General features: G+C 37.3%; 1 protein-coding gene and 2 pseudogenes across 1 annotated transcript; 2 read left to right on the top strand and 1 right to left on the bottom strand.

Annotated features, from left to right (window-relative positions):
* Positions 1–15913: 15913 nt before the first annotated feature.
* Positions 15914–94421, bottom strand: TEX15 (testis expressed 15, meiosis and synapsis associated). The gene is made up of 10 exons (XM_039463387.2): positions 94360–94421; positions 82527–82674; positions 66858–67023; positions 51603–51840; positions 44982–45128; positions 43350–43512; positions 25692–33007; positions 23604–23662; positions 19907–21156; positions 15914–16269 (listed from the first exon to the last, which is right to left on the bottom strand). The coding sequence occupies exons 1-10, from the start codon at positions 94360–94362 to the stop codon at positions 16232–16234; spliced, it is 9528 nt and encodes a 3175-aa protein (XP_039319321.2). The 5' UTR covers positions 94363–94421; the 3' UTR covers positions 15914–16231.
* Positions 47629–48587, top strand: LOC101047516 (ATP synthase F(1) complex subunit gamma, mitochondrial-like; annotated as a pseudogene).
* On the top strand, positions 89347–89730 carry LOC120361540 (small ribosomal subunit protein uS10-like; annotated as a pseudogene).
* Positions 94422–106857: the final 12436 nt, after the last annotated feature.

Genomic DNA, 106857 nt, shown 5'->3' with positions numbered 1-106857 from the left:
ACAGGGAATTGGAAAACTTGGGCTCCCCTTAACATTGTCCCCCCGCAGAGTCTGGCACTCAGTAGCAGGCATTCAATATTGATGGAGTAAACAATTGATTATTTCCAGCCTGGTCTGTAGTCCTAACATCTCGAATCCTCCCTTTTAACATTAGAAAAGTGAAATGATTATTCTGTAAGATCATCTGTGGCCCTTCCAGCTCCAGCGTTCTTGACTGTGTTTTCTGCAATGCGTACTGAGGTTAATGATTTGTTCATTCAACAAATATTTATTGAGACAGAGGAGGGACCCCTTCTTAGGGGCCAGCTAAGCACCTCCACCCCTCCCCCGCCCACACACAAGTATGGAAAGGAAAATCTTGAGTTCTCTCAAGGGACATTCCAGGCACCTAACTTCCTCAAGAAGTCAATGAGCAACCTGATAAGCAAGAAGGTAATAAAAGCTTAAGACAGTAACCAAGAACGTTAGATTCACAAAATGTTTGGTTCCCTGTAGAAACTAAAGAGGACGATGTCCCTGAGTTGTTTTTTAGAAACCTAGACCCTCACCAAATGGAAAGTGCTGTCCACTGGCATGGAGACTTCAAACTATCCTTGTTCTAAATTTCTTACTGAGGAGCCTGGAAAAATTCACAAAGCTTTGCCTCCTTAACCAGGCCTTATACCAGGCTTTAAACCTCCTTGTCAGGCTTTATACCAGCTGCCTCTTTTGCCCTCTTGAGTAGAGTTGCACATGGCACATGAGCAACTGAGGCAGGGTTAGGGGGGTTCCATCTCTCTCTTCTCTGCTGGATGAGACCCTTTCCCCCTTACCCTCTGCCTTTTTAGGTCATAGACTAGGTAGGAAGGCCCTATATTGGTCCCCAGTATCTAGTGAGGCAGACCTGCAGCAGAAGTGGCATTCAGTCCTCAGCAGACATGGGTGAGCTCACCGCAGCACTGCTATTTGGAAGCTAACTGCAGGAAACCAGTTCTTACAAGATCCAGGCCCAGCCTCTTCAACCTGCTTCAGAAAGAGGAAGGGGTGTTTAGCATTTGATAGTTTGCGTGTCTTCCACTCCTGCCAAGAAATGTTTATTTGCCTCTAATTGCCCCTTAGAGACCATAGGGAGGTTGGGGCTCACTGAGGGCTCACTGAGGGATTGGCTGAGGATGTATAAAGCAAAGGCTGTAAGAAGCAAAAAAAAAAAAAAAAAAAAAAAAAAAAAAACCCTCCTTAACCAGTTGCAAATCAGAAAATCTTTGAATCCACCTATGACCTGTGGGTCCCTGCTTCAGATATCTTGGCTTTTTAGATGAAACTCATGTATAGTCTCCATGTATTGATTTATGACTTTGCCTGTAACCTCTGCCTCCCTGCCTTTAAAAACGCTTACCTGGGCTGGACGCAATGGCTCACGCCTGTAATCCCAACACTTTGGGAGGCTGAGGTGGGTGGATCACCTGAGATCAGGAGTTCGAGACCAGCCTGGCCAACATGGTGAAACCCGTTTCTACTAAAAATACGAAAATTACCCGCGCATGGTGTTGGGCACCTGTAATAATCCCAGCTACTCGGGAAGCTGAGGCAGAAGAATCACTTGAAACTGGAAGGCAGAGGTTGCCCCATAAGCCGAGATCTCGCTATTGCACTCCAGTCTGGCGACAAGAGTGAAACTCAGTTTCAAAAAAAAAAGGAAACACACACAAAAAAACCCCTTACCTGTAAACCATCAGGGAATTGGGGTCTTAAGCATGAGCTGCCTGATTCTTCTTGCTTGGTGCAATGCAATAAATGCCTCACTTTCTCTCACTGTAAGTCCCAATGCCAGTGTTTGGCTTTGCTGTGCTGGTGGGAGGACCTAAATTCAGGTAACATGAGCAGCTGCTAGCTGCCAGATACCTGGAATAGCAGGTGCTAAATGATAATACTGTGTCTATTAGAGGTACATACTACTGCAACTGAGCCTTCCAGCATGGAAGGTAACATCCTGTATCAGAAGGCAAGGGTTCTTATGTTTGCTAACTTCCTAGCTATGTCTTTGAGCAATTATCAAACCTCCTCAAGCCTCAAATTCTTAATCTGTTAAAATCAGTAAAAGGCCTGCCTTTGTGAAGATTAAGTTTAAGAACTTCCCACTAGCACGTTGTGTGAGTGTTGTGTTAGTTGCCTTATCCCTCCTGGGAAACAATTACAGAACGCTTTAGAAAGGTGGTATTTGAACTGAATTTTCAACCTTCTCCCTAGGCAAAACCTTGAAGTTGCCTGGAGAAGAAGAAGGCCTAAGGAAGTGTGTGTGTGTGTGTGTGTGTGTGTGTGCGTGTGTGTGTGTGCCAGAAGACAAATGAGTGAAAGATCATTCATTGCCTGTTTGGAAAGCTATAAATTCTCCTAGCAACAGAAATAGATCACACTGTTGGAAATAAGGCTGGAAGAGCTGCTGCTCTCAAACAACTTGTAAATAGCAAACCAGTTAAACAAAGTACAAAAAGTGCTGAAATAATACAGGTGAGATATCATTGCAATAGATATTACATTCTCTGAGGAAGTTAGTCTATAAAGCTTTAAAGGAGGTTGGGCCAGGTACACTTAGGAGGCTGAGGTGGGAGGATCACTTGAGCCCATGAGTTCGAGACCAGCCTGGGAAACATGGCAAAACCATGTCTCTAGAAAAAATTAGCTGGGCGTGGTGGTGCATGCCTGTAGTCCCAGCTACTCAGGAGGCTAAGGTGGGAGGACCATTTGAGTCCAGGAGGCAGAAGTTGCAGTGAGCCGAGACTGCACCACTGCACTCCAGCCTGGGCAACAAGTGAGACCCTGTCTCAATAAATAAATAAACACATAAATAAATTAAAAAGGAGGTGGATTTTCAGCTAAGCTTGGAAAGCTCAGAACAAAAGTGAGAATGAGAATATTTTCAGGGTTCCTAAAGAGGATGGACTGCAAACAAAATATACCCTGAGGGCAAGTGGGAACTGTGGATGGTAGTTAGGGAGGGAGGTCCTGGAAATAGAAGCAAATGTGTTTGAAATTAATGTGAGAGAATGTTCTTAAGAGTTAGAGGTGAGTAGATGTTTGTGAAAATAGTACTTCCAAGTAGTTTAGTCAAGTAGTGATGTAGAACAAAGAAAAATACTTTCTTTGAGTGCTTCCTATATACTAATGTTTTTACATGTAGCTTCTCATTTAATGCTCCAGTAACCTCATGAGGCTGGTGTTATTACTTTCCATTTCACAGATGAAAAAAAGACAGGTAGAGGTTAAATACATGTTCAAGTCACACAGATAGTAATGGCGGAGTACAGATTAACACATACATATGAGTTCCACTCCATGATTTATGCTTAATGTTCTATGGCCCCTACAGTGTGCATGGGAGCATGGAAAGCCTGAGAATGGCAAATTGACCAAGGGGCTTGGTGACTGCAATATCAGTTTTTGCTATTTTGGTTGTGATGGCCTCTTAATTATAAATAAGAACAATAATTCTTTTTTGTTTGTTTGCTTTTTTGAGATATAGTCTCACTCTGTTGCCCAGACTGGAGTGCAGTGGCATGATCTCGGCACACTGCAACCTCTGCCTCTTAGGCTCAAGCGATTATCCTGCCTCAGTTGCCTAAGTAGCGGGGATTACAGGTGCACACCACTACCGCATGGCTAATTTTTTATTTTTAGTAGAGACGGGGTTTCACCATATGAGCCAGGCTGGAAGAACAGCAATTCTTAAACATTTTTTTGCTTTTTGTTACTGTCAAGTGTGTGTGTGTGCAAGTGTGTGTGTGTGTGTGTGTGTGTGTGTGTGTTCTCCTGCAGAACATAACGATGAACCTCCAATCCTTGGTAAATTACTTGTCATGCCAAACTGCACTTAATCTTAGGTTTATAGGCCAGATCTAATTTTCTTTGTTGACCCAGAAGTTTTCTTATTTTTATTCTGTTTACCTCTCTCTTTTTGGTCAAATAATTACAAAAAAAAAAAAAAAAAAAAAACTTCCATAGATCATTTGCCTTAAACGTACATGTCAGATTTTCTTCTTACACAATTGACTAGGCTCTTTTAAAATATATAAACAGGCTGGACTCAGTGGCTCACATCTGCAATCCCAGCACTTTGGGGGGCTGAGGCAGGTGGATCACAAGGTTAGGAGTTTGAGACAAGCCTGACAAACATGGTGAAAACCTATTTCTACTAAAAATACAAAAATTAACTGGGCATGGTGCCGTGCACCTGTAATCCCAGCTACTTGGGAGGCTGAGGCAGGAGAATCACTTGAACCCAAAAGGCAGAGGTTGTGGTGAGCCAAGAGTGTGCCATTGCACTCTGACTGGGCAACAGAGCAAGACTCTGTTAAAAAAAAAATATATATATATATATACACATTGATATTTTTTCTTAATATGTTGTATACCATTTAAAATATGAAATATGAATCATTTGTCTTGTAATGTATCCAGAGAATTATATGCTACAATTATACATTAGATGGATCTAAAAATGATTCTTCTATATCACTGTAATCCCCAAATGATTAAAGAAATATTTTTACTTCCAGTTCAAATACCTTCTGATACTTAGAATGTGAATATGATATTATCAAAATTGTTACAGGGAATTCTGCATATCTATTGATAATGATTATAAAAATTAAAATTAAAACAGAAAAAATCAAATTGGGAATTCTTTGTATTTAAAAACAAATCACAACCAATAAAAAGATCATAGTTCTCATCCTTTCTTCTCACTCTTCTGTCAAAAAATGTAGTTCTAAAAAATTTTTTTTCAGATTTATCAACCAAGAGATGGAATTATTCAAAGACAAAGGAATCAGAGCATATACTATGTTGAACGTTTTGTTCTTCTTTGTTGACCTCAGTAAAAGGGCTGGTTCAAATTTCCTACTACAACATACAAAAGTGGAGTCCTTTATGGCTTTAAACATTTTTATACCCAGCTATTCTATGTTATGTACCTGACGACTTTTAAGTGACTCAAGATGTTTTTCTTGTTTCCACTGACTCTTACTCATAGGGGTTTGCCTTCTAGTGTGTATGAGTTCACAGCTTGAACAGATTTTGTGGGATTCCTGTGGACCTATCTTGGGAAGGCTTATCTTCTAGAAAGTTTGCATCTCTCTCTCTCTCTGGCAGTCAAGACATATCCTTGATCCAGTACCACTTCAGCCACAGTTTGGCTTACAATGAGAGTGTCAGATCCCCTACCTCACTGCAGTTTCAAGGTTCAGTGTCCTTACAGCAAAGTTGCTTTAGGAATTCAATCTCAGAGGAATCTCATGCCTTCTGGCAGACACCAAGTAGCTGGGATTACAGGCACCCAACACCATGCCCAGCTAAGTTTTGCATTTTTAATAGAGGCATGGTTACACTGTGTTGGTCACATTTTCTTTATTCATTCGTCCATTGATGGACATGAAAGCTGATTCCATATCTTGGCTATTGTGAATAGTGCTGTAACAAACATGGGAGTGCAGACATTTCTCTGACATACTGATTTAATTTACTTCGAATAAATACCCAGGAGGGGAACTGCTGGATCATATGGTACCTCTAGACTTAATGTAAGAGAAAAAGAAAACTTATATTTAAGCTACATTTGGGAGTTTTGTTATTTACATTGGAACACAAGCTTGACTGATGCAACTGGGTACTATTCATTTTAAGCTTTGTCCAAATGGTAGCTGAAAATATACTTTTTTTGTGGTTAATGGGGTTTAGCAACTGTTGATATTTTTTTGACACTTAGGTATTTGTGTGTGCAAATTGAGTGTTTATTTTATTAGGTTTTCACTTTCTAATTATTAATTTATAGGCTGCTTAATATGTATGTTTCAAGTATTTCATCCAGTTATTTGGATTTTGTATTTGAGTCTTGGCATACAAAAGTTTTAAATCTTTGTATCATAATAAGAGTACATATGAATCAGGTGGTGGTCTAAGTGCTTAGATTATTAGTTCATTTATTCCCTTCATAACAACTCTATGAAGTAGGCTATTATCATCATTCTGATTAAGCAGATGAGGATACTGAGGTAGAGGCCACAAGTGACTGGGGCTGAGTTCTCTCCCCTTGAGCTGGGAAAGGAAGCCATGTGGTCTAAGAGCCTGTGTTCCCCCTATTCTCTCCTTCACCAATCCTGTCAGTAATTTTGCATAAGCCTATTTAGAAAGGTTTCCCTGTCCCAAGATTGCATGAATATTATATCATATACTTAAGTGAAATAGATAATTTATTGTGGATTTTCTACTAAAATCTCTTTACAACTCAATTTATTTGATGATTCTGGTTACTGGAGTAAAATATAACATTTACCATGAAACCATTTTTAAGCAGACAATTCAGTGGCATTAAGTACATTCCCAATGTTGTGCACCCATCACTACTATCATCTCTGGAACTTTTTCATCATCCCAAACAGAAACTCTGTACCCATTAAGCAGTAACACCCCATTTAGCCTAATATACATATATCTTCTGATAATATACATATTACTTGCTGATATTAATAGAAAAGTCCTACCCTAACACCTCAAAGAAGCTTTCTGGTGTTTATTCTAATACTCTTGAGTTACCTGAAGTCTTGGTTTAATTTCCATTTGCATTTTCCCATATATCATATATTGCTGATTCTAAGTTACCATTTTTTCAGTTTGTCTCTAAAATTAATTTCATAATCAATAGAATATTAGATTAAAAATATAGCATATTTAAAAAATCAACTCTATTGAGATATGATTTGTGTACAATATTTACCAATTTAAAATGGGCATTTAGTTGAACTGTAACAAATGTATATAGTCATCTACCCATCACCCACCACACAATACTGATGTAGAACACTTCCCTCAACGTGAAACTTCCATCATGTTCCTTGTGAGTCCTTTCCCCAACTACAACCCCTAGCAACCACTGATTTGCCTTCTAACATTATAGTTTAACTTCTTCTGGAATTTCATACAAATGGGATAAGTCTTGTGTGTCTGGTTTCTTTAGTTTGTATAACTGTTGAGACTTGCAAATGATGTATTAGTTTGTTTCTTTTTATTGTCTAGTATTCCATGATATACTATAATTTATTCAATTTGCTTATCCATTCATAGGTTGATGCATCCTTGGGTTGTTTCCAACTTTTGGCTATGAATAAAATTGCTATGAACATTCAAATACAAGTGGTGGGTGGACATATGTTTCCATTTCTCTTTGGTAAATGTCTAGGAGTGGGTTTTCTGGGTCATACATGGTGATTGCTTAAAGTTTCTGTCAAGCAGTTTTCCAAAGTGGTTGTACAACTCAGCATTCCCACTAGCAATGCGTGAGAGTGCGAGTTACACTAGGTCTTCACTAGAACTTAGTATGGCTAGTCTTAAAAGTTTAGACATTTGGCTGGGCATGGTGGCTCACGCCTATAATCCCAGCACTTTGGGAGGCCAAGGCGGGAGGATCACCTCAGGTCAGGAGTTTGAGACCAGCCTGGCCAACATAGTGAAGCCCTATCTCACTAAAAACACAAAAAATTAGCTGGGCATGGTGGTGGGTGCCTGTAATCTCAGCTACTTGGGAGGCTTAGGCAGGAGAATCACTTGAACCCAGGAGGCTGAGGTTGTAGTAGAGCCAAGATCATTTCATTGTACTCCAGCCTGGGCAACAAGAACGAAACTCTATCTCAAAAAAAAAAGGTTAGACATTTAGATGAGTGTGTTATTGAGGCTTTATTTCTCTTGGGGTTCATTGACTTTCTTGGAACTGTGGGTTTATAGTTTTCATCATTTGGAAACTTTCATCTATGATTTCTTCAAAACCCTTTTTTTCCTGTTCCTGTCTCACTCTCCTCTTATCATTAGACTGCTTGGTATTGTTTCACAGGACACTGATGCTCTTTTATTTTTCTTTTCCCATTCTTTTTTGTCTCTGTGCTTCATTTTGAGTAGTTTCTATGGTTATGTTCTTAAGTCTACTGATTTGTCTTCTTCACTGTCTAATCTTCTCTTTATACCAGTGTATTTTTCATTTCAGATAAAAGTTCCATTTGCATGCTTTTTATATCTTCCATTTGTCTCCTATGTTATTTGCCTTTATATTCTTGACCATATGAAGTATATTTGTAATTGCTGATTTTATATCCTTTTTCAGTAATTTCATCATTTCTGTCATTTCACTGTTTGTTTTCCTAGCAATGGGTCGTATTTTTGTGTTGTTTCGCCTGCCTAGTAATATTTGATTAGATGACAGATGAATTTTACAGTTGATTGGATTTTGCTGTGGTTATTTAACTAGTGTTGAGCTTTGTTCTAGTGTGTGATTACTTGGAATTAGTTGGTTTTTTTCAAGGCAAGGCTTGCTTTTGAGCTTTGAAAGGAGGGAGGGTTCAGAGCAGCTTTTAGTCAAGGGCTAATGTGGCCCTATACTAACATGATATCCTTCTGAAGACCCTACTGTATGTTTTCTATATTACAAGGCCTTTTCACCCTAGCTGGTGGGAACACATATATTCCCAGTCCTATATGAGCCCTGGGGATTGTTTCACCACAGCTTCCTGATGGTTCCTTCCCCTCGCAGACTGGGTAGTTATTCCAATGCATAGATTAGTAATTAGTCAAATACTCAAGAGGGCTTAATTTATACTGATATCTATTTTCTTTTTTTTGAGACGGAGTCTCACTCTGTCTCCCAGGCTGGAGTACAGTGGCACCATCTTGGCTCACTGCAACCTCCACCTCCTGGGTTCAAGCAATTCTCACGCCTTGGTTCCCAAGCAGCTGGGATTACAGTGATGCACCACCATGCCTGGCTAATTTTTGTATCTTTAGTAGAGATGGGGTTTCAACATGTTGGCCAGGCTGGTCTCAAACTCCTGATCTCAAGTGATCTGCCTGCCTCAGACTCCCAAAGTACTGAGATTATAGACATGAGTCACTGTCCCCATCCCTTTGAGGACTCTTATTTTCCCTTCTTCCACAATGAGACCTCTGACTCCCCAAAACATCAAATGACATTTACTCATTTGTTCAATTCTATGATATACATAAAATGGTTTCAGAACTGCTATGCCTATTTATTGCTGTGAAAAATAAACCTACTAAAATGCTTCCAAGATTTGTCTGTAGTTCTTTTTTATTCTTCTTCTAACAGAATGAAAGTTTATATCCCCCACTCCCAGCATTAATAAATTTTTTGACAGTTGAATTTGTAAGTTTTACAGTCCTGGTTAGCACTATAGTTGGCTTGTTATATAACACTTTTAAAAACAGTTGAATTTTGGTTGGGCATGGTGTCTCGTGCCTGTATTCCAAACATGTTGGGAGGCCAAGGCAGGAGGATAATTTGAGGCCAGGATATCAAGACCAGCCTGGGCAACATGGCAAGACCCTGTATCTAGAAAAAAAATTGAAAATTAGCTGGACGTGGCAGCGTGAGCCTGAAGTCCTAGCTACTTGTGAGGCTGAGATGGGAGGATTGCCTGAGCCCTGGAGTTCAAGACTGCAGGGAGCCGTGACCACACCACTGCACTCCAGCCTGGGCAACAGATCCAGACCCTGTCTCAGGGTGGGTAAATAAACAAATAAATACAGTTGAATTTTAAGTTGTCATAGTTACATGATAATTTTTTAATGCATGCATATAATGTATATGCTTTCATAGTTTGCTATGGAAATTAACTCCTTACTTTCCTTTTTTAAAAATTTTTTACTACAATTTTTATTATCCTTCTCATATACAGAACAAAGTATATAAATTCAGACCATCAAGTTCTGGCAAAGAATGAGTCATTAACTCATGTTTTTTATTATTCTTTTTCATACACTAAAAACATAAATTATGGTGCCCTAGGAGTCATTTGGGCGTCTCTCTTCTCTTTTATCACTTATATCCAGTCACAAAATCCTGCCAACTCTTTGCTTCTCAAATGCCTCTAGAATCCAATCCTTCACTCCCACAGCCACCCTTCTGGCAGGGCCCTTATCACACCAGGCTTGGTTTGGCACAACAGACTTACACATAAGAGTATCTGCTATTGCTTGCCAGGTGTTTCAAAATCTACTAATCAATCTCATGTAAGAATTATCTCTCCATCTTTGTATCACTGCAAATCTAAATTTTTTTTTGTGGCCATTATTTATTTAAACTTTAATTTTAGGTTCGGGGATATGTGTGGAGGCTTGTTACATTGGTGAACTTGTATCATGGGAGTTTGCTGTACAGATTATTTCATCACCCAGGTATTAAGCCCAGTACTCAATAGTTATCTTTTCTGCTCCTCTCTCTTCTTCCACCCTCAACCTCTAACTAGAATCCAGTGTCTGTTGTTCCCTCCTTTGTGTTCATGAGTTCTCATCATGTAGCTCCCACTTATGAGAACATGTGGTATTTGGTTTTCTGCTCCTGCCTTAGTTTGCTAAGGATAATAGCCTCCAGCGCCATCCAGGTTCCCATATAAGACATGATCTTGTTCTTTTTTTATGCTGCATAGTATCCCATGGCATATATGTACCATATTTTCTGTATTTGGTCTGTCATTAATAGGCGTTTAGGTTGATTCCATGTCTTTAATATTGGGAATTGTGCTACAATGAACATTCACATGTGTCTTTATGGTACAATGATTTATATTCCTCTGGGTACACACCTAGTAATGGGATTGCTGGGCCAAATGGTAGTTCTGCTTTTAGCTCTTTAAGGAATCACCATACTAATTTCTACAATGGTTGAACCAATTTGTCGTCCCACTGACACTGTCTAAGTGTTCCCTTTTCTCCACAACCTTACCGGTATCTGTTATATTTTGACTTTTTAATTTAAAAACAGCTGCTGGATGTGGTGGCTTATGCCTGTAATCCCAGCACTTTGGGATGCTGAGGCAGGCAGATCACAAGGACAACAGATCGAGACCATCCTGGCCGACATGGTGAAACCCCATCTCTACTAAAAATAATTAGTTAGGCATGTTGGTGCATGCCTGAAGTCCCAGTTACTTGGGAGGCTGAGACAGGAGAATTGCTTAATCCCGGGAGGCAGAGGTTGTAGTTGCAGTGAGCCAAGATTATGCCACTACACTCTAGCCTGGCAACAGAGCGAGACTCCATTTCTCACCAAAAAAAAAAAAGCCATTCTGACTGGTGTGAGATGGTATCTAATTGCAGTTTTGATTTGCATTTCTCATCAGTGACATTGAGCTTGAGCTTTTCTTCATATGCCTGTTGGCTGCATGTATGTCTTTTTTTTTTTTTTTTTTTGAAATGGCATTTTGCTCTTGTTGCCCAGACTGTAGTGCAATGGCATCATCTCAGCTCACTGCAACCTCTGCCTTCTGGGTTCAAGCGATTCTCCTGCCTCAGCCTCCCGAGTAGCTGGGATTACAGGCATGCACCAGCACGCCCAGCTAATTTTTGTATTTTTAGTAGAGACAGGGTTTTGCCATGTTGACCAGGCTGGCCTTGATCTCCTGACCTCAGGTGATCCATCTGCCTTGGCCTCCCAAAGTGCTGGGAATACTGCCGTGAGCCACTGTGCCTGGCTGTAATCTTTAAACAAATATACTCAATTGACTAGATCATCTTCTCAATTTGGACTCTCATTCACATTTGAAAAATGAAACCTGTCAAAGCCCTATATTCTTACTTAATAAAGGTAAATAGACTTCTAAAAAATAATCACTCGCTAGGCACAGTGGCTCATGCCTGTTCTCAGCACTTTGGGAGGCCGAGGTGGGTGGATCACAAAGTCAGGAGTTCAGGATCACCCTGCCCAACATGGTGAAACCCTGTCTCTACTAAAAATACAAAAATTAGCTAAGCATGGTGGCAGGTGCCTGGAACCCCAGCTACTTGGGAGGCTGAGGCAGGAGAATGCTTGAACCTGGAAGGTGGAGGTTGCAGTGAGCCAAGATTGCACCACTGCATTCCAGCCTGGGTGACAGAGCGAGACTCCGTCTCAAAAAAAATTTTTTTTAAAGTTCTGCAGTACATGTGCAGGATGTGCAGGTTTGTTAACATAGGTAAATGTGCTATAGTGGTTTGCTGCACCTATCAACCCATCACCCAGGTATTAAACCCAGCATACATTAACTCAATAAAGGTAAATAGACTTTAAAAATAAAAAAGTGGCCAGGTGGCATATTTCACATCTGTAATCCCAGCACTTTTGGAGTCTGGGGTGGGAGGATCACTTGAACCCAGGAGTTCGAGATCAGCCTGGGTAACATGGCAAAACTCTGTGTCTATGAAAAATACAAAAATTAGCTAGGCATGGTGGTGTGTGTCTGTAGTCCCAGCTACTTAGGAGGCTGAGGTGGGAGGATCACTCAAACCTGAGAGGCTGAGGCTGCAGTGTGCGAAGATTATGCCACTGCACTCCAGCCTGGGTGACAGAGACCCTGTCTCAAAACAAGTTATGGACCAGGTGTGGTGGCTCATGCCTGTAATCCCAGAACTTTGGGAGGCCAAGGTGACTAGATCAAGAGGTCAGGAGTTCAAGACTAGCTGTCCAAGATGGTGAAACCCCGTCTCCACTAAATATAAAAATTAGCCAGGCATGGTGGTGGGTGTCCGTATTTCCAGCTACTCAGGAGGTTGAGGCAGAAGAATCTCTTGAACCCTGGAGGCAGAGGTTGCAGTGAGCTGAGATTGCACCACTGCACTCCAGCCTGGGAGACAGAGCAAGACTCCTTCTCAAACAGACAAATAAAAAAAGTTATGAATCTGAAGATAAATGCTGTTCGCCATTTTAAAATACAGTTCTTCTTTTTTTTTGTAGAGACGGGGTCTTGCCATGTTTCCCAGGTTGGTCTTGAACTTCTGGGCTCAAGTGATCCCCCTGCCTTGGCTTCTAAAGCATTGGGATTACAGGTATGAGCCACTGTGTCCGGCCAGAATGCAGTATTTTGAGATTAATGGCTCTACAGGGTATCTTTTTTTTTTTTTTTTTTTTTTTTTTTTGAGACGGAGTTTCACTCTTGTTACCCAGGCTGGAGTGCAATGGTGCGATCTCGGCTCACCGCAACCTCCGCCTCCTGGGCTCAAGCAATTCTCCTGCCTCAGCCTCCTAAGCAGCTGGGATTACAGGCACGCACCACCACGCCCAGCTAATTTTTTGTATTTTTAGTAGAGATGGGGTTTCACCATGTTGACCAGGATGGTCTCGATCTCTCGACCTTGTGATCCACCCGCCTCGGCCTCCCAAAGTGCTGGGATTACAGGCTTGAGCCACCGTGCCCGGCTGCAAAGAAGTCTTCTGGCTGGGTTTGGCGGCTCACACCTGTAATCCCAATGCTTTGGGTGGCTGAGGATCCTTACCTTGTCAAAAGAGGCCATTAGTGATGATCTCAGTTTATGTATCATACATTCTCTGGTCCATTACTTAGTTTTTCTTTTTTTTTTTAAACATACCACTGCTTATGATGCAAAATAATTATACATTTATTACTTGTCTTCCTTGACTGGAATGAGAATTGTAAATGAGGGCAAGGACTTTGGCTTGTCATATGAAACTGCACGCTGTAATCTAGTTTTTAACATTGAGAGGAAAGGACGGGGGTGAAGGCAAATGCAGCTGGAGTGGAAAAGGTGTTCCAGCAGTTTATTTAGTTATCTAATTGCTATGGTTTGAATGTATCCCCCAAGGTTCCTATGTTGGAATGTTAATCCCCAATGCCAACATTGTTGACAGGTGGGATCTTTAAGAGGTGATTAGGTCATGAAGGCTGTGCCCTCATGAATAGATTAATGCCATTATTGTGGGAATGGGTTAGTCTGTGGCAGTGCATCCCTACAAAGGATGAGCTCAATCTCTTGCTCTCACATGCCATTTTATGCTCTCACAAGATGCAGCTCCTTAGATCTTGGACATCCCAGGTTCAAGGACTGTGAGCCAAATACATTTCTTGTCTTTATAAATTACCTAGCCTGTGATATTCTGTTACAGCAACAGAAAATGAAGTAAGATACAAGGTCAGTTCCTCGTGGATTGTTTTTACTGTAATGGGTATGTGTAAACCTAGGACCACCCACATGTTTTCTGTTGTTGTTGTCACTGAGACAGAGTCTCGTTCTGTTGTCCAGGTTGGAGTGCAGTTGCACTATCTCAGCTCTGCCTCCTGGGTTTAAGCTATTCTCCTGTCTCAGCCTTCTGAGTAGCTAGGATTATAGGCACCCACCACCATGCCTGGCTAATTCTTGTATTTTTAGTAGAGACAGAGTTTTGTCATGCTGCCCATGCTGGTGTTGAACTCCTGACCTCAGGTGATCTGCCTGCCTCAGCCTCCCAAAGTGTTGGGATTACAGGTCTGAGCCACTGCACCTGGACCATACTTACACTTATTATTCAAGAAATACAAAAGAAAAACCCCTGAAACTAGAAGGAATCCAGTTTATTCAAATAATTCTTCTTTAACAAAAGTATTTACAAACACATTTTTCTTGTTTATAAAATTTGCTCAATTTTAATTTGTTCTATTTTAATATTTAGAATCAAAACATATAATTGAGAGAAAAATATTCCATTTTTAAATTTTCTGTCAAGTACAGATTTTTGAAAAGTGTAACTGAATATTCTTTAAGAGAAATTAAAACCCACGAAACAAAAATATCACAAAGACAATGTCAACAGAATTTGAAAGCTGTTTAAGGAAAGAATTCTTAACAAGAATGTTTAATTTTTGGTTTACCTGTTAGAATTAGTATTAACAATAAATGCTGTAACATCTTTCCATAACCAAACATAAATCAAATGACTGAGGGAAGCATAAATCAAATGGCTGTTATTAATTTTTGAATACCAGTTAATATTATTGCTTTCAAAGTTGTTCAGGAATTCTGATTCTGACAGACTATTTTCAAATAAAACTACATGAACAAAATACAAATGTTATTTTAATATTGCTTTTAACTCTATCATCTTTTCAAATCCCTTATTTCTTTCAGTTACTGTTCTTTGCTTGACCTTCAGCTTTTTAAACATCTGTATGTTAAAGAAGCAGCTTAGGTATTCTGAATTCCATCCTAGTTGGTTAAAGTGACTATAAAGAGGCTTATCCTGGGGATTCTCATTGTCTTTCTAAATTGAAAAATTATTTTTTGTTTACATTAAGTAGAATTATAGTCTGTTCAAAGGCCTGTGCCAGGTAACACAAAAAAATCTGCTTATATAAAAAGTTTGCAAAAACATTGAAGTTTTGCTAATTATTTGTTTAGATTCAGCCAAACCAATTCTCTGTCACATTTTAGGGCTAATTATTTGTTTAGATTCAGCCAAACCAATTCTCCGTCACATTTTAGGGCTAACCCTTGGGAAAGGTCTATCCAGTTGTGAGGGCTTTGTCTGACTAGGGTCTTACAGAAAACAGGAATAGCTGTTGAGCAAGAAAGGTAATGTATGAACAGAGACCGCTCAAGACTGCAGTTACATACTACATACTATGCCCTATGATGATTATTACTAAGAGAGTTTTCACTTTTGCAGAATGCAAAAGAAAAATTTATGACTGGAGCATGAAAAAACTGTATTTGTACTACATTAAAAAAATTATTATAATAAACTAACTGCATAAGCATAAACGTTGTGTTAGATCATCTGCTACAAAATCATTAAAATAACCATTTAAATTGTGAAATCCAAAAACAAAATAATCTTCTGGAAATGGCTCTTGTAAAAAAGGTACTGAAAGTGCTTCAATGCCAATATAATCAACTGCAATTTCTTCCAATATAAAAGTTGAAAAAATCTGTACTCAGGGAAACACTGAAAGTATGCAAACCAAATTTTCTTATTAAAAATATTTTATGAGTAAAAACTATAAAATATTGAAATTGAAGGAATCTGCCATATATGGCATAGAATTGTAAATTATATAATAAAGTGTCAAGAACTATCAAATTGTTGGTTTGATAACTAATGAAAAAAAATCCTACTTTCAGCTCAAATGGCTCAATGCCATCAACAATGTATTAAAACATATCAGAAGCAAGAATCTAGTTGTAAAGATTTTACCACTACGGCTTAATCTTGATCATATCTTCCCCTTATAACTGCATGGAAATAATTCTGGTATATCAGATGTTAGAAACTGATGTCCTATGTGATATGTGCTGGACTGTTTTATTTGTATATTTTACAAAGAACCATATGATTTATACTTCCCACCACATTTATACACATTTAAAATCGTTAAATATTTAAAAAAAGTAAAAAATACTTGGAAAAACTTGTTGTGTCTCCTTTATTTCAGCAGACAGAAGACTATTTTCAGTGTCCTGGATGAAAGGATTGTTGGTGCCATGGAGCTGGAAGGAAAAACACCGCAAATATTTAAAGAAGCAAATAATTTAGACTAATGGTACATGATAGTATAGTGGAAAGAATCTGAGTTTAAATTATAGCTAAAGAGACCAAAGTGCTTATCTGCCCTTAAGTAGCCACAGGATCATTGGATCCTATGAAAGTTATTTAAGGCTCTCTGAGGAGTGGTTTCCTCATCTGTAGAAAAGCAGTATTTCTGCATCTCTCTAAGGGATCCTGTGAAAGTAAATGTAATAAAAGACATAATGTGACTGGGACACAGGGCTCACTCAAGAACAGTCCTTTAGTTCCATTTTCTGGTGTTAAATACAAGAATCATGAACAATACAGTGACAAGTGAGTCCAAGAAATTTTCACATATTTAAGAATGCCGTTCCCATTAAGTGTGAGAGGTGATTTCTGTGGATTATTTGCACTCATGGTAACTCAAAGATAGGCTTATACATTGCAACTGCCTCCTTAACTTTTTCAGAGCGACTTTTGGATATTATAATAAATAAATAAATATTTCTTTTTCTTTTATTTTCATTGGACTAGTATAACCAAGGAGGTAATTTCAGAGCTTTTTTTTTTTTTAACTTCACAAAGAGCTTAACTATTAAGAACAAAGAAAGCCCAAACTATGAGAACCTGTCTGTCTGAAACAATTACAATAAAGATTTCCTATCTCAGAAATTAAAGTGTCTAATTTAATTCATAGGTTTGCCCCATCTACTATGCTTTGTGTTCATCCTTACAGCATCAGCAATGGTATCAAATTAATCAAAAAGGAAAAACCAGAGTCATTATAGACTTTCTTCCTCTTTTTGCTTCTTCTTTTTTTTCTTTGAAACAGAGTTTCACTCTGTCACCCAGTCTGGAGTGCAGAGGCGCGATCTCGGCTCACTGCAACCTCTGCCTCCTGGGTTCAAGCCATTCTCCTGCTTCAGCCTCCCAAGTAGCTGAGATTACAGGCACGTACCATCACACTGACAATTCTGTATTTTTAGGAGAGATGGGGTTTCACTATGTTGACCAGGCTGGTCTCGAACTCCTGACCTCAAGTGATCCGCCCACCTCGGTCTCCCAGAGTGCTGGGATTACAGGTGTGAGCTACTGCACCCAGCCTTTTCTCCCCTCTTTTATGGTTTTTCTTATGTTCTGTCTTAGGTGAAAAATTTCTAGCCCTGTGTAAAGTCATTTATAGGGGCAGAAATTACCTCCTTGGTTATATTAGTCCCATGAAAATAAAAGAAAAAGAAAGGGAAAGATACAGAGATTATTACAATGCCATCTAATACTCACATGTCTTACATGAAAAAAGCACACAAAAAGTACTACAGAAGTACGAATGAGATTGTCCTATGGGAGAACATTAAGCTGTCCAATGTGGCTTGAATGCAGAGGTGGAAGTGGTAGGAGATGAGGTTGAATATACAGGACTGTGAAGGGCTCTGCATTACAGGCTAAAGTATTTGAATTTTACCCTATAGATTTTAGTGATCAGTGATATAACTCCAATGCAGAGGTACTGATGTAATCAGATTTCTCAATTAGAAATCGAACTATGTCAACAGGTTGCTTCTTGCTCAATTCAGACTTATGGCCTCTCAATTTTTTTCTACATATTAATTTGTAACAATATCCAGGATTTAGAAACTTTTAAAATGAAATTCTCTGGGCCTGATGCCTCACACCTGTAATCCCACACTTTGGAAGGCAGGGGCAGGAGGATCACTTAAGGCCAGGAGTCCGAGATCACTCTAGGCAACACAGTAAGACCTAGTCTCTTCTAATATCTATCTATCTATCTATCTATCTATCTATCTATCTATCTATCTATCTATCTATCCCTCTGTCGCACAGGCTGGAGTACAGTGGCACGATCTTGGCTCACTGCAACATCTGCCTCCTGAGTTGAAGTGATTCTCATGCCTCAGCTTCCTGAGTAGCTGGGATTACAGGTGTGTGCTATCATGCCCAGCTAATTTTTGTATTTTCAGTAGAGATGGGGTTCTTGGCAGAACGCCTGGCCTCAAGTGATCTGCCCACCTCCACCTTCCAAAATGTTGGGCTTATAGGTGCTCAGCCTCTACTAAAAATTAATTAAAAATAATTCGCTGGACATGGTGGTGTATGCCTGTAGTTCCAGCTACTCAGGATGCTGAGATGGGAGGATAGCTTGAGCTCAGGAGTTTGAGGTTTCAATAGCTATGAACATGCCACTGGACTCTAGCCTAGACAATGGAATGAAACACTGCCTAAAATATATATATATATATTTATATATATATTTATATGTATGTATTTATATATAAAAATATATATTTATATATAAATATATATATCTTGCATTTCTCTGTATATTAAAAGATGGTTATTTTATTTATATATCTTGCATTTCTCTGTACATTAAAAGATGGTTATTTTATATTTATATAAATATATATATATATCTTGCATTTCTCTGCATATCAAAAGATGGTTATTTTTGAAGTACATTTTATCTCCGATGGAAGAATATTTGGTTAGTGTAACTTTTTCTGCAGGATTAATAATTGTTTTTATATTTACTCTGGCAAATGCACATTTCAATGTAATTAAAACACCTATATTCTTATCATGGTATTTTACAAGTAGAATTAAGCATTTTGGAGGGAAAAATTTTCATGTTACAGAGCAAACTACCAAGTTCTTTACCAATACATTTCAGTTAACTCTATTCACTTACACTAAGATACTATATTAGATAACTGAGAGAAAGAGAAGAATTAATTTAAATTTATTTTCCCACCTTAGTTCTTTACTGTGTTTTTCCTCTAATTATCAAAATAATGTATGTTTCACAGTAGATAATCTAGAAAATACAGGAAAACATTCTCTACATACCCCAAATTTTATTACCTGAAGACAGATGAATTAAAATATAGGCATATTTTATTTCAGTATGTCTATGTATTTCCGTATTTATATAGGTAAGTTTGTATGATATACTTTAAAAAATGTCACATTATTAATGACCAGGCGTGGTGGCTCATGCCTGTAATCTGAGCACTTTGGGAGACCAAGGCGGGCAGATCACCTGAGGTTGAGAGTTCAAGACCAACCTGACCAACATGAAGAAACCCCTTCTCTACTAAAAATACAAAATTAGCTGGGCGTAGTGGTGGTACTTGACTGTAATCCCAGCTACTTGGGAGGCTGAGGCAGGAGAATTGCTTGAACCTGGGAGGCAGATGTTGTGGTAGCCAAGACAGAGCCATTGCACTCCAGCCTGGCCAACAAGAGCAAAACTCCAACTCGAAAAAAAAAAAAAGTTATGTTATTAAAACCCTTCAATGGTTGCATCATATTTCACTGTATGGATTAACTGTAAGTTACTTAACTATTCCCTACAGTTGGGTTTTACTGAAGAACACATGAAGAATATATTAGTGATACTGCCAGTTTTTTTTTGCTTGAATTTTTGACAACTAATTTTCACCCTCTCTGCCCAGTCCATGAGCAATTCTACAAATCTGTACAGAAAAATGACTGCTTTCTCTCCTTCTAACTCATCACTTACTGTAAATTCTACTTACATAAATGGACATAATTAAAAGTAACAACTCAATAAAGCAGGCATTAAAATGTGAAACTCACTGTAAGTCCAAGGATCTTCTGGAGGCACATCTAGATTAGGAAGGTAAGGGTATGTAGCTTGTGGTAATGGCTGATGAGAATATTGTGGAAAAATGGGTTGCTGAAAATTATAAGCAGCAGGTATTTGAGACTGACAATACCCATTCACTGGCACAAAATTATTTGCTTGTGGCTCCCTAGCAAAGTAAGTAAAATATTGCGAGTACAGAAGATTAGAATGTGTGCTCTGGGTAGTATTTGCCACTGTGGTCAACAGCCCAGAAGAAGATGGCTGTACTTCATATGATGTTATTCCTTGGTATGTCTGGGTAATGGCATTGCCATTGCTGCTGCTGTAATGATAAACATACCAAGAATAGTAGGGATATGAAGTTCCAAATAAATTCTCAGAAGAATTATATACTGGGGTACATGCAGACTGTGGAAGTTCATTCCAATATGTGGTGGCATTCTGAGTTAGGACTTTTGAATTTTCGCCATTCTGTTGTTCAGAAAAAGAGTACTCTGCCGTTTGATTCACATTAACAGTTATATGCCCAGATCCTCCAAAAGTATGTACTGTATTGGGATTCAATGTATCCTTCATGTATTTGTCCTCTGACTCAGTTTCCGCAGGCTGTAGTTCATTTATCTGCAGAGTAGGAATTTTGTTCTGGATAAAAATGGGTTCTGGAGAAGTCATGCATGTGGAATTTTTAATAGATGAATTTACTATATCATTATCTTGAAGTTTAAAGACTCTGTCATTCATTTCTGAATCAATATGGCTATCTTTCTCAAAACAGATAATTGGCTTTGAGAGCACTGATGTATCAGGCACAAGAGAAACATCAGTTCCTGGGTTTATGTCAGAAAGACAGGATTTTTGGGTGGGATCTGGGGAATTTTTAAGAAATTTCTGCATAACTGTCTCATGGTCTGGAGAAAATGTGCCATATACACTTTTTTGGTCACAAATTACAAAAGCAGCACAATCTTTGTTATCACTTTTTGTTTCCGCAGCACTGAAGTTCACATTTGTTTTCTTCATGCTAGTTAAATTTTCCTGTTGTCCAGTGAAGCGTTCTGACACAGTTAAGTCTATTTTGCTTTCTGACTTTGACGTGCAAGTGTCTTTTGGATTCTCTAAAAGTGAGCCAGGTAGTGATCTTTGCATTTCAACCTTTTTTGGAGTTAAATGGTTTCTTTTCAGATTGTTAGATGAACTTGATACTATTTTCTTTTCACTTTGGGGATGAGATCCTGTAGTCCTATTAGGTGCAACACATACATAAAAATGACTTTATATAGTGTTACAACATTTTAATGGAAATATATATTTGAAATTTTTATCTAGAAGAGTTTTTAAGATTTACATTTTCTCATTCTATTGGCACTATACAAGTAACATATTTTCCCGGTTTTGACTGCCATGGTTTAGATTTAGATAATTTTCCTACCAAAGATGATACGCTCTACGTTTTAAATATATTTCCAATATTGTAATAAACTATTTTGTGCCTTAGACATTTTCTAATGGAGGCTTTTAAAAGTAGGAAACTGATCACTAGTCAATTGTTCAGTATAGTTTTTAAAATTCATATGCCTCCTGCCTGCTGATGATCCTCATTACTTGTAAATAGCTATAAATAACAGCAAACTACTAGCTGTGGCCCTTGCCTTCCCACCAAAGACTTCTTCCCTCTCTGTTATAACAGACTAAGATGTTTTTGTCTGTTCATCTTTGAGAATAGGAAAAGTACATCTCCAAAATTTCTTGCCAACTTAATAGCCTTGAAATTATTAGCTAAATTCAGACAGTTTCAAGCAGCTGAGAGAAGCATCCGTTGGATGGGCATGGTGGCTCATGCCAGTAATCCCAGCACTTTGAGAGGCCGAGGCAGGTGGATCATGAGGTCAGGAATTCAAGACCAGTCTGAACAACATGGTGAAACCCCGCCCGTACCAAAAATACAAAAATTAGCCAGGCGCAGTGGCGCATGCCTGTAATCTCAGCTACTCGGGAGGCTGAGGCAGAAGAATCACTGGAACCTGGCAAGTGGAGGTTGCAGATAGTTGAGATCGCGCCACTGCATTCCAGCCTGGGCAACAGAGCAAGAGACTCTGCCTAAAAAAAAAAAAAAAAAAAAAAAAGAAGGATCCATATGGGAATGTCTAGAGCCAGAAAGTTAATGTAGGTCCCCAAGATAATTTCATATATATAATATATATAAGAAATATTTATGTATTTTCATATATATGTGTATATATATATATATATATATATATATATATATATATATATATATTTTAATTTATTCTTTTGAAACGGAGTCTCATCTGCTGCCCAGGCTGGAGTGCAGTGGCGCCATGTTGGCTCACTGCAACCTCCGCCTCCCGTGTTCAAGCGATTCTCCTGCTTCAGCCTCCCGAGTAGCTGGGATTACAGGCGCCTGCCACCGCGCCTGGATAATTTTTGTATTTTCAGTAGATATGGGGTTTCACCATGTTGGTCAGGTTGGTCTCAATCTCCTGACCTCAGGTGATCCACCTGCCTTGGCCTCCCAAACTGCAGGGATTACAGGCGTGGGCCACCGCACCTGGCCTGTAATTATATTTTTTGGTGCTTTACGAAATTCTTAAATTATATGAGGAAATATGTTGAGATGAGAAAAGAAGTACTATTTCTCTATAGTCAAGAGGAATTCATCTTTGGCCTGGAATTCCTATATTTCATTATATAAACTAAAAGCCCCATATTTTACTGAATTCATCCCCACTGAAACATCACTAGAAACATAATTAAAATCAAAATTATACTTTCTGAGAACTCAAAGTATTATATGGGAATTGATGATGATGTAGGCTCTCATTAAAATGGCAATTTTGAAATTTGCTGTTCTTCAAAATGCACAAGTTAAAAAAAAAAAAAAAAGTAGGCCAGGCATGGCTCACACCTGTAATCCCAGCACTTTGGGAGGCCGAGGTGGGCGGATCAGAAGGTGAAGAGATTAAGACCATCCTGACTAACATGGTGAAACTCTGTCTCTACTAAAAAAATACAAAAATTAGTTGTGTGTTGTGGTGCACCCCTGTGGTCCCAGCTACTCGGGAGGCTGAGGCAGGAGAGGCTTGAACCTGGGAGGCGGAGGTTGCAGTGAGCTGAGATTGCACCACTGCAAGCCAGCCTGGTGTCAGAGCAAGACATTTTCCAAAAAAAAAAAAAATAAATAATAATCTTATCACTGGTCCTATTTTTAAAAGTCCCTTTTTTTTTGTTTTAAAAGCTTTTTTTTTTTAGTAAACCAGTTACTAAGCCCTATCAATTCTTTAAGTATTGTCTATCAGATATGAATTTTTCTTTCTTATTCTGTGAAACAATGACCCTTTTCTAAGCGTTGGCTGACTTACTTCTAACAATACTCAGAATGTATTAAGTCACTGAAAAAACTTATTTAACTTTTAAGTCACTGAAAAAACACATTTCACATGACTTTAGCCTTTAATACTTACAGAATGAAGTTCAAACTCCTTAGGCTGAATTTCAGAAACTGTGTAATTTGAAACAAATTTCTTTTTTCTCAGCTTACTCTTATCCCTTAAGTTTTATTTATGATCCAATGGCATTATATATAAACAATTAGTTTATTCTTGTTGTTTAGTATTTGCCCAATTTTGTTCATTTTTTTTTTCACATAGGGCTGATGGCAACTCCTACCTTGGATGCTTGAAAGTTGCCTTTTCTCTGCTGATTTTTGTGACATCTTTCATGTCCAGCTGTGTTTAAAAGAAACAAAGAAAATCTACATTAGTGATGACAAACTATAATACAAATAATTATTATTTCAATATTAGATATTTGTAATTTCTTGTTCTGACATCATCTGAAGTTAACCTCATTAATTATCACCTTCCTGCAGGAAGCAGTGGCTCTCCTAGACTTCCCGTATTTCACATACGTTTGGAGTAACTTTTAAAAAAAGAAATTTGTGACATAATTCTTATCTTCACATCTTTTTTTTTTTTTTTTTGAGATGGAGTCTTGCTCTGTCACCCAGGCTGGAGTGCAGTGGTGCAATCTCGGCTCACTGTAACCTCCACCTCCTTGGTTAAAGTGATTCTCCTGCCTCAGCCTCCCGAGTAGTGGGGACTAAAGGTGCCCACTACCACACCCAGCTGATTTTTATATTTTTAGTAGAAATGGGGTTTCACTATGTTGGCCAGGCTGGTCTCAAACTACTGACCTCAGGTGAACCACCTGCCTCAGCCTCCCAAAGTGGATTACAGGCATAAGCCATGGTACCTGGCTCTTAAAACTAATCCTGAAGTCCATTTATGACTGCTTCCTCCCTCTTTTATGCCCCTTCTTGTAAACCAGTTGCTAAGCACCATCAATTCTTTACGTCATGTCTGTCAAATATGAATTTTCCTTTCCAACACCTTTTTCTAAGCTATGACTAACTTATCACTGTAAGTATATAGTACTACTATATACAGTACTACTACTTACTACTACAAATACTTCTATAGAAGATGTATATGACATATAGTCAGAATCTATCCATTACACCATTGGAAAAAACATTTCATATGACAGTGTACTTCAATGTGTACAGAATGAAGTTCAAACTCCTTAGTTCTAAATTAAGACATTCCATAATCTAAAATAACCTTCGCTAGCCATAGATTATTCTTACCCATTAAGTTAAATTGTTCCAGACTACAAACATATTATTTTTTTCTTGAAACAGAGTCTTACTCCATCACCTAGTTTGAAGTGCAGTGGTGTAATCTGAGCTCACAGCAACCTCTGCCTCTGTGCTCAAGCAATCCTCCTACTCCAACCTCCCAAGTAGCTGGGACTACAGGTGTATGCCATCCCATGTGCAGCTTTTTGCGTATTTTTAGTAGAAACGAGGTCTTACCATGTTGCCCAAGTGTCTTAAACTCCTGGACTCAAGCAATCTGCCCTCCTTGGCCTCCTAACGTGCTGGGATCACAGGGAGGAGCTATTGCGCCCAGCTGCATATAGGTTTCTTTTCTATAATTCTGAACTAAGAAGTCTTGAACAGTTTTAAGAGAAACCTCTTTGAGCAGAGCTGGGACAATTGTCAGTAAGGGATTTGGAGGCCAGACTACCTTCTTTAGAGCTGGGTGCTCTCATTTACTAAACTCTGTGACCTTGGGATACTCATTTCCTCTATGTCCCAATTTCCTTATCTTTAAGATAATAGGAGATATATCATAAGGGATTTTGTACAAAATAAATCAGTGCAGGTACATATTAAATGCTATAGACAATCTGTTAAAATGTATTTAACATAGAACATTTAACTCCTTGATAATTATTTCTTGAAAAATATTTGTCCTATTTCTCCATTCAGATGATAATGGTCAAGAAGACAGACTTTGTTAGCCAGTTTCTAATATTCACTACACTGGGTATAGACTTGTTATGTTGAAGCTACCCAGTAAATACTGGTGATTCACTTAGCAGTATTCATAATATTGAACTCTCCCTTAAGAAGCTATTAAAATTTACGTGCTTCCAAAAGATGATTTCTAAGTTCAAACATTTAATTTTATGTTTAAAAAGTAGATATTTTCAAGGTATCACCTATACATATATCATCTTATAGATAATGAGTAGTTTAATTCAATATTATCGTTAGTAAATTATTTTGCTAGACAATATACCAACCTCAACTTTTAGAATTCTGCACAAACTACTTGTTTGCTTAATGAGTAAACTTGTTTTCAAAAAGAATACTTAGAACTAAGTTTTGTTTAATTAAAACATTCATACCTTTAGCTTTTTACAACTGGAAACAGTATTTTCCTGTTGTTCTTGAGAGTCTTCACATTTGTCTGCACTGCCAGGTCGTTGTTTAGAGGACTTTGAAATGTTTTTGATTAGGCACTCTGATACTGGGGGAATCATCACAGAAATACTAGACTTACTGATATTTTCCTCAGGTTTTACAACATGAATAACCAATTTTTCTTTTCTTTTCAGCTGTAAAATCTTCCTTCTGTTATATAGCATTTGGCATAGAATAAAGGAAATGGTTAATTCAGCATTTTTAGCACATATAATCTTCATATGTTCAATTGTTTTCATGACTTTCATAATATGGGCCATTTTTCCTAAATCTTTCCTAGGGGCAGACATTATATTCTTCAGCAGTGTAGAAAATTGATTGTAGTTGTATTCTAACTCCGTAATAGTGCTTCCATAATTTATGGATGCTATATATGGCACAAATTCAATGTATGTGGAAGTGGGATACTCGGACTTCTTCAGAAGCTTTTTTATTTCTGAAAGTTCTTGAAGTTCTCTTGAGATCAAATGAAGAGCATATGAGCAATTAACAGCTTCATTATATTTGTAGATAATATCCAGGTCTTTCTTAAGTTCAGAAATAGCAGTCTCTATCACTTTCCTAAGGCAAACATCTGTTGAGTTTTCTTTAAGAAATGAAAAAGAAGCCATTTTTTCTTGGCATTGAACTAGCTCAGGAAGAAGTGACAAATCAAACCAAAGCATACCTCGAAACCTCTGTTTGTCTAGTTTCTTTGCTATTGAGTTTTTAAGAAAGTGAATTGTTTCCGAGACCATGACGATTTCAATATACATTTCAATAGCTTCAGGCTTTAAAATTATAGCTGCATGGCTGTGGTTTTTTACCGTACCTAAAACATTTTCTTCTGTGATAAAAATATTATCGATGTTATCATCTTGCAGCATCTGAAAGTATTTTTTTAAAATTTCTAAGTGATCTGTACATCTCAAGGTGAGATCCTGTAATTTTTTAAGGTCTGCAAATTCAGCTTGATCCAATATTTCACTAATACAACAAATATCTGGGTGTGCAAGCAAAGTACTGTTAAACTTACAATCTTCTATGGTACTTGTTGCTTTGTTTATTGGATGATTCCTGGAAGCAATTACAGTATCCTCAAGTCCCATACTGGAAATTGGCTCATTGTTTAAATCTTTAGACAAAGTATCATATATCTTCTGCAACTTAGAAAAAGCATGTTTATTCACTGTGAGTAGTCCTTCTTCATCCTTTTTTGGTGAGTTTTTGCTGAAAGACTGTCCTCTCTCTTTCCAAACAAGATTTTTTGCAGCATCAAAAAAGATATGTTCCAGACCATAAAGAGATATTTTAATACCTACTACCTCATTGTTCTTGATAAAATTAATCTTTGAGGAGATAATTTCTATGATAATCCACAGATGGTCCTGTTTTCCTGGATATGAATGAACTTTAGGAGAGTCCCCATGTACACTGATCAACTTTAAAGTACTTTTTCTTAAGATTTCCAGGTCTTCTAAGCTATCTCCAAAGTTAACTCCACAAGCAAATGGAACAGAAAGAGAAAAGTCAAAGCAATCGGAACAATGCTTCATTATGGCTTCACATTCATTAACCTGTCGCTTGTACTTTAAGAATGCGTAGTATGAATTATTTTCCCTTTTTGTTTCTTCGAGCAATTCAACTAATTGATCATGATAAGTCTGTAACTCACAGAATGCATCGTATTTTAACCTTCCTTGAAAACCAGGATAGAAATTAGACTGCTGTTGAAATCCACGTGGTTTTCCAAGAAGCTCAGCGTACAGTGTCTCATCATACCAAAGCAAGCTTCGGAATGTTGGTTTACCTTCTAAGCGCCTTTTTTTGTTTTCAATGAATTGAATTGTTTCCATCATCATTTGAAGTTCTACCAACGTGTCAATAGCACATGGTTTTAATATGTGTTTCCAATTATTCCACAGGTTTTGGCCTACTAACAGTTCTCTTGAAATCAGGATTTGTTCAACTGAACATTCTTGCTTTCTTTCAAAAGCTTCCACAAATAAAGGGAGAATATTTAGACAAACCTTAGTTTCTTCCTGTAGAATCTGCAAAGATGATGCTTCATCTGCCCTCTGCAAAATTTGAGACAGTTGAGGTATAAGGGCCGTATGATTAGCCGAGGAATGTTTGTCTTTAAATCCACTCACATATGATGTAGGTTTCTTCAGAAAAGTAGTGACTTTACAGGTTTTAGAGTGGGCAGGTAAAACAGGCATATGATTAACTCCTAGAATCTCTGGTTTGGAAATACAGGCTATTTCTGAATGTAATGTCAAGTCAGACTGAGAGACATTACTAACTTTAATTTCCCCTTTCTTCTCTCTTTTGTTACGTGGATTAGAAACTGTGTTCTTCAAAGAGAATGACTCAGTAGTAGTATTTTCAGTGCTTAGATGGGAATCAATCAAGTTAGTTTTAATCATTTTCTCATTTAAGCAGGATTCTTCTGAGATCTGATTCTTTCGATTTTTGTACTCAGTCTTAACAGTTGATCCTTCAGTCATGCTTTTGTAAACAGAATCTTTTGCTTTTTCTACTTGTTTAACTTTCTGCATTATTCTGTTCTCAGTGTCTTTCTTTACAGTACATGTTTCTGAAGAAGAGCCCTTTACATTATCTTTTAAAAGCAGAGAACTATCACTGGAAGATAATTTCACTACATTTTCCCCATAACTTTTACTTTCTTCAGTTACTGATGTTACATCCAACTCATAATTCTCAGTGACATTTGTTTCATTCCCATTTGTATGGAGGCAATTACCTGAAGAGCACTGTTCTGTCTTTAGAAGCACCTTTCCTCTACAGCTCTGCTCACAGTTTGATATAGTAGTGGATGCTGCAAAAGAATCTATAGTAAGAATTCTCTGCTTATCCAAGTAAGATACTGAAGATTCTGCCTCACTATCTGTCACTGCAGCGGCTGATAACAATTGAGGAATAATGTACTTTTTATTTGCTATCAAGGTTAGGTTTAATGGGTCCATAAGGAAGTTTCCTGTAATAATGTTTTGTTTGGATCTCTCAATAGGAACTGTACACTTTTCTACAGGAAAATTTACTTCCAGGTTTCTTTTACAATCAGATAAAGTAAGGTTATTTTGTTGGTAGAGATCAGCATTTAAAAAGTGCTCCATGTTTGAATCTAAGACTGAAATAAGTACGTCAGTTTTCACCTTTGTGTGATCTATGCAAGTTGCATCATAATCGTTGCCTGTACTATAATCTATGTTGTTTTCTCTTATGCAACTTGAAGACACGGAATTACTTTCATTTATTACTTCATTAATCTGACAACTGTTTTCTTTAGTTGCATCTTTATGATTTGCTGAATGGTTCTCAAGCTTTTCATATTTACTAATGCTAGATAAAAATTCTGTATCAATTTGATTTTCTTTTTCAATTAGTTTCTCATCTGAGTGGTGTGGGGAAAACAGAGATCTAGTTTTTCCAGAAAAGAGCTGATGCTCTTCTGATAAACTTGGATTGCTAACACTGCTATTATAATAAACTGACTGACTTGTAATTTGAGATGTGGAGGATACAGGCAACTGCAATTCAGGGTGTTCTTGATTACTAAATTCTCCCATGTGAATAATGGGGTGAGTTTTTGAGACACTGCTAGCCATACTTTTCCTGGAAAGGTACTTTTTCACTCTACTTGTTTTGTAAGACTTGTACTTTGACACATGGGTTAATGATTTAGAAATATCAGTTTTTAGAGCTCTTTTCTTTCTCTGTTTGTCATATTTTCTTTTTGACAAAAAATGCTTGGTAGAATAATATCTTCTTTGGGACACAGAACTATAACCTTGAAGGTCACAACTTTCCCAAAAATTATTGCATATTATTGCATATGATCTTGGTAATGGGCCCCTTCCTTTTTCTCCTACTTTAGCTATAAGCTGCAAAGATGTATGAACTCTTCTATGGGCTTTTTTTAAGTGAATAACTGCTTTGTCTAGTTTTCTGGAAAGACGTTTGCTTTTACATAAAGATGCTTCACCTCTTAGGATATCTAGGACACTCTTAATGTGCTTTTCCAACTGTGAAAATGTTTTAATTCGTCCTTGGGATAATGAAGAAAAACACTCAGATGAGTCTTGACTGGTTTGCCTCCTCTTCTTCCCACAAATTTCATGCCATCTTAAATCTTTATGTGCTATGTTCTGATCCTCGGAAGATGTATATAGCTTCCTTTTGTTACTTCTTGATTCTACCTCCTTTTTATTTTTGGTATCATTATAGACAGTTTTTGATTTTGTAGAGAAAGATCCGCTTCCATCATCTATTGCTGTGACATTAGAAGGTTCAGTAAACAAAGATTCACTGTTTTGATTTTCAGATGTATGATTCACATCTGTATTATTACTCCAGTCAAAAGAAAGGGAGATTTCAGCTTTACTCACTAGTGCTGATTCTTGCCTTATATTACCAACTTTATCTTCACAAGGATAATCTGTATTTTCACCAGAAGGCTTGGAATAAATGCCAAATCCTAGAGTTTCTTCATCTTCCTTATTTATTTCCAGTTTTGTAGCAGCAACTGTATGTGTGCAAAAATTATCTTTCAATGCAAGGGAGTCAGCTGTGGGGCTGAATCCTGGCCTAAATATATTAGTAATTCTAATTTGTAGATCTGGAAGTAAAATTGGGCTAGGAAGATCTGTTTCATTGTTTTGTGCAGAGGAATAAAAATGGTTACTTTCCTTAGAATAATGCTGATCACTGTTCTCCCTTCCTGTGGTGCATTCCAAAACTTCTATCTCCCCATTATCAAGTGCTAACAGACCTTCCCAAGTGATACGAGACTTCAGAGCCTTATATGAGGTCACAAATTCTTCACAAGGCATATTTTCATGGCTATGTGTGTCTAGTTGAAATACAAAAGCATCATCACAATCTTCTAATCCTATTTCAATTTCACTTTCCAATTCAATACTTTGAAGAACTAAGTTCTCATTTATTGATTGATGAAATGATTCTTGTAATTTATTTTTATCCATATCAATTTCACCACCAGAAACCCTATGTTTTACTAACAAACCAAAATCTGAACTTTCAGAGTAAGTTTCTTTAAACTGGTATATTTGGTCATCTTCATTATTTGTGCTTAATGCAGGTATAGTAGCACTAGCTATCTGTACTGCAGCATTTGAGGCTACACACACTGAAGAACTTGCAATTTCAGGAAATGTTGTGGAAGCCAAGTGCTCTATACGTCTTCCGGTATTTTCAGTATCTTTTTGTTTCATGGCACTAATGGTATCTTCTTCACTCTCTAAAAATGCAGTTTCTGGTGATACATATTTTTCTCTGCAAATCAAGTTAAATGTAGTAGAAAATTCTTCAGAACTCAAAATTTCTATATTGTAATTTTTTTTCTCCTCTTTTTCATCTACAATGCTGAAATTTTCATTTGTGTGAGAACCCGGCTTTTCGTCTCCATATATATTCTCTAGGTTGTTTTCTTCAGATAAAGCATTATTCTCTTTAGCCTCATTTTGGTTTTCTTTATAATTATCTCTTTGTTCTTTGAAATTAACATTCAGGCATATATTATTGTTTAACTGTGAGTTACAGAACAGACTATGATCCTGACCTGTATCTTCAACATAAGCAGTTTCTTTATAGTCTCTCTGACTGTTCTCTAATGACACTGGTTCATTTTCATTTTTCCTACAGATACATACATGTTCTCTAGTTAAGTTGCAATTTGAATCATCATGAGCTGTTTCTATGTTATAAGATGAAATAACTTTATCAATGAGTGTTTCTTTGGCCTGGGGTACGTCTTTTGGTTTCTGGAAATCTTCAGTTATAATGCTAGCACAATTTTGATTTATTTTTCCCAATTTCAATTCCATTAGCTTTTGAGCGATGGCTAAATTTGTATGAATGTTATTCTCATTCTCCACAAAGTGTTGAGGATACTTTTGTGACAGGCTCTCTAAATTTGGAGTAACTTGCCACTTCAATGCTGGATGATATAGTTCATCCTTATCCTTTATGGTAGATGTAGATGATTTTGGTATTTCTAACTCTTGAGTAATTAATGTTTTATCACAGCTTTTCCCAAAATAATTATGACTCTCACTCTCTTTATATTCTTGGTGCAAAACAATGTAATTATCTATTGGATTGATTTTTGTTTCATTAGTGAAATCATTCTCAATTTTTTTCCTCGATGTTTGCTTTTCTTCATGTTTGGAATTGTCTTCCAGGTCAGTGAAGTTTTTCATCTTTCCAGTATTTTGAAGGTATTCATCAATGCTTACTTTCTTTTGGAGTGGAAGAATTGTAGGCATTTGGTAACCAGTCTGATAAATGGTTTTTAAATTAGAAGACTGCGATTCCTGAGAAATGTGACTATTGTACTCTTTTGTATAAGCATTAACCGACTCCTGTTGGGTGCTCTGAACCTTCTCCTCACTGTAGTTTTGGTTCTTAACCTCTGACACTACATTTGACACAGAAATCGGAAAGGAAAAATTGCCTCGGTCCTTACATTGCCCTGCCATGGTAACTTTATCGGGAGGTATACAGTCATAGTCCTCAGAGCCTATGTTGCGAGCCCAAGATTGTGAATCATCAACAGAAATGTTAAAGCAAGGAGCATCCAAACAATTAGTAAAAACAGCACGATCACCAGTGACAACTTCTGAGGAAGAGGCAGAATTAGACTGTGTAGATGACAGGTTTATTTCTGAATTAACATAATCTAAACTCTTCTCAAATTGCAAAATCTCATTTAAGCCTGCACTATTACTCTGTCCTCCCGTACTTTCTTCTCTCCTCATCAGTCTTGGGTCTTTGATGAATTTTGAAGTAGTAACTGTGCTTGAGCCAGTATTGTTGTGAAGAGGAAAAGCAGCATTAAGACTACTTAAAATATTTTTAAGACTTGTCCAATTTAACACAAAGTCACCATTAACACTTGCGTTGGCATCACTGGGCGTAACTGAAATATCTGAATCATGTGCGAGTACTTGAGAAGTGTCTCTAATTTCTACTAAATTCTGCTCTGTCTGTCCACTGTACGTTTCAGATATAGAAATGTTTCCATGTTGTACATTTCCACAGGAGTTAGAAATACTTGAGTTGGAATGGTTTATCTCTGAATTTGGTGCACTGTATAAACAGTTTTCTTGAACAAATGGATCTACAGGTTTCTTGAAATGCTCAAAGATGACAGTAGCATCTTTTCCTTTTCCAATTCTTTTGGCCACTGTACAGTTATTCAGAGAGCATGTCCTTTCTGGGGAAATAATAAGACAAATTTGAAAAAAAAAAGTGTTTCTATAGGCAACTATTAATACAGGTACACTTGTTGAGTGATTTTAATTGAAAGTTCAGCTAATAACCTAATGATTAAAATGTGTTTTCAACAGAAAAAGCAAAGAGAGAAGAGGATAATTAACAAACGAATAAAATATAAATGATGTAGCATGAAATTCTCCTAGTCTAGAAACCTTAATAAAGCCATAAAAATTAAATTCTGACAAATAATAGAAAAAAACTAAATAGGGGCCAGGCATGGTGGCTCACGCTTGTAATCCCAGCACTGTGAGAGGCCCAGGCAGGTGGATCACAAGGTCAGGAGTTCGAGACCAGCCTGGCCAACATGGTGAAATCCTGTCTCTACTAAAACTAGGAACATATATATATATATATATATATATATATATATATATATGTATATAGCTAGATGTGGTGGTGGGTGCCTGTAATCTCAGCTACTCAGGAGGCTGAGGCAGAAGAATCGCTTGAACCTGGGAGACAGAGGTTGTAGTGAGCTGAGATAGTACCACTACATTCTAGTCTGGCCAACAGAGCAAGACTCCGTTTGGTGTAAGAGGAAAAGAAAAAAACTAAATAGGAATAAAAACATTTTCCCAATAGACAACAGCTTTCTTATATTAATTTTCTTTATGCAGATATTTAATAACAGCATCTACATATAAGAAGGCAAAATAATCTCCCTCTATCTACTGTTACCTTGCTTCTTTCCCCTCTACATGAGAGGAAAAAAAAGGAAAGGTGAATGAGGTGGAAAAATAGGGAAAGAAAAATCCAAAAAGTTCCATAAAATATTTCCCAGGAGCCAAAGCAAACTGCTTCCTCTTCTGCAGTGAAATAAATAGTCTCCTGCAAATAATATATATATATATATATAAAATATACACACACACACACACACACATAAATAAAAACCTGGAAAATAAAAGCAAAATTTAAAAATCATTTATAAAAAATTATTCCTAAAATCTCCTAAGAAACCTCATGTAATAATGAAGGAACTTATAAAAATGCCTATTAAACAAATAATAATTTCTCACAAACATTCATAAAACATTCACAGCTAAGTAACACCCTAAAAATACCTTTATTAAAATAGTAATTAATGAGAAATTGCTTGCGAGATATATAAAATATATGAAGTTATCATGTCACTGAGGAGTACCGTAAGGTTCTTTTTCACAGTATAAATTCTACAACCATTTGTGATTTTACTACTTACGGTAAGCTATCATGGAAATATGACCACATATGAAGAGATGTAATTCTTAACAGTGAGAAGTATAATGGAGAAGAAAACGGAAATGTAGATTCCTACGCTACCTTATGCCAATCAAAATAAAATTCACTATTTAAAAAAACCCAGAAAAGTACTAGAAAAAAACATGAATGGATATTTTTATAATCTTGGCATACGATTAAAGTATGACTGAAAATCAGAAAATATAGTAAAACATGTCAATTACATAAAAAATTAATAATAGGTCAAAATGCATGATAAACAACAACACTCAAAGATCAAAATGGGTAAAACTGTCAACAAACACAAAAAGATGCCTCAACCCCACTAAATAAGCAGTAAGATCCATTAAAAAATTTTTTTAAACTGGCAAAAATTTGAAAACATGATTAATACTATACAAATGTAAGCACTTTTTATTATGGTTCATGGGAGTAAAAATTGGTACAAATTTCTTAGAAAACAAGCTGACAGTATTCATCAGTATGTTGGTATGTATATGTAATCATCTATATTCATAGCAAATCTCTTACGCATTTACAATTCTGATAAACTTGTATATACCCAAAGTTCTATGGACAAGAATTTTCAGTAAAATAAGCCAAGACAGCTGAAAGCTAAAAACCTAATTATACATCCACATGAGACTGGTTAAATGAATGACATATCAAAAATGATAAAAATTACTATAAGCATACATTATAACGTATGTCCTAGAAGACAGAATGTTATGCAGCTATTACGAAGATTAAGATGGATTAATATGGCCAGGCGAGGTGGCTCAGGCCTGTAATCCCAGCACTTTGGCACCAACTTGGTGAAACCCTGTCTCTACTAAAAATTCAAAAAAGCCGGGTGTGGTGGTGTGCACCTGTAGTCCCAGCTACTTGGGAGGTTGAGGCAGGAGAATCACTTGAACCTGGGATGCAGAGGTTGCAGTGAGCTGAGATTGTGCCACTGCACTCCAACCTGGGTGAGAGTGAGACTCCTTCTCAGGAAAAAAAAAAAAAAAAAGATGGATTAATATATACCAATATGGGGGGAAAAACCTAATTACTTAAGTTTAGGTCAGGCACAGTGGCTCACACCTGTAATCCCAGCACTTTGGGAGGCTGAGGTGGGCAGATCTCCTGAGGTCAGGAGTTTGAGAGCAGCCTGGCCAACGTGGTGAAGTCCCATCTCTACTAAAAATACAAAAATTAGTCGGGCATGGTGGGGCACTGCCTATAGTCCTACCTACTTGAGAGGCTGAGGTGGGAGGATTGCTTGAACCCAGGAGGCAGAGGTTGCAGTGAGCTGAGATGGTGCCACTGTAACCCAGCCCGGGCAACAGAGCAAGACCCTGTCTCAAAACAAACCAACCAAAAAAACCTGATAACTTAGTTTTTTTTTATTTTTGAGACGGAGTTTCGCTCTTGTTAGCCAGGCTGGAGTGCAATGGCGCGATCTCGGCTCACCACAACGTCCGCCTCCTAGGTTCAGGCAATTCTCCTGCCTCAGCCTCTTGAGTAGCTGGGACTACAGGCGTACGCCACCATGCCCAGCTAATTTTTTATATTTTTAATAGAGACGGGGTTTCACCATGTTGACCAGAATGGTCTCAATCTCTTGTCCTCATGATCCACCCGTCTCAGCCTCCCAAAGTGCTGGGATTATAGGCGTAAGCCACCGCGCCCGGCCCATAACTTAGTTTTAATAATTTCACTTTTACAAATGTGTGAAAAATGCATATTAACATACATATATTAACATATATATGTTAATAATAACTTATAAGATGCTTAATATGGATGCTAGGTTCTGTTTTAAGTGCCTGATGTACATTAATTTAATCTTTTTTTCAGACAAAGTCTTACTCTGTCACCCAGGGTGGAGTACAGTGTTGTGATCTTAGCTTACTGTAACCTCCGCCTCCCGGGTTCAAGTGATTCTCCTGCCTCAGCCTCCTGAGTAGCTGGGATTACAGCTGTGTGCCACCATACCTGGCTAATTATTGTATTTTTATTAGAGATGGGGTTTCACCATGTTGGTCAGGCTGGTCTTGAACTTCTGACCTCATAAACCACCTGCCTTGTCCTCCCAAAGTGCTGGTATCATAGGTGTGAGCCACCGAGCCAGCCTAATTTAATCTCAATAACATTTCTATTTTATTGATGAGGAAGTGAAATTACGAGTAATTTTTTGGCCACTGAGATGGTAAATATGTATAAAAAAAGAGTAATGTGCCCAGAATCACACAGTTTATAAACAGTAGAACCTTAATCACTATATTGTGCTATCTCTTTAAACTTGATAATGGCATTTTTACTTTATTCCCTTTTTTTTGCATTATCAAATGACAAAAATTGCAGAACATATCCAACATCTTGGGTGCACCAAAATCTCACAAATCACCGCTAAAGAAATTACTCATGCAACCAAATACCATGTTTCCCCAAAAACCTATGGAAATGGCTGGGCACGGTGGCTCAAGCCTGTAATCCCAGCACTTTGGGAGGCCGAAGCGGGTGGATCATGAGGTCAAGAGATCGAGACCATCCTGGTCAACATGGTGAAACCCCGTCTCTACTGAAAATACAAAAAATCAGCTGTGCATGGTGGCGCATGCCTGTAATCCCAGCTACTCAGGAGGCTGAGGCAGGAGAATTGCCTGAACCCAGGAGGCGGAGGTTGCAGTGAGCTAAGATCGCGCCACTGCACTCCAGCCTGGGTAACAAGAGCGAAACTCGGTCTCGAAAAAAAAAAAAAAAAAAAAAAAAAAAACCTATGGAAATAAAAAAATTAAAATAAAAAAGTAGCAAGAAAAAATCCTCAACAAATCCAACAGCTTCAATAAAGTAAGGAAACTAGCCAAACCGTATTACAATCAATAAAATACACTACCAAATAGTTATTAGTACCATATATTCAGTGATGACAGAAATGTCACACGTGTGGTTAATGAGCATTGAAATATGCCTGGTGTGACAGATAAACTGAATTTATAATTTTATTTAATTTAAATTAATTTATATTTGAAGAGCCACATGTAACTAGTGGCTACTGTATTAGGTAGCGTAAGTCTGTTGTACTCTAGAGGGAGAGGGGTATGCTGACAGCCAACACATGTGGCTTTGATTTTGGGCATAATATAGGTATTCTCTAAAGTTCGTCACCCTGAAAGGTATCATCATTTGATTAAAGTGATAAGCTACTATATGGTGGGGATGGGCTGCAGCAGAAGTGGGGAAAGGTCCCTATCTATTGTCTCTAATATAAGTACTTCTGGCTGAGGGGAAATGTGGACAGAACAACTAGGTAGAAAATCATCAAGGAAACAGAACACTTGAACAGACTATGAACCAAGGAACACCTTGCCTGGAAACAGCAGAATATAGTATAGTTGGCCCTATGTACTGGTGGGTTCCAAATCCATGGATTCAATCAACCATGGGTGAAAAATTAAAATAAAAACACAACAAAACAATATAACAAAAAATAATACAAATAACACAGTATAATAACTATGCAGCACAAATATAGTATTGGTATTATAAGTAACATAGAGATAATTTATATGAGAGGATATGTGTAGGTTATATGCAAATATTGAGCCAGTCTGTATAAGGAATTTGAGCATCCACAAGTTTTGTTGTCCATGGAAGGTCCTGGAACCAATCCTCCCCATAAGATATTGAAGGACTACTGTACATTCTTTTAAGTTGCACATGGATCATTCTCCAGGAAAGCCTATCTGCTAGATTATACAACAAACCTCAACAAACTTAAAAGAAAACGATAATACAAACTGTTTTCCAACTACAGTGGAATAAAATAGGTATCAATAACAAAAAATTTTTGGAGATTTACAAATACAGAAAAAACAGTCTGAGAAAAACCAATGAATTAAATAATAAGTCAAAAGGGAAATTAGAAGGTAAATTTAAGATAAATGAAAATTACAACATAACATATGTCATGGGACATAGCTAAAGTAGTTGCTTCTAGAAATTTATAGCTATAAAGACCTATATCAACAAAGAAGAAATATCTGAAATCATAACCTAACCTTTTACCTTAAGACATAACACACACATGAAATAGCAAACTAAACCTAAACAAAAAAATTGAGAAAAAACTAATGAAATAGAGAATAGAATAATAGCAAAAAGAATAAAACCAAAATTGGTTCTTTGAAAAAAAGAAAAAAAAAAAAGCAACAAAACTGACAAACCTTTAGCCAGACTGAACAACAACAACAAAGACTCAAACCAATAAACTCATAAATGAAAGAGGGGACATTATTACTGACAGAAATAAAAAGACTATGAAAGGAATACTGTAAACAAATGTATGCCAATAAATTAGGTAACTGAAATGAAATGGACAATTTTCAAGAAAAACAAACTACTGAAAGTGATGCAAGAAACAGAAAATAACAACAGACCTACAGTAAGTGAAGAAACTGAATTAGTAATTGAATACTACCCACAAAGAAAAACCTAATCCCAGATGGCTTTTTTAGTGAAGTCTACCAAATGTTTAAAGAAGAAATAATACCAATTCTTCATACATTATTCCAAAAAATAAAAGAGGAGAGAATAGACTAGTTCCCAACTCATTATACGGAACAATATTGCCCTACTACCAAAACCAGACAAAGACATCACAAAAAAGACAGACCAGTATTTCTTATAAATATGGACACAAAAATCCCCAATAAATTGCAGCAAACTGATTCCAGGAACATATAAAATGAATTATACACAATGACCAAAGGGGATGCAAGGAATGTAATGTTAACATCTGAAAATCAATTAATATAATATTTTACATCAATAAAAACAAACAAAAAACCCACACAATCATCTAAACACTTGAGAAAATCCAACAGTCTAAAAATTCTTTATAAACCAAGAAAAGAATCAAATTTCCTCAATGTGATAAAGAGCTTCCATAAAACCCCTACGACTGACATCATACTTCCTGGTAAAAGACTGGATGCTTTCTCCCTAAATTCAGGAACACAGACAAAGATGTCTGCTCTCACCATTTCTCTTACTGGAGGTACTTAGCCAGGGCAATCAGGCAAAAAAAAAAAAAAAAAAAAAAAAAAAAAAAAAAAAAAAAATCGAAAGTAAAACCCTCTATTTACAGATTACATGATCATATATATAGAAAATCCCAAAGACTCCACTAAAAAAATCTATTAGAATAGTGAGTTCAGGAAGGCTGCAGGATACATTATCATTACACAAAAGTCAATTATATTTCTGTACATTTGGAATGAACAATACACTAACGAATTCCATTTAAGAATAAAATACTTAGAAATAAGCTTAAAAAAAGAAGTGCAAAACTCATATTCTGAAAACTATACTTCACATCCACTAGTATGGCTATAATCAAAAAGTCAGATAATAAGTTATGACAAGGATATAAAGAAACTCTAACTCTCAGATACTGCTGGTGTGAATGTAAATGGCCACTTTGGAAAATAGTCTGGCAGTTTCTCAGTCAGTTAGCACAGAGTCATCAGCAATTCCATTCCTAGATTTTATTGTACTCAAGAGCAATGAAAACACATATCCATGTGAAAACTTGTATGCAAATATTCATAGCAGAATTATTTATAATTGTCAAAAGTTGGAAACAACCCAAATGTCGATCAACTGATAAATACAATATGGTGTATTTATACAATGAAATAGTATTCCAAAAAAGAAATCAAGTACTGATATATGCTATAACATGGATTTACCGTGAAAACATTGTTAAGTGAAATAAAACAGGCACAAAAAAGTCTAAAAATTATATGACTCTACCTAAATGAAATACCCAGATTAGGCAAGTAAGTACATTAGTAGTTGCTTAGAGCTGAGGGTCATAAGGGAACGTGAGGGAAAAGGGATATAATAGTTTCTAAAGGGCACAGAGTTCCTTCCTTCCTTAGCTTCTAAAGGGCACAGAGTTCTCTCTCCCTTCCTCCCTCCCTCCCTCCCTCCCTTCCTTCTTCCTTCCTTCCTTCCTCCCTCCGTCTCTCCCCCCTTTCTCTCTCTCTCTCTCTCTCTCTCTCTCTCTCTCTCTCTCTCTCTCTCTCTCTCTCTGTTTTGCCCAGGCTAGAGTGAAGGGGTGCCATCTCAGCTCACTGCATCCTAAAACCCCTGGGTTCAAGCGATTCTCCTGCCTTGGCCTCCCAAGTAGCTGGGATTATAAGGTGCCTGCCACCACGCCCAGTAAATTTTTTATTTTTAGTAGAGACGGGCTTTTATCATGTTGGCCAGGCTGGTCTCAAACTCCTGACCTCAGGTGATCCACCTGCCTTGGCCTCCCAAAGTGCTGGGATTACAGGCTTGAGCCACGGTGCCTGGCACAGAGTTTCTTTAAAACGTGAGCTTTGGCTGGGTGATGTGGCTCATACTTGTAATCCCAGCACTTTTGGAGGGTGAGGCAGGTGGGTCACTTGAGCTTAGGAGTTCAAGATCAGCCTGGGCAACATGGTGAAACCTCGTCTCTACAAAAAAATACAAAATCAGCCGGGTGTGGTGGCACACGTGTAGTCTTAGCAACTGGAGGTGGAGTCAGGAGGAGTGCTTAAGCTTGGGAGGTGGAGGTTGCAGCAAGCTATGTCATACCACTGCACTCCGGCCGGGGTGACAGAGTGAGACCTTGTCTCAAAAACAAAACAAAACAAAATACCTTGAGTTTCAAAACTGTGGTGATGATTGCACATATTTGTGAATATAGTAAAAACAACTGAATCTTACACTTTCAAATCAAATGAATTGACATACATCAACAATAGAAAATAAAACAGCTACCATTTAAAATAGCATAAAATGTAAAATGTTTAAAAATAAAACAAGGCTGGGTATGGTGGCTCACGTTTATAATCCCAGCACTTTGGGAGGCCAAGGTGGGTCGATTACCTGAGGTCAGGAGTTTGAGACCAGCCTGGCCAACGTAGTGAAACCCTGTCTCTACTAAAAATACAAAAAATTATCTCAGTGTGGTGGTGCATGCCTGTAATCCCAGTTACTGGGGAGGCTGAGGTAGGAGAATTGCTTGAACCTGGGAGGCAGAAGTTGCAGTGAGCTGAGAATCACACCATTGTACTCCATCCTGTGCAACAAGAGTGAAGTGCCATCTCAAATAAATAAATAAAACAAAAGACATATAAGATGTTACAGAGAAAATTATTAAACTGAAATACATTAGAGATAACTGAAATGGGAAGAAATTGTTAACAGATTAGAAAACTCAATAAAGAAGACAATTTTCCACAAATTAGTATATAATCAATGTCAATCATACTTCTAATAGATTTGTTGGCAGACCTTGATAAGCTGATTCTAAAATTTCTATGAACAGTAAAGGAACGAAAACAAAAAAGAATTTTTTTTAAGATGAAGATCAGTTATATAGGTATTAGCATTTTTTTTCTCTCTCATACAAAGTCAGGTATTAGTATTTTTAATGAAGTTACAATAATCAAGGCAAGACGCTCATGGCAAAAGGATAGGCAAAGAGATGAAGTGAGAACTCACCAGGAGATCTCTGCAGCACCTGCAGCCAACTGATATATTACAGACGTGGTATTGCAGTATAGATCAGTGGGGAAAATGGATTCCCCAATAAATTGACCTAACACAACTGGGTAAGCATATGTAAACTAAAATAAATTGGTACTTTAAAGGAATCCTCTCACACACCAAAGTCATTTCCAGGTAGATAAACCAAAAATGGGAAAACATATCCATAAAGTTTAAAAAAAAACAGAAAAATATCTTCATGTCCTAGGAAAAGCATTCTTATGAAAGACACACATAGTAGCACTTTTCATAAAAAGACCTATTTGATATTAAGAACCCCTGTATTCATCAAAAAACACTGACAAAAATGAGAATACAAAGACACTAACTCAGAGAAAACACTCACAACACATACAACTGACCCAATATCCAATATGTAAAAGAATTCCTATACATCAACAATGAAATAAAAACAGCTCAATTAGAAAAAGCAGATAAAAGATTTGACCAGGAATATCAGAAAAGTGGAAAACTGATGGCCAATATACCTATCAAAAAAGAGCCTAACTTATTTAGCATTTGAGGAAAAGCAAAATATAAAAGCAACGAAATGCTGCACCTAAAAAACATTGCAAAAACATTGAAAAAGTCTGACAGCACTAAGTTTGGTGAGAACACAAAAATTCTCAACTTCATTAATTAGGGAAAAGCAAATTAAAATCACAATGAAATAACATCAAACTCATTAGGCTGGCAGAAACAAAAATAAAAAGCATAACATGTGCTGGCAAGAATATAGAGTGATTATGTCCTCTGATGCAAACCACTTTGGAAAACCATTTGATGTTGTCTTTAAGTTGAACATTCCTGTCGTAAATATATATTCTATGGAAAAATTTTTGCACATACGCAATGAGACACTTTTAAGAATGTTTAAAATAGCAATGTTTGGAAGAAGAAGATTGGAAAGTGCCCAAATATCCTCAGTAGGATAGTGTAGAGTGTATTTGCACAATGGAATACTCCATTCATTCATGAAAATGAATAAACTACAATCCCACATATCAATAGGGAAGAATCACACAAACCTAATACTGAGGCAAAGTACCTGCAGTATGATTCTAGATCTATGAAATGTAAAACAGGTAAAACGCAATTATTTTACTTAGAGATTCACTACTTTTTTTTTTTTTTTTTTTTTTTTGAGACAAGGTCTCCCTCTGTCACCTAGGCTGGAGTGCAGTGGTATGTACAATCTTGGCTCACTGCAACCTCCACCTCCTGGGTTCAAGTGATTCTCCTGCCTCAGCTACCTGCATGGCTCAGATTACAGGCACATGCCACCACACCTGGCTTATTTTTGTACTTTACTAGAGATGAGGTTTCACCATGTTGACTGGGCTGGCCTCAAGCATTTGGGGCTGCCCTCTTCCATTTCTCAAAGTGCTGGGATTACAGGCGTGAATCATTGTGCCCAGCCAGAAAATAATATTGAGAAATTTCATGACCAGCACAAATGATAATGAAGTATAATCATAAATTTATCTTACCAGCTCTCTTAGGAAATCCTGTTGAAAGGAATCTCGAAGATGTCGTAAGGTATCCGTTATCTACTTTTGAACCAATAAATTTTACTGTTACTACTGCATATGGAAGACATTGCCTGGGTTTATCTACAGGCTTTGAAAGGAAACTGTATTCATAGAAGTACACCTGAAAGATAATTAGAAAAAGAACAGGTTCATGCTGATTAATTTTGGCAATCGGACTTGAATAAGCTCATATTTTTAAAAAGTCAATATAATTGCATATTATTTATCTACTTCCATATAAACTTCTCCAGCTGCTTGTTTAACCCTAATATTTCTGAAGATGTACAGAATTCCTTTTCCCCCCATATTTTTTTTCCTTGATAGGCTACCAATATCTGCAGAAAAAGACACAATTAGTTTTTAAACAAAAAATATTTTTTCATTAAAAGTTAAATGTTTTGCATACAGTCTCAACTATTGTATTTTATTTGGTAGGAAAAATTAGGAAAATAACAATAGGTAATATGTTTTACACGTGGGAGCATGGATACAATTTCATAGAGAAGATTTATCTTCATTTAATCATAGTATGATTATACATAATCCATATATAATTTAATATTTGTATAAATTTTTCTTTTTTTGTCATGTCCACTTCTTAATTTCTTCAGCATATTCTGTATAAAATTAAAGGTCCACAAAATATCTATGTGAAATATGACAGATTACTGTTTCATCTAATGACTAATATGTAAGCCTTTTCTTTTTTCCTACTTTTGCGAAGTACAAAAGATCAAAATATTGGCCGGGCGCGGTGGCTCAAGCCTGTAATCCCAGCACTTTGGGAGGCCGAGGCGGGTGGATCACGAGGTCAAGAGATCGAGACCATCCTGGTCAACATGGTGAAACCCCGTCTCTACTAAAAACACAAAACATTAGCTGGGCATGGTGGCACGTGCCTGTAATCCCAGCTACTCAGGAGGCTGAGGCAGGAGAATTGCCTGAACCCAGGAGGCGGAGGTTGCGGTGAGCCGAGATCGCGCCATTGCACTCCAGCCTGGGTAACAAGAGTGAAACTCCATCTCCAAAAAAAAAAAAAAAAAAAAAAAAAAAAGATCAAAATATTGTTTCAAAATAGCCTTGTTTTCTAAAATTAACATTATTTATTATTGATAAATCCTAACTACATATATTTATTGGGCCAATGTGGTATTTTGACGCATGTATACAATGAGGAGTAATTAAATCAAGGTAATTAACATGTCCATCACCTCACCCATCACTTTTTATGGTGAGACACTGGAAATTTACTCTCAGCGATTCTGAAATATGCATTATTATTAACTATGGTCACCCTGCTATGGAGCCTTGTTTAAAAGAGAAGTAGGTATATTTTTGAAAGTTAGTAATTAATCTATGTAATATCTAAATAAATGTAGCCACTGTACTTTGAACAGTTAAATGTAAATTTTCAATCTTCCTCACTAGTATATTCATACAACAAATATTACAATAGCTTTCACTGTTTGCTTAACATATTATATTGAACGAATTAAGAAATTTTCATTTAATATTTTGGGAATTTAAGTCTTACAAAATGTGAAACATCTACTTTTCAAGAAATCAAATGAACCATTAACATTAACATACTGCTGAACTGTAGGCCTGTACTTCAATGGTATCTTTCAAAGAAGGTGCATTTCTTGACATATGGCAATCAAAGTTAGGAGAAGGATCCAAAGAAACTTTATTTTTATCCATAGAAGGTTGGATTTTCTTCACTTTTCCAAAGAGAACCTAAAAAAAAAGAAGCCCCCCCCCCACAAAAAAAAAGTAAGAAAGAATATACCAAAACACTTCTAAACTGTCACACTTCAAACATAAAAGGCTAACATTGTTTTGTTTTTCTGAGACAGGGTCTTACTCTATCACCCAGGCTGGAGTTGCAGCCTCAACCTCTCAGACACAAGTGATCCTCCCACCTCATCCCCATTGAGTAGCTGGGACTACAGGTGGGCACCAACATGCCCAGCAATTTTTGTAGGGACTGGATTCCACCATGTTGCCCAAGCTGGTCTTGAACTCCTGGGTCAAGCGATTCTCCCACCTTGGCCTCCAAAAGCAATGAGATTACAGGCATAAACCACTGTGCTAGGCCCTGATTTTTTAAGTAGAAGAAACCTGAATGGAAAGATAATCCATTTTCTAGATGAATAGGATGATTTAACATGGTAATTATGTCAATTCTTCCCCAAATTAAACTATAAGATTAATTCCAATAAACATTTCACAAAATCTACTTTTTTTTTTTTTTTTTTTTTTTTTTGAGACAGAGTCTCATTCTGTTGACCAGGCTGGAGTGCAGTGGCATGATCTTTGCTAATTGTAGCCTTCACCTCCCAGGTTTCAGCAATTCTCCTGCCTCAGCCCCCTGGGTGGCTGGAATTACAGGTATGTGCCACCACGCCCAGCTAATTTTTGTATTTTTAGTAAAGATGGGGTTTTGCCATGTTGGCTAGGCTGGCCTCGAACTCCTGACCTCAGGTAATCCACCTACCTCGGCCTCCAAAAATGATGGGTTTACAAGCATAAGCCACTGTGCCCACTGAGAATCTACTTTTAAAAATGGGTTTTAATTTAACAAATGTACTTGGAAGACAAAACAAACAAGAATAGCTCAGAAATTTTTTGAAAAGTCTGGGTTAGCAATTGAGAATGATAGAACAGAACAAGTGACTTGCAACTCCAGATATAAAAACTTTTTTTTTTTTTTTTTTGAGACAGAGTTTTGCTCTTGTTACCCAGGCTGGAGTGCAATGGCACGATCTCGGCTCACTGCAACCTCCGCCTCCTGGGTTCAGGCAATTCTCCTGCCTCAGCCTCCTGAGTAGCTGGGATTACAGGCACGCGCCACCATGCCCAGCTAATTTTTTGTAATTTTAGTAGAGACGAGGTTTCACCATGTTGACCAGGATGGTCTCGATCTCTTGACCTCGTGATCCACCCGCCTCGGCCTCCCAAAGTGCATTACAGGCGTGAGCCACCGCGCCCGGCTAAAAACATTTTTTAAAAGGATGGTACCACAAGAAAAAGCAGAGAAAAGATCAAAATGAACAAAAAACAGAATGAAAGAAAAAGCCTGAAGTAAGCTCACACATGTATTAAAAATACTAAAAATACAGTATATTAACAATACCATTTAAATAATTGATGATTCAATTCACGATGTGGGACAACAGAAAAAATTAAATTCTTTTCTTAACATGTTACAGATTTAAGTATTAAAAACATAATGAAAATACTGTAAAAAGAAACATAGGCCAATATTTACTCAACCTCAAAGTGACAAGTGTTTTCTAAGAATATGTGCCAAAAAATATGAACCAAAAACATATAAACTTCATAACATCATAATATTCTAAAACTTTTGCCTATGAACAACAAATGATTTAAAAACTAAAACCATGAACCTAAGTGACAGTATTTTATTACTGTTATTTTAAATAGATTAGTACATTCATTCAACAGTCAAAAAATACTGAATATAAAGTTGCATTCTGAATTGGATCTTGGAAAAGAAACAAACATGAATAGAAAAATATCACCAGGCATGTAAAGAAACAGAAAATTATAGCCAATTCAAAGGAAAATAATAAACAGAACTTGTCCCTGAAAAAGACCTGATGGCTGATCTACTAGACAAAAACTTTAAAACGACTGTCTTAAAGATGCTCAAAGAACTAAGTATGTAGAGATAGTAAAAAAACAATGCATGAACAAAATGTAAATATCAATAAAGAGAAAACTTTTAAAAAACCAAAAAGAAATCCTGTAGCTGAAAAGTACAGAGGCTGAAATGAAAAGCTCACTAGAGGGGTTAAAAGGCAGATTTCAAAAGGCAAAAGAAAGAATAAGTGACTTCAAAGATTGGAAAATCAAAATTATTGAGTCTCAGGAACAGAGAGAGAAAAACTAAAAAAAAAAATGTGAACAGAGCCTAAGGGACACGTCGGACAATATCAAGCAGATGAATGTACACGCTGTGGGAGTCTGAGGAGAGAGAGGGAAAGGGCAGAGAGAATATTTGAAGAAATGAAGGCTGAAAACTTCCCAAATCTGATGAAAGATGTATATATTAACATCCAAAAAATAGGAGGATCACTGGAGCTGGGAAGTTTGAGGCTATGTCCCCGGGGGGGGGGAAAAAAAAAAGAAAGTTTTTACTGTAGCCAGCAAACTATCCTTCAGAAATGAAGGAGAAGCTGAATAACTGACCTTCAGCAGGGCTGCAGCTACCATGTTCTCTCACACGGGTGTCGCTGGGCTATTGGCGTGGACCTTGCAGCTGTGATGGATTCAAGTTCGAAATTTGGCAACTTTGAAAGATATTACCAGGCAACTAAAGTCCATCAAAAACATCCAGAAAATTACCAAGTCTATGAAAAAGGTAGCAGCAGCAAAATATGCCCGAGTTGAGACAGAGCTGAAACCAGCTCGAATATATGGATTGGGATCTTTGGCTCTGTATGAAAAAGCTGATATCAAGGTGCCTGAAGACAAGAAGAAACACCTTCTTATTGATGTGTCCTCAGATCAAAGACTGTGTGGTACTATTCCTTCCTTCACTGCTAAACAGATGTAAAGTGAGGTTGCTACACTAACAGCAGCTGGGAAGGAAGTTATGCTTGTTGGAATTGGTGACAAAATCAGAGCCATACTTTAAAGGACTCATTCTGACCAGTTTCTAGAGGCATTCAAAGAAGTGGGAAGGAAGCCCCCTACTTTTGGAGATGGCATAAGCCATTGCCCTTGAATTACTAAATTCTGGATATGAATTTGATAAAGGCTCCATCATCTTTAATCAATTCAGGTCTGTCATCTCCTATAAGACAGAAGAAAAGCCCATCTTTTTGCTTAATACCAGGCAAGTACTGAGAGCATGAGTATCTACAATAATATTGGTGCTGATGTGCTACAAAATTACCAAGAATACAATCTGGCCAACATCATCTACTACTCTCTGAAGGAGTCCACCACTAGTGAGCAGAGTGCCAGGATGACAGCCAGGGACAACACCAGCAAGAATGCTTCTGAGATGATTGACAAATTGACAATGACATTCAACAGTACCTGCGCCAAGCTGTCATCACACAAGACTTGATTGAAATTATTTCTGGTGCTGCAGCTCTGGATTAATGAAAATCAAGTTCCATCCTCAGACAAGAGGTAAAGAAGGAAAATTCGGCAAGCTGATTTTGTTTTAGCTTACTGCTGTCTTTGTCAGAAGAAACTGTTCCTCCATTGTTTGAATTACTGAAGACAGCAATATATTTGTAAATTATCTTACAATAAATAACTTAAGGAAAAAAAAAGAAATGAAGGAGAAAACTTTCCCAGACCAAAAAAAAAAAAAAAAAAAAAAAAAGCTGAAGGAATTTATTCCTACCAAATCTGTCCTACTAGAGATACTAAGGAAGTTCTAGCCAAAAGAAAATGATACTTATATGATTGTTAAACTAATATTGTAACCATGGTGTATAAATCACTTGTGTCTTTTTTAAGAAGACTAAATGAAAAAGCTTAAAAATAATGACCACAATTTTTAAGAGACAAGTGATATACATAATGTAATTTTGATTATTAAAAATTCAAAATGTGAGAAGTAAAGGAAATTAGTGTTACAGGTTTTTTTCCTTTGCAATTAAAGTTGTATCAGTTTTAAATAACTTGTTATGGATGCAAAATGTGTTTTGTAAGCCCTACCATAAGCAAAAAGCAAAAAATACTAAAAATAAAAAGCAATAAATTAAAACGTATTATCACAGAAAATCAACCACAAAGGAAGACAGGAAGAAACAGTTACAAAACAACTAGAAAACAAGTAACAAAATGGCAGTAGTAAGGCCTTACCTATCAATATCAATAACAACATTGTAAAGAACAAAATTCCATTAGCACCAAAAGGAACTAGAAAAGCGAGAGCAAACCAAACCCAGAATTAGTAAAATATCCGAGAAGAAATAAAATTAAAACTAAAAAAGTACAAAAAGATTACTGAAACAAAAAATTATTTTTTAAAAAAGGTAAACAAAATATACAAACAGTTAGACTAAGAAAATAAGAACAGATGACCCAAATAAATAAAATCAGAAAGTAAAAGGAAACACAATTGAAACCACACAAATACAAATGATCATTAGAGACTAGTGTGATAACTAAATATCAATAAATTGGAAAACCTAAAATACATTCCTGGACTTCCAACCTATTTGAGACTGAACCATGAAGAAACAGAAAACTTGAATAGGTAAATAATAAGTGACAAGATCAGAACAGTAATAAAGTCTTCCGACAAAGAAAAGCCAGGTCCTGATGGCTTCACCAGTAAATTCTAACCAACATTTACAGAATAACGCCAATTCTAATCAAACTATTCCAAAAAATCGAAGGGGAGTAGATACTTCCGGACTCATTCCACAAGGCCAGTTATTACCTTGATGCCAAAACCAAAGGTAACAAAAGAAGCTATGAGCCAATATCCCTGATGAGCAAAAATGTAAAAATCCTCAACAAAATATTAGCAAATTGAATTCAACAACATACTAAGAATATCATTCATCATGACCAAGTCGAATTCATAGCAGTGACGGAAGGATGGTTCAACTTATGCAAATCAATAAATGTAGTAAGCTGCATCAACAGAATCAAGGACAAAAACCGTATTATCATTTCATTAGATGCGGAAAAAGCAATAAAATTGAACATCCCTTCACAAAAAGTCTCAACAAATTTGGTATAGAAGGAACATACCTCAAAACAGTAAATCTCATGTATGACAAACCCAGTTAATATCATACTAAATGGGGAAAAATTGAAAGTCTTTTCACTAGGATCTCGAAGAAGACAAGGATGCTCACTTTTACCATTTCTATTCAATACAGTTCTAGAAGCACTAGCCAGAGCAGTTAGGCGAGTGAAAGAAATAAAGTACATCAAAATTGTAAAGGAAGAAGTCAAATTATCATTGTTTGTAGAGGACATGATCTTCTATTTAGGGAAACCCAGTGTCATAAAAAAAAAACTTGTAACTGATAAATTCAGTAAAGTTTCAGGATACAAAATTAACAAACACACATAAGTAGTATTTCCATATGATAATATTGATCAATCTGAAAAGGAAATCAGGAAAGCAATCTCATTTACAACAGCTACAAATGCTGCACTCTGAGTTTGTACCACTGGACTCAGCCTGGGTTACAGAGTTAAGGCTCTATCTCAAAAAAAGGAAAGGAAATGGGAGAAGGGAGAAAGAGAAAAAGGGAGAAGGAAGAAAAAGGGAGAGAGGGTGTAAGGGGAACGGGAAAGAAGGGAAAGGGAAAGGAAGGGAAGGAAAGAAATGCTTATTACAGGATATTTGGAAAATGCTAATTTGGAAAACTAGAAAGTACAGAAAATTATATTGTCATGATCCAAAGATCATCACTAATAACAAGTGCATTTTATATCATCTCGATAATATCTCATTTTTTTAAATTTAAAAAGTTAAACATGATTGCGTAAACATTTTCCTGAATCTTAAAAAATTCTCCATAAGCCGAACTGCAACGGATACTTCTTATTCCAGAGACAGAATATATAATACATTCATAATACATTATTGCTGGACATTTACATGGTGGCTATTTTTCTCTACTACAAACAAGGCTTTGACACACACACACACACACACACACACACACATACACACACACACACACACACACAATAGTTGAGAGGTCCTATATACCCTGTGCTCAGCTTTTCTTAACGTTAACATCTTATGTAACCACAGGAAAATTATAAAAGAATTTAACACTGATACAATATCATTAACTAAAATAAACTGCAGGAGTTTAAAAATAACTAGCTTAAACCAAAAATTTTATAATATAATGCTTTAGAGGAGGGTACATAAAACACTACAGTACTTATTTATGATAGAAACAAAAGAGTAAAAGAGAGGCAGGTGAATTAGAACAGAAAACTATATATTGAGAAGACAAAGATGAAGGCTGCCTTTGCTTTTTTTTTTTTTGGCTTCTGCTTTGTGCTGTACACCCAGGTAAAGGGGAAAGAGGAAAATTTTGAATAATGATAACAAAAATAATAAATATAATTATTACTTATTTAATATACTGTAATTTTAAAACACTATCAATTTATATTGAAAAGATAATATGTTCAGGTCAATTTAAAGCAAACTGTCCATATACTTTATTTTATGCTACCTACCTTAAAAATTAAAATACTTTCTACAGTAATGTTTCGACTGTGAGAATAATTCAAGGCAATATCAACATGTCTAAACATGTAAATTCCAAGAAGAGGACTTCCTAGTATCTTCAATGTAGATGCTCTGGTACTTATTCCATTCTGATATATCTCTGCCACATCACTCTGAGGAAGTGCTAAAAAGCAGAAATGTTCTTCGAGTTCTCTGCAATGTCTTCCACTTTCACGCATCTCTGACCTAAAGTAAAACAAATAATGTACACAGTTAAAGATAAACATCAATAATATTTTCAAGAAGATACATATACATATTTCCACTGACCATAGTTAGAAAGCAAGAGAAGTACTGATGATATTCAGAGGTACTACACTGTGATGATAAATTAGGCTGAAAATCATCTTAGGAACAAATTCAGGATTACTTATCCAAGATTTATGAACATTATCATCCCTGGTATAAAATAACAGGGACTAACATTTCTTAAATACTGCTAATATAACCAGTACAAAGTCTTAAGCAATACATGCATCTTCTTTCATTCTCAAGCTCCCAAGAAGTTTTTATAGTTTATTTTGTTGCTGTTAACATTTTTAAAATGAGGAAAGTGAGGTTCAGAAAGTTAAATCTTGCTGAAGTAGGAAAATAACAGAGTTGGAATTATACACACCAATTCTTATCTGTCCGGTTCCAGAGCTCAAGTTCTTGTTAATTGTGTTATGGAGGGAAGAATGTGCATTTTTGAAACAAAATATCTTGTCTACATTATATATCTCTACATATCTGTAGACACAAAAATATACACACATGCACACAAATAGTCAATTATTAGGGACATTTCCCACTCCTCAGGATTTAGGTGAAACAGGGTAGTATTTGATTACGGAATCCTATCTTAAGCAAAGAAAATTAGTAATCATCCTCAGAAAAGATTATAATCTGAAGTATAGATAACCCTCAATTCTACCACTTCTATTACAAGACCCATTTAAACATAATATAATATGTTAACAAAATATATATCCCTTCCCTAAAATTGACAGATTAAATATCCTATACAGCTTGCTCAGGAGTAGCAGCAGAAACTGCCACACCAGGTGGTACAATAAAAGTGGTTCAGACACTAGGGTCCAAATGACCATCTGTAATGGAGAATCTACAGAACCTAGCAAAGGAATGTATATACCACAAAAGGAAAATTGTTCTAGAGAATGACATGCTTCCAAGATTTATTTCCTGAAACACCACTTACAGAATTTGTTTAAAGTATACCATGGACTTAATATATTAATACTTATTTTATTTTCAAGAATGATTCATCATTAATGGTAGACTGGGCCACAAAACATATGGTAACAGTTATAAGCAAGACTGACTGATTAAATAATGATCAATTCTATTTCCTGGCAATGTCAGCCTTAACTTTTGGGTCCACAAATCAGCATTTCCTGCTCTTGGTATCAACTTGACATCAGTAGGTTCTGTGAACCACTAAGATCTCTGTTGACTGCAAAAGTTTAATTCTCATAGAATAATAATAATGCTTTCTCTCATTTTTCTGACTTTTCTGTAGGTTTTTCTTGGGATTTAGAAAAACATTAACTTTCTGAGCAAGTCTTAGAAGGAATTTCCACATGGAAAGGTTGTAACAATAGAAGAAGGAATGAGAGGGAGGGAGGAAATTGAAGAATACTGTTCTAAGATTCTTACATCACACAGAAAAGTAACATTTAAAAGTACACCAGAATAAATTAAAGACATATAATGTAAACCCTATAGCAGACTGTTTCCACAGTGGCACCGGGGATATTTTGGGCCAAATTCTTAAAAAAAAAAAAAAAAAAAAATTTTTTTTTACCTATTCACCTTCCTGACTACCATTACATCATCATAAGGGTTTCAGTGGAATGAAAAAAATGTAACAATAAAAATCTGATCCAGGGCCACAAAGTCCTATGTAAATTGAAATAGAAAATATTCTCTGGAGTTTTGCATTGGTAATTACACTACTAACACATTTTATTTTTTAGTATATCTTAAGAATTATATTTGAAAAAATTTGGGCCTAAATGCGTAAATAAAAAAGACCTATAAAAAAGTTAGTTTTCGATCTGTTTTGGCTTTAAAATTGCATAAAAGGCTGGCTTTTCAAATTTATTCAGACGATAGGCTCTAAGTCACCATTTTAAATGACAGAAACTCTTGAGTCTTAAGACTTCCATTTCAGAAACAATAGGTAATATGAGCCTGAATAGTCTTTTCTTATTTACTTACAAATTTTATACATATATATTTTATTGCACTTTAGGTTCTAGGGTACATGTGCAAAACATGCAGGATTATTGCATAGGTACATACATGGCAATGTGGTTTGCTGCCTCCATCTCCCCCGTCACCTATATCTGGCATTTCTCCCTGTTATCCCTCCCCAACCTCCCTATACCTCACTGTCCCTCCCCTATTCCCTCCCAACAGACCCCACTGTGTGATGCTCCCCTCCCTGTGTCCATGTGTTCTCATTGTTCAACACCCGCCTGTGAGTGAGAACATGTGGTGTTTGTTTTTCTGTTCCTGTGTCAGTTTGCTGAGAAGGATGGTTTCCAGATTCATCCATGTCCCTACAAAGGACACAAACTCATCGTTTTTTTATGGCCGCATAGTATTCCAAGGTATATATGTGCCACATTTTCCTTGCCCAGTCTGTTATCAATGGGTATTTATTTGGGTTGGTTCCAAGTCTTTATTATTGTAAACAGTGCCACAATGACATACGTGTGCATATCTTTATAATAGAATGATTTATAATCCTTTGGATATATATCCAGTGATGGGATTGTTGGGTCAAATGGAACTTCTATTTCTAGGTCCTTGAGGAATTGCCACACTGTCTTCCACAATGGTTGAACTAATTTACAGTCCCACCAACAGTGTAAAAGCGTCCCTATTTCTCCACATCCTCTCCAGCATCTGTTGTCTCCAGATTTTTAAACGATCACCATTCTAACTGGTATGAGATGGTATCTCAATGTGGTTTTGATTTGCATTTCTCTAATGACCAGTGATGATGAGCATTTTTTCTGTTTGTTGGCCTCATAAATGTCTTCTTTTGAAAAGTGTCTGTTCATGTCCTTTGCCCAATTTTGAATGGTTTGTTTTTTTCTTGTAAATCTGTTTTAGTTCTTTGTAGATTCTGGATATCAGCCTTTTGTCAGATAGGTAGACTGCAAAAATTTTTTCCCATTCTGTTGGTTGCCAGTTCATTCTAATGATTGTTTCTTTTGCTGTGCAGAAGCTCTGGAGTTTAATTAGATCCCATTTGTCTATTTTGGCTTTTGTTGCCAATGCTTTTGGTGTTTTAGTCATGAAGTCCTTGCCTACGCCTATGTCCTGAATGGTTTTGCCTGGGTTTTCTTTTAGGGTTTTTATGGTGTTAGGCCTTATGTTTAAGTCTTTTTTTTTTTTTTTTTTTTTTTTGAGACGGAGTTTCGCTCTTGTTACCCAGGCTGGAGTGCAATGGCGCGATCTCGGCTCACCGCAACCTCCCCTTCCTGGGTTCAGGCAATTCTCCTGCCTCAGCCTCCTGAGTAGCTGGGATTACAGGCACGTGCCACCATGCCCAGTTAATTTTTTGTATTTTTAGTAGAGACACGGTTTCACCATGTTGACCAGGATGGTCTCGATCTCTTGACCTCGTGATCCACCCACCTCAGTCTCCCAAAGTGCTGGGATTACAGGCTTGAGCCACCGCTCCTGGCCATGTTTAAGTCTTCAATCCATCAGGAGTTAATTTTAGTGTAAGGTGTCAGAAAGGGGTCCAGTTTCTGCTTTCTGCACATGGCTAGCCAGTTTTCCCAACACCATTTATTAAACAGGGAATCCTCTCCTCATTACTGATTTTTGTCAGGTTTGTCAAAGATCAGATGGTTGCAGATGTGTGGCATCACCTCTGAGGCCTCTCTTCTGTTCCATTGGTCTATATCTCTGTTTTGGTGCCAGTACCATGCTGTTTTGATTACTGTAGCCTTGTAGTATAGTTTGAAGTCAGGTAGCGCGATGCCTTCAGCTATGTTCTTTTTGCTTAGAATTGTCTTGGCTATGCTGGCTCTCTTTTGGTTCCATATGAAGTTTAAGGTGTTTTTTTCCAGTTCTGTGAAAGAGGGTCACAGGTAGCTTGATGGGGATAGCCTTGAATCTATAAATTACTTTGGGCAGTATGGCCATTTCCCCAATATTGATTGATCCTAACTATGAGCATGGAATGTTCTTCCATCTGTTTGTGTCCTCTCTTACTTTGTTGAGCAGTGGTTTGCAGTTCTCCTTGAAGAGGTACTTTATATTCTTTGTTAGTTGTATTCCTAGATATTTTATTCTCTTTGTAGCAATTGTGAATGGCAGTTCGTTCCTGATTTGGCTCTCTTTAAGTATGTTATTGGTGTATAGGAATGTTTATGATTTTTGCACATTGATTTTGTATCCTGAGACTGTGCTGAAGTTGCTTATCAGTTTCAGGAGATTTTGGGCTAAGATGATGGGGTCTTCTAAATATACAATCATGTCGTCTGCAAATAGAGACAATATGACTTCCTCCTTTCCTAACTGGATACCTTTTATTTCTTTTTCTTGCCTGATTGCTCCGGCTAGAACTTCTAATACTATATTGAATAGGAGTGGTGAGAGAGGGCATCCTTGTTTAGTGCCAGATTTCAAAGGGAATGCTTCCAGTTTTTGCCCATTCAGTATGATATTGGCTGTGAGTTTGTCATAAACAGCTTTTATTATTTTGAGGTATGTTCCATTGATACCTTGTTTATTGAGGGTTTTTAGCATAAAGGGCTGTTGAATTTTGTTGAAGGCCTTCTCTGCATCTATTGAGATAATCATGTGGTTTTTGTCTTTGGTTCTGTTTAGGTGGTGGATTACGTTTATAGACTTGCATATGTTGAACCAGTCTTGCATCCCTGGGATGAAGCCAACCTGATTGTGATGGATAAGCTTTTTGATGTGCTGTTGCAATTGGTTTGCCAGTATTTTATTGAAGATTTTTACATCTATGTTAATCATGGATATTGGCCTGAAGTTATCTTTTTTGTTGAGTCTCTGCTGGGTTTTGGTATCAGGTATGATGTTGGTTTCATAGAATGATTTGGGAAGAATTCCCTCTTTTTGGATTGTTTGGAATAGTTTCAGAAGGTGTGGTACCAACTCCTCTTTGTATGTCTGGTAGAATTTGGCTGTCAACCCATCTGGACCGGGCTTTCATTTTGGTTGGTAGGCTATTACTAATTGCTGCCTCAACTTCAGCCCTTGTTATTGATCTATTCAGGGTTTCAACTTCTTCCTGGTTTAGGCTTGGGAGGGTGCAATTATCCAGGAATTTATCCATTTCTTCCAGGTTTACTGGTTTGTGTGCATAGAGTTGTTTGTAGAAATCTCTGATGGTAGTTTGTATTTCTGTGGAATTGGTGGTGATATCCCCTTTATTGTTTCTTATTGCACCTATTTGATTCTTCTCTCTTTTCCTATTAATCTGGCTAGTAGTCTACTTTGTTGATCTTTTCAAAATAACCAGCTCCTGGATTTACTGATTTTTTGAAGGTTTTTTTTTTTTTTTAATCTCTATCTCCCTCAGTTCTGCTCTGATCTTGGTTATTTCTTGTCTTCTGCTAGCTTTTGATTTTTTTTTAATCTTGCTCCTCTCTTTCAATTTTGATGATAGGGTATCAATTTCACATCTTTCCTTGTTTCTCATGTGGGCATTTATTGCTATAAATTTTCCTTTAGACACTGTTTTAAATGTGTCCCAGAGATTCTGGTACGTTGTGTCTTCATTCTTGTTGGCTTTGAAGAAGATCTTTATTTCTGCCTTCATTTCATTGTTTATCAGTCAATATTCAAGAGCTAGTTGTTCAGTTTCCATGAAGTTGTGTGGTTCTGAGTTAGTTTCTTAATCCTGAGTTCTAATTTGACTGCACTGTGGTCTGAGACACTGTTTTTATAATTTCCATTCTTTTGCATTTGCTGAGGAATGATTTACTTCCAATTTTGTGGTCACTTTTAGAGCAGGTGTCATGTGGTGCTGAGAAGAATGTATATTCTGTGGATTTGGGGTGGAGAGTTCCATATATGTCTATTATATTTGCTTGGTCCAGATCTTAGTTCAAGTCCCGGATATCCTTGTTAATTTTCTGTCTCGTTGATCTAATACTGACAGTGGAATGTTAAAGTCTCCCACTATTATTGTGTGGGAGTCTAAGTCTCTTTGTAGGTTGTTAACCTGTTTTATGTATCTGGGTGCTCCCATAGTGGGTGTGTATATATTTAGGATCATTAGCTCTTCTTGTTGCATTGCTCCTTTTACCTTTATGTAATGCCCTTCTTTGTCTCTTTTGATCTTTGTTGGTTTAAAATCTATTTTATCAGAGACTAGGATTGCAACTCCTGCTTTTTTTTTTGCTCTCCATTTGTGTGGTAAATCTTCCTCCATTCCTTTATTTTGAGCCTATGTGTGTCCTTGCATGTGAGATGGGTTTCCCGGATACAACACACTGACGGTTTTTAACTTTTTATCCAATTTGCCAGTCTGTGACTTTTGATTTGGGCATTTAGCCCATTTACATTGAAGGTTAATATTGTTATGTGTGAATTTGATCCTGCCATTTTGATACTGGCTGGTTGTTTTGCCCATTAGTTGACACAGTTTCTTCATTGTGTCGATGCTTTTTACCATCTGGTACATTTTTGGAGTGGCTGGTACTGGTTGTTCCTTTCTATGTTTAGTGCTGCTTTCAGGAGTTCTTGTAAGGCAGGCCTGGTGGTAACAAAATCTCTCAGCAATTGCTTGTTCATAAAGGATTTTATTTCTCCTTTGCTTATGAAGCTTAGTTTGGCTGGATATGAAATTCTAGGTTGAAAGTTCTTTTCTTTCAGGATGTTGAATATTAGCCTCCACTATCTTCTGGCTTGCAGGGTTTCTGCCAAGAGATCTGCTGTGAGTCACATGGACTTCCCTTTGTGGGTAACCCGAACTTTCTCTCTGGCTGCCCTTAACATTTTCTCCTTCATTTCAACCCTGGTGATTCTGACGATTATGTGCCTTGGGGTTGCCCTTCTTGAGGAATATCTTTGTGGTGTTCTCTGTATTTCCTGGACTTGAATATTAGCCTGCCTTGCTAGGTTGGGGAAGTTCTCCTGGATAATATCCTGAAGAGTGTTTTCCAGCTTGTATTCATTCTCTCCATCACATTCAGTTACACCTATCAAACTTAGATTAGGTCTTCTCACGTAATCCCATATTTCTTGGAGGCTTTGTTCATTTATTTTCACTCTTTTTTTCTCTAATCTTGCCTTCTCATTTTATTTCATTGAGTTCATCTTCAATCTCTGATATCCTTTCTTCTGCTTGGCTGATTCAGCTACTGAAACCTGTATATGCTTCATCAAGTTCTCATGTTGTGTTTTTCAGCTCCATTAAGTCATTTATATTCTTCTCTAACCTGTTTATTATTGTTAGCATTTCATCAAACCTTTTCTCAAGGTTCTTAGTTTCTTTGCATTGGGTTAGAATACGTTCTTTTAGCTCAGGGGAGTCTGTTATTACCCACTTTCTGAAGCCTGTTTCTGTCAATTCATCAGACTCATTCTCCATCCAGCTTTGTTCCTTTGCTGGTGAGGAGTTGTGATCCCTTGGAGAAGGAGAGACGTTTCGGTTTTGGGTGTTTTCATACTTTTTGTGCTGGTTTCTTTCCATCTTTGTGGATTTATCTATCTGCGGTCTTTGTAGTTGGTGACTTTTAGATGGGGTCTCTGAGTGGATGTCCTTTTTGTTGATGATGAAATTATTTCTGTTTTTTAGTTTTCCTTTTAACAGTCAGGCCCCTCTGCTGTAGGACTGCTGGAGATCCACTCCAGACCCTGCTTGCCTGGGGATCACCTGAGGTGGCTGCAGAACAGTAAGTGTTGCGGCCAGTTTCTTCTTCTGTTATCTTTGTCTCAGAAGGATACCCACTAGATTTCAGCCTAAGCTTTATGAGGTGACTCTTTGGATATACAAGAGTTAGGGAGCTGCCTGAGAAGACAGTCTATCCCTTATAGGAGCTCATGTGCCGAGCTGTGAGCTCTGTTGTTCTGTTCAGAGCTGCTGGCCAGGTATGTTTAAGTCTGCTGCAGTGGAACTCATAACCACCTTTTTTCCCAGGTGCTCTGTTCTGGGAAGGTCAGGCTTTATTTTGTAAGTTCCTGACATGCTGTTGTCTTTTTTCAGAGCTGCCCTGCCCAGCAAGGAGGTAGCCTAGTCACAGTCGGCCAGCAGAGGCATTGCCGAGCTGCTGGGGGCTCTGCCTAGCTGCTGTGTGAACTTCCCTGTGGTCTTGTTTATAGAGGTATAGTTAGAACTGCCTCAGTAATGGCGGACTGCCTCAGTAGTGGCAGAAAGCTTCAGTAATGATAGAATACCTCTGTAATGGTGGACGCCCTTCCCTCAACAAAGCGGGACCATCCTGGGTCCAGCTGCACTTGCTGTGAAACTCTCAGTCCAGAGCATTTCAGATTGCTGTCCTTTGTGGGGCTGGGATCCACCAAGCCAGATCATCGGCTCCCTGTTTCAGCCCCCTTTTTTTCAGTTGAATGGGTGGCTGTCTCCTAGGCATTCCAGGCACCAGTTGAAATGGCCACCCAGATTTGTGTGAGTTTTTGTGTGGAGATCCACTGCACTGGCTGAAATAGCCATGCTGGAAACTTGTGGTGGTTTTCAGCCCGGGAATCTCCTGGTCTATGGGCAGTAACAACTCATTTGGAAATACGGTGTTCACTCACCCTCTGTGCTGTTCTCGCTGGGAACTGCACTCCAGAGCTCTTCCTATTCGGCCATGTTGGATCCTAAATGGAGTCTTTTCTATACACAGTAACATGTAATTGGAACTGTGCCCCCAAGACATGAAGAAACCACTGACTAGCAGAAATTCTTAAGCTTGCAGGATGGCGTATAAGAAAACTTACTGAAACACTCACACTCCCTCCATTTGTAACAATACTGGCTGAAATCATTTGGAACCAATATGGCCAAATGAAGTTTATACAGAATGAGCTTGCTGACATCACAGCCTGAATCTCCACTGTGTGTTTTATACGAACTCCCCCTAAATTTGCACAGAGGACCCATGAGGAGGCATGAAGAGACAACTGTGCATGCCCAAGGACTTTCTACACCTCCCTTTCCTTCCACCAATCACCTAATGATCCCAGGATCCACCCACAAACCATTTCTAATAAAACTACTGCTTTAAAGCTAGCATGGATAGACAGATTTGAGCTTGACCTCCTGTCTCTCTGTGAGTCTACTTTCAATGAAAGCTTTTCTTTTCTCAAAAACCAAGTATCATGGTATTGACTTCCAGTATATCAGGCGGGGAGTTTCATCTGCTTGATAACGTAATTGGGCAAGAATCTGAAGAACTGTGGCATAAACAAAGTACTCTTTTACCAAGAGGCATTAATAAGCATCAGATTCTATGCTAAAATAATATTTATATTATCTTAAATTTAAAAAATACATAAAATAGTAATTTTCTAGAAATGTTTCCTCATGTTTTTCTGCAACAATACTAATGAGGGATAAATGTTAAAGTCTGTTACTTCTGAACCCTGCACGTACTTTAACCTCTGGGGTAGAAAGCTCAAAATCAACACAATATTCAAGTCTTAGAATTGATAGTTATACTCTTGACTGTGGGTTTTTCATTTTGGTCATGATCTTTTAACTAATATTTTATTAAATATTAAGTAAATACATGTAAAAGACAGATGAGAAAACTCATATGAGAGAGAAGGTGAGTGGAAGAAACAGAATTGGAATCTTGTATCTGTGCTACCATGCTGTCTCCCTATTGAAGCCAACTACAACAAAGTATAAGTGCCATGGCCGGAATGCCTATGTCATAGTTAACTACATCATTTAGAATAGGTTCCGCCGGGCGCGGTGGTTCAAGCCTGTAATCCCAGCACTTTGGGAGGCCGAGGCAGGTGGATCACGAGGTCAAGAGATCGAGACCATCCTGGTCAACATGGTGAAACCCTGTCTCTACTAAATATACAAAAAATTAGCTGGGCATGGTGGCGCGTGCCTGTAATCCCAGCTACTCAGGAGGCTGAGGCATGAGAATTGCCTGAACCCAGGAGGCGGAGGTTGCGGTGAGCCGAGATTGCGCCATTGCACTCCAGCCTGGGTAACAAGAGTGAAACTCTGTCTCAAAAAAAAAAAAAAAAAAAAAAAAAGGGTGAAAATAGAATAGGTTCCAAGACAACCTACATATAGCAGGTAATTTTTTGTTCAGTAAATGAAACTCTGGTAAGTATTTTATCTCTACATTTAAGTGGAAACACAAGTTCAAAGTATTTAGCCATGGGGCAGGGGGTGCCTAAAGCAGAGATTAAAAGTATTCAAGTAGGTATTTTTTTTTTATAGTAAAGAAAATAAAGTGATTTCTTTGGAGGTCTTTAAAGAGAACTTAGTAATTTTCAAATCCATCTGATTGCTAGTGATAAGAACTCAGTATCCAGCTGGCCCAAAGTGCAATATAAGAACCAAAACACTGACAGCTAAGAGAAACTACAATTCTACAATATTTAGGAAACGTGATAATGCCACACAACTCCAGAGATAAGACTTTATTTCCTATTGCTGTGATACCAAATTCTCATAAACTTAATGGATTAAAAGGCATAAATGTATTATTTTAGTTATATAGATAAGTTCAGACATGACTCTCATTGGGCTAAAATCAAGGCATCATCTGTCTGGATTGTGTTCCTTTCTGAGGTTCTAGGGGAGGATCTATTTCCAAGTTGGCAGAATTGAATTACCAGCAGTTGTAGGACGAAGTCCCCATTTCCTCGCTGGCTGTAATACAGCACAGGACACTTCCTAGCTTCTAGAACTTATCCACAATCCTTGGCTCATAACCTCCTTTTTTCATCTTCAAAGCCAGCAAAGGGAGGCTGAGTCCCCTTCATATCTCTTTTTTCTTTCATCTCTGCTCTCTGATCCATTCTTCTGCCTCCGTCTTCTGTTTTTAAAAGCTCCTGTGATTAAACTGGGCCCACCTAGATCCCCTAGGATAATTACCTATCTCTAGGTCTGTGACCTCAATCACACCTGCAAAGACCTTCCTGCCATGTAAGGTGATATATTCACAGGTTCTGGGGATTAGGATGTGAACATCTTTGGTGGAGCATTATACTGCTTACCACAGGCAGATTCTGAACTTGGCCCCTCAATGATACTAGGAACTTGTTTTCCCCCCCAACTCTCCCTCTGCTGTTCACAGCTTTATCTTTATCCACATCCAGCTCCCATCACAGTCACAAGTGGGAAGCTGGTAGCAATTAGGCTTCCTTGCTCACAGCCACCAGAAGAGAAACAGACTTCACCTCCCAGGATTTCCAAGTAAGTCTTATTCTATGTTCTATTTAGTAACTATAATGACTAGGATTGTACATCAATAGATTCATAAAGCAAGGGGAATTAGACAAACAATGGTTAGACTAATTATAAAAGATGATCTAGAATTGTTAGGAAAACTGTAGTAAACTTCAGTCTAATCATTTGGCTACCCTTCTTCATACACACTCTTCTTTTAACACATATACTTTCAAAAATGCTCATTCACAAAAAGCACTTTCAATCCACCTCACAAGGAGGGAACAACCTAAAGTCTCACTGAATTACTAAACATCCAACTCCAGATCCATGATAACCACATGGACAAAATGCCTTCATTTCCAATAGATCTGGATATACATCTAAATAACCAACATTCATTTAGGTGACATATGGCTAAGTTTAAATTATCTGCACCCAAAATACAATGTTGAAGGAAAAAAAAAGAATACAATTAAATTCTAAAAAGTAAAGAATGCTAACAATTGTCTGTATTAACTGGTTATCCTTCCGTAAAGAAGTAGCTGGGATTCCTTGCACTCAAAATTCCAAAGGCTAGTAACCATAGCAGGAGATCTTATTAAGAAAATGGTTGAAACTAAGAATGTCTGTCTCTTGGCAACAAGCCTCTGGGACCTCCCCATCAGCCAAGGCCCTGTATCTATAACGAACTTCATATACTGAATTTCAATTTGAAACTATCAATTTCTACCCCCAGACTGCATTTAAAATACTGTCATGTGCCGTAGTAGACATTTTTGTTAATGACAAACCAAAAATACAATGGTGGTTCCATAAGATTATAATGGAGCTGAAAAATTCCTATTGCCTAGTGATATCTTAGGTGTCATAATGTCATAGCATAATGCATTACTTTCATGTCTGTGGTCATGGTGGTACACTGCTAGTTATATAAAAGTATAGCACATATGATTATGTACAGTACATAGTACTTGATAATAATAAATGACTATATTGTTTACATATTTAGTATACTCTAATTTTTATCCTTATTTTAGAGTATATCATCTCTCTTTATTAAAATAAATTAACTGTAAGACAGCCTCAGGCTGGTCTTTCAGGAAGTTTTCCTGAAGAAGGCATTGTTATCACAAAAGATGACAGCTTCATGCATGTTACTGCTCCTGAAGACCCTCCAGTGGGACAGATGTCAAGGTGGATGTCAGTGATATTGAAGATCCTGATCCTGTGAAGATTTAGACTAATGTGTGTGTGTCTTAAGTTTTTTAATAAAGAGTTCTAAAAGTTAAAAAAAATTTAAAAATAGCAAAAAAGTATATAGAATAAGGCTAAAAATATTTTGTACAGCTGTACAATGTATTTGTGTTTTAAGGTAAATGTTATTATAAAAGGGTCAAAAAGTTAAAACTTTTTGACAAAAAAAAAGTTTATATGGTAAAAGTATTATAGTAAACTAAGGTTAATTTATTATTGAGAAAATTAAAAATACATTTAGTGTAGCCTAAGTATACAACGTTTATAACGTCTACAGTAGTAACAGCCTATACCATATAGCTGAGGTGTGTAGTACACTACACCATCTAGGTGTGTGTAAGTCTACTCTATGATGTTCACACAATGACAAAGTTGCCCAATGATGCATTTCTCAAAACATATTCCTGTCATTAAGCAACATGTGACTGTGTATCTTTACTGCATAAACTTGAGTAGTTCCACTTACCAGGCTGAGAATATTTAAAAGGAGGTATTCCAGAAAGATTCAAGGCAACAAATTTGTGCCTTACCACATCCTTATCCCCTGTTAAAGCTCATTCCTTTTAAACCCATACTCACCCTAACTTTGGAAAAGATTAATTCTCTACTGAAACTAATCTTGTGAAGCTGAACTGTGAAACTAGGTCACAAACAGACTGAATCTTTTTTTTTGAATCTGAGTTTTCTACGACTTAAAAAATGATCTTTCTTGGGTCTAAGGAGGAAACGATCAAGACACTCTAAATATGCCGAGTTTTTGGCAGAATTTTTCTCAAAACTACAGCCTCATGAAACACATGATCTGTGCCCCAAGGTACACATTATCACCAATTTTCCATTTGGGAATACTGGCGAGGGAGTCCTCAATGCCCTCTTCCCTTGAAGTAAATCTATTTTTACAATCTCTTACCTACAAGTACTCCTTTCCCAGTACCAAATTCAGTTCCAACTGGGTTATCACTGACTTCAAGTACAGAAACCCATTCAAACTGGCTTATGTTGCCAGACTCAGTTTTACGCTTCAAACACAAAAACAAGTAAGATAAAACTAAAAATATACTAGGAGGATGAGACACAAATCAATAAACTGTGGTAAGTACTATAAAATGCGTATAAGAAACTGTGAGAGGCTGGGCGCGGTGGCTCAAGCCTGTAATCCCAGCACTTTGGGAGGCCGAGGCGGGTGGATCACGAGGTCGAGAGATTGAGACCATCCTGGTCAACATGGTGAAACCCCGTCTCTACTAAAAATACAAAAAATTAGCTGGGCATGGTGGCACGTGCCTGTAATTCCAGCTACTCAGGAGGCTGAGGCAGGAGAATTGCCTGAACCCAGGAGGCGGAGGTTGCGGTGAGCCGAGATCGCGCCGAGCCGAGATCGCGCCATTGCACTCCAGCCTGGGTAACAATAGCGAAACTCCGTCTCAAAAAAAAAAAAAAAAAAAAAAGAAACTGTGAGAAACATTGAGTTTTTGTCTAATTGGGCAAATAGCTAAGAAAACAATAAATCCTATACATGTTGGTCATTCAGAATGCTCTAACATGTCTTGTCTATCACTGGGTACTTGTTCTAACTTTTCTCTAACACTAACAGGGAGAAAAAACAGGTTTCAAAAGACAAAAAATTTAATATCCAAAATAAGGAAAACCAAAGAACAGTGTCAGGAATTCATTTATGATCAAACTGTTCCTTCAACTTGGAAGTCATAGGATATACAGTCCTTTTCACCTACAAAGCTGTATTTTTTAGAGGAAAGACAATATGCCACAACAAATTCTGTCATTACCATCAATTCCAAATCTCCAAACTGACATCAAATGTGGCAGCATGTTTGAGTCAAGAGAAATCAATTGTAAAATAAACAAGCGAAAACATTCCAAAATGAGTTCTACATGTGGGCTTATCAAATTCCAGTTAGAGTTTAAGTTAAACAGTGAGAAATGGCAAACAAGACAAGTTAGAAGAAAACAGAAATGCCAAATTGTGCTCACACAAAATCTATACCTATAAATATAAAACGTTTATAACAACAACTTCGCATATGCTCTTATTCTTTATCAAAATGACAACACTGTACCTTCCAAAAAAAAACTGGAGATGTACTTTAAAAAAATTATGTGTCAGAAATGCCATCAACATAGAAAGAATAGTTCTAGTGGAATAGCTGGAAACAGCTGGCTACAATCCTCCCAAATTAAAACATCAACTCAGTATCTTAAGGGTTCAAGAGTAAATAGGAGTTACTTTTCGATTACTTCAATTGCTGTTTACATTATTCAGGAGGTATGAGGGATCTACAAATTGGCTGCTTAATAAAGGTGCTGATGCATGCTTCTGAAAAATTTATCAAGGTTAAAAAATTGGAAGAGGGTGTACGAAATCTGACTACATAATTACTTAAAACTTACTAATCAAATCTCACACTTAGCTTTCAATGTTACAAAAGGCTATGAGAACATAACAAAATAATCTGTGTTTTCTTAGTAATAACTTACTAAATCTCAAATGGTAGAAATAAATTAGCATAAAACTCCATAGTAAGAAACATAACAAAATCTCAAACATGTTTAGATCGCGGTAACTTACCTCTTAGCAGTAAAATTTTTTTCCAGCTCCTCATTGTGAATCAGTTTTGTATCCCCAAACTGCCATAATGACTGCAGATCAGAGCTTACATCAAGCCTGCCCTGGTTAAGAGTATCATGTATAAAACTATACTCTCTGCTATTGGTGCAACAAGCTGACAAGTAAACTAAAGGTAGAAAAAGAGAAAGCAGTTGTGTTTAAGATGACATTATTGGACATCTGTACAATGACAAATGTGTATCTTATATAAGACACAAAATCATCAAGTACTGAAATTTTCATTAACATAAAGTAACAACTTATATTTAAGAGTTCTACAACAGTAATATAGACCTCCTACACTTGTTATATCAAGTTTATATATGAAAATATGAACCTTGATTTTCTCCACATAGCTATTAAGAGTTCTTGAAAGTTGACACATACAGACATGACAGTCCTAGAATTTTCAACTTAAGATGCTGCAACTCTGACTCTACAATGAGCATCATTACACAAACCTGGCAGCAACTGTTAGTGCATGAGTATTTGCCAAGTAAAGATAAGGCAATCTACACATTAGAAAACCATTTGGTTATTTTTATCTGCAAAAGTACAAGAACATGTGTGTAAGATGTTGCCTGATATAGTGGCATGTGAAAGAGGAAACACACTTTCTTTTTTTTTTTTTGAGGCAGAGTCTTGCTCTGTTGCCTACACTGGGGTGCAATGGTGTGATCTTGGCTCACTGCAACCTCCACCTCCCAGAGTCAAGCAATTCTCCTGCCTCAGCCTCCTGAGTAGCTGGGATTACAGGTGCACACCACCACATCTGGTTAATTTTTCTATTTTTAGTAGAGTCGGGGTTTCACTATGTTGGTCAAGCTGGTCTCGAACTCCTGACCTCGTGATCTGCCTGCCTCAGCCTCCCAAAGTGTTGGGATTACAGGCATGAGCAATTCCTTACACCCGGCCAAGGAAATATACTTTCTTAGGAAAATGAGCATCTCCAATATTGTTGTAGTAAATAGATGCATAAAAGGAAAAACCCTGTGGAAGTGAACTCAGAGGAAAGCAAGGAGCAAATACAAATGACTTGCTATTTTTGGTAGTTATATTCTACAAAGTTCCCATTAATACTGAGTCACAAACACTGTGTCACATACTACTGTTCTTTGGGGAAAGGAAATGGTTAAGTTCCTGTGGGCCTCTGGTCAACTTTTTTTTTTTTTTTTTCCCTTAGAGACAGGATGTTGCTCTGTAGCCCAGGCTGGAGTGTAGTGGTATAATCATTTTTCACTGTAACCTCTAACTTTTGGAATCTAGTGATGCTCTTGCCTAGGCTTCCTGTATAGCTGGGACTATAGGCACAGGCTCAATATGCCCAGCTAGCTTTTCTTTTATTTTTTTTGTAGAGATGGGGTTGCTATGTTGTCCAAGCTGCTCTTGTAATTCCTGGGCTCAAGTGATCCTCTCCAACCTTGGCCTCCCAAAATGCTGGGATTACAGGCAAGAGCCCATCCTGGTCAAATTTTTGACCACCAAAATTCCATTTGCATTATACAGATTCTTCTGCCAATATCCTTATAAAACAAACCAATCTCAGCGTGTTGAAAACGTGTTCTTTCATTTTCCTACGTGACATTTAGCAAGTTATTTTTAAAAATTCTTCCTTAATATCTTGATCTGCAGAACCCACCTGTCTGCAAATTCATTTTTTCATGTTGCATCTATCACCTTTTGAAATGTCTGAGTCAGCTAGCACTAGCCAAAAGGGTTTAACGTTTTCATGACTTTGGGTAATATTACCTAAGTTCCTCTGGCTTTTAGCTTCACAACAATGCTGTCAACTGTTTTTTTAAAATTAGCCATAATGAAATCTCAGCAATCTATAAATTTAGCTGCTTTTCTATCATTCCCATAGTTTCATCAGGCACTAAAAATGTTACTTTAGCACTTTTTGGTAAGGCCTTATGTACAGATTGGCAAGTTTGTTCCTCCTCTCCCTGGATGTACATTAACACTGAACTCAGGCCTGAGTGAAGCTTATCTAAAATGTGTTCTCTAAGGCACAACATAACCTTTTTGAGCTTAGGAACACTAGACTACACTTCACCATTATACCTGGGGACCATTTATAGTCAAACCACCCAAAAAATGTTAATTGATATAGTTTGGCTGTGTCCCTACCCAGATTTCATCTTGTAGTTCCCATAATCCTACATGTCATGGGAGGGACCCAGGGAGAGGTAATTGAATCATGGGAGCAGTTACCCCTATGCTGTTCTTGAGGTAGTGCGTTCTCACAAGATCTGGTAAGTTTTATAAGGGGCCTTTCCCTCTTTGCTCAGCTCTTCTCTCTCCTGACTCCATGCAAAGAAGGATGATCTGCTTCCCCTTCTGTCATGATTGTTAAGTTTTCTGAGGCCTCCCAGCCATAAGGAACTGTGACTCAATTTCTTTCTTTTTTTTCTTTTCTTTTTTTTTTTTAAAAAGGACTAATACAACAATGTAGCACCAACACTAGGAAAAGAACACTTATTGCAGTATGAGAGCTGAAACAAGGCAGAGCATGGCCTCATTTGACTTTAGTTGAGAATGCATGACTCAAATTCTTGACCCCTTTGTGCATGTCTGCAAAAGAACTGCTGAGTATCAAGTTTGGACAAAAAAGCACTGCTGACTATTGACTGAATTTTACCAAGTAGGAAATTCGCAAACATGAAATCCTCAAATAATGAAGATTGACTATTAGGTTTAAGGCCATTCCCACATAAATGGATCTAATTAACAATTTGCCCCTTATATTTAGCTTATCAACAGAAGTTAAAATAATGATAAAACTAATATAAAATACTATAACCAGCTGTTTTCAGTAACAACGCATTCCTCATTTCCATTTTTAATTCTGTTATAGATCCCCCAAATGATTTTCATTTTAATATTTGTAATAATTGTTACAAATTTTGTAGTTTCATAACATATGATGATTTTATGGATGTGTAACTTTTTATTTTGAAATACATACAGATTCACAGGAAGTTGCAGAACAGTACAGAGAGGTCCTGTGTACCCTTGACCCAGTTTCCTCCAGTGGAACCATGTAACTATAATCCAATATCAAAACTAGGAAAATGACATTGGTACAAGCTACAGACCTTAAAGACTTTACAACCAGTTTTACATCCAGTTTGTGTGTAGTACTATGCAGTTTTATCACATTTAGGTTTGTGAAACAATCATTCTAAGATACAGAACTGCTTTATCATAACAGCCATCCCTTGTGCCACTCCTTTATATGTATTTTTCATACTGAAACTCTTCCCTACCCCCATTCTCCTACCCTGTTCCTAAATCCTGAAAATTAATATCCTCTCCATATCCATACTTTTGTTATTTCCAGAATGTTTCATAAATGAAATTATGTAGTATGAGACCTATAGAGATATTTTTTTTGCTCGGCATACTGCCTCTGAGATTCAACCAAGCTGTAGGAGTAGATTGTTTCTTTTTATTGCTAAGTAGTATGCCATCATCTCAATGTGCCATAGTTTAACCATTCACTCACTGGAAATTTGGGTGGTTGTCAATTTCTGATTATTACAAATTAAGCTGCTATGTACATTCATGTGTAGGTTTTTTGTGAACATCATTTTTTGTTTGCTAGGGAAAAATGCCAAAGAGAAGGATGGCCGGATCATATGGCAGCTGCATGTTTGTTTATTTACTTTTTTAAAGATTGGTTCTTGCTATGTTGCTCAGGATGGCTTTGAAATCCTGGGCTCAAGCAATCCGCCTGCCTTGGCTTCCTGAGTAGCTGGAACTACAAGCGCATGCCACTGTGCATGACTGCATGTTTGGTTTTTAAAGATACTGCCAACTTGTTTTCTGGAGTGGTTGTGCTATCTTACATTCCTTGATGGCAATACGTGTGATTTGGTGTCTCCCATCCTCACTGGCATTTGGCACTGTAATCATTTTCTTTTTCAACTATTCTAACAAGTATATAGTTACATCTCATTGTGGTTTTCACATGCATTTCCTTAATGGTTATGATGTGGAACATTTATTTTTTTGGAGACAGTTTCACTCTGGTTGTCCAGGCTGGAGTGCAATGGCACAATCTCAGCTCACCACAACCTCCATCTCCTGGGTTCAAAAGATTCTCCTGCCTCAGCCTCCCAAGTAGCTTGGATTATAGGTGCCCACTATCATGCCTGGCTAATTTTGTATTTTTTAGTAGAGACAGAGTTTCTTCATGTTGGTCAGCCTGTCTCGAACTTCTGACCTCAGGTGATCCATCTGCCTTGGCCTCCCAAAGTGCTGGGATTACAGGCGTGAGCCACCATACCTGGCCTGAACATCTTTTGATAAGTCCATTTGCCATCAGTATATTCTCTCTGGTGAAAAGTCTATTCGTGTCTTATTCTCATTTTCTAATTGGATTGCCTCTCTTTTTTAAATATTGAATTTTGAAAGTGCTTTATATGTTCTAGATGTAAGTCCTTGCTCAGATAAATGATCTGAAAATGCTTCCCCCCCCAATTCCTCACTTGTCTTTTCACCTTCCTAACAGTCTTTTGCAGAGCAAAAGTTTCTAATTTTGATGTAAGTGAATTTATTCTTTGTTTTATAGATTGTGTTTTTCGTGTCATGTCTAAGTACTCCTCATCCAGGCTGAGATCCTGAAGATGTTCTCTTCTAGACGTTTTACAGCTTTACATTTTACATTTAAGCCCCGGGTTCATTCGGAATTATTTTTTGCATGAGATTAGAGTGAAGTTCATTTTTTTGGCCCATGGATATCCAATTGCTCCAGCAACATTTCATGAAGACGACTTTTCCTCCACTAAATGCACCTTTGTTAAAAATCAATGGAACAAAACCAATTGAACATATTTCTGAGGGTCTATTTTCAGAATCTTTACTCTGTTCCACAGATTTGTGTGTCTCTCCCTATGGTCACAATGTCTTTATTACTGAAACAATATGCTAAAGCTTAACAGTGGATAGAATAATTCCATATACTTTCTTCTATTTCAAAATTGTTGTAGCTACTCTAGTTTCTTTGCCTTCCCAGGAAAGTATCAGAATAAACTTGTCTGCCTATAAATATCTTGTTCAAATTTTGTTAAGAACCGCGATAAACCTTCAGATAAATTCGTGAACTGACATCATTATGTTGTCTTTTAATCCATGAACACAGTATATCTCTACATTTATTTAATTTCCTTTTTAGAAAAATCAGCACTTTATAGTTTATAGCATAGAAACCTTATATATTTTGTTGTATTTGTACCTAAATATTTCATTTTAAAGTTATTTCATTTTATTTTGAGATGGAATCTTATTCTGTCACTCAGGCTGGAATGCAGTGGCATGAGCTTAGCTCACTGCAACCTCTGCCTCCCAGGTTCAATTGATTCTCATGCCTAGCCTCCCAAGTCGCTGAAATTATAAGCACCCATCACCATGCCTGACTAATTTTTTTGTATTTTTAGTAGAGATGGGGTTTTGCCATGTTGGCCTGGCTGGTCTCGAACTCCTGACCTCAGGTGATCCACCTGCCTCAGCCTCCCAAAGTGCTGGGATTACAAGCGTGAGCCACCACACCTGGCTGCCCAAAGTTTTTTAAAATGGTATTTTAAAAAGTTTTATTTCCATGTGTTCTTTGCTAATATTTAAAAATATAGTTGATTCTTGAACAATATGGATTTGAACTGTGTGGGACAATTTATACTTGGATTTTCTTCCACCTCTGCTACTCCTGAGACCGCATGACCAACCCCTCTTCTTCCTTAGCCTACTCAATGTGAAGATGAAGATTACCTTTATGGTAATCCATTTCCACTTAATGAATGGTAAACACATTTTCTCTTCCTTTTGATTTTCTTAGTAACATTTTCTCTAGCTTACTTACTGTAAACATATAGCAGTATATAATACATATATAAAATTATGTGTTAATTGACTGTTCATGTTATCAGTAAGCCTTTCAGTCAACAGTAGGCTATTTGTATTAAAAGTTAAGTTCTGGGGGAGGAAGAGTTATATGCAGGTTTTTTTGCCTGTGCGTTTTGCAGAGGAGTCAGAGGTGGGATCAGTGCTCCTAACCCCTGCGTCATTTAAGAATCAAATGAACAATTGTGTCTTTTCTGTTTTCATTATATCCAGTGACCTTGCTGAACTTACTACCTCCAAGTTTTCCTTGCTTTCTTAAGATTCCCTGGGATTCCCTATGTAGACCATCATGTTCTCTTCAAATAGGGATAATTTTATTTCTTCTTTTCCAATCTGAATGCTGTTAATTCCTCTCCTTGGCTTTTTTGCTTGTACAACTTCCAGTATTATGTCAAGTGTGATGAAAGATAACATTCAGCTCTCAGTTGTGTGTAATAATTCGTTTTAAATATCAAATTCCATTTGCTTATATTTTGTTTAGGATATCTGCATCAGTTATCATCATGGACATTGGTCTATGGGGTGTTTTCCACATTATATTGACCTGGTCTTTGAACCGCGGTAATATTAATCTCATGTTATTCTCTCAATTTCTATTTTCTAGAAGAGATTGTACAGAGATTAAAATCTTTAGAATTCTCCAGTGAAACCACCTGGGCCTCAGAATATCTTTTCCAACTGTGAATTACATTTAATAGTTATAAGACTATTTAAATGATCTATTTAGAACTACATGTGTTTAATAGTTTGTACTTTTGATACAACCTGTGGGCCAGTAGTGATAACTCATTTAATTCTTGATAGAGGTAATTTATGGCTATCTTTTTCCTTTGTCAGACTTGATAAAGGTTTCTCAACTTAATTGATCTTTCCAAACACTTATCTTTTTTTTTTCATATGTCTACATTCCAACTTACATCACTGTATTTGAAATGAGTTTGTCAACAGTAGTTGGGTTTTTTTTTTTAATCCATTCTGTCAACGTGTCTTTTAAGTGGTGTATTTAGATCATGCATGTTCAATGTAAGTAATGATGTGTTAGGGCTTAAGCCCACGATTTAATTATTTATTTCCTGTTTTTCCTTATGTTCAATTTTCTATTTCATTTTTCCTGCCTTCCTGTGGTTACCTGAACATTTTCAAAATTCCATTTTGATTTACCTATACTATTTAAAACAATTCTGAGATATTTAGATTCACTTGTAAAATATAATGCAGAGAGATCTCATATACCATTCTAGTTCCCTCTAATAGTAACATCTCACATTACGATTATCTGAAATACCTCCTCTATATTCACTGAGAACCATAACAAAGAATGTTGTTATTTGTGCTACAACTGCCAAACATAATTTGGAAACTCAAGAGAAGGATGATCTATTATATTTAGCTATATTTCTATGCTTTTCTTTTACTTCTTCCTTCATTTCTAATGTTCTCGGTTTCCTTCTTTTACTAGATTCTGTTTGGAGAACAACTTTTAGCTATTCTTTAAGGGTAGGTGTGCTGATGAAAAATTCTCTTATTTTTATTTTTATTATTATTATTATTATTATTTTTTGAGACCGAGTTTTGCTCTTGTTACCCAGGCTGGAGTGCAATGGCGTGATCTCGGCTCACCGCAACCTCCGCCTCCTGGGTTCAGGCAATTCTCCTGCCTCAGCCTCCTGAGTAGCTGGGATTACAGGCACGTGTCACCATGCCCAGCTAATTTTTAGTATTTTTAGTAGAGACGGGGTTTCACCATGTTGACCAGGATGGTCTCGATCTCTCAACCTCGTGATCCACCCGCCTCGGCCTCCCAAAGTGCTGGGATTACAGGCTTGAGCCACCGCGCCCGGCCGAAAAATTCTTAAGTTTTATCTGAGAATATGTGTTTTATCTCCATATCTGAAAGATATTTGTACTGGGTACAGAACTCTGAGTTGAAAGTTATTACTTGCATTTGAAAAATGCTGTGTTACTTCCTCTGGACTCCATGGTTTCTAATGAGACATCTTTTGTCAACTATTTTTTCCCCTACACATAATGTGGCTTCTTTCTAGTTGCTTTCAAGATTTTTTCTCTATTCCTTGTTTTTAAAAGTTTTATTATGATGTGCATTAGCATGAATTTTGGGAGGGTTTTATGTTTGCGGGTTTTCAGCTTCTTTTATATGGTGTGTAACTTTTTTAGATAGGCTGCAATCACTCAGCCAATCTAAAAATGCGACACGTGCCTTTAAGATTCTTCCATTTCTCTTCGTAACTTGAGAGTCATTTCTTTTTTTAGTGCTAAATAATATTCTATTGTCTGGATGTACTATTTTATCTGTTTATCTACAGAAGGACAACTTGGTTGCTTGCAAGTGTTAACTATTAAGAGTAAAGCTACTATAAACACCTGTGTGCAGGTTTCTATGTGAACATAGGCTTTTAACCGATTTGTGTAAATACCAAGAAGTGTAATTGCTGGAGCATATGGTAAGAGTATGTTCGATTTTGTAATAAACCACCATACTGTCTTCCAAAATGGCTGTACTATTTTGCATTCCCACTAGCAATGGATCAGAGTTCCTGTTGCCCCATATCCTCACCAGTATTTAATGTCATCAGTGTTCTGGATTTGGGCCATTCTAACAGGTGTGTACAGGTATTTCACTGCTCTAATTTAAATTTTCTTGATGACATATGATGTAAAACATCTTGTCATATGCTTATTTGCTGTCCACGTATATTCTTTGGTAAAGTGTCTGCTAAACTCTTTGGCTTGTGTTTGTTTTTTAAATTTTTTATTTTTTGAGACAGGTTTTCCCTCCTGTTGTCCAGGCTGGCGTGCAATGGTATGATCTTGGCTCACTGCAATCTCTATCTCCTGAGTTCAAGCAATTCTCCTGCCTCAGCCTCCCAGGCAGCTGGAATTACAGGCGCCCACCACCATGCCCGGCTAATTTTTGTATTTTTAGTAGAGACAGGGTTTCACCATGTTGGCCAGGCTGGTCTTGAACTCCTGATCTCAGGTGATCCACCTGACATGGCCTCCCAAAGTGCTGGGATTACAGGTGTATCACGCCCAGCAGGCTCATTTTTAAAGGAACTTGTTTTCTTATGGTGAGTTTAATATTAAAAAAAAAAAAAATTTCAGATAATCCCTTAACTGGTATGTGTTTCGCAAATATTTTCTCTTTATTCTCTTGACAGTGTCTTTTGCAGAACAGAAATTTTTAATTGTAATAAAGTCTGGCTATTCAATTCTTTCTTTCACAAACCGCATCTTCGGTATTGCAATTAAAGTCACTGCCAAACCCAACATCATGTAGATTTTCTACTATGTCATCTTCTGTAAGTTTTGTAGTTTTGTGTTTTACATTTAGGTCTGTGGTATATTTTGAATTAATTTTTTGTGCAGGATGTTAAGGAGGTCTATGTCTAGATACCCTTTTCTGCATGTGGATGTCCAGTTTTTCCGGCAATATTTGTTGAAAAGACTGTTCTATTTTCCTGTCTCTTCTTTGTCAAGATCAGTTTATATTTATGTGGCTCTATTTCTGGGCTCTCTGTTCTGTTCCACTGCTTGATTTATCTGTTCTTTTGCCAATACTACCCTGCCTTAATTACTGTAGCTTTATAGCATGTCTTGAAGTAAAGTACTGTCAGTCCTCTAACTGTTCTTTTCAATATTGAGTTGGCTATTCTTAGTCTTTTGCCTCTCCATATAAACATTACTTCTAAATTTTAATTTTATTGTAAATTCAAAAATTATAATGGTATATATTCAAGAGGTACAATGTGATCTTACATGCACTTGGCACAGAATTATTAAATCAAGCTAACACATCCATTGCCTCGAATACTTATTTTCTGTGGTAAAAGTATTTGAAATGTACTCTTAGCAATTTTGAGATAAACAATTATTAATCACAATCATCCTGTTGTGCAAGAGACCTTAAAATTTATTCCTTCTATATCTGAAACTTTGTGCCATATAAACTTTAGAATCAGTTTATTGGCATGCACAAAATAACTTGTTGAGATTTTTATTCAGATGGCAATGAATCTGTAAATCAAGTTGGAAAAAACTGGCATCTTGACAATACTGACTTTTTCTATTCATAAACATGGAATCTCTCTATTGGGTTGATTTTTTTCACCAGAGTTTTGTAGTTTTCCTCATATAGACCTTGCATGCATTTGGTTAGATTTAAACCTAGGTATTTATATTTTTTTTGATGCTAATATAAATGGTATGTTTTAAATTTCAAATTCTACTTGGTCATTGCTGGTACATAAAAAAGCTTCATCATATATTAACCTTTATCCTACAACTTCCCCATAATTGCTTATAAGCTCCAGGAGGAATTTTTGTGGATTCTTTTGAATTTTCTATAGATATGATCATGTTATCTGTGAGAAAGAACAGTTGTCGTTCTTCTTTCCCAATATGTGTACCTTTTATTTCCTTGTCTTGTCTTACTGCATTAGCTAGTACTTCCAGTACAATATTGAAAAGCAGTGATGACAGACATCACCGCCTTGATCTTAGTGCTAAAACTAAAATCTTCACTGTTTAGTATAAAGTTAGCTGCAGGATTTTTGTAGATTTTTAAAAAATCAAGTTGAGAAAATTCCTCTTTATTCCTAGCTTACCGAGAGCTTTTAACATGAATGGGTGTTAGATTTTGTCAAATGCTTTTTTTGCATCTATTGATATAATCATATTATTTTTCTTCTTTAGATGACAGATAACACTAATTGACCTTGAAATGCTGGACCAGCCTTACATATCTGGGATATATCCCAGTTGGTACTGGTGTGAATTTTTTTTTTTAAAGACAGGATCTTGCTCTGTTGCCCAGGCTGCAGTGCAGAAGTGTGACTATGGCTTACTCCACCTTCGATCTTCTGGGATCAAGCAATCCTCCCTCCTCAGCTTCCCAAGTAGCTAGGACTACAGGTGTGCACCACATCAGCCTGATTTTTAATTTTTTTTTTCTAGAGACAGAGCCTTGCTATGTTGTACACGCTGGTCTCAAACTCCTAGCCCCAAGTGGTCCTCCCACCTTAACCTCTCAAAGTACTGGATTACAGACATGAGCCACAGTGTCCAGATGCAAAATTCTTATTAAATTCAATTTGCTAATACTTGGCCGAAAATTCTACATCTAGCTTCATGAGTGATATTTGTCTGTGGTTTTTTTTTTTTTTTCCCAGATAGGGTCTTGCTCTGTTGCCCACGTTGGAGCACAGTGGCACAGTGGCACAATCATGGCTCACTGCAGCCTTGATCTCCTAGGCTCAAGCGATCCTCCCACCTCAGCCTACTGAGTAGCTGGGACCACAGGCACATGTCATCATGCCTGGATAATTTTTGCATTTTTTTGTAGAGGTGGGGTTTTTCCATGTTGCCAGAATAGTGTCAAACTCCTGGGCTCAAACAATTCTCCCACTTTGGCCTTCCAAAATGCTGGGATTACAGGGGTGAGCCACCGTGATTGGCCCTGTAATTTTTTTTTAATGTCAATTTTATTTATCTTTATCTTTCTCTCTTTCTTTTAGAGACAGGGTCTCTGTCACCCAGGCTGGAGTGCAGTGCTGTGATCATAGCTCACTGCAGCCTTGAACTCCTGGGCTTAAGTCATCCTCCTACTTCAACTTCCCAAATAATGTTGAATTTAGACAGTAAATGTAGGCAGCTCTTTAAATTTAATCAATTCTCATCCCATGGATTCAGAGACAACAGCTGAATATGCAGGAGATAAAGATTCCTGGTTATTCCTTCTCAGTAATGAAAAATTTTTACTTTTAAGTGCTCGGATACACGTGCAGAATGTGCAGGCTTGTTACATAGGTATATGTGTGCCATGGTAGTTTGCTGCACCTATTGCCCTCTGTCATCTACATTCTCTCCTCTTGCCCCTCCACCCTCCAACAGGCCCCAGTGTGTGTTGTTCCCCTCCCTGTATCCTCACTGTTCAATTCCTACTTATGCATGAGAACATGCGGTATTTGGTTTTCTGTTCCTGTAATAGTTTGCTGAGGATGGTGGCTTCAAGCTTCAACCATGTCCCTGCAAAAGACATGATCTCATTCCTTTTTATGGCTTCATGGTATTCCATGATGTATATATTCCACATTTTCTTTATACAGTCTATCACTGATGGACATTTGGGTTAGTTCCATGTATTTGCTACTGTAAAGAGTGCTGCAATAAACATACATGTGCATGTGTCTTTATGGTAGAATGATTTATATTCCTGTTTTTTATTTTGTTTTTTTTCTTTTCTGAATGATTTAAATTCCTTTGGGTATATACCCAGTAATGGGATTGCTGGATCAAATGGTATTTCTGGTTCTAGATGCTTGAGGAATCACCACACTGTTTTCCACAATGACTGAACTATTTTACATTCTCACCAACAGTGTAAAAGCATTCCTATTTCTCCACAGTCTCACCAGCATCTATTGTTTCTTGACTTTTCAATAATTGCCCTTCTGACTGGTGTGAGATGGTATTTCACTGTGGTTTTGATTTGCATTTCTCTAATGATTAGTGATGTTGAGCTTTTCATGGCTCTGTAGTTTTCTTTTCTTCTAAGTTCTTTGTCTTGTTTTGGTATTAAAATAATGTTCCTCTAAAATAATGAGTTAGGAAGTATTCCCTCTACTTCTATCTTCTGAAAGATATTATAGAGAATCGGTATAACCTCTTCCTTGATAGCATTCACTAGTAAACCTATCTGGTCCTGGAGCTGTTTTGGAAGGTTATTAGTTATTGGTTCAATTTGTTGAATAGATTTAGGCCTACTCAAATCATGTATTTCTTCTTGTGTGACTTTTTGCAGATAATGTCTTTCAAGGAATTGGTACATTTCATCTAGGTTACCATATTTATGGGCCTAGAGTTGTTCATAGTAACCCTTATCCTTTTAATGTCCATAGATCTGTAGTGATATCCTCTTTTGATTTTTCTTTTTTGTTTTTGAGATGGAGTCTCACTATGTTGCCCAGGCTGGAGTGCAGTGGCATGATCTTGGCTCACTACAGCCTCCAGCTTCTGGGTTCAAGCGATTTTCCTGCCTCAACCTCCTGAGTAGCTAGGACTTACAGGTGCCAACCACCACACCTGACTAATTTTTGTATTTTTATTAGAGACAGGGTTTCACCATGTTGGTCAGGATAATCTCAATCTCCTGACCTTGTGATCCATGTGCCTGGGCCTCCCAAAGTGCTTAGATTACAGGCATGAGCCTCTGCACCATTCCTTGATTTCTGATATCAGTAATTTACGGCCTTGTTTTTTCTTAGTTATCCTGGCTAGAGACTTATCAGCCTTACAAATCGTTTCAAAGATCCAGATTTTGGTTTTGTTTATTTTTTTCTATTAACTTCTGTTTCTAATTTTATTTCTGCTCTAATTTTTATTATTTCTTTTCTTCTGCTTATTTTGGATTTATCTTGTCCTCCTTTTTCTAATTTTCTAAGATGTAAATGTAAATTATTGATTTTAGATATTTCTTGTTTTCTAATATATTCATTCAATGTTATAAATTTCTTCCTAAGTACTGCTTTTGCTTCATCTTACAAATTTCATTTTCCTTTTTATTTACTTCAAGGTATTTTAAAATTTCTCTTGAGATTTCATTTTTGATCCATTTATTATTTAAAAGTGTGCTGTTTAGTCTCAAAGAATCTGGGTATTTTCCAGCTATCTTTTGGTTATTTATGTCTAATGTAGGTCTTCTAATTGATCATCTTAATTAATTCCACTGTGATCTGATATGGTTTGGCTCCATGTCCCCACCCAAATTTCATCTTGTAGCTCCCATAATTCCCACGTGTTGTGGAAGGGACCTGGTGGGAGATGAATGAATCATGGGAGCAGGTTTTTCCTATGCTGTTCTCATGATAGGGAATGGGTCTCATGAGAGCTGATAATTTTAAAAACGGGAGTTTCTCTGAACAAGCTCTCTTTGCCTGCTGCCATCCATGTAAGATGTGACTTGCTTCTCCTTGTCTTCTGCCATGATTGTGAGGCTTTCCCAGCCGCATGGAACTGTAAATCCATTATAAACCTCATTCTTTTGTAAATTGCCCAGTCTTGAATATGTCTGCATCAGCAGTGTGAAAATGGACTAATACATGGTCTGAGAGTAGGCTGTATGTTTTCTACTGTTTCAAGTCTCATAACATGTGTATTATGTTCAAGGTATGGTCTGTCTTGGTGAGTCTTGTGTGGTGCCTGAGAAGCGTGTCTAACATGCTATGGTTAAACTCAATAGTCTACAGATGTCTATTATGTCAAGCTGATTGATGGTGTTGCTGAGTTCAACTTTGTCCTTAGCGATTTTCTGTCTGTTGGATATGTCCAACAGGGTATTTCTGATACAGGGTATTTCCAACTACAATAGTGGATTCCTCTATTTCTCCACGTAGTTGTTAGTTTTTGATTGAGTTTTTATTTCAATTAGATAAATTTTCAGTTCTAAGTCTTCTATTTGGTTATTTCATTTCTTTGATGAGATTTTCTAGTTTTTCGTTTGTTTCAAAAGTGCTTTTAACTGCTTGTACAATTATCTTTACGGCAGCTGCTTTAAAAGTCTCTAAGTTAATTACAGTTCCAACACCTGTGTCAACCTTGATTTTGGCATCCATTGAGTATCTTTTCTCATTCAAGTTGAGATTTTCTTGGTGTGTGGTAAGATGAGTGATTTTTATTATATCATGGTCAAATGGGGCATTTTAATGAGATTCTGAATTATATTTCATCTTGCACGTCAGCAAGACTTTACTAAAAACTGTGCAGGCAGGAAAAATGGGTGGCATGGAAAGGGAAGCACTGACTCTCCTATTATGCAGAGGTGAAGTTCTGGCTTTCCACACGCCTCCACTTACACCCTGAGGAATATTCTGTTACCACTGGAAAGGGCTGAAGTGCATGGTCCCTACTGAGCCTCCACCAACATTGTAGGAGGGCTTGTTACTGCTGGATGTGGTGGAGGTCCAGGCTCTCCACTTTATTCACTGACTCTAACTCTAGTGGAAAGGGGCAACTCACCACCACAAAGCAGGGGTAGATATCCACTGACATGACAGAAGCAGGATGGTGGCAGGGAGAAGAATGCATTATTGCCATGTGTGGACCCTGTATTTGATCACCACTGGCACTATGAGGAAGAAAAGGGGTACCTTGTTCCTGTTGGGTAGGAGGTCAAAGTCCAGGATCCCCACTCAACCTCCTTTGACATCACCCCAGTGGGAAATGGGGGCAGTGTATTTAATGTCAAATAGGTTTCCATCTTTCTAGGCTACCCCATTCTTAATCCACTGCCAAGAAAGAAGAGGTTTTTCTTGGAGCGTTTTGTGGAGGGTTCTGCATCAGTTGGCATTTCTATGTTGGGGGCATCCAGTCTGAGATTTGGAGGAAACAAAAAAAATCCAGGAAACTTATTGCTCTGTCATTCCCTGAGTCCCAAGGTCCCTAGGTAGTCTGTCTTCTCTTTAGTCTTGAAAGTTTTCCCATATTTGTTTTATTAAAACGTCCAGGGTTTTTAGGTCTACTTAGTGGCAGGGATGCAGAACATGCGTCTATTCTCTTTTGTGCAGAAATGTATGTATAGATGTGTTTAATGAATGAACAACCTGAATTTACCTAATTTTTATATAGAGTCAAAATAAAAGATGAACATAAACTAAGAATCAGAGAAATACAGTTAGTTACTAAAAAAATTGCCAACTTCCACAGAAATATTACCTTTCCCAGCCGTCCTCCTGATCTTAGGAATGGTGAATTTCTTCAAAGGATTGACTTCACCAGTATTTAACAGGGGTTCACTAGTTGAAATCATTTGCCACAGTGTATTCTGTTTAGCAGTTTCTTTCATTTCCATTTTGTTGGTGGCCTAAAATCAACCCAAGGTTATTAAGCAAAAGGTCAATAAATACATAAAAGGCAATGGCAGTACAATCATTTAGAAGTTCTTCAACAAAATTGAGTAATAAAATGTTCTTAGTCAACTGTCAGAAAGTTTCCATCTCAATTTGCTAGTTACCCAAAAATAAAAATGAGTTTACAACTTGGGTTTTTATATAATATTAAAAATATCAGCTGGGCACGGTGACTTATGCCTGTAATTCCAGCACTTCGAGAGGCTGACGTGGGAAGATCACCTGAGGCTAGGAGTTTGAGACAGCCTGGCCAACATGGTGAAATCCTGTCTCTACTAAAAATACAAGAAGATTTGGCAGGTGTAGTAGCACATCCTGTAATCCCAGCTACTTGGGAGACTAAGGCACGAGAATAGCTTGAACCCAGGAGGTAGAAGTTGCAGTGAACCATGATCACTCCACTGCACTTCAGCCTGGGTGACAGAGCAAGACTCTATCTTAAACACACACACACACACACACACACACACACACACACACACACACACACGTATGTATATGTTTCATACAGGTATGAAATTTTGTTCCTAATGGATTTTTTTCCTTGTAATTCATGTAACTGCAATTGGGTAACCAAAAGTTTCCCTGCTCCTGAAAAGCTCAAAAACATACAGCCATACAATTTTTATACATATTTGGTAAAATTCTCACCAAACATTCCTTTTCTTCCCCGCTTTATTTCTTTTGAGACAGGGTCTGTGCTGCTCAGGATGGTCTTTAACTCCTAGGCTCAAGTGATCTTCCTGCCTCAGACTCCCAAAGTGCTGGGATTACAGGCGTGAGCCACCAAGCCCAGCCCAAATACTCCATTTTTAAAAAGGATTTTTTCCCCTATACATTTCTGTGGCTAAAATGATACTCTCTTTAAATCAAAATCTCTGGCTTTAGAAGAAACTTTTAAAAGTTGTAAACCAACTATTGCTGACTATCCCTACAGCTGATGGCCAACAACAGCTAATAGCTTACTGGCTATTGTTTTATAGTATCATCCTAGAAATGCTTAAGACAACATCACATATTGCTATACCACAAGTACCAAAAATATTCCTCCCCTTCCTTTTTCCCTCTCCTTTCTTTCTCTCCCCAAACTCCCCCTCAACCTCCACTCCCTGCCAAATATTCTTAACCTCTTTAAGTAGAACTCAAACTGGATTTCAAAAGAAAGCTATGGAGTATACACACAGGGAAATATGTATATAAGTAGGTATTTTTCATACCATTTCATAACATGTTTGATGGCCCTCCTGACACCTATCAACTGCTTAGTTCAAACATCAGATCACAATCCAAATTAAAAGATGCCAAAATTCCACAAAAGGATCACAAAGGATAAGGTTCTATAGAAGGTTCACAAGGCCATCCCCCTTAATCTCTTCCTCTGTTCTTTATGAAAGGAGATACTGCAATCTCCCAGTCTAACAGGGACCAGGGAATGAAAGAAACCTCTAGAAAAAAGGTGAAGAAATCCAGCCCTTCTTCCATACAGCCACAATGACAAGACTCTAATGGAGTACTGCCTTCTAAAAAGAATACTCCTAAGATATACCAGCTCTAGAGGTAACTGTCAAGGCTGCCATGTTCACCTGAAGTTTAGTAAGGGTCAGAATGGAAAATAGTTTAGAATGTCTTATGCCATAAAAATTTCTTCAATTAGTCATGATCTGTATCAACAGCACATAAAGGTATAGAATAATCCATGGAATATACTTTACTTGAGCAGCCAAGTGTTGGGACAATCCTCAACACTCCCTTTAACTACAGTTAAATTATATATTCAGGAAAGCTCGATGATTTCAGCTACAGGGCTTCTCTAGTATAATTTACCAATAAAGGAGAGATTTATAAAGTTCAGATTCTGTTCCTCAGTGCTAACTTAGGATAATTCTTTGCAACAAAAAGATAAGTTTACAACTAATGACGAATAATCTGGACACAATGGTATTCAATATCCTTCATTAAATAAGTTGCACCTAATAATTTTTCAGTAATTACCTTTGAAGTAGGAATAACATCTCTGTAACTTCAGCCCAAACTTAAGCCATGTTAAAGTGATAACTTCACACATTTCTTTTGTTTGGATAGGATATTAGACCTTTGATATACATTTCTTTATGCTCATGTATCACAGACCTATAAACTTCATGTTACATATCACAAATTATATCACATGAAATAGTCCTACAATGATTATATATGTATTTATGTATTTTTAATTTATATACATATATATAAGTAAAATCAGTAAGTTTGAATTCTGAGGATTCATGCTGAGGCTGTCTTCCAGAGTCCTGGGCTATTCTAAGTAGAGAAAGAAACCAATTGTAAAACCTTCAGGAATAGTTAATGTACATGGCAATGCATTTAATAAGTCTTTGACAGATATTCAAAATAACTAAAGAACAAAGGAACCAAAAACAAGGATTTGCTAACAATTAAAACATCTATTTATATAGGTTTTAAGAGAATGTATGTTATGAACAACTCTAAGCCAATACATTTAAATATTAGACAATATAATTCTTAGGGGAAAAAAGCTAACAAAATTGATTCAATAAAAAGAATGAACGAATAATCCTATTATTAGGAGGAAATCAGTAGAAATTAAATCAATAGTTAAATAGAAATGATAATACATCATAAATCAGCTGAGTTCATCTCAGAAATGGAAATATTTGCCATTGTCTAGCTCACCTCGCACTCCCTTCCTCAATCTGCTTTGATTTCTACCTCCATTACCCTAACTAAACAGCAATCTTCACAGCCATCAATGATTATCAACATCAGTCATTTGTGGCTTATGACTTACTTGGCTTCTCTCTGTTTGATACTCTTGACCACTCTGTTCTTGAAATAACACAGCTTGCCAGACTTCTATGACTTCATAATCCTGATTTTCTTGGTCTCTTAGTAACTCACCTTTCTGTATCTAGCCTTTATTTTTTACTAAGTTTTACATAAGATAAAATACTTTTTACATATTTATTTTCAAATATTTAATCTAACTTAACCTCTGAAAACTTCGTAAATAAAACAGAACTTTGTGCTTTTAGTCTGCATTTAATTCATTATCAGTGATATTAAGTTATTTTACTTTTCCTGTGAATCACTTGTTCTTATTTTTTTGTCCATTTTTTTCCACAGAGAAAATAATATTCTAGTTAATGGTTTGTAAAGACTCCATATACAAATAAATTAGTTTTGTCTGTCATATGTATTTTAATATTTTTGTCTTTTAATTTTGTTTCCATGTGAGGAAGAGTCCTCACACAGAAAAACTAATTTTTGTGTAGTCTCATTTCTGAATCTTTTTTTTTTCCTTTGAGACTAGCTCTCACTAGTGTTGCCCAGGCTGGTCTCAAACTCCTGAGCTCAAGCGATCCTCATGCCTCAGCCTCCCTGGTGGCTAAGTGGCTAGGAGTACAGGTACATGCCAGCTGTGCTTGGCTAATTTCTGAATCTTTTATTACAGATCATCACCAGGACTAAATGAGAGTTCTAATTTCTCTATATTCTCATCAACATTTGATGTTGGTAGTCTTTACTTTCTGCCAACCTGACGGGAGCAAATGATAACGCATTGTGGTTAGTTTGCATTTTCCCCCAATTTTTTTTTCTTTTGAGACAGGGTTTTGCTCTGTCACCCAGGCTGGAGTGCAGTGGTGTGATCTCAGTGCACTGCAACCTCTGCCTCCTGGGTTCAAGTCATTCTCCTGGCTCAGCCTCCCTAATAGCTGGGACTACAGGCATGCACAACCATGCCTGGATAATTTTTGTTTTTCTGTAGAGACAAGGTTTCACCATGTTGGCCAGGCTGGTCTCAGATTCCTAACCTCAAGTGATCTGCCCGCCTCAGCCTCCCAAAGTGCCTGTAGGCATAAGCCACTGCACCCAGCCCCTAATTTTTGAGAATTATCAGGTATTGAGTATATTTATTGGTCATGTTTCCACATATGTGAAATACCCATTCAAATTTTTTTACCCACTTTTCTATCAGTTTGTTTATTTTATGTATTTGCAAGCAATCTTTATAAGAGACACTATCTTTTTTTAAACCAATTATTATGTTATACTTAATGCAAATAATCCCCCCATTTTTGTTTTGTTTTTTGAGACGGAGTTTCACTCTTGCTATCCAGGCTAGAGTGCAACGGCATGATCTTGGCTCACTGCAACCTCCGCCTCCTGGTTCAGGCAATTCTCCTGCCTCAGCCTCCTGAGTAGCTGGGATTACAGGCATGCGCCACCATGACCAGCTAATTTTTTGTATTTTTAGTAGAGATGGGGTTTCACCATGTTGGCCAGGATGGTCTCGATCTCTTGACCTCGTGATCCACCCGCCTCGGCCTCCCAAAGTGCTGGGATTACAGGCTTGAGACACCGCGCCCGGCACAATCCCCCCATTTTTAAAAGTTGTTTTTTTGGCTGGGCGCAGTGGCTCATGCCTGTAATCTCAGCACTTTGGGAGGCTAAGGTGGGCAGATCATGAGGTCAGTAGATCAAGACTATCCTGGCTAACACGGTGAAACCTCGTCTCTACTTAAGAAAAAAAAAAAAAAAAAAAAAAAATTTCTAAAACAGGTATGTTTAATTCTAGTCCCAACTATGAATATTTTTCTTTATATTTTGTGCTTTCATTTTTGCTTTCGATCAACTTTAAGAAATAATTCTAAGATTACAAAGATATCCTATGTTTTTAATAAAACTTTCATAGTTTTGTTTTTACTTTTAAGTCTTTACTCTGCCTCAAATTCATTTTTTGTCCATGGTAAAAAATAAAGGTTCAGGTTTTCCATGTAAGTATCAATCTTTCCTATTCCTACTTATCTGTAATGCCATCTCTGACATAAATCCATTTTCCACATATGCATGAATTCTGAGCTCTGTTTCACTGGTGTCTTTCTGTATTCATGCATCAACACCATATTCTAACAAATATTGATACATGCTTGGGCAAAACCAAAAAAAAAAAGTCCTATTCTTCCACAGCATCTTTACACTTTTTAGTACACATTTTAAATTAGGCTTATCTAATAATACATCTTGTTTAGGTTTTAACTGGAACTTAACCTAGTGATTAATTTTAAGATAAATTAATATTATACTGTTATATTAGTCTTCCTATCTGTGAACATGGTATTCATGTCATTAATGTCTTTCAATAGTTTTATAATTTTTTTTTCTGTGAGGGCTTTTACAATTCTTTTAAAGTATTTATTCTAAGGTACTTTATAACTTTTACATTACTATATGTGGTATCTTGAAAAGTTATTTTATTCACTACTGTGTTTAAAATAATGTTGATACTGATAATAAAAATGGCTAACATATACAAACTACTTACCAGGTACCAGACACTTTTCTAAGTGCTTTAGATATATATTGATCCATTTAATCTCACAATATCCCTATGAGATACCTTATTTTAAATTTGAAAATGAAAATGCAGGAAGGTTAAATAACATGTCCAAGGACACATAACTAGGAAGCGTGGAATCTGGAATTCAAAGCTAGGCAGTACGGCTCCAGAGTGAATACACTCAATCACTAGGCAAATGACTCTCCAAAACCAATTTCTATTTATTGACTACCCAGCAACCTTGTTAAGCTCTTATTAATTCTAATAATTAATAATGACTTACAGTTTTGTTTCTTCCTGTCTGATTCTTATGCTATTTATTTCTTGTGCCTAGTACAATGTTGACTATAAGTGATAATGGCAGTATCTTGATCTTGCCCCTGATTTTAAAGGCAATGTTTTAAATGTTTTACAATTTAATACGATAAATTTTTTCCCATCTGATTCTTATGCTATTTATTTCTTGTGCCTAGTGCAATGTTGAATATAAGTAATAATGGCAGGTGTCTTAATCTTGCCCCTGATTTTAATGGGAATGTTTTAAATCTTTTACAATTTAATATGATAAATTCTATTCTTTAATAGACATGCTGCCATCAGGCTTACTTTTCCTGGGGATAAATTCTAGAATGACTGCTATTTTCTCTCAGCACTCTGAAGATGTAATCACCTTCAATTTAATTGTCATTCATTTTTGGGCAATCTTTTCCTCTGGCAGCTTTTACTATCTTCTTTGTCCTGCATTTTCATCATGATGTTCTAGGCTAAGCATTTAATGAATTTCTTATATCTAACATTTGGTATCTTTCAACAGTTAGGTGAAATTCTCCGAAATTTTATTTTTAAATATTGTTGTGACATCATTCTATTTCCTTGGTATAGATCTTCTAATTACCTATGTTCAAACTCCTGTCTTTATTCTTGTTTTTTAACACTCCTTTATATTTAACAATCATATCATGGTTTTTGATATCTAACATCTGGTTCACTGACTCTCTTCAGCTAGGTCTAATCTGCTTCTAGTCCATTGAGTTTTTAAATTATAATTATGACTATTTTCATTAATAATGGTTACATTTGGTTCTTTAAAAACTCTGCCTCTCACATTTTAAAGCCTTTTTCATTTCTTTAAAAAAATATATTGTATTGCTTTACGAGGAAGACGCGGTCATAATTGTTGTTGATTGTGCATCTGCACGGCTCCTGCTCCTGACTCACCGCTGTTCACATTCGTCGAGGAACAAACTGGTCAGGAAGCTGCACAGCAGCCATGGCTTTTAAGGATATCGAGAAGACACCCGTGGAGCCAGAGGTAGCAATTCACTGAATTCGAATCACTCTAACGAGCCACAACGTACAATTCCTGGAGAAGGTGTGTGCTGACTTGATCAGAGGAGCAAAGGAAAAGAACCTCAAAGTGAAAGGACCAGTTTCAATGCCTACCAAGACTTGGAGAATCACTACAAGAAAAACTCCTTGTGGTGAAGGTTCTAAGACTTGGGATTGTTTTCAGCTGATAATCCACAAGTGACTCATTGACTTGCACTGTCCTTCTGAGACTGTTAAACAGATTATTTCCACCAGTATTGAGCCAGGAGTTGAGGTGGAAGTCACCATTGTGCAGATGCCTAAGTCAACTATTTTAATAAAATGATTACCAGTTGTTAAATATATATAGTATTTAAACCAGCTATGATGGTTTATACCTGTATTCCCTGTTACATGGCAGGCTGAGGTGGGAGAATTGCTTGAGCCTAGGAGTTCAAAGTTGGAGTGAGCTATGACTGGGCAACATAGCAATGCAGCAAGAAAAATAATTCTGTCTCTAAAAAAACCCCCATATTTGATAATTCCAACATCTTAAGCCTCAATTTCGATTCTCTTATTTTTTATGTGTTATCATTTGCTTTTAATACCCTGCTTCCTGTATGATTGATACATATTATTAATTCATTCACTATTTCCATAACTCATATTCCTTCAAGCTTGGAACAGGTATAAAGACAGACATTTAAGACCAGTTAAAAAGGAAAAAGAGTTCCAAGATAAAACCTCCCACATATGGTGAAATGATGTTCCAGAAGGGTGCCAAGACCATTCGGTGGGAGAAAGGACAGTCTGCAACAAATAGTGCCAGGAAAGCTGGATATCCATGTGCAAAAGAATGAAGTTGGATTCTTACTTTAAACCATGTATAAAAATTAACTGCAAATAGGTCAAAGACCTAGAGATAAGAGTTAAAACTATCAAATTGTTAGAAAAAAACATAAAGAAAAAGCCTAATGTGAAGGTATTGGGAGGTGAGGCCTTTAGAAGCTGATTAGGTATTAAACATGGTGCCTTCACGTAATGTTACAAAACAGACTGTTAAGACTTCCCTCACTGCTTCTACCATGTGAAGGTGCAGTGAAAAGTCAATGGACCAGGAAGCAGACCCTCACCAGCTACCAAATCTTCCAGCACCTTGATCTTGGACTCCCCAGCCTTCAGAACTGTGAGACACTTCTTTTGTGTGTAAGTTACCCAGTTTATGGTATTTTGTTACAGCAGCCTGAAAGCACCAAGACAGAGGGTTTTTAGATCTCTTATAGGTAGTTTGAACTGATCTTTAGTCAACAACAGCATAATCAAAAGAGCATAATCTATCTGGTAAGACGCAAAAAAAATATAAGTAGTATATCAGATGTCAACCTTGCACAAACAACTGTCAATGTCTGCTGAATTGGTGATAGGAGTACTGAAGGGGTAAAGTTAAATAATGCATTGCTTTTCACGGACTGAAAGTTTGAAACCAAGTTTTGTTGAAGGATCAGAGGATGCCCCTAAGTGGCAATCAGTAAATCCATCTATTAATAATCCTCTTACTGGACTTAAAGAATATTGCTGACCTTTCTCTGCCAATTAAGGCAGGAACATCTGGTTAAGCATTACATCTTTTGTTTTCTTACAGAGTTCAGATTCAACACCTATGAAGCCATTATGTGACATTCCATTAGGTAAATGTACAGGTTATTCAAGGATTTACATGTTAACACTTTTAGAACACATAGATTCAGAGAAAGTTCAATTTTGTCATAGTGACTTGTGAAGTTTTATCTTTCATTTTTTCTCAAATCCTTTAACGTGAAGCTTGACTATTTGTACCTTGGAACTTGGGAGAAGAGTGGAACATCTGGAATGCCTAAATGCAGGACAATGATGACCCATAAAGTTTTTTTTTTTTTTAAAAACTTCCCTTCAATCTTATACACAGAAGTTATTAAAGAAGTGTTTCTGAGTTATCTCCATCCTCTTCATACTAAATGAACAGAAAACTGGAAACAAAAAAGCAAAGAATGCATGGCAGTACTTTTATCATGCTTTTAAGATTTTATTTAAAATGGCTATTAGGACTTAGGCCATTTTTTTTGTTTACTTTTCATTCGTCTTGTTTACTTTGCCACCACCAAATCTCAGAGTCTTTTAGAAAGATAATACCAAATTCTTTTTTTAAAATTTATTTTATTTTATTTTATTTTAGGTTTTGGGGTACATGTGAAGAACATGCAAGATTGTTGCATAGGTACACACATGGCAGTGTGGTTTGCTGCCTTCCTTCCTCTCACCTGTATCTGTCATTTCTCCCCATGCTATCTCTTCCCATCTCCCCACCCCTTGTCCCTCCCCCACTTCCCCCCAATGGACCCCAGTGTGTAGTGCTCCCCTCCCTGTGTCGATGTGTTCTCATTGTTCAACACCCGCCTATGAGTGAGAACATGCGGTGTTTGATTTTCTGCTCTTGTGTTCTGTTGGAGAAGATGAACCATGTATTGAGTCCACTGGCTCAATCTTCTCCAACAAAACTTGGTAATATCTTTTCGCTGCATCTATTGAGTCCAAGACATAAGGACAAGGGGTTATAGTAACTACACAATAATTCCAGTAGTTACCTGAGCTCACTACCAGAACATAAGATTAAAAAAAAAAAAAAGTCGGCTGGACACGGTGGCTCACGCCTGTAATCCCAGCACTTTGGGAGGCCGAGGCGGGTGGATCATGAGGTCAAAATATCGAGACCCTCCTGGTCAACATGGTGAAACCCTGTCTACTAAAAATACAAAAAATTAGCTGGGCATTGTGGCGCATGCCTGTAATCCCAGCACTCTGGGATGCTGAAGCAGGAGAATTGCCTGAACCCAGGAGGCGGAGGTTGCGGTGAGCCGAGATCGTGCCATTGCACTCCAGCCTGGGTAGCAAGAGCGAAACTCCGTCTCAAAAAAAAAAAAAAGTCAACTTAATTCCCCAAAGAATGGTCCCATTCTGTTGATACTTGTTTTAGTTAGGTTTAAAAGATTTAGATAAGCAGAATCTGTGTGTTTCTTAGAATCAGTACCCATATGGACCACTTCCTCAGAAAGATATGCAGTATCAAAAGAAAGCCTCATACATTAGAATGCACTATACATTTCTAAACCCTTAGAAATTTACAGTAAAACTAGTAATTTAAACTATCTGGGGAGTATAAAATGTTAGTATCTGGATAAAAGTAATATGAAGTGCTAACAAATACAGCCTCTTCCAGATTTGTTTTTAAAGACTCTAATACTGAAAAAGTAATTCCTCGCCGTGCCCCCCGCCCCCCCAGTTCAAAAAAGTCTAGAACTGGTCATAGCAAACAGTTAAAATATGGGGGGTAGTGGGAGGGTATCTAAATTCTCAGGGCCAACCAGTGACAAATAGCTAAAGGTAACCTGGCTAGGAAATTCACACTCTTGTGACTTAACAAACCAACTTTTCATTTCCCTTCCAAATTGTCATTACAAAATAGGATTGAAAAAAAATTTTTTGAAAGGATTTATGAAGTAACAAAGTATTCTGTACAAGAAGTCAGCAGACATAGGTTCCTTATCCAGATTCTGCCACTCACTAAATGTCTGCTTCTAAGCTTTATTCTCCTCACTTGTGTTTTGGTAAGGCTTAAAGTTGTGCTGTAAACTGTAAAATGTTTTGCCTCCTTCTAACACCTACCCTTCTTCCTACCACTTTCAGGATCTGTTTATCTACATTTTCTCTGTGGTTGTGCAATAGGCATATGCAAGAAATTACACACTGTATGCAAGTGGATGCCTTAAAAGTTTGACAGCCTCATTACATTAAACGGTCCAAATTCTACCTCTACCTTTACAATTATTTAGAACATTTATTTACCTGGAGTATTTCCTTCCATGACTATGGCATTTTTGCTTTTTAAATGTCAATGGTGGGTCCAATTCCCATCCTCTGAGAGTGAATTTCATCTTTAGAATCAACCAAAAATCATTTAAAATTCATATGATTAATATGTGGGTAGCCAAATGTGACAATACCACTTTTGACTAAAAATATAAAAAATTTTAAGAATTTGCCTAAAAAGCAATTGATTATCTTTTTTTTTTTTTTTTTTTGAGACGGAGTTTCGCTCTTGTTACCCAGGCTGGAGTGCAGTGGCGCGATCCCGGCTCACCGCAACCTCCGCCTCCTGGGTTCAGGCAATTCTCCTGCCTCAGCCTCCTGAGTAGCTAGGATTACAGGCACGTGCCATCATGCCCAGCTAATTTTTTGTATTTTTAGTAGACGGGGTTTCACCATGTTGACCAGGACGGTCTTGATCTCTTGACCTCATGATCCACCCGCCTCGGCCTCCCAAAGTGCTGGGATTACAGGCGTGAGCCACTGCGCCTGGCTGCAATTAATTATCTTAAGAGTCAGGATCTCACTCTGTCACCCAGGATGGGGTGCAGTGGTGCAATTACAGTTCATTGTAACCTTGAATTCCTGGGCTCAAGTGACCCTTCCGCCTTAGCCTCTGAGATGATTAAGTCTTGAGAACAGATCACTCATGAATGGGATTAGCATACTTATTAAATACGCTCAAGGGAGCTAACTAGCTCCTTCCACCATGTGAAAACACAGTGAAAATGCACCATCTATGAGAAAACGCCCATCATCCCAAACACTGAATCTGCCAATACCTTGATCTTGGACTTCTCTGCTTCTAGAACTGTGAAAAACAAATTTATGTTGTTTATGAGTTACTCAGTTTATATTATGTTGTAGTGGCCTCAGCAGACTAAGACAGTACCCAAGAAGTATTATAATCAAGAATATTTATATACTTTATAGTATTCCAATGAGTGATTAAAGACATTCTTCACGTATCTTCTTTACTGCCAAATTATTTATAAATAAATTGTAAAGTAGTTACAAGAAATCAACAAGGTATTATACGTAAAGCAGTAACAAAATCATTATTTGAAATACTTACCATTCTTCAATGGTATCTGGCATCATACAGTTATGATCAGAACTCAGTCCATGCATGAAAACTGATAGGGGAATACCTACAAAATGAAAATAATAACAGGAACATGTAAATAATTATGATCAGAAGCTCCCCCAACCCAATACTTATCTCTTTATTATCCTATTTATATTTTTCCTCCTGGTTTCTGCCTCCCTTTCACTCCTATTTCATCCTGAGGAGGGAGCTATCTGTTTTCTGCACATCTCAGTTCCTTCTCTCTCATGCCTTTCCATTCTTCCCTCTTCTTTCCCTCCTCTTTTCTCAATAAGCTTTTCTCTTTTTTTTTTCCCCTTCAGTACATTCTCATCTGCTAACTAGCTCACCAATGCTACACAGCTCTACTTGGGAAAACCACCTGTAACTCAGCAAATGAGCTCGCTCTAGTGTTTTCACATACAGCACAAAACATTGATTTGTAGTCAATCACTGCAGTTATGATACATGCTATGCAGAGTATTGGTAGCTTATATATAGTATCTCATTTTATCTTCATAGATTGGTAGTATTGCTCTCATTTTCAGATGGGAACAACAGACTCAGAAAGTTTAAGAAACTCATCTGAAGTTACCAAACTCCTAAGTTGGTTTTCAACTCCAGGCTTGATGCTTAAGTCTGGATCTAAACAATTAACTACATTATTTGAACTGTGTTCTTTGTGTGTGTGACAGAGTCTCACTCACTCTGTTGCCCAGACTGGTGTGCAGTGGCATGATCTCGGCTCATGCTCACTGCAGCCTCTGCCTCCTGGGTTCAAGAGATTCTCCTGCCTCAGCCTCCTGAATAGCTGGGATTACAGGCATGCATGACCATGCCTGGCTATTTTGTATTTTTAGTAGAGATGGGGTTTCACCATGTTGGTCAGGCTGGTCTTGAACTGACTTCAAATGATCTGCCTGTCTCAGCCTCTCAAAGTGCTCGGATTACAGGCATTAAGCCACCACACCCAGCCCAAACTCCATTCTTAAGTTTCTTTCTAGAAACATTTAAATCTGACTGTATGCACCATTGAGACACCAGAAAACTATAATTAGTACAACTCCTAATGACCTACTATAATTAGCTTTAATGTTCCTGTGAAGCTAGACAACTTTTAACTTATTTCTCGATTTCAAAATACTACTGATTATAAGGGTATATCTATATGGTACTAATTATTTTAAATGCTGTGAATTTTCAAGAAAAGATAACTTTTATTGGTGAAACATTTAGCAAAATTTGAGATTTACTCCAAATTCTTTTTTTTTTTTTTTTTTTTGAGACAGAGTTTTGCTCTTGTTTACCCAGGCTGGAGTGCAATGGCGCGATCTCAGCTCACCGCAACCTCCGCCTCCTGGGTTCAGGCAATTCTCCTGCCTCAGCCTCCTGAGTAGCTGGGATTACAGGCACGCGCCACCATGCCCAGCTAATTTTTTGTATTTTTAGTAGAGACGGGGTTTCACCATGTTGACAAGGATGGTCTCGATCTCTTGACCTCGTGATCCACCCACCTCAGCCTCCCAAAGTGCTGGGATTACAGGCTTGAGCCACCGCGCCCGGCTGATTTACTCCAAATTCTGGATCTCTTTTCTTTTCTCCAAGATAAGCTTCAAAAAAAAAAAAAAAAAAAAAAAAAGGTCAAAAGGTATCTAAAGTAGACACTGTAGATCGGTCTTTGAAAAGAAAATATTTTAGAACGCATCATATAAATAAAAGAACATCTTATCCTTTACTGAATTACTAGTTTGTGTATATTTTACTCAAGTGCTTTAATTAAGTGTCATTGCCTAAGAGACTCAAAGAAGTAAATGTAGAAACAATCAGGGGTAAATATAGCCATGTAATATCAGGGTAATTGAAATGAGAGACTAGCATATAAAAATAAAATGTCAAATAATTTAGGAACCAGAAACTCTTGAGTACTTTGATAGTGATGGTCCATATCTCTCATCAACATTCACATAAGGATATCAGTTATAACATGAAATATTTAGCAACAATTATATGGGTAATATGTATATTTGAAAACTGATGACTAATGACATTTCTATGCCTATTATAATTATAGTAAGTTTAAAATAGTTTTTAAGTTAGTACCTTAATAAGAATCTGAAGCACACATGTAAGTTAACACAACTACCATGTATAAGAAAGAAAATATATATGAGGATGTTATCAACTGTCTTTTTATTTAATCATGAAAATTCTCAAGGGAGGATGTCAACACAGACTCTTGTACAGAGCTGTTCCAGACTTTCTGGAACAGCAAACGAGTGGCAAACAAAATCCCTGCAGTAGGAAAAAGAAAAGTTGGCTACAGGGACACTGAAATTACAGAGCCACACCAACCACAGAGTTTAAAAAAGAAGGTACTGATTTGGTAAACCTTTCCACAATTCATGGGAGATATTCCACGAAAAGTCTGGGCATGGTGGCTCATACCTGAATCCCAGCACTTTGGGAGGCTAAGGAGTTCGAGACCAGCTTGGGCAACATAGTGGGACCAAAAAATTAAAAAATTAGCTAGATGTGCCTGTAGTTCCAGCTCCTCGGGAGGCTGAGGTGGGAGGATAACCTGAGCCTAGGAAGTCAAGGCTGCAATGAGCTGTGTTTGCGCCACTGCACTCCAGCCTGGTTGACAGAGCAAGAGCCTGTCTCAAAACAAACAAATGAACAAACAAACAAAGAAAAAGAAAAACCAAAATGATCTTCAATCCTTTTTTCTCTATCAGAAGCTATCTAGTAGAGTAACTATAAATTTAATCTGCAGGAGATTAATCTGCATAGGAATATAGTATTTGTATAGATATGGTTGAAAATATTTAACTAAAGTTCTTATTAAATACAAGAATTCTGTATTGATTAATATTTCAAGTTTTTCTCCTTACAACCACTTGTTTAACAAGAAAAAAAGGTTTACAAAAGAGTTTGGAAAAAAGCCTCAGTTTCATCTCTTTTTAATCTGTTTCAAGAGATGTTGAAGATGTGTTTCATAATAAAAATTCAAGTGACAAGGAGTCAAGTCTGTAATAAGCTGTGAGAAAAAATCCAGAAGTGCCCATTTCTTATTCTTCAGGAGATTGTATGGGAGGACAGAAAACAAATAAACAATATCAACTTAAGCAACATATGTTTGAGTATAAAATAACATTGGAAAAATTAAGTAAGCATGAAATAAAAAGAAAAAGAGAAGCAAAGAAATGAAGTAATCAGTGTGCCAAGAGGGGTAAAAATCTATTCTATTCAAAGTCACTTATTTAGACAAAGTTTCAGTCCGTTTTCACAGTCTAAAAAAAGTCTTATGTTGAAAGAGAAGATCTTAATAGACACCTCTGGAATATGGAAAGGGACAGAGCTAGAAAAAACCACTACTTAGAAAGTTTGTCACCTGGGCATATTCTACACTTCCTAATTATAGATCACTGGCTATGCAAGCTGGGGGAACCTAACAAGCACATAATGAAATTACCTGTATTTCTGGTCTAGTGGACTAGGGGAAGTGGTTCTCAAATTGTGGTCCCTAGACCAGTAGCAACAGCACAACCTGGAAACTTGGCAATGCAAATCCTATAGCCTCATCCTAGACCTATTGAATCTAGAGGCTGGGCCCAGAAATCTGTGTTTTGACAAGTTCTCCTGGTGATTCCGACGTAAGATAAGTTTGAGATCCAGTGGTCTAAGATAATTCTGAGGAAGGCATCTAGTCTGATTCATAAGAACTATTTTTTCCTCTTTTCTTTTTTTCTTAACGTATCAGCAATCTCTTTTAGCCAGAGTCACTATTAGGAAAAAGCAGTATTTGCAACTGGAAACTTCACTTCCAGGCTTAAAGCTCCTGCAGAGGAAGAAACCAAAACATAAAGAAAATATAGTTTTGCTTTTTGCAGGGCATTCAATTCAATTAACAAATTATCCAGTGGATACGTTGTTTCAGGCACTCTGCAAGAAGGAAGACAAGGAAGTAGAAAAGAACTGTGGAGGCCACTAACAATTTTAACTTGGATATCATTCAATGTAGTACTAGTAACACAGGTTGCCAATTCCTGGTATACACATGTAGTAATATCCACATGGGTAATAAACTATTTATAGTGAAGTAACAGACCAGTATAGCAAAAAACTATGGTTCATCCTTGATGATCAAAGAGATCAGTGATTCTCCAACTTCAATGTGTATCAGAATCACCTAGAGGTCTTATTAAAATACAGATTACCGGGTCTCACCTCCAGAGTTTCTAATTCTGTATGCTTGAGTTAAGGCCCAAGAATTTTTATTTCTCATAAATTCCCAGCTGACGTTGATAGTGGGGACAGACCAGTTTGAGAACCACCAGTCAAGATGATGAGGCACAGCAGAACTTAAGTATTCCAGGAAGGAAATGTCTGAGGATTACCAGTACATTTCTCAACATGTTCATATTTATTGCTTAGATTTTGTCTGTTGCCCCTCAAGGCAAAGGCAAGAGAGGGATTATGCTTTTAAACTATGTGGTTAAACAATACATTTGGGGCAGGCTCTCCTCTAGGCCCAAAGAGGATCCTGTATCTATCTAATTATATAGTCAAATGAGAGTCGAGTTAAAAATAATTTACATGTGTAAAAGACTGTCCCAAGAGCCCAAGCTATGGGGAGGAGTACTTCCAGTCCAGCTGCTTTTCATCATGGGGAAAAAAAAATCAAACTTAAGGAACCCGAGGGGTTAGGACTCCCTTGGTTTCTTTCCCTTTGGAGTCTAGGAGCTGCAGTAAAAACAGATTACGTTCCACAAAAAGACCAAGGTCATCCTGGCTGCAGAGAAAAGTGAGAAACAACTTTTCACTGAATGAATCCTTCAATCCTAGTCCTTCCTTCAGCCTTCTCAAAAACGACAAGTTCTGACAGCTTGACTGAAATAGATCCACTCTACCATAAAGTAAGCTAGCAAAGGATAACTTACAACTTACTCCACAAGGAAGATTACCTGGATTACGTACCCATCTACATATCAGCATTCTTTTCTTTCTCAGCCCAAGTATTAAATATAACAAATACCATCTTCTATGTTACTGATAGCCAAAAACAACTGAGAATGGCAAAAATGTCACCACTTTGCCTGCTTAAGGTCACTTGTCTTCCCTATGTAGATATAAACAGAGAGACGATAACCTGGCCAAGGTCCTTGAAATCAGATATGGGGTTAGGTATGAAATATGGAAGCTGACTGTGCTAACTGGTTGTGAAAGATGAGGATAGATCAATCAATCATGTACAGCCCCAAAATGAGTGCATTCTTTTGCTCAAACAGATAGAAATTATATGCAAAAGAAGTTGGAAATTGTCATAGAAGTACAGGGATAAGATTAGTTGCTAATCAATTATGGTTATGAGGCTTTTTAAAAGACATTAGGGAAATACAAAGGAATAATCAGATGATTAAAGATAATGACAGTTTTCAAGGGAATTAATAACATAAAAGTCTTGGGAGGGAAAGAAGAATAAAAGGACCTTATGTAATCTAATTGTAGAAAACATCAGTTTCTTTTCCCAACAACAAAGTAATCTCTGAAATGAGTAATATACAAACATTCACACAATTCATCTTGATTAATGCAGGAAAATAACTATGTAGGTAATAAATTTTTAGCTAGAAATCGATGAATTTCTAACTAGGATTGACCAACACTGAATCAACTTTTCCTTCCCCTGTGAGTTGTTTTCTGGTTAAAAATCCCAAGTATTCCTCAGATTCTCTTTTAATGTCAATGAAATGTGCATGAAGTTATCTTGCCATTTAAGACATTCCTATTTTAAAACATTAAACTACCTTTCTGTGTTAATTCAAATAAATCAACAGCAGCTTCATTTTCCACATTTTGGTATGAGAAACGTAGCCACTGACCATTATTCACCTTTTATGGTCTGCTGAATCTAAAATTTAAAAATGTATTGCTAGATAAGGTTAAAACAAGCTACCTAATTAATATTGTAACGGAATTACGCTGAGAAAAACACTAATATACTATTATAAATTTCTAAATGTATCTAATTATACATCTTTCTCATGAAAGAATGTTCACTTAAACATTATTTCTTTGTGTACTTACGTTAAATGTGAGGGTAACAAAGGTAACAACTAGCAATTCATGTGCATTCTTACTAATGTCCCTATCAAGAATGGATTTTAATATAATTTGTCTACTTTTAACATTCATTTTAAGATTCCACATGACTTTAGTAACAAACAGGCTTCTAAAAAATTCTTCAGAAACTGTTAAAACATGCAATGTCTAAAGTATAAGTACTGCAACAAACCTGTTGGGGATTATACCAAATAGACCAAATGGAGACTTAAAAAGACTTCAAAACAAAACAAAACCAACTGTAGGCAAAACCTGAATATTCCTGAGTCCCCAGGAGAAATAAACTGGAGTACTGGTCATAGCATTCTAGGCAGAGAATGAACTCTTGTAATGCTGCTATTCTTTTGTCAGACCAAAAATTTTAGTCCTATTTTTGAACTGTCATATTAAATACAAGATCACCAAAAGAGTAACTTTCAGACTCTGCTAATTTGTAGCAAATAATTTTCCTCTAAAAAATTTAACGGAATTTTTTAGAGGAAATTCAGATAGATAAGTATAAGTAATTCAGATAGATTGTTTTAAAGAGAAAATTATTTGACTTATTCATGCCATGGGTAAGAGATAATATTTTTGGTGGCAGTTTGGTGAAGCCAGACCACTAGGTCTGTGGCTCACACCTATAATCCCAGCACTTTGAGAGGCTGAGGCAGGCAGATCACTTGAGCTCAGGAGTTCAAGACCAGCCCAGTCAACATGATGAAACCCTGTCTTTACAAAAAATACCAAAAAACAAAAAATACAAAATTTATCTGGGCATAGTGGTGCACCTGTAGTCCCAGCTGCCCAGGAGGCTGAGGTGGGAAGGGTTGCTTAGGCCAGAAGGTGGAAGTTGCAATGAGCCTTGTGATTGTGCCACTGCACTCCAGCCTGCGTGACAGAGTGACACCCTATCACAAAAATTAACAAAACAAACAAAAAAACCCCCAAAACCCAAATCCTGTCTGCCCCTTACTGACTGTGAAACTTCAGACCTATTACCTATTCTTTTGTGCCTTGCTTTCTTCATATGTACAATGGGACAAAATAACAGTATTTAGTAGGTTAATTCAGATAATCAACACTCTTCTATATTGATTAATACAACATAAAGAACAGTGATTTACTTATGGTAAAGTGCTATATAAGTGTTGGTTGTTATTATTAATGTATGTTTAATCAAACACAAAGGTGTAATATTTTAATCCTCACAGTTTAATGTTAATCATCTAACATTCCTCCATTCTTTTTCTAATAGTTATATTATTTATTCACCTGTGAAGCCTCTGTTTATGTTTTAGCTTTAAAAGAGAACAAGCATATATTAAAATGCTTATATTTGTACCTCAGATAAGCAAGCACATAATAAATTAGGAAAAACTAAAACACTAGGTTTAACTGCTGAGAATAGGCTTGAAAGACCCATGAGAAAGACAATACTGCAGAAGACAGTTGATTAATTGAAATAATTTAAAAGTAGATTTTTCCATTTTATATATGAAAATTTTCCATTCTACATATGGAAAAACCAAGGCACAGAAAGACACTAGGTTTAATTGATTAGCATGGGCTTCAAAGACACAAAAAATTGCATTTTCTAGAGAGAAAAATGAATTTGAGGAACTTACAAAATTTTTTTCTTTTGCTGTTCACTTGATTCTTACTCCTTGGCCCAATGTGACTTTACACAAAACATACCACACAGATGTAAAGACCGTATATATCTTTGTAAGAATACCATTCTAAGCTCAAAGACTTTATAGACTTTTCCGATAACCATTACCCTATGTAATTATACCACTAAAGAATTTGTTGATTTAATAAAAGCTTACTCCTTATTTATTTATTTAGAGACAAGATCTTGCTGTGTTCCCAAGGCTGAAGGGTAGACTGCAATGGTAGAATCATGGCTCACTGTGTGCCTGACAGCATCACAAGAGTCAAGTTCATTCTCTGCCTAGAATGCTATGATCAGTACTCCAGTTTATTTCTCCTGGGGATTTAATAATATTCAAGTTTCGCCTACAGTTTTTAAAAGTCTTTTTAAAGTCTCCAGTTGGTCTAGTTGGTGTAATCCTCACAAGATTTGTTACAGTACTTTAGACACTGCATGATCAAACAGTTTCTGCAGGCTTGCACTCCTGGGGGCAGTGATCTTTCCACTTCAGCCTCTTGAGTACCTAGAACTATAGACACATGCCAGGATGCCTGGCTAATTTAATTCATATATTTATATTTTGAGACAGGTGTCTCCCTTTGTCACCCAGGCTGATGTACAGTACAGTGGTACAATGATGGCTCACTGCAGCCCTGACCTCCCAGGTTCAAGTGATTCTTCCACCTCAGCAACCTGTCTCCTCTACCCAGGAGCTGGGACTACATGCATGGGCCACCACACCATGCTAATACTAAAATTTTTTGTAGAACTGGGGCTTTCACTATGTTGCCCAGGCTAATCTTGAGCTTCTAAGTCCAAGTGATCCTCCCACCTCAGCCTTCTAAAGTGATGGGATTACAGGCATGAGCCACTGTGCCTGACCCTATTTTTAAATTTTTTGTAGAGACAGGCATTGCTATATTGCCAAGGGTGATCTCCAACTTCTGGACTCAAGTGATCCTCCTGCCTCAGCATCCCAAAATACTAGGACTACAGGTGTGAGCCACTGTGTCAATCTGCTTTCTTCCTTTTGATTTGCTCTATTATATTAGTGGTGCGAAATTTGTAGTAATGTTTTAATCTAGGTACACAGAGAAAATATTTGCCTATATATTTCCTTTACAGATAATTCTTTTTTTTTCTCATAGTTCTTGCTAAGATCCTACATTAAAATGCTTACATGAGCCTGAAATCTCTCTCTAAACAAGGCTATACTGAAAGCCACAGAGTGAAGAACACTGCCCTATCCAGAAAGGAGGTCACTACAAGGTACAATAAATGTAAACTAATGGAAGAGGCAAAAGATTGGCAGTTAAAAACCCATGTTTAAATCCTAGCTCTTCCCTATTTAGCTACTTCATTTCAACAAACTGAAATGTGTTCCTCTCTCGATATTACTGCTAACTTTGTTTTTGGTAAGAGGGGTGTCTCACACGCTTTAAAGAATCTGATGAAGCCATATATATTTTCTTCAACAAAATTAACATAATCTACACATTTTTGTACACAGTTACAGGCTTCAAGAAGTCATTGAAGTCCAGGTACCCTAAGAACCCTCTAGAATATGGGATTACAATGGTTCCTGCTGTTTTAATACAAAAATGCCATTTCCGCATTATATTATCTCTCACACACCTTTACTTCAAAGTCTTGCTGTGCAACCTGTAAATGTACCAGAGCTCACAAGCTTACACCTTTAAACACATAAAAAAAAATGAAGTTTTATCTTCATTGGCAGAGTTTCCCCCCTTGAGGCATGTAAGAGTGATTGTGTAGTTTTAGATTTATATCAGGACAAGCTAGATACTCAAATCAGTGATTTTATTAGATCATTATCTTCAAAACTCTTCAAGTTGAGTTACAGTAGCTTAATTAAACCTCAGATAAACCTTAACATTCAAAATACGTTTTGTATACCTAGGATCTAATAGGCACCAACAAAGCTATGTATGCAAAACTAGGTTTGGATAAGGATTTAATATCCATATATATTCACAGTCACACTGGTGAAAGCAGTAACTGCATCTGTGCCAGTCTCAGCTGTTGTAATTAGAGACAGATCTCCTGTCCCCCATCCCCTCAGGAGCAGCTAGCTATCATTACTTTCAAAGGGCAGTAATTACAAAGGCTTTGCATTATGTGAATTACACATTCCAAGGATACAGGATTGCTACCAGACTTCGGGGACTATCTTAATAAGCAACGTTGTTCATTAAAGCAGTCATCAAATTTACATACAAGTTTTAAATTTTCTGAACTTTGCTTAGTTTATCAAGCAAGTTTACTTCTGTTTGTAAAATAGAGCTATTTCTGAAAAGTTAATTTCTGATCATCTTGCCCTATTACTTGACTAACTTTACAAATCTGGAAGTATTACAAAGCAAGAGTAAATCACCACAGAACATCACTTTTAAGCATGCTTAATTGAACCAAAAAATTAGTTCCTTTTTGATAAAGGTAAGTAACAAAATACAAATGGAAAAAAGATGAGGTTATTTCTCACCTTTCGTAACACATTTAACAGATTTAGAGGAAAACTAATCCCAATTGTGCAACACATTCAGGGGCTGGAGATTTAATAAGATTCCATTAGACCTAACAAGGTAACATGTAGGCGCTTCAAATCCTCTAAATCATCCTTCACGAAGGCAAGCTATTTTGAAATAAATGAGAAAGGAAATAGGAACATAGCAAAAGCAGACCAAAGCAGTACATTTACCAAAAACTGTAACTGCCAATTTTCCAAAATTAATTTTTGGATACTGTGAAAATCATGATTATTTTCCCTAACTTAAAAATTTTGTAATCTTGTACAATATAAAGCCATATACTAAAAGGAAATTATTACTAGCTGCTAGAATTAAAATTTCAAAAAGTGTTAGTGGAAGTTCTCATGCTTTCTTCCCACTGGCCAATAAGACTCCTACAAATAATTTCTTATGTTTGGCTAGTTCCATGAATTCTTTTACAGAATTCATAGGATCTCACTCTGTTACCCAGACTGAAGTGCAGTGATGTGATCACGGTTTCCTGCAGCCTTGACCATCCAGGCTCAAGCAATCTTCCCACTTCAGCCTCCCAAGTAGCTGGGACCACAGGTTTGTATCACTATGCCTGGCTAATTTTCTTTTCTTTATTTTATTGTAGAGACAGCGACTATGTTGCCCAGGCTGATCTTGAACTCCTAGTTTCAAGCAATCTTCCACCTTGGTCTCCCAGAATTCTAGGATTACAAGGCATTATTTGTCACCTAGTCATATATATATATATATTTTAAGAAAATGTACATTGATGCTTAAGCACTATCCCTCAAATTTTGACATCTTTATGATTAGGCAGGGTTCAGATTTTTAAACATCAGTTCAATAAGGTAAAGGTTTACTTTTTTTAAATTAAAGGCTTTTAAGAAAGTGAGCATTAACAAAGCATTGAAAATATCTCTAAATACTGATTTCATTCTTTCAGTTCCCTTAACTTCGAATGTTAAAACGAACTCTCCCTTCAAGTAGTGACGATATATTTTTGGATGAAGTCTAAAGCATTTTAAAAATATACAATAAATTTAACTATTTTCCCAATGTGAACTCAACGACGTTTTAACTAAAGCTTCTACCACTTTATTTATTTTGTGACAGAGTCTCGCTCTGTCACCCAGGCTGGAGTGCAGTTGTGCAATCCCAGCTCACTGCAGCCTCAAACTCCCGGACTCAAGCGATTCTCGTGCCTCAGCTTCCCGAGTAGCTGAGATTACAGGAGCGTGGCAACATGCTGGCTAATTTTTTTTTTTTTTTAATTGTTGTTGAGATGGGGTTTCCCCATGTTGCCCAGGCTGGTCTCGAACTCCTGAGCTCACGCTATCCGCCCTCCTCGGCCTCCCAAAGTGCTGGGATTACAGGCGTCGAGCCACCACGCTCGCCAATGCGTCTATCAATCACTTCTATTCCTTCTCCACCAACACACGTAGTCGGCAAAAAGGAAATTCAAAAATTAAAGCAAGCGAATTAATAACGATACCACTTCTGCTTTAATACTGTGAAATAGTCCCATATTCACCCATCACCCCTAAAAGTAACTTAGGGCGTTGGGGTACTTCACACTGCCCTTGGAGCTCACCATGTTCAAACTTGAAGGGTACCGGGGTCTTTTTCAAAGCCTCTGGGTGCCAATGACCTCAGTCCTTCCACTTTCTCAATCATCATCCCTGGGCTCTGTCTCCGCACGCAGCCAGCGCAGCGGCCGTGCGCCTCAAACCCAGCATTCCAAACGCGGAAACTCAGCCCTGAGCGCGGAGAGGATGGAAACTGCCCGAAAAGCTCTGCGCAGGGCTGGGCTTGGGACGCGGCTTCCGCCAAAAGACCCGAGGCGAGAGCGTCCTCCCGCGCCCGCACCGCGCCGGGACCCCAGGGGCTTCACTCCCTCCGCAGAGCGGAGCCACGACTTCAAGGGCCAACTCCACTCAGCCTTACAACGGCCACAGCGCCGGGACACGCGGCACTGCATCCCGGGCGCGCCAGGGGACGCACCCTTCAGGCGCCCCCGCGCCGCCCTCACCTACCGAGGTTCCTCCGCGTCCACCGGCTCCTGCAGCGAGACAGCCGGCGGCCGGCGGGCATCGTCCGAGCGCGGGCTCTGCGAGTGAGGGCGAGGCGCGCGGACGGCCAGTCAGGCGGCGGCGCTCCCCGCCTCGGCGCTCCGGCGTCGCGAGTCCCCGATGAGTCCCGCGTTGC

The sequence above is a fragment of the Saimiri boliviensis genome, chromosome 13, assembly GCF_048565385.1.
Source record: "Saimiri boliviensis isolate mSaiBol1 chromosome 13, mSaiBol1.pri, whole genome shotgun sequence".
Lineage (NCBI taxonomy): Eukaryota > Metazoa > Chordata > Mammalia > Primates > Cebidae > Saimiri > Saimiri boliviensis.
The sequence above is the reverse complement of the archived record's forward strand: the minus strand, read 5'-3'. Positions and strand labels throughout refer to the sequence as shown.

Bases quoted from the DNA above. Each gene is read 5' to 3' on its own strand.
- TEX15 (XM_039463387.2), bottom strand. The intron at 45,129-51,602 runs GTAGGTAGCATA...CTTTTTTTTTAG, and splicing joins AAAGTATTTTAATTTTTAAG to GTTCTCTTTGGAAAAGTGAA. The intron at 43,513-44,981 runs GTATGTTAATGT...ATTATCTTTCAG, and splicing joins TACAGGCCTACAGTTCAGCA to GTGTACTTCTATGAATACAG.